Source organism: Oryctolagus cuniculus, chromosome 13 (assembly GCF_964237555.1).
Source record: "Oryctolagus cuniculus chromosome 13, mOryCun1.1, whole genome shotgun sequence".
Lineage (NCBI taxonomy): Eukaryota > Metazoa > Chordata > Mammalia > Lagomorpha > Leporidae > Oryctolagus > Oryctolagus cuniculus.
In genome coordinates this window covers 20,751,060-20,888,874 of record NC_091444.1, presented here as the reverse complement: position 1 = coordinate 20,888,874, position 137,815 = coordinate 20,751,060, and the positions used below count along the sequence as shown (strand labels likewise).

Below are 137,815 nucleotides of genomic sequence, written 5' to 3'. Positions count from 1 at the left end.
GGGGGAGGAGGAGGAAGGTGGGGGATGCTGGTTCCTTCTGCTGCCCTGGGGGCACCTGCCTCTCAGGGCTTGGGCACTCGTGGGGCCCCAGGGCTCCAGGCGCCCAGTCTGGGTGCCATGTCCTTTCCTACTCTCTTTAGAAAGAAAGAGGGTGAGACGTGTGTGGGCGCCCAGGACCAGGACAGGGCTCCCCACTCTGGTGAGTGTGGCAAGATGGAGCCCGCAACCTGGGCGTGGCACTCAGCCTGGCCTGTGAAGTCTCCAGTACCTGTTGGTCGCTGTACCGACAGCGTATCTCCTGTAAGCTGGTGCCCGGGCACACTGGGGTGGGAGAGCAGCCGGGGCCCCCTTCCCTGCCCTCCCCTCTCTCAGGGAAGCAGCTCACAGCCAGCTCCACAGTGGGTGATGGAGGGGTCGTGTCCGGCAAAGGCCCCGGGAGGTGTGTGGGCAGCAGGGAGGGGAAACAGCCGTGGTCGGCAGGGTTGCCAAGCAGTCCTCCAACCCAGCCACCAGTCTCAGCCGCATCCTGTCCGAAACTGTGCTTGGCGCGACCTCTCACCCCTGGGGCCAGGGCAGATGCGCCCAGCTCAGAAGATGCTCTGCCGCCGGCTTTTCGCCCGTCCTGGGGAAGGGAGAGGCAGAAGTGGGGCTGAGGTGCTACCCTAGGAGGGTCGCTTGTCCCCAAGCACACTGATGAGCAAGGGTGTGCGCTCAGCAGCGGATCAGGCCTGGGTTCAAATCCCACCTCTGCTACTTTCACCAGCTGTGTGACACTGCCTGTGAAATGGGGAACACTGGCAGCACCAACTTCCTTTAAGGAGGAAACCAGGTAATGTATGGAAAGTGTTGGTCATGGCCAAGGCCATCAGCTTTCTAGCGACAGAGTCGCTGTCCAGGTGGAGACTGGTGAGAGGCGTTCGCACAGAGCACGCACCTATGCCAGGGTCATTGCCGAGTGCAGAGTCCTGGGGAGGGAATGGCCGAGGAAGCCCTCCCCGCCCCTGCTCCCTAGGGGCCCAGGGAAGGGAGGCTGGGGGGCCTGCTCTGGCCCCTGAGAGAGTGCCCACTGTGGGGGCGGCGCCTGCCCCGGGGCCCACCGAGGGGAAGCGGGCGAGGCCCCCTACCTGGTGGCTGGCTGGCCAGGCCGCGGTAGCCTGGGTCTTTCTGGAGCTGGACTTCCCTCAGTGAGAAGATGGAGGCGGCTGGGCGAGAGCACAGAGGGGCCAGGAGCGGGCTGGGGTTGGCCTCAGCGAGCGCTGGCCCCGCAGGACCCAACGGGACCCTCAGGCACGTCCCAGCCCCCAGCCCTGAGCACCAATCCAGGAGGGAACCCACGCTCCGCTCTGCTGGCCCCTCCTTGGGGCTCTCCCCACAATGCCTGCTGCCCCGGGTGGCTGAGGGGTGGCCACGCCCTCACTCACTGTCTTCCAGCTGGTGCACGCGCTCCCCCAGCGACCGGAAATAGGGGTGCCTCAGGGCGGCCTCTGCTGACAGGCGACTCTTGGATTCGTACTGAAAGGCAAGGGGAGTGGGCAGTGAGGCCCCAGCCAGGAGGCCGTGGGGACCCTTCGGGCAGGTGACTCCTGTGCTAAGTTAAATCCCCAACGTGAGAGGGGCCGAGTCCAACCAGAGAAGTCGCTGGGGTCAGCCAGCAGCCCCCACCTGACCCAAAGCCAGGCAGGCCTGGGGCTTGGGCCCCCCAGGCGTCTCCAGCACCAGAGACGCGGACATGAAACTCCAGGAGCTGCCCTGGCTCCTGTCACGATGCGGGATCTCAGTGTGCCCTCCCAAGCATCTTTCCCTTCACTCTGGGGTCACAGAAACACCTGAGCTCCTGTTTCTGACACCTGCCCGGGACAGTGAGCAGGTGTGGGATGGGGTCTGGGTCCGAGGCACACCCGAGGCTGCACATGCAATGCGGTACCCAGGCCCTGAGGAGGACACGACAGGGACATTCGGGGGACTTGGGAGCAGGCGACCGCAGGGGTGGGGCCCCGGGTCTCACCAGGAGGAGGCTGCTCAGGAAGCCGATGCCATCGGGATCCAACCTGCAAGAAGGCAGTGCTAACACAGGCCGGGTGGGGGCGCTGCGACCTGCGGGAGGGAGGGCCGGGCCCCAGGCAGGGGCTGTGGGGAGCAGGGCTACCTGGGAGCGTGGCTGAGCAGGGGCTGCGGGAGGTACCGAGGGAAGTTGTAGGCTCGGAACTCAGACAGGGCCATCACCCCGGGCCAGGTCTCTTCTGTCGGGGTCCCTGGGGAGATGAGAAGGGGCAGGGAGGGTATGCATGTGGCCAAGGCCAAGGAGGATTTGGAGCAGGGGGTGCAAAGAGTGACCCAAGCCACAGGGGTGCCCGCCCTGCTGATGAGCTAGCTGAGCCGCTCTTGCCAGGCTCTTGGGCACCCTAGTTGGACAGAGTTCTGGCGCCCCCTGGAGGCAGAAAGGAGGGAGAAGCCAGAGACTGACCGAGGAGTCGGAAGATGAGGTGCAGCTCCTCCTTGACCGTGGAGCCGGGGAAGAGGGGCCTCCCTGTGGCCATCTCGTAGTGGATGCAGCCCACGCCCCTGCAGGGAGGAAGGGGCATTGTCAGAGGGCGTGCCATCCTCTGCCACCCAGGATGGAGTGGTCCTGGGAACAGCCCCTCTCTGGGGACTCGCCCGGCCCTGGGAAGCTGCCAGCTTAGGGTCTACAGGATCCCCGTGGCCACTCCATGGACAGCGCCCAGAGAGAGAAGGATGCGAACGCCCGCCCTGGCCCAGGCACGGCCACTACCCACCTGACACCTGAGTACACCAGGTCATAGGCTTAACATGAAAATGACATGAAAATGACGCGCCTTCCAGAATTTTCACAGAACTGATGCCTGGGGAGGCCTCATTTCAGTACACACAGGTTCCCCCTCCCCATGCCCTCCGGGAAGCCCCACACACCCCAGGGCTGGGAAACCCCGGTCTATGTCAGACTCAGTTTGTGGACATGAGTTTAGCAGGTGGTTTGTAGGGGGAGTGGGGAGCTCCCGGCAGAGGGCCTGGGTGCGCGGGGTGAGGCTCACTCACCACATGTCGATGGGGGTGGAGTACTCGGTGGATCCCAGCAGCACATCTGGGGGCCGGTACCACAAGGTCACCACCTCGTTGGAATAGGTCTTGGTGGGCACTGACTTGGCCCGAGCCAGTCCTGGGGACAAATGCATCACTGAACCTCCGCCCACAGGCGGGGCAGCACCAGCTGCTGAGCGCCTGCTCCCCCGCTGTTCCCGCCACTCCCAAGGCCCCTGAGGCCGTGCGCACCGAAGTCTGCCAGCTTCAGCTCGCCTCTGTCGTTGATGAGCAGGTTCTGGGGTTTGAGGTCCCGGTGCAGGATCTTGCGGCGGTGGCAATAGGCCAGGCCGCGGAGCAGCTGGAACATGAAGATCTGGGGCGCGCGGGGGGGCGGGGGGCCGAGGTGAAGCAGAGGGGGGCGCATGCCCCATCTGGAAGACCCTGAGCTCCGCCCCAAGTCCAGGGAGCGGATGGGGCAAGGGAGTCCTGGGGAAGCTGGCTGGCTCTCGGGCCCCTGCAGCCCCCGCCTGGGTGCAGGCCCACCAGGACACCCCGCCCAGGGCTGCAGAGGAGACCATGTGTACGCAGGGGGCTGGGGCGTTCTCTGGGCAGGGGTCCAGAAGCTGGTCTGGCCTGGGCAGGGGGAGCACGCGCTGGACTCTTTTACAAACACTGGACAAGGTCATCTGTCCCCTGAGTCACCCCCGCCCCCGCCCCAGCCTCCTTTCATTCTGGAGGCAGCTCACGCCCCCATTTGACGCGCTGGAAACTGACGCTCAGTCAGAGAGAGGCTTTCTACCCACACCAGGTGGTGGCCCAGGGCGTCAGTGTCCCTGGGTGAGGGGTTCCTGACGCAGGGATCAGCAGGGTCCTCCCTCCCACTCTGAACTCTGGACAGCTACAGGCTGAGATGGGCGGGGCTCCCGGCCCCGGCGGCCCTCACCTTGACATTGTGCATGCTCATGAGGTTCCCACAGTGGTCCAGATACTGCTTCAGGTCACTGTCCTGGAACACAGCACCCGGCTCAGTCCCGCCCTGGCCAGGCACAGGGCCCTCTCCCTGAGCAGGGCGTGTCCGTGGCTCCTGGCTGCCCTGAGCCAAGTGCTGGGGCCACTCAGTGCACAGCAGCGTCTGAGAACCTGCTTCCAGAACAAACCTGCCCCCCCCCCCCAGCCCCAAGGCCAGCCTGGCGGCCCAGCCGCACTCACCAGGTACTCGAAGACCAGCGTGAGGGAGCGGTCGGTGTGGATGAGGTCGTGCAGGGTCACGATGTTGGCGTGTTTCAGGTCCTTCAGCAGTGACACTGCGGGAAGGGGAGGGGACAGGCCCGCCTGGGTCCCCGGGCTCAGCCCCAGGAGGCCCCACTCCGTACGGACCCCCAGTCCTCCCAGAGCCCAGTACCCTCTCGGATGGCAGTGCAGGGTGCCCCCTCCTCGTGCTCCAGCCGGATCTCCTTCAGGGCCACGAGGTTCTGGGTCAGTTTGCTGCGCCCTTTGAAGACGGTGGCGTAGGTGCCCTGGGGCAAAGAGGCCCCGCCCCGTCAGCGCGGCCAGGCCCTGGGCCAGCGCCTGCCCTTGTGCCTCTGTGTGGCTCCCACCCCTCCTCCCTCCACCGAGACTTCGCCCCCCACTTCCGGCCAGGGTCCCTCTGGGACAACAGCAGCTACCCGCAGGGCTCCTCCGGGGGCTCCCGAGGGAAAGGCCTGTGTGTTCCCCCTCTCTGTACATGGCCGCTCGCCCCAGGCCACCGACACAGCGACAACTGACCCAGCACAGTGGCCCAAGAGTCCTCACTGCCACCCCATGAGGTAGGACCATCGCCGGCTCCATTTCACAGAGGAAGCAACCGAGGCACCCAGAGAGGTCAGGGGACATGCCCAAGGTCACGGTGCTGGGGATCTGAACCCAGGCGAGAAAAACTCGCAGAGCAAAGACAAGAATGGCTTCTCCCCAGGGCCTGTGGGCTGCTCCATCCCCACCAGAGCACCTGCCCAAGGCGGGGCCAGGTTGCATGGCTGACACCTGCTGTTCTCCTGGGCGGGGGTCACACAGGGGCAGGCCAGGGAGGATCCTGGATCGCAACTACAGTGCCCCCAGTTTCTTACCTCCCCCAGCTTGTCCAGTTTCACGTAGGTTTCCAGTTTCCCAAAGCCGATGTCCGACTGAGAGGGAGAGAGCCAGGGTGCCGTGAGCCGTTAGAGCCCCACAGACGCCAAACCTCTCCACCCCCAGCCTCCCAGAGGGAAGGGAGTGATGGCCCCATTAACGGACACAGGGCAACTGAGGCTGGCAGGGTGAGGGCAGCCTCTAAACTTCTCCTTTCTCCTTTGTCCCTGCGATGGAGGAAGGAGCCCTGGGGAATGCCAGGGTGTGGAGCCCAGTGCTGCACGCCCCGGCCACCGTGGCTCAGACCGCCGGCTCTTCCAGGGCAGGTGCTGTCCCTCTGCCCATTGTGCCTTGAGTGTCCCTGTTCAGAAGCCACCTCCCCAGCAGCTCCCTTCTTCTAGCTCAGTGTACCCCACCTTTAAGGAGACAGATTCCAGGCCACCCTCCCCCAGAGGCTGACTCTGGGAGTCTGGTTTTGTAGGATGCCTCCAGGCAAATCTGATAGACAGCTAGGACTGGGGGCTCTGCCAGGTGGAGACCCCAGGGCCCAGAGGGGGCCAGGCGCTAAGCCAGAGCAAGGAGGGACCTACCCAGGGAATGGGTGTGGATCAGGGAAGGCTCTTTGGTTGAATCCACTATGGCCAGCAGGTGGCACCAGAGCCCAGGAATCTCCCTGTGACCCATTCCAGGCCTCCGCAAGGACAGGCAAGAACCCTGGGGCTGCTAAGTCTGACGCTGGGGAGAGGGTGTCCCACCCCGTGACCTCTGACCCTCTCCGGACTCACCAGGGAGGCGCGGCGAGACATGCGGCTGAGCGGCTTGGGCAGGTCTGGGTTCTCCAGCTGTAGCTTCTGCAGGAATTCCTGGGGCAGGCGGATATCCATGGGCAGGGAGAGCCTCTTGCTGATGTCCTGCAGTGACCCGGATGAGATGGGGACACCAGTGTTGGCCATAGGGTAGCGAGAGCTGTGGGGCCCTCAGCTCTCACTCTGGGCCCAGCTTTCCCTGCAGAGCAACACAAGCTGTGATCCAGGCTCACTCCCAGCTGTTTTGCCCGGGGCAGGGGGCGGTGTGACCACCCAGGGGCTGCTGTGTGACCGCAGGAGGCCGCAGGAGGCCGCAGGAGCCCGAACCCAAGTGTGGACGGTAAACCTCATGCTGCTTGGGCAGGTGCATACGGATCAGAGGAACCGTGGTCAGGGCGGAGCGGCCTGCTCCATCCCCGGTACAGCCGGGCACCTGTTAGACAGCCATTTCACACTCCCAAGGACGGCTTTCAAGGCAAAGAGGCTGAGGTGCCCGGAGCTTACAAAGTCACAGAGCTAAGAATGAATGGCAAAGCTGGGATTTGAACCCAAGGCAGGCAGCCCAGCTTCCCTCCTGTGAAGGGATTGGGGGCTAGGCAGGGCAGGGAGCCGCTCACCTCCATGGAGAAGCGGCGCTGGCTCTGCGGCCGGCGGTACTGCGTGCTGGGGGACGGGTGCCCCAGCTCCTCCCTGCTGTCTGCGGGCGACAAGGTGCTGGGCTCCGGCTGGGGGTCTCCACCGAGCTGCAGGTCTGAGACAGACAGGCATCAGCTGCCCCCCAGGGGGTGTTCAGCCCAGTCCCCACCCCTGACCTTCTCCCCAGGGCACGCTGGCCGGGCCCCTCACCCTCGTTCCGCTGGTTGTGGAGCTGGGTGAACTGCTCGGTGAATTCGGCCAGCGACTCCTCGATGGTCTCTGTGCGGGGCACGGACAGGGAGAAACGGCGCCTGAAGTTCTTCATCTTGCTCATGATCCTTGGGGCCGGCAGCAGGGCCCTGGGGCAGAGGGACGAGAACAGGGCAGGGCGTCCAGGTCTGCTCCAAGTGTGGATTCCGGTCTGGTTCCCCAGAGGTCTGCTGCCCTGCAGGCCGCCAGGAGCCAGAGCTGTGTCTCAGCCCAAGTTCAAGCTCCCTGGGGGTGGCCCTACCCTGACCCTCTGCCCCCAGAGTTCCCCGCTGCGGGAGCTGTCTCCAGTCCAGATCGAGGAGCCCGGGCGAGCACAGGTGGTGACCGTGGGTGCAGTGGGCAGAGCGCCTGAGGGCCCCCACCTCCATCCGCTGCCGCGAGTTCGGGGGGAAGGGCTGGGGTGACAGGGAGAGCAGCAGAACCAGGTGGCCCCTGGGGCCAGCAGCTCTTTACCACCTGTGTGTGACAGCTTGGAGCGTCCATAGCCGCCAAGCCCTCCTGAGGGAGACCCGTGCACTGAACACCAGCCAGGCTCACACCTCGGGACATGATCTGCTCCAAACCCCACTTGCCCCTGATTCTGACACCCGAAAGTGCCCCCTGGCTTGTCCTGGCTTCCCAGGAGCCAGGCAAAGTGGAGGAGGCTGAGAGAGGCTCGTGTGCACGGCTGCCGCCCCGGCCCCCTCCACTCCGGCTCAAACACGGGAGTTCAGAGGCGGCCAAAGTCTCAGGGGGAGACAGTCTGCAGGAAGCGGTCCCCAGGGAGAGGGGGCTGCAGCCCTGCCGGCTCCTCCCACGCCAGAGCTGGCAGCAGGCAGGGCGGCCTCTGCTGCAGCCATGGTGGGGGTCGCTCCACTCACCCCCAGGACCCCTTCCCCCTGCTCAGGTCCCCATGCCCTCCGAGTGACAGGACACCCTGCTGGCCACCCCCAGGGCCCCCCTGCAGCTGCTGTTTCCTGTAGACACCTCCTCCTCTCCTGCCCTGAAAACCCAGTGCATGGCTCCCCACTCCCTCCCCCTCCAGGGTTCCACGGGCTCGGGGTGCAGCGCCCCCATCCTGCTCTGCACACAGGGCTCTCAGCTGTGGAGTGGCTGGGACCATGAGGCCGGCACAAGTCCCCTCCCCACCACGCCTGCCTGCCGAGCAGACACCAGGGCCAGGGTGTGGCGTGGGGGCCGGCCCGCACCCCTCCCAGCAGTCACCCACACGCCAGGCATAGCCCACGCCTGGAAGAGGCTCCTAGCCGTGCCACCGGCCGGGATGTGGTTGCCAGGGCAACCAGGCCCCTCCTGAATCCTCCCGGTTTAAGAGATTACAGGTCAGTAACATGTTTGCTTTGCTTAATGATCACCTCCTCTCTGCACCCGTCAGGGAAAGGCCTTCTCCCTGGCACTGCCTCCTGCTGGCCGCCTCCAGACACAGCTCAGCTGTGGTCCCCAGCGCTCCCTGAGCCCAGAGGCTGGACCCGGCCAGGCCCTCCTTCCTCGGGCCAGTGGTTCACAGGTGTAGAGGCCACGGGTCTGAAGGCACTGGGTTCAGCTCAGCACACGCCGGGCGCTGAGCTTGCAAGGTGTGTTTAGTGAGGTCTCTACTGTCAGGGGCCCCCGGGGCTGGTGAAGGTGGCCGGGGGCTCGTGGCCAGCTTCCCTGGCAGAGCCCGCCAGGCCCCCTCACTCACCCCTGCCAGTGACCTGCAGCGATGTGGCTGTGTCCCATCTCAGGCTGCTGCCTGCAGGGATTTCTGACAGGAAGCTCCCAGGGGGCAGCCGCCCTCCTCCCACCCTTGGGTGCAGCACCCAGCCCAAGGGGATCCACAGAACAGTGTCACAGAGGCGACGGGACAGCGTGGGTTCCGGTGACAAGAGGGCCGGATGTACCCCACCTGGCGAGCCCATTTCACAGCCCGACAGGAGAGCGGGGCAGCCCCGTGATGCAGATGGGGGAGGGAGCGCGGGGGACCAGGCTCTGGATCACCAGGGAGGACCACGATCAGTGATTCTGTTTCCCTGTGGATTCTGAGGCTTGGAGGCGGCGTGTGGGGAAATGCAGTTTTCAAAGTCTCTCCAGTGATCCCAGCATGGGGGCCATGGCTGGGAGGCAGCCGGGATCCAGAGGAGGACAATTCCCTGCCCAGATGGTTCCAGACAGTTCTACCATGCTGGGGCAGGGAGTCTTCGGGGCTGGGGAGGGGGCTGCACAGAGGAGAGAGTGCAAGTGAGGCGGGGGACCCCTCCCAGGCCAGGAAAGGGCATCCCCTTGCTCTGCAGCCCTCACAGCTGGGTCACAGTTATCCTGCGGGGTGCGGGGGGAGGTGGGCACTTGGCTCCCTGGGGCCTGAGCTCTGCCAGGAAGGACCAGCCACGCCCCTTTCTAAAAACAGGGCTTCCCCCTTCAGGCCATCCCAGTCTGGGATTTATGGTGTGGCACAAAGAGTTTGCGGATCAGGAATCTCCAAGGAGCTGCCATAAATCTCTAGTGGGTCGAAGGGGGCGGAGAGGGCATTAAAAGGCTTCTAGGAGGGAGACCCCAATTTCTGCAGTCAAAGGAGAGCCAGCCCTGAAGGGCACCTGCTCTCCCCAGGGTTCAGTTAGGAGAAGGAGCTGCCAGCTTGTGTGTGGGTGGGATGGAGGGTGGGAGAGGCAGCCAGCTGGGGGCAGGCATGCGGGGCCACACGGCAGGGATGGGGACCAGCTGTTCGGCACCCGCCAGAGAAGATCCCCAGAGGAAGTGGCTGCAGCAGGAGGGATGGGCTTCCTGACGGTGACAGGGGAGCAGGCGGCGGGGGTGGTGACCACAGCAGAGCAGGCGCCTCTCTGCTGGGCACAATCGGGGCATTGAACCCGGAGGGGTCTTGGGTGTGACAGGGCAGACGGGCAAGTGAATGGGGTGTTGTTTCCGAGCGCTGGACACAAGATGTCTCTGTCACTTTCCCCTGGGAGAGTCAGCTCCGCGGACCGGGGGTCGAGGGGGAAGGGAGACAGGAAGAAAGCCTGTCACCTTGGTGCCGTCTGCCCCTCACCCCGACTGGGGACAGAAGGGCTCAGTGTGACCCAGCCCAGGGCCTGGCACAGTGTGGCCTTTGTCCCCGGGTCAGGGAGCCATCTGGGGCTGTCCTCGTACAACTGGTGCCAGGGGAAGAGCAATGGGCACCCAGGGGTGCAGGCCTGGCGAGGCAGAGGGGGAGGTCACAGGAGGAGGGACCCTAGGCGCTGCAGGCTTGGCAGGCAGACCCCTTCCCTCCTGCCTCCCTGCCCAGGTGAGGGGCTCATGCTCTCAGCCACCTCCTGGGCACACACTCTCTGGCCCAGAACTGCCTGCTGGCGTCTGAGCAGTGAGTGGCCCGGAAGGAGGCAGGAGCCAGGCCGGGGGCACAGTGGGCACCTGCCAGAGGCCGCTGTGTACCCAACAAGAAAGGGCGGACCGCAGGTTGTCATTTATGGACCCGCCACTCCCATGGCTCTCTGAGGATGCTCAGGCTCGGGGAGGGAGGGGGAGGGGAAGGGGGGGAGGGGAGGGAGTACGGCCAGACTTATCATATCCAGCTGCAACTTCCCAGTTGTCCGAGATGCGAACTGACTCCCTTCCTCCGTTCTCCTCCTAGTGGGGGTCCTCCCCAGCCCCGGCCCCTCCCCATGGCTGCCCGGGTTCTAGTGCTTTCTCCAAGCCTCCCCGACTCCCACCCTGAATTAAAAGCCAGACAAACCCAGCTTCAGATTCTGGTGCCACGACTAGCAGGCTGTGTGAGCGCGCTTCCATGCTCCAACCCCGCTCATTCACTCGGCAGCTGCTTACCAAGCTCCTGCTGTGCTGGGCACTGCTACAGGCCCTGACTCCACAGGTGGAGACAGTAATTCCCCATGGGGTGGGGAGACCCAGACAATAAACAAATAAACCATGCAGGATGGCAGAAGGTGACAAGTGCAATGAAAGGAAGTGGAGCAGGAAAAGGGAACTGGGTAATAGGGGTGCTGTCGGCTGAAACAGGGTGGTCAGGAAGGCGCCTGTGACAAGGTGACATCCCTGGAAACATTCAGAACAGGCACGGGCGAGGAGGCCTGTCCTACCAAACTGGGGAAGTGAGTCAGCTCGAGAATGGTGGTGCAAAGGCCCCGGGGCAGAACGGAGTCTGGTGTGTCCTCACACAGTGAGGCCGGAGAGCAGGCCAGGGCAGAACCGGCAGCAGCTGTGTGGGGCCTCACAGGGGAGGGGAGGTTTTGAGCAGATGAGTGGGACGCTCCCACCAAGATTTCAACAGGCCACCGTGTCGTGGGCAGACTGTGCGCAGGCGTGGGGAGCAGCATGGCAGAGCCGGCGTGGGCACAGTGGAGCTGGTGGCTGGGGCTGGCTTCGTCTCGCATGGGCTTCGTAGAAAGAGACACGTAGGTGAGAAGGGCCGAGCATGGCGGAGCGGTGCTCGGGGGTGGGGTGGGGGAGCCCAGCAGGCCACAGCAGTCATTGCTGAGGACGAGGGCTTCCAGGGTGGGAGGCGGCAACGGGGCTGGAGCAGTGCGAGGCTTTGCCGGGCGATGGCACCGAGAAGCGCGAGAGCCCACCCTCTGGGTGCGGCCCCAGCCCCGAAGATGCCAGAAACAGAAGCCGTATCAATGTCATCAGCCTCCCTCCGACTTCCGCCCCATGCTGCTTTGAGACCTGGGATGGAAGGGGCGGGGAGCAGGGGGCAGCGGCCTGAGCTCCAGGACTGAGAGGGGAGGGCCAGGGAGGCAGTGTCCCCCTAAATGACTGCTCTGCAGGCCTCCGGGGACAGGTCTCTCCCAGCCTCAGAGCGGGCCTGGCCAGAGGGTGTGGGCGCACCTGGGTCCACCTCTGTGCTGGCTAAAGTGAGCTGCAGGCTGGCAGAGCACCCAGGACCCTGGGAAGTAGTGCCGGCTGCAGACGGCTGCGGGGCCAGGAGGCTCGGCCGCTGCTCGGCCTCCAGGGCCAGCATTAGAGCCTCCATTTAGCAAACCCCTCGGAATGCCCTTTGGTCCCGCCCCGGAACTGAGCCCTGGCTCCCAGCCTGCACCCAAAGTCCTTCCAACCAGATCCCTTCCTCTCCCCTTTGCTCTGCTGCAGTTACCCCACCCCACCCTGCACCGTGCTCTCAGGTCTCGGGGGTCTTCAGCCGAGCCCCCAGGACCACCAGGTGCCTCTGATTTCCCTCCCCAGGGGCGCAGTGGTCCCTGTGCCTGGTGCAAGTGGCACACAGCAGACACGTGTCTGCTTCCCAGGGACACGCGGAGCACCCACTGCGTCCCAGGTACATGTCAGATCCTTCCCCAAGTCTCGCTTTTGCTTTTCTTCTTTGTGCTTTGATCTCGGTCTCTGTGGGCCCAGGGGCACAGGATGAAAGAGGAGACTCGTGACTGCCCACTTGCTGAACCCCAGAGGGTCTGTGCTGTGTTCCCCAAGGCTGACGGCCAGCCAGGATCCTCAGACACCCTCTGCCTCCTGCTCCCTGCCCGCACCGCGTCCCTCAGCCAGTCTGGGCCTTGGGCGAGCTTCAAAGAACGAGAGGCCATGGCTGACCAAGGCTGCAGATGTCACGAGCAGGGACAGAGCCACTCCCTCCTCCCAGAGAGAGCTGCCGGCAGCAAGCTACAGATAGCATCTCTTCCTCCAACCTCCAGCTGAGCCTGCTCCCTGCGGCTGGAGGCTTTCGCTTGCAGGGCCTGGGACAAGGCTCAGGGAAGCTGCCCACCCCCTGGCCGCGGCAGGGCTGGCAGCAGTAGCAGCAGAAGCCCTGGAGCCCCCTCACTGACCTTGGCCGTGGGCCTTTGGGCTGGCCAGGCCTGCAGAAGACGTTCTGCACGCTGGCGCGGCTCGGAGAAGAGCCCCACACCAGTCTGGAATGTAGGAAGCAGGCAGGGGAGGGCCCCCAGAAGCAACCTGGAGGGGAGGCGAAGTGTCTGGGGTTCAAGGTCATCCCTACTCCGAGCCTGCACCCCAGCCCCTACAGAGTCTCCCTCAGACCAGAACATGACGCTGTCCGGCCCTGCTCTCCAAAATCCTCTGTAGCCCGATATCCCAGAAGAAACTCCTAACAGCACTGTGGCCCAGGAAGACACCGATACCTCAGTTTCTTTGCCTGCTAAATGGGGATGATACCTCACCCCCCACTCCAACTGCTCAACTTAACTTTCTCAGCTGTGTCCTGGTGATGTCACTGCCCTATTTAAAATCCTTCAAAGGAGTGGGCCTTTGGCCCAGCAACTAGGATACTGCTTGAGATGCCTACAGCCCATAATAAAGTACCTGGGTCTCAGTCCTGATCCAGCTTCTTGCCCATGTGCACCCTGGGGAGGCAGCAGGAAATGGCTCAAGTAGTTGGGTAACTGCCATCCACACAGGAGATCTGGATCGAGTTACAATCTCCTGGTTTCAGCCTGGCCCACCCTTGGCTGTTGTGGGCATCTGGGGAGCGAACCAATCAATGGATGACTACTCTCTTTTTCTCTGTGTCTTACTCTTCCTCTGCCTTCCAAATAAATAAGTAAAAAAAAAGGGGGGGGGGGCTGGCGTGGTGGCATAGTCGGCAAAGCCGCCACCTGCAGCACAGGCATCCCATATGGGCAGTGGTTCGAGTCCCAGCTGCTCCACCTCCAATCCAGCTCCCTGCTAAGGTGCCTGGGAAAGCAGTGGAAGATGATCCAAGTGCTTGGGCCCCTGTACCCATGCAGGTGACCCAGGAGAAGCTTCTGGCCCCTGGCTTTGGCCTAGCACAGAGCCAGCCCCAGCCAATGTTCACCCAGCTGGGGAGTGAATCAGTGGACGGAACAGCTCTGTCTGTCTCTTTCTCTGTAACTCTTTCAATTAAAATAAATTTTAAAAAAATTATTAACATTTAAAGCCTTCAGAGTTAACCTTGTGCTCAGGAAACAGTCTGAACTTTGTCTTGGGATCCCCGAATCCTTTGTGTGTCCCAGCAGCCACGCTTCCCCAGGGTCCGGTTTTATGGACCGCACCGGGCACACCCAGAGCAAACCACACTCACGCCCCATGGCTCTGCACTTGTTGTGCCTGTGGCCTGGGCTGTCCTTCCTCAATTTTTCCCTGGGTAACACCCTCCTGGTAACACCCCTCCCCAACTCAACCGTACGTCAGTCACTTCCCTTGGGAAGCCAGGTGCGGCCACACCTGCTCCGCCGAGGTGAAACGAGCTTCCACGGTGGCCATGCACACAGGTCACCAGGCTGTGATGTGCTTCCGGGTCACTGGCGTCTCTGTCTCACAAGTGCCTCGTGTAGCATACGGGGCCTGTGGGCAGCTCAGCCAGCTTGTAGAATGAACAAAGATGAGGCCAGACGAGCCCACGGCGCTGCCCTCTCCTCCCTACAGACACACGCACCCTGGACCCCTCGGGTCAGAGGCCGCACCTCCATCACCTGGAGCTCCGACACACTGCCCTGTGCCAGGAATGCCAGCATCCTTCCTTCCACGCCAGGCGGGCGGGAGCCTCTTGTGAGGTTCTTGTCCTCATTAGGCCAACTCCAGGCTTAGCAGTGAGGACGTGTGCACAGCTGGGGAGGCCTATCCCGACCCCCTCCCCGCCCTGTCCCCCAGCCCCGGCCTCCAGGGACGTCCTTCCTCCCCTCGAGTCTCAGAGGGAATGGGAGGCACAGGAATTGGTGCCCACACGAGCGGGACTAGGGGGCAGCTACCAAAGTGGCTCAAGTCAGGGGTGATGTCTCCCAGACGCCCTCCACCAAGCCCTGCAAGTGTCCCCTGGCCTGACACTGCCGTCCCCAGCCACGGGAAGGTCCCTCGCCCACACTCCCACCACATTCCAACACTCTGGGCGAAGCCCCCCAGTCCCTGGGCCCTAACCGCTCCCTGTCTCTGCCCCTAAGGCAGGCTGCTCTGACTCATCGCACCCCCCACCCCCAGAGCCTCACTCAAGGTTTCAGCTGGAACCAGGCCCCCTCCAGGGCCAGCTTGTGGCCCCAGGCTGGGGCAGGGGACAAGGTCCTGCCCAGCAGCAAGCCCTCAAGGGAAGTCTGTGATGACAGGTTCCGCTGACAGCAGGGCCTCCGGGCTTGTGGGGAAGGGGTGGTGGGTGGTGGGTAGGTTCTGGGCCACTTCCTGGGCTCCCATCACTGGGGCAGATTCTCAGCCCCTCACAGCACTCCCCCCGCCCCCGCTAGCTCCCTGCTGACCCCTGGCCATCTCCATTCTGGCCCCGCTGTGCGGGCTGCGCATCCGTGCGCTGGTGCCCCGGGGCTGCTCTCGGAGGCACACTCGTATCTTCTCCTGTTCCCCTTCTGACCTCTTGTGGGGCCCAGCTAAGGCTGCTCTGGACATCCCGGTGCTGAAAGGGGACAAGGGGCCTTTCCGTTAGCTCTGGTCCCGGAGCACCCCAGACCACGGGCGGGGAGAGGGGGCCGGGAAGGCACAGCCACCGGCTCCCCCAGCCTTGCGCTTCCAGACAAGGCCCGCCCGCCTCTCCCATGGGAAGTCTCCCAGCTCCCTTCTGTGGTCAATGTCTCTAACCCACAGCAACATTTAAAAACGATTTAGACATTCATTTGAGATTTAGAGAGAGAGATAGGAAGCTCCACTGATTCACTCCCCTCCAATGCCTGCAACAGCCAGGACTGTGCCAGGCTGGAGCCAGGAGCTAGGAGCCAGGTGCTCCGGCTGAGTCTCCCACACCGGAGGCAGGGGCCCAACTACTTGAGCCATCACCACTGCCTCCCAGGGTGTGCATTCGCAGGGAGTGGAGGCAAACACGGAACACAGGCGTGGGGATATGGGACACAAGCCCCTTACCTGCGCCGGCTCTCTACTCCTTATGCTGCCTTCTCTGACGACCCTCAGGGACCCTGCACCCACCGCATCTAGTGTTGGTCTACGGCAAGCAGCACTCCCGTGCGCTCTGCACATCAGCGGACATGGGTGCCCACGTATGCAAGAAGCCAGGGCATCTGGCTGCGTGCCAGGGGAAGCAGCCTGTTACGGGCTAGGACTCCTGCCTCTGGTGTGCTCTCCATGCCCAAGTTTAGCAACACAACCTCGAGGGCCTTGGAGCCCTGGTGCCCCTGGGGAGCTCCGTCTCCCGCGCTGGGGTGAGGGAGGACTTCCCGGCATCTCCATACCACATTCCTATTTATAAATCCCACCCCCCGCCCCGCCCAGCCACAGCCTGGCCCCAGACCCACATCCGGACAGGCACCCCGGCCAGTCTTCAACGTTCCCTGTCCCAGTCCAAGTGACCAGTTTAAAACAGCAGCTTCATGTTACCCCGAACAACCCCACGGGGCGCCTCTGCCCAGCCCCTGGCCTCTGGGCCTGCGATTACAGCCTCCCCCCAACCAGGCAGGGCCCAGGTGGCCACCTTGGCCTGGACAGCCTCCCTGCCCCTCCTGGGTCTCCATGGTTTCCTCCTACCCTGTGCCTTTGCACACCCCCCAGTTGTTCAGCTGTTCCCTAATTGGCCCTTGTCAGTGTCACTCACCCATCAGAGCTCAGGCTTTGTGTGGGCGTGGGAGCGGGTGTGTAGCTCCTTCTGGTCACCCATTTCACAAGTACCTGCTCTGCACCAGGCCCTGCCCTGGGCTCGGTACCCCGTCCTGCACTCTCTCCACCTCCATGACAGCGCAGCCTCACTTCCCCCACCTGCCCCTCAACTGCCGGCACTCCCAGAGCACTCCGTGTGCCTGCCCGTTCTTCTCCTCCAGGCACCCTCCCTGGGTGACCTCATCCTGTCCCGTGGTGGAAACCACCACCCACACGCCGATGACTCCCAGATCTGCAGCTCTGGCCCCACCAAGCCCCCAAGCCTCTGTCTGGATATTCTCCGAGAGTCCCCTTGGAGACATGTTTTTAAGAGAAGACAGGAGGTACGTACAACTTCTAAAGGTTATATGTATGCAAGAGAGGCACACACGTGGATGCACACACTCAGAGACACACAGATCACACATATGCACATAAAAACACAAACCCACGCCAGGTAATCGTCCAGCAGAAGCTAAGTCACAATGCCCCCAGTAATCTCTGGGGGGTAGAATCATGGGTGACTATTATCTTTTTTTTTTTTTTTTTTTTTTTTTGCCTATCTGCATCTTCTACCATTCCCACAGTGAACATTCACTGCTCTTGTAATAAGAAAATAGCAACACTTCATTTTAAGTGAAAAAAAAAAAAGTATTTTTAGACTACGATTCCAGACCAGTTTTGTGTAAGGCCTAGGGAGCACAAGGCAAAGCCTGGCAGGTCAGGCAGCCGACAGCAGAAGAGCAGGGCCCACGCCGAGCGGCTCTGCCCTCACAGCAGGAAAGCACTACAGACACAACGCACGAGAACGCATGCGGCGCATTCGGTACTTACAGACTCCAACGTCTGAATTTCAGAGGACGACTTAAGTCTCACAAGATATTACTTTCCTCTTTTGATTTTTTTCCCCAAAACGTCTAAAAAGCATAGAAAACCATTCTTAGCTCACAGGCCATTCAAAACCAGGTGGAATCTGGCCAAGAGCAGAGGTTGGCCAAGCCCTGCCCTGGAGCAACCAGCGGCCAAGTGGCGTTTGCATCCAGCACCCCATGCACAACGAGGTACTTGTTCTCTTCCGATTTGCCAGGGGGTCCCCCGATTTGGCAGGGATGGGGTACCTGGGCCTCAGGTCGGGGGAGCCCTGGGGTTCCAAAGTCAGGAGGAACGGAAGGCTGAACCCCTCCTGGGGCCCCAGAGCACAGCTCACCACGCTGATGGGACTGGCAATGAGGCCGCCACAAGCCAGGAGCCCTGGATGAGGTCTTAGATCCCTGGTCTGCGCTTCAGTTTTTCGGTAAAGGCAAGACCAAGAAGAGGGAGTGGCCTGCCAGGGCCACTCAGGGTGACGAGCAGAGCTGAGAACCAGCACTCTGGCCGTGTGAGCTGGTGTCCCATACCCTCTTTGTTCCCCAAGGTGACAGGACCTGCAAGGGCCTGCCCAAAGCTGGCGCCCCGTCCCCAGGGCACCAGGGCTGAGGAAGCCAGCAGCCCACGTCAGTGAGGAAGGAGCCGTGTCAGGCCTGGCATCAGCACAGTACGTGGTACCCAGCCAGACACGGCAGAGCCGGCTGCCAGCTGGGCTCCAGGCCAGCACCAGGGATGGACTCCATGACCCCTGTCCCGGCCTCTCCTCCTCTGGAAACCCAGCGCTGCTTCGGTCATGAAAGACGTCCTCCCCAGCGGCACCTGCCTCTTGCCTGCTTCCAGGCCGCAGATCCTGCCGGGACCCTGGAAGGCCAGCCATGACTGCCCCCGGGCCTGGCTACTCTGTAACAGTCTCCTTTGCTGGGTGTCGGGGCCAGAGGAGAGAAGAAGGCTTGGCTCCTGAGGGTCTCCCCAGCAGAAAAAGGTGGGCTCCGCTAGGGATCCAAGGTGAGAGGGGAGGAACTATCCTGGAGCTTTCCCAGAATTCCCCACAGGAATGGAAAATGGTGGTCAGAGTGATGACAGAAACACTTTGAGAGCAATATTCCTGGGGCAGGCACTGGCACAGAGGTTACGGCGCCTGCTGAGATACCAACACCCTGTGGCAGACATCTGAGTTGGAGCCCCCACTTGGCTTCTGACTCAGCCTCCTGCAAATGTACCTGAGGCAGCAGGTGATGGCCCAAGTACTTGGGTTTCTGCCACCCACACCGGAGACCCGGATGGACCTGCAGCTGCTGGCTTGGACCTGGCCCGCCCAGCCCTGGCTGGTGTGAGTGAACCAGCAGTGGAAGATCCCTCTCTCTTCTCTCTCTCTGCCTGGCTCCTGTGTCCGGTGGCTATAGGAATGCTAACTTCATTTTTATATTTATTTACGTATTTTTATCTACTGGAAAGGAAGAGCATGAGAGAAATCAATTTTGCATCTGCTGGTTCATTCCCACAAATGCCAACACTGGAGGTTGGGCCAGGCTGAAGCCAGGAGCCTCAAACTTCATCTTGGTTTCCCAGGTGGGTGGCAGGGGCCCAAGCATTTGGGCCATCACTGGGCCTCCCAGGATACATCAACAGGAAGCTGGATCAGAAGCAAAGTACTCAGGTCTTGGACTGGCACTGATATGGCATGTGGGCACCCCAAGTGGCAGCTTAACCCACTGCATCATAACACCTACCCAGGATCCTAACTGCAGGAAGAATATCAAGTAGAGGCCAAAGGCACTGAGAACCGCCCAGTGTGGCCCAATGACCCTGCAGACCACAGCCCTCGGTGAGGTCCACAGGGAGGGCAAAAAGCGGGCTGTGTCGTGGACATGATCTCATCAGGATCCTCACAACCACACGACGTAATACCATCGTCTGCCCCATTACAGATAAAGGAAACGGACACTCGGGTGAGCACATCACTTTACCAGTCATCGAGTGGCACAGACAGGATTAGAACTAACTAACCGCAAAGTCTACAGAGGGCCTCCGCCCATGGGCGAGAAATGCACACCCAACAGGTAACGGGTGAACCCATCAATCAGCCATCACGGGTCATCTGGTCTACCCTCAGGCCTCCATTTCAGGGAAGGAGGGGTGGGGACACAGGGTGAGACTGTTTTAAAGAGTTTTAGGGAGGAGGATCTCCACAATGTCCCCTCCAAAGTCTGGCCAGCACCTCCCCGAGTAGGATGTCCTGGCTCGCCGGGGTCACATGGGCTGCCAAGGGTGGTCTGGGGCTTTGAGAGCTTTTCAGGTCAAAGCCAGAGCCGACTGATGCCTTTCCAGTGTGCCTGCAGGCGGGGGGCCCCGGGGACTCAGGAGCAGATGGGCTCTCGTCAGACAGCTCTGGCCGAGATGCGCCCACACCTTTCTCTCTTCCCAATCTGCTGCCGTGCCACTGGCTGGCTCAGGCCAGGCCCGGCTGACAGATCTGTAAGCAACGCTGGGCCCCAGACCCCAAGCCGCTGCGAGCCTGTGTCGTGCTGTGTGTCTGTGGGGGCCAACGACAGGGCTGACTTTGGTCTGCTCCCACCCCCTGGAGACGGCAAAGCTGGGGCTCAGCAGTGCATCCCTGCAGGGTGAAGGTGAAGAAGAAGGGTGGGGCAGGGGAGAATAGGGCTCAGGGCGGGGCCCAGGGCTGGGGATGAAAACTCGGCCGCAAGGGGGTAAAGCTAATCAGGTGGATCTGGACCCGGGCCAGCCATGCCCCCATGGACAACAGAGCAGAGCAGAGGTGGCAGACCCTGAGGTTCCAGGGGGAACGTCCTCTCGCCCCAGGGGAGGAGGCCACGGCCACGGCATCTCGGGCAGGAGGCTGCCGGTTCTCCAGCTCCCCCTGCCCACCGCCCTCATGCTCTGCAAACTAGGGTGGAGGCTCCCTGAAGCACAGGGTCCATCCAGGCTGTCTCTGACCACCACCACTGCTTATTCTCCTACACAGGGCCTTCCTGCCCCACCTGAACAGGAAAGGTTCTGGTGAGGGGCTTGGTCTGATGGGGTAGAAAAGCCTGCTCCCTACCCCAGAGCCAGCCACCGTGCAACCACCAGGAAGTTCCCCTTCCTAACAACCACTGTTGCAACAGCTGCCAGTTATTTGGTCTCCGTGATGTGCTGGGGCCCATGCATTATTTCACTGAATTCACATGATAACCCTCGCCATGATGGTACCCATTTCACAGATGAGCAAACTGAGGCTGGAGGAAGTTCAAGAGTTGGCTGGGGAGAGGAGGGTATGCACAGCTCATAGGAGCTGCAGCTGTAGCTGGAGGTGGATTTCAACAAGGCCCTGGATTCACACCCCCTTTTAGCTCCCAAGCTTGGTTACAGAAGGAAAGACCTGTGGAGGGGTCCACGGAGAGGCCAGACAAGTCCAAAACAGGGGCCCAGGAGGGAGAGGCCTGGCTGGCATAGGAAGGGCACTGTGGTGCCCGTCTCGGCGGCTGCACAAGTCTCAAGGAGGCAGAGCACTGCCCGGGCCTGCGGAGGAAACAGCCGCAGCTCCAACCCCTCTGTGCCTGAGGTGAGGGTGCCTGGGCAGGTGCGCTGATCCCTCCAGATCTCGGACCAGGAGCCTGCTCGCTCCCAGATCCAGTGCCCTATCTCCTGCGACCCACTGGAAGCCTGGTTCTGCCTCTCTCCAAGCAACCCCACCGCCACCACACACACCCCTCCTTCTCCTGAGGACGGATGCAGAACCAGACACCTCCACAGAGGGCGCTGGGACCGGCCGGCGATGGGCAGGGGCTTGGGGGCAGATGATGAATCCTACCTCCATGCCACCTTGGAAAATTGGCATCTCAGTTTGCTCAGCTATAAAATGGGGATATTATGCCTGGTTTGTAAAGCTGTATTGCTTTGTAAAGCTATAGTGCTTGGCACAAGGCAGATATTCAACAAACGGTAGCCAGCAAGGCATTTGGGTGTCAGCCATGGGGTGGACGGTCGGCCTCGTGGTTAAGAGGAGCTTGCGATGCCTGCATGGCATATCAGGTGCCTGGGTTCAAGTCCCGGTTCCATCCGCAGTTCCTGGTTCCTGCTGCTGTGCACTGCGGTGATGGCTCACGCACTGGGATCTGCCGCCCAGTGTGGGAGACCCGGTGCAGTTCCCAACTTCAACCTGGCCAGCCCCGCTGTTGCAGTCATTTGGGGAGCAAACCAGCAGAGAGCAGATTTCTCTTTCTCTTTCCGTCTCTCTGCCTTCCCAATAAATAACAAGAAAATAAAATTAAAAGAAATCAGATGTAACTTATTGCACTCCACTCTGGCTCTGGAAACCCCAAGTTTGAGAAGAACTTCTCCCAGCAGGGCGTGGGCACCCGTGGGGGCAGCCCCAGGAACCCAACGGCCAGGGACACCTCCCAGGTCAGTCCTGGGACGGGAGCGCAGCTGTGCCAAGGTGACCCTCTCTCTAGAACCCTGCAGACACAAACACAAACCGACGCCAGCGCTGCCTTGCATCCCGTGCCCGCCCCACCCAGGGTAAAGGCAGGGGCTGTCTGAGGACCTCGGGCAGCCTCTCTAGCCATCTGGGAGGCTTCTGCCCCAGCAGCTCAGTGTCCAGGAATGCGGCTGCAGTGGGGGCGGGGACACACAGGAGCATGAGGAATCTCACGGGGCTGGCCCAGGGGGGCTGGCCACCGGTGACTGCGTCTGGGCACACAGATCACAAGGCTTCCAGGCGGCAGCACCCAGAGCCCCAGCTCCCCATTTCGGATTTCCTTCCCACCCCACCCCACCCTCGCAGCGGATGCCCTGGGCCACAAATCCGTAGCCCCTCAGGGCCCTCCATCCGCTCCCAGGCCGTAGAAACCCTGTGTCCACTGCCCCTCTGGCCTCCCTGATGGGCAGACAGAGCAGGCAGCTTCCCGCTGCTGGGACCTGCTGATCTGGAAAGTTCACCGGAGCCCGGAAAGCCCTGCCCGGCGGCGACCTGGCCCCACACGCCCGGGTCCTCGCGTGGCAGGCGAGTCCTGGCCCTTGTGCCCCCCAGAAGGAAGGGCGCTTGGAAGGCGCCCGGCTCCCGCCTGGGTGGACACTCAGCTTTGGGGGGTTCAGCCAGGAGCCCAGGCCACACAGCCTCCCAGGGGGAGACTGCGCGCGGGGGTCCGGGGTGGCACTCTGCCCCCCTCCCGGGATACCTGGCACTGGGGAGCGGCTTTCCAAGGCGTCCCCCACCCCACCCCAGACACCTACTCGCACGCCTCGTGACCTGCGATCTCCCCACGTCGCTTGTCTTTCCCTCCAACCTCTTGCCCCGGGGCAAAAGCAGACCTGCGCCTTTAAGAGCCGCCCGCTTACCTTTGCTCCGCTGGCCCGGCGCCGCGGTGCCCCCTCCTGCGACCTCCCCGGCCCTGGCGCGCCGCCCGCGGGACTCTCCGCGAGCGTCCTGGGGCCGCCGGGGGCCCGCGGGGCTGGGGTCCCTAGCCGGCGCGCAGCCGCTTCCCTGGCTCGGGATAGGTGAGCCGCTGTCCCAGAAGCTGCAACCTGAGCCGGAGGAGGAGGAGGAGGAGGGGAGGGGAAGGGAGGGTGGAGGAAGGTGGGGAAGAGGAGGGAGGAGGAGAAGGAGGAAGAAGAGGAGGAGGAGGAAGAGGAGGAAGGGAAACCCCGCCCCCGCCGCAGTTTTTCACGTGCACAGCTGACTCCTCCCCCGGCCCTCCCGCCCTGCCCACGGCCGCTGCCAATCCCCGGGGCTCCCTCTGCCCGGTGCCCACCCCTTTCTCCCACTCTGGAACCAGGGTCCAAGTGCGTCTTCCTGTTTCGCTCCTGGGCCTGGCTTTCCCCAGCCCTGAGAGCGTTGACTGGGGCGTGAGGGCCTCTGGCCAGGGTCAGCCAGGACGGAGAGCCTGAGTGTCCTCTTCCAGCACCCAGCGCCCTGGGAGCTGACGCACATGGACGGGTTCTGCCGGTCATTTTCTTGACAGCAGGAGCCCTGCGGCTCTCCCTGTGCTCTCTGCAGCCACACTTGTCACTTCTGTTTCTGGACAAAGTTCCCGCCTCAGGGCAACCCGTCCAGGACTGTCCTTGCCACTTCCCACCCGGAAGGGTCCTTGGATTTGTCCTTTGGAATGAATCCTGCAGGCCAGGGGAGAATCACCCCAGGAGGAGCCCTACAGAATCTCTGGGCTGCCAGTGCTCCTTTTACGGGGAGGGAAACTGAGGCCCAGCAGTTACTGGCAAGTCGTGATTAGAAACCAGGTCAGTGGCATCTGACCTCAGGGGTCCCAAAGCCGGACACTGGCCCCTCACAGCCCTGCTTCCTCCTGCCTCCCCGGGGGCGTGGCCTCTGCAGTCTGGGGACCCCCAGGCAGGGAAGCTCTCTGGAGGGTGGGAGGGCCCACGGGGTGGAGGTGCTTCTGCTTAACCCCTTTCCCTGGGGGCAGAATGAGGGGTTGGGTTAGAATCATTCCCTTCTGTGGAACAGTGGCCTGAGATGGAGAAGGAGGGAGTCTCTGGCCCCGAGCCTGAGTGACCTACGGCTAAGTCCTCTGGGACGTCCCGGGAGGGGCCTCCCAGCTCCCTGCTCCCTGTGCCTCCTGCCAGGGCAGGCAGGTGTCCTGGGAAAGCCCTTGAGAAAAAGGCTGAAGCATTGCAAAGCACGGCTGGACCCAGAGCCTGCAGGATTGGCGGGGGAAGCAGCCTGCTGTCTGTTGCCCTGTGTGTGTGTCGGATAGCGGGGAGCAGGGAGCGGGCAGCAGAGTGGCCGTGCAGGGACGGGGGCAGGGCTGTGGTGGAGAAACCGTGTCTACCAGAGGTTACAAAACGGGCCTGAAGGGTTGAGTTTTCAACCTTTGTTGAAAGCCCAAACGCTTAACAAGGCCTTACCCGCAAGGGGCGGGGAAGTGAACAGCATGCTGGGGCCCCGCTGTCAGTGCTCTGCTGAGCTGAGGGTTGCGGGAGGAGAGGACCAGGGAGGGGAGAGAGGGCGTCTCCGTTTTCCCAGGAGAGCGGACACCATAGGCAGGGGCCGGAGAACATGGCTGCAGTCCTAGAGGCCAGAGCTTAGCGCCTGGGGCGGGGCTGGAGGGGACAGGGCGGAGGGAGGCAGATGCCGGAGGGCCTGAGGACCCCTCCACAGCTCAAACCCGAGCGGCAGCAGCAAGGTTGGAGACACAGCAGCCACAGGCAGCAGGGGGCCTTGGAGCTCCTTCTGCTGTTGCTGTGTGAGCTGGGGCAGGTGGCTTAACCTTTCTGAGTGTAGTTTTGTGATCTGTAGAACAAAGATGCTGAGCTGGATCTGGTGTGGTTATTGTGCGTATTAGAATATCTGCCATGCATAGGGCCTGGCTCCTAACAGGGACCCAACAGGTACAAGGTATAATTACCCTCGTTTGTGTACTCAACAAACATTTGTGGAGCACCTGCTTTGTGCCCAGGCTAGGCTGGGTCCTTGGGCTATCAGGATGATTTTAAACCTCAATCCCTGTTCTCATGCAGAGAGATGTGCAGAGGAACAGGCCCCTATGGCTGGGGCAAAGGAGCTAACCCTAAACGGTGTGGGGCCAGCTACCAGCTCAGACACTGGGCGGTCCCCCCACCCCCAACATGGGGCTACATTTCCGAATCTCTGAAGTTGTCAGTTTTGAAGGCATTCTCTTGTTTCGTGGTGTCAGATGAGTGTCCGTAGGGAGCCTTGGCAGTTCCACGCGAGGACTTGTGGGGATGGGCAGGTGAGAGGGGAGCCAGGTGGAGTAGCTGTCTGTGTGTGGGCGGGGCTCATGGGCCGGGGAGTGCACAGCAGTGACCTGAGTGGTTGTGGTGTTTGGGCTGCCTTAATGTTTCTGCTCCCTGTCTGTGCCCATCCAACAGTTCCCTCCAAGCCTTTTGGGGGTTCCCCACCCCCACCCCTCCCCCAGTTTTCTTTCCAAGCATCTCAACAAGTCCAGCTCAGTAGAAGCAGCACCACCTGGGTCCTCTCGCCACGGAGGGGCCACGCTGGACCCCGCCGCCCCACCAGGCAAGCCCTACGGACCGCGTGACCCTGGGCACATCTCTGCCTCCACGTTGTGTGTGTCACGTGCAGATGGCATTGGCCGCTCTCTCGGGGATGGTGTGAGGTTTCAGTGAGTGCCAATCCCCTTTGCAGCCCCGTAACTCCGTCCAGGCAGAGGGCAGGGGGGAGACCCTCAGCTGCGTGTTGTCCCTGGCACCCTGGCTCCTGGGGCCTGCACCCTGCGGGCCTGCAGCCCCCTTCCCCTCTGCCTGCCTCAAGCACCTGTGGCGTCCCTGGGAGGCCGGCGCGGCCCCGGCAGCTGCGCTGTGACGATGGCCGATGGCCGATAGCCGGCTCAGCAGCAGTGGCCGTTGCACTCCTCTGCTCCGATCCGCCCCTCCTCCTGCCCGCCCATCCCGTGCCACTGCTCTGCAGGGAAGACAGCTCCAGGCGCCTGGGGCTGAGCGGCTCTCCCGCACAGACGGTGTGGGCAGCCTTCGAATAGCTTCTAAAACCCAAAGTTCCGGTCCGCCTCGCTTCCCCCCAGGAGGCTCGGCATCCAGACGGGAGAAGCCGAGCCAACACAGAGGGAAGAGGCCTCCCTTGCAGCGCAGGGCTGCAGGCTCCCCTCTGCTCCCGCCTCTACCCACCAGCAGCCAGGCACAGTCTCCTACGGCACTAAAGGGGCACCTGGGAGGCCAGAGAGCCTCTGCCCCTCGGGTGCAGGGGTCCTTTCGTTTATCCAGGCCTCAGTCTTCCCGTTCAGCAGAATGGGAGTGGTGTGCTTGGCTGCCTTCTCGGGATGTGCAAATTAAAAGCTGTGAATGTGCTTTGTAAACTGTGAAACCATCTGCATGTGCATGAGATCATTAGTGTCTGGCAAGCAGGCCCTTCTCTGGGTGCTGGGAGTCCCGAGAGGCCCTGGGAACCGAGAAGCTGAGAACAGGGACCCTCGCGCACGAGGATGTGTGTCCTGGGCAGGCAGCAGCAGCAGCCCCAAGACGGGCTGACCCACGTGGCTCGGCTGCTTCGGGGTACGGGGGGTGGTGGGGCGGCAGGGCCTGACTGGGCGCAGCCCCTTCTCTCTCCTCCTCTGGCTGAGCCCCGGCCGTCATTTTCTAGTGATTTATGGGGAGTGGGGATGAGTCCGAGAAAAACGTCACTTACCTGCTTCCAGCAGGACTCTGTGCATTATCACTGCATCAGGAGCTACAGCCTCTCCTCACTGTTCCCGCTTAGTGTACACGCATGTGTACCACACACACACACACACACACACTGTGCACCACCATTCCAGGCTTCAGTGGGCAACAGCTGCATCCCCAGAGGGTTCTAGGACAGACATAAACAGAGTCAGCCAATCACAGACCTGTTGACCCTAGCAACCATCAAACCAATTAGATGCCCATCCCTGCATCCAGCAGGGCCTCCCAAACTCTCTCTCTCTCTCTCTCTCTCTCTCTCTCTCTCTCTGACACACACACACACACACACTCTTTAGGTTGATGCATTGTCATGGCAACAGAACCACCATGCAAAGCCGGAGCCAATGGGAAAGTGACCCCTTAGCAACAAGACTGGGACACTGGGTGAGGATGCAGGCAACCCTGACCGAGGCAGGTCTCTGAGAGGCTCCCTTGCAGGAGAGTGGAGGAAACAGAGCCCTGGGCCTCAGTGGGCTCATCTGCTGAATGGGCCAAGGACTCCTCGTGTTACAGTCTGTGCTCAGAACATGCAACTGCTTTTCAACTGATAAATGAGGATAAGAAATACAGATCTTGGGGCCGGCGCTGTGGCATAGTGGGCTAAGCCTGTACCTGCAGCGCTGGCATCCAATATGGGTGCCGGTTCGTGTCCTGGCTGCTCCACTTCTGATCCAGCTCTCTGCTTTTGTGGGAAAGCAGTGGAAGATGGCCCAAGTGCTTGGGCCCCTGCACACATGTGGGAGACCTGGTAGAAGCTCCTGGATCCTGGCTACAAATCAGCTCAGCTCCGACCATTGTGGCCATTTGGGGAGTGAACCAAAGATAGAAGACGTTTTTCTGTTTCTCCCTCTCTCTGTAACTCTGCCTCTCAAATAAATTAAAAAAGAAGAAAAAAATGAAATATAGATCTTAAGAATTTTTGAGAATCAGAGGTAGAAGAGTTGATTGATCCCCAGAGATACCTAAAACCCAGTTCCTGAGTTCACTGGGCCTCGATGCAATCTGTGTGCGTGTGCCTGGCACAGCTGCTGTCCTCTGTCAGCAGGCAGACTCAGAGGGGCCTGGCGGGGGCTTGAGGAGACTTTGGGAAATGTTCAGGAGGCCTGAGGGACGGGCCTGGGGACAGGTGCTTATGAGGGTACGGCGTGCCTAGGAGGGACCCTGCTCAGTGCCAGTGAGAAGGCTGGGACGGTTCAGGCTGGCACCGAGGGGCCGGGCAGAAGGTACCAGCTATCCCGGGCAGCCAGGGGCTTTCCAAGTTCTAGCTGTGAAAGTCCCAGGCAGACCAAAGTGGTTGCTCACCCCAGGGTAGTCACCTCCATGAGCTCAGTTCTGGAGTGGGGGGCAGGGGTCAGAAGCCTGTGGTGGCTGAGGGGAGATGGAAAGTGGGGAAGGGAGACTGGGAGCATGGGTGACAGCTGGGTGCTGTGGAGAAGGAGCCCGGCCCATCTCTCCTGCCCCACCCTCGATTCTCTCCACCCAGGGTTTTGGCTCCACCAAAGCCGGGAGCTGGGTCTCCCGCATGTGGTCAGGAGCACGGTTATTGGTACCATCACCTGCAGCCTGCTAGGGTGCACACCAGCAGGAAGCTGGACGTGGAAGTGGAGCCAGGACTCTCACCCAGCATTCTGAGCTGTTTACTCAGTGGTGGGCAAGCCGGCCACAGTCCGCCCCAGCACAGTGGAGCTCCAGGCCTCCTGCACCCCTGAGCAGTAGCAGAGTGTCCAGGCAGGGCTTCAGTTAATCTGGAAACCTGTGGGCAAATTATTCAGCCGTCTGTACCTTGCTTTCCTAAGCAGGAGAATGGGGATGACAAAGCATCCTTCCCCTCGGTCAAGGTGAGAGTTAGAAGGGTTATGCACAGGGGCCGGCGCTGTGATGTAACCAGCAAAGCAGTCGCCTGCAACACCAGCATCCCACATGGACGCCGGTTCTAGTCCCAGCTGTTCCACTTCCAATCCAGCCCCCTGCTATGGCCTGGGAGAGCAGTAGAAGATGCCCCAAGTCCTTGGCCCCTTGAACCCATGTGGGAGACTTGGAAGAAGCTCCTGGCTTTGGCCTGGCCCAGATTGGGCTGTTGCAGTCATCTGGGGTGTGAACCAGTGGATGGAAAATCTCTTTCTGCCTCTCTGTCTTCCTGTAACCCCGCCTTTCAAATAAATAAGTAAATCTTTAAAAGATAAAGGAGGAGGAGGAGACGGCTTATGCATGAAAATAACCTGGTGTGTTTTCAGGGCAGAAGAAGAAGATGACCGGTATTAGCTGTTGTTCCTTCTGAGAGGGGGAGGGGAGCACGCGGGAGTTCCCAGAGGCTCTCCGAGTCTCTGCCTAGTGGAGGAGCCCACCTGTGTGGCACGTGCCAGGTCACTGTGGCAGGTGCACCTGGGGCTCTGCATGTCCCCTGCACCAAGGGGCTCAGGACCCTGCCCTAAGCAGCCACTCAGGACCAGACAGTCTGGCTGGACCACACAGCACCGCGGGGCAAACGTGTCCAGGTTCACGAGAGATCAGAACTCCCTCCGGTTCCCCCAAGTGGTTAGGTCAGAAAAGCAGCCGCAGTGAGACCCTTGATCGAATTCGAAGCTATAAGCCTGCACGGCAATTAGGCCCTTGAAAATTACAGAGCCCGCCTCTCTCAGCACTGGCACTGTCTCATTAGCCAGACTGCCCAGAGACAGGGCTCACCCTGCTGGGAGCCGCCTCAATGCCAAGTTCCTGCTCCATAATTAAACACCAAGGGGGGTGGTAACCGAGGGGAGGGACAGAGCAAAGGTGAGGCCTTGCCCTAGCCCTGCTCAGGTATGAGTTGTGAGCGACTGTCTCAGGGCCTCCCGTGACTCGGGGAGATTTGGGAAGTCTCTGGGTGGGGGGAGGAAGTGAAAGGGCCCCACATGAGAAGAGGGAGCCCCCTCTCCCTCCCTGGACGCCCAGGACTAGAGTGAGTGAATGGGCCAAGTGCGCTTCTGTGGCACAGCCTGAGGCTGCCCTTGGGAATAAGGTCCTAGAAAAACGGGGATCATGAGACCCTCGTTCCGGGTTTCTCTGAGAACAGCTGAGCACCCCCACTCACATGCTCTCCTCCCCCCATTCCATAGCCAACCAAAGGCTGATGGGGTAGATGCCTGTGGCAGACAAAACACCTCCAGACACCTAAGCAGCTTGGGCCTGGACGATTCTGACTCCACGCTCCGGCTGCAGCAGCTGGAGCTGGACAGGGAAGCACAGAGCCACGGAGAAAATCACACAGCCCAGGCGTGCAGGCCTGAGGGACACACAGGGGCCACCCGGAGCCTCGCAGCTAGGCCACGGCTGAAGATGTCGGTGATGCTTGGCGTATGCCCGCATGGCACTGTATGCGAACAGGGAGCTGCTGGCTTGGTGGCCAGCGTCCCAGCCAGAACCCAGGGAATGGATCCACAGACAGGGTCAGAGAAGTCCACAGAAATCCCGGCAGCCTTTGCCCTCTCCGCTTGTGGCTATTCCTGGCTTGGCTGGGTCCCAGCTGACCCTGGGGGTCTCTGGCCCCAGCTCTCACCTCACCAGGGAGATGCAGGGCCTGCTGTGCTCCTGCCTCCCCTCCTGCAAAAATTCTCAGCTCCTGGGCAGCTCTTGGCCAGGCAGGTGCCCCCAGCCCCGCCCCTGGCCTGCAGGAACAAAGTCCCCAGGCCCAGCCTGCAGCCTGTGTGCCCAGCAGGGAGTCCTTTGCCACCACATCACATGACCCCAGCCCTGGGGACTCTGGAGTCCCAGCCAATTTCCTCCCAGGCCAGCTTCCCCTTTTCCTGCAGCCTGGGAGAGGCCAGCTGTCGGGAGCAGCCAGGTGTGGCCACAGGGGTGAGAGTGGGGCCAGGCAGAACAAGGGTGGGTGGGGAACTCGGAACAGCCTCGACAGGGGCAGGTGGGGACACAGGTGGAGGAGGGAGGGAGAGATAGGGGCCCATTCCCAACCCCTTCTCCTCTGGGTGAGCCCTACGACCTGAATGGTGCAGGTTACCAGGGCCCACACCTGGCTGAGCGACGCAGCAGATACCAGGTGGCTCACTCGGGGCACACCTGAGTGATCAGCTATGTCCAATCAAAATAACCGCTCAGTGTCAGCTTCTGCCAGGTGAAAGTGCACCTGAGCAGCCAGGCAGTGGTGCTGGTGAGTGTCCTCGGTGAACAGGTGCACCAGGTACAATTCCTGAATATACCGAGCTGTCCCAGGTCAGACCAGCGTGCCCAATGGCCTGGCATGAAAAGCCCATTCCAGGGGCCGGCGCTGTGGTGCAGAGGGTTAAAGCCCTGGCCTGCAGCACCAGCATCCCATATAGGCGCTGGTTCACTTGAACCATTATCTGCTGCCTCCCAGGGTGCACATTTGCAGGAAGCAGGACTCAAGCAAGGCAGGACTCAAACCCGGGCACTCGGGTATGAGGGGCAGGTGTCCCAGGCTGCGTCTTTGCTGCCACGCCCAACACCCGCCCCTCAGCCTTTTCTCCCCAGATCCCAGCCAGTCCGGAGCTGCCTTCCCTCTTAGTTAACAGCTGGTGCTGAACCCCATCCAATATTTACTCCTGGAGAGGGTCAAAAGGCAGGTGTCAGCCCGGGGAGCCAGGAGCTGCAGCTGGCTGGGCTCTGGGGGAGGGCAGGAGAATTTGCTGGCTTTTCTTGGGTGCCAGAGCAGTTCTCAGACCTGAAACACCCCCTTACCCAGCCATCTGCCTCCTCCTGGCGTGGGCTGGGGAGGGAGTGGAAGGGAGGGACGGGGACACTGTTCCAGGTCCTGAGAGACTGAAAGCCAAGTAGAGGGGGACCTAAGCCAGGAGGTGTCAGAACCCCAAGCCACCCTCTTTTTTTTTTTAAGGATTTATTTTATTTATTTGAAAGACAGAGTTACAGTGAGAGGGAGAGACAGAGAGAGAGGTCTTCCATCCTCTGGCTCACTCCCCAGATGGCCGCAACAGCCAGAGATGCACTGATCCCAAGCCAGGAGCCAGGAGCTTCTGCCAGGTCTCCCATGCGGCTGCAGGGGCCCAAGCACTTGGGCCATCTTCTACTGCTTTCCCAGGCCATAGCAGAGAGCTGGATCAGAAGAGGAGCAGCCGGGACTAGAACCGGTGCCGATATGGGATGCCAATGCTTCAGGCCAGGGCTTTAACCAGCTGCGCCACAGCGCCAGCCCCCAAGCCACCCTCTTGAGACAGGAAGGTGCCCGGTGCTGCCCAGGTGCCCAGTGCCAGACCTCCAGGGGAAGGAGGGCTCCCTGTAGGAAGAGGTCGGCCTGCCTCTCCCTGAGGAGGGGCCAGGTGGCTCGCTGGGGGACGCGGGTGATCCAAGAAGAGCACCAGGCTAGCAGCTGCCCCCAGGAAAGCAGTCAGACCACGCGGCTCAGCGAGAATCTCAAAACCTGAAGGTGTCCTCACATTTGGATTTTAAAGAAATGCCATGGAGGGGCGGGCGCTGCAGCACAGTGAGTTAAAGCCCTGGCCTGCAGCGCCGGGATCCCATATGGGCACCAGTTTGAGTCCCGGCTGCTCCACTTATGATCCCAGTTCCCTGCTAATGTACCTGGAAAAGCAGCGGATGATGCCCCAAGTCCTTGGACCCCTGCACCCACATGGGAGACCCAGAAGCTGCTGGCTCCTTGTTTCGGATCGGCCCAGCTCCAGCTGTTGCGACCATTTGGGGCATGAACCAGTGGATGAAAGAACTCTGTCTCTGTTTCTACCTCTCTCTGTAACTCTTTCAAATAGAGAGAATAAATCCTGAGAAAGAGAGAGAGAGAGACGCCACAGGTTCACTGCCCAAATGCTGGCAATGGCTGTGGCTGAGCGGGACCAAAGCAGGAGCCGGAAGTTGATTCAGGTCACCCCCTATGGCAGGGACCCAAGTCCTTAAGCCCTCACCTGCTGCCTCCCAACAGGAAGCTGCAGTCAGGAACCAGAGCCAGACGTGGAACCCAGGAAATGAGAGGTGGGCGCCTTAACCACTTGGCCAAACACCCGCCCCCACACTGGCATTTGAACTTAATTCTCCCTGGCATGACAAGCAAGGGCCCAGTAGCCCTTCCAGGCTGGTTAAGAGAGAGGCAGCTGGGATCTCCCTCCCTGGAGACACAAGAGAGCAGGTGGTGAGTGGGAGTCGCGGAGAGGGAGATGGTGCCAGTGGAGAGGGGACAGCCAAGTGCTCCCCTGAGAAGTGACCCCACCCGGCTCCTACCATGCATCCAGCACCTCATCTACTGGATCGCAGCTAACCTTCCTGGCAACATCACACAGATTGCTGTCCCATTTTACAGATGAGGAAGCTGAGGCTCACCGGGCTACATGACTTTTCCTAGCCCCTTAGTGTGGACAGAGCAGAATGCAAATCTAGGTCTGAGTCCAGAGCATGTGTGCTGTTGATGACGCCGTCACGGTGACACTAGACTCCAGGAGCCTTGCGGACGGGGCCAATGACGCTCAGGCGGGGGGGGCTCCGGCTCACCCCCAGGTGCCCACGTTCAGGTGCTGCACTTCCTGCGGGGCCCTGCGACTTCACGGATCGGAGGCAGCACCTCTCCGGAGAGGAGCCCAGGCCCTGGCCTCGGAAGAAGCTGGATTCAGATGCTTCTCGGCCACATAGGCGATCCGGGGCCCGGGCCACTTTCTCCACTATGGGGGACCCGCCCGCCGAATCATGCCCACGCCAGTGGGTTGTCAGGGAGGCAAATGCCAGAGGGCGCCCAGGGCAGAGCGGCCGGCAGGGCTGGCTTCCCGGGCGCATCCTCGGGCGGTCCACGGCGCCCTGTGCTCCGAGGGTTCCATTTGGAGCAATGCCGCCTTGGGATCCTAGAGTTTCTGAACAAGGGCCCCTGCACGTTCACGTTGTACGGCATCCGGATCGCTGCTTTGGGTTCGGCTCTGAGAGTCCAGTGTCACTGTGCACCGCACCCCGAGACAAGCCCCCATGTCCCCGTGTCACCTTGTCACCATCCCTTGAGTCCCCCAGCAGGGGCGGGCAGGGGCCCCGTTCCCGGCAGTGGAGGGTGGGCTCCTGGACGCCTCACCAGGGAGAGCGCCCTCCGGGGACCCAGCAATGTCCTGTGGCCCCCTCCCCACCCACTGGGGCAAGGGCTGCAGGCCACAGACCGAGCTCTGAGCGGCAAGATCAGGAGATTAGCTGGGCAATGACCTGGGAGCCAGTGCTGGCCCGGCCCCTCCCTCAGTTCCCAGTGTGGGGCTCCAGACAGTTGCTAAATTGGCAGGCTGGGCTGCCCACCGAGCCCAGGGAAGGAGCTCTGGGGGGGAAGCTGGGGACTGCCTCCGCCCCCTCACTCCTCCCTCTGATCTGGGAGCCAGAGACCAGGGCGCAGGAGGAGGTGGGGGTGTGAGGGAGAAGGCAGCGGAAGAGGAGGGTGGGCGGAGTTTGGGGAGAAGAGTCACAAACCGACTCAGAGGTCGAGAACTAGCAGAGCCAGGTTAAAGAGGGAAAGCGAGACGCGGAGAGTCACAGAGCCAGGACTGGCCAGGCACACGCAGGCACCCACACCCCTGTGCACACACTGGATCTGGAACAGCCCTCACTGGGCCCTGGGGCAGCTAACAAGGATGTGCCGGTCACTCTCTGTACCGGTCCCATGGGCACGGCCTCTGGCCCCAGGGGCTCTCGGGGCGGCCGTGCCAGTGCCTTTCTCCCAGCGGCTGCAGCTTTCTGAGCTCCACGTCTTACGGTCTCTTGGTAGGAGGGAGGGAGCTGGAGTGTTTCCCACTCAGGGATGGGCTAACATCTGTAAGCAGCCTCTGTGTGTGGAACACTCACACCTCCCTATGGAGGTGCTCCATTGTCTCTGCTTTACAGCTGAAGAAATGAGACAGAGAGGTTAAGTGACTTGCCCAAGGCCACACAGCTTGAAAACAGTGGACCTGGGATTTGGCCCTAGGCAGCCTGGGTGGAAACAGTTGGCTTACACGCTCCACCTCTGCTTAGATGAATGTGGCTGTTTGGCTCCTAATTCAGTGCTACCCCGATGTAACGCCCACTTGGGCTTCATCCAAAAAGAGGGTTTTTTTTTTTTAAGGTTTATTTTATTTATTTGAAGGCAGAGTTACAGAGAGGTAGGGGCAGAGAGAGAGAGAGAGAGAGAGAGAGGTCTTCCATCTGCTGGTTCACTCCTCAGATGCCCACAAAGGCCGGAGCTGTGCCGATCCAAAGCCAGGAGCCAGGAGCTTCTTCCAGGTCTCCCACACAGGTGCAGGGGCCCAAGCACTTGGGCCATCTTTCACTGCTTTCCCAGGCCATAGCAGAGAGCTGGATCGGAATTGGAGCAGCTGGGACTTGAACCGGCGCCCATATGGGATGCCGGCACTGTGGAGGCAGCCTTACTCGCTAAGCCACACGCCGGCCCTCCAAGGAGAATTTTTAAAAATTAATTTGTTTGTGAGGCAGAGAGAGACGGAGGGCTCCCATCCTCTAGTTCACTCCAAATGCCCGCCATGGTTGGGACTAGGCCAAGCCAAAGCCAAGAGCTGAGAACTCAATCCAGCTCTCCCAGGGGAGTGGCAGGAATTCAACGCTTGAGCCATTGCCACTGCTTCCCAGGGTGTGCATCGGCAGGAAGCTGGGGCTGGGAGCTGGAGCTGGGGACGGAACCGAGGCACCACGTGAGACAGGTACAGGGGCTACGAGGCCAAATGTCTGCCCCATGCACTGAGTTTTCCATTGGAAAAAGCTGCTTTTGCTACTTCCCTACTGCTCGGCTTCCGGCCTCCCACACCTGGGTGTGGGGCATGGCACCATGGCCCAGTCAGGAGATGAACCTTGAGTTTGGGAGATGGGCGTCCTCAAACATCCCCTAGCGGCCTGTGCTGCCACCTCCTGGCCGCAGTGGGTTAGGACAGTGTCTGCGGCTGTTTCTTCCCTCGCTCGACTTTTCCTTTCTGGGGGAGAGGTGGAGGCCACGGGACCACCTCTCTTCTGTGACTCCCGCAGCCCTAGGTCTTCTGAGAGGGACGTCTGTGGCGCCAGACGCAGACCGCCTCGATCCTCGCCACCCCAGCCTCCGTCAAGTCGCGCGGCAGCAGCCCCGGGTCTCCTGGCGGCTCCCCAGGTTCTCACACCCCAGCACCACGCTGTCTGTGCAAGGTGGTAGCATACACCACGGGCCCTGTGGGTGCCCAGAGGAGGGAAAGAGCCACCACGTGCTGGCTGGGGGGTGGAGTCTGGATTCAGCCCCAATCAGCCTGGCAGAAAATGGGGTGAGGGTCCCTCCTGGGGGTGTGGAGCCTCCCGGGGGAGCAGGCTAGCTGTTGGGCTGGTGACTGGGGAATGGCAGAGAGAGGGCAGAGCTGGGATCTCCGCCCACCCCCAGGGAACCTGTTAATGAGCCCCACAGGAGAGACCTTAGGTCCTGCCGTCCCTCGGAGGGGTGGGGTGGGTGAAGAACTGGATCGAGGGCAAGGGGGACAAAGAGGGGGCAGTCAGGTGGGAGAAGCTGAAACAGAAAGACTGAGACCCTGCCCTACAGAGCGGGAGTCGGGAGGGGGGCCTGCCACCACCTGCAATGCTGCCCACCTCCTGTTTCAGTGCCACCCGCCAGGTAAGAATGGTTTTTCATTTGTAAGTCACTGGAAATAACCAACAGCAAAATAAAATGATTTGAGGGCTGGCGCTGTGGCATAGCGGGTAAGGCCACTGCCTGCTGTGCTGGCATTCCATATGGATGCTGGTTCTAGTCCTGGCTGCTCCACTTCTGATCCAGCTCTCTGCTGTGGCCTGGGAAAGCAGTAGAAGATGGCCCAAGTCCTTGGGCCCCTGAACCCACGTGGGAGACCTGAAGGAAGTCCTGCTCCTGGCTTCGGATTGGCGCAGCTCTGGCTGTTGCAGCCAACTGGGGAGTGAACCAGCAGATGGAAGATTCTCTCTCTGTCTCTGTCTCTCTCTGCCTCTGCCTTTCAAATAAACAAATAAATCTTTTAAAAAATTTAAAAATAAATAAAAATAAAATGATTTGTCATGGCACATGAAATTCTATGAAAGTCAGACTTCCATGTTTGTCAATAAAGCTTTATTGAAACGCAACCTCTCCTCTCATGTGGGTGTGGCCTAGGACGGCTTCCTGCTGCCACAGCAGGGGTCAGCAGTTACAACCAAGACCAAAGTGCCCACGACACCGAACATGTTGACCATTCAGTCCATACTGAACCCTGCCTCAGAGGGAAGGGGCCCCAGGTGGGAAGGGGAGCCACGTGGGGGAGGTACAAGCCGCAGAGGGGTGGGGGGACGGGTGGGCTCTCTGATGAGTTTGCAGAGCCCGCAGCCCTGACTTTCCCATGAGAAAAGGAGCAGGCTTTTGGCACAGAGATTAAGAAGTACTTGGGATCCCACATCCCATATCAGAGTGCCTGGTTGGGGTCTGGCTGCTTTCAATTCTGCTTCCTGCTAATGCACAGATTGGGAGAAAAACAGGTGATGGCCCAGGTGCTTGGATCCCTGCCACCCACATGGGAGACCTGGATGGAGCTCCTGGCTCCTGGGTTTGGCCAGCCCGGCCCTGGCTGTCGGAGGCATTTGGAGGAATGAGCTAGCAGATGTAAGCTCTGTGTGTGTGTGTCTCTTTCAAATAAAATGAAAAACAGTAACAACGCAACAACACCCTCTCCCTATATCGCCCCAGTTCTGGCTCCACAGAGCCTGCCAAACCCCCCAGGGATGGATCCTACAGGGACCGAGCCCTCCGTGAACCCCCTGGCCTGGAGAATCCCAGCTCTGCCATCAGGAAGCGCGTGGCCTTGGAGGCGCCATGCCTGCTAGGCCTTCGGCTCTCCACATGTCAGAGGGACTAACAAGGCAGACCCTGGAGAACTCCCAGGATGCCAAGGTCACGCCATGGGTGTTGATGCATTTTGCCATCCCCAGGCCTGGCAGCTGCCGGGAGCAGCTCAGCCCCAGATGTCGGTGCACCTGCAAACTGTGTCCACTAGAGGGCAGGAAGGCCCTGCTGACTGCCTGGAGAGTCGGAGGGAGCCGGCGGGCATGGTCCCCGCACCTGGGGAGAACACGCTGCCCTTTGGTTGATCAGTTCTTGTTCTACACATGGCCTGCTGAGGGGCAGACACGCAGAGCTTCCCGCTGGGGTGGGCTAGGCCTCTTTCTTGCCCTTTCTCCATCTTCCAGGGGTGGGGCAGACGCGGGCCAGAGCTAGGTGGACACTTGCTGGCCTGTGTGCTTGCACAGTTTGCCTAGTCCTTTCTCGCACACCTGGGGTGCAGACAGAGCAGGTGGTACAATACGCCCTCATCCAAGTGAGGGGATCACAGTGACGTAGTGGCCTGGGTTGGAGCTAGCGTCTTCCGAAGCCAGCCTGTGGCTTGCTCCTGTCCATCAGGCTGCCTCTGGTGCCCACACTCCTCCTGAGGATGCTCCACCTCCCACTGCCTCTCAGCCCTGCCCTGGAAGCACCCGGGCAGGCACAGGCAGGGCCCTGGGTCCCAGGGCCAATGAGAGGGATGTGGAGGGACCCCCACAGCCAGGAAGGCTGCCAGGGCATGGTGAGGCGAGCACAAGGCAGTGCCTTCCTTCAGGGCCTGAGCAAAGAGGCAGGGACCACAGGGGAGCCAGTGGGTGCGGGGGGGGGGGGGGAGCTGGGAACAGGCTTGGCCCTTAGTGACGTCATCTCTGGACAAGTGTCCTTTGTTAAATCCACTCACCTAGCTTCCACCCCGGTTGAGACCACGCCTTACTCACCAACCCAGCACTGGGGCGGGTCTTCCAGCAGCATGTAGTCCACAGGCCCCTCCCACTGACAGGCTGTAATGGTGGTGGGGGGTCTGCTAGGTGGACTGAAGGTGACACTGGATGAGGGGAGAGGAGGAGGCAGCCAGCAGGAGAGGCTGCAGAGGTGGGTGGGCGCCCTGCCCCCCAGAGCCCCCAGGCTGCCAAAGGGGCTGGACTCTTCCTGCGCGGACCAGGGTTGTGGTCTAAGTGACTGGAGGTGCCCAGAATGCTGTTGCAGCAAGAAGCTTCCAGGAATGTACATGCCAGCCCCGGCAGGCCCAGGCACGCGGACAGCAAAGGGTGCTGAGCCCCCTCCCGCATCCTGCCGCTGGGAGAGGCTGCCTTCTCCCAGGGGGAGGAAGGATGGGAGGTCAGGAGCCCAAGGACCCAGCTGCAAGGCTGTGTCGGTGAGGCCCATGCAGGCCCTGCCCAAGGTCCCAGGCAGGGCCAGGATTAGCAGGTGGCTCCTCTGACCTCCAGGGAGGGACCTCTCCCTTGCACCTTGGGCCTCACCCCGTGCCAAGCAGGGCCTGCCACCTGACCCCCTGCCCTCCCTCCTCCCCCACCACGGGAGTGCTGGCTGTCCTGCAGGAACCCCAATGGGGAGGGGTCAACTTGCAGCCCCTCCCCGGCTGCATGCAGTTGACTTGGGCCGCCATCAGTTTAGTGCTGGTCCGCCCCATCGCCCTTAGGGGGAGCCCCTTGCATGCAGCAGTCCCTGCTTCGGGGGTGGGGCCTCTGCAACCACGTGGGTTGGAGGGCGGGGCCTCCTGGGGCCCAGTCGGGTGAAGGGGCTGGGCACCGCGGGTTTCCGGATTAAGAGTGAGCTTGGGAACTTTACCAGGATTGTGGCTTAGGGTGGAACCAGGAGAGGACTAGGGACGTAGCTGAGGGTGAGGCTCCCACAGGGCCGTGGAGCTGGTGCCCGGGGCCTCGTAGGCCCCTCTGAGGCAGCACAGCCCCGCCTTGCCCCTGGGGCCTGCGCCGGTGGCTGCCGGCACACCCTCCCCCAGGCACCCAGCAGAAACCCAGGAGCAGCCTTTGCGCCTCCCTCTTCCCTACTCTTCCTGGCAGCCCCCATGTCCTGCTGGGTTCACCAGTTCGTCCCTGGCCGCCCCCTCGACGGTGGCTGCGGCAGTGACCATGCCGTGGTTAGCAGCACAGAAGCGGCAGCCACATTTCCTGGGTGCAAACCCGCCTGCGTCTCTGGCTGTGTGACTGAGGGCAAGTCACTGAACCTCATGTGCTATCGCTTCCTCGTCTCTGCAACCCGAATGGTACTCGCCTCCTATACCTGTTGCGGGGGTTCAGCGGGCTTTTTCTGGTGGGAGGCGGTGAGAGCTGGGATGGTTGATGCCTCTGGCTCCAAGTCCCTCCCCTGGCCCTCCAGGATCCTGGGTGGGGGGCTTCCCTTCCATAGCAGCCCCCCTTCTCACTATGGCTGCCTCGTTCACTCACTGTCCCGTCCCCCAGCCCGCTGGCCTGGGAGGTCCTGGAGGGCAGGCCTGGGTCCCTGGTGCCTGGGACTCCGCCAGGTGTGCGGTAGCAGAAATGCAGGAACTCTCATTCCCTGAGAGCCCTGGCTGGGGGCGGGGCGGGCGGGGAGGCTCCAGGAGGATTTGCAGGTGTTGTCTCTAGCATGCGCTTCCTCCACTGGGCCCCACGCCCGCTCCACCAACAGGAACACTGCGATGCCAGGCCAGGAAAGGAGTAGGAGCTCCTGGTCCACATGTGGCCTCCGCCTCCAGGAAGGGGCTGCAGGGACCAGCAGGCGGAGAAGGCAGAGTGCTAGGAGCTTGGACCTGGCATGGCGAGGGGTCTGCCCCCAGCTTCCCTCGGGCTGTCAGCGGTCCCCATGGCCTTGGGGACCTGCCGGCAGTGTGACCCGGCAGTGTGACCCAGCAGTGTTCCCTGGGCTGCAGTGAGAGGCAGGAGCCGGCGGCCGGACCTCACCTCCCTTGTCAGAGTGAGTGCCTGTGGTTGAGTTGGGCTCCTCTCTGGAACTGTGTACCTGCCTCTTCCCAGCAGCCTGTGGGGCACACACTCACCGCTCACCCATTCTTCATCCATCCATCCTTCACTCACTTTACTGAGTTTTTATCTTCCTGGTGCTTGTTGCAGGAGACATGACCTTGGCTGAGACACGCGCAGCCCCTCGCTCACCTGGAACCTGGAGAGTTATGAGACAGACTGACAGTGAAACGCTGAAGCTGAGGCATGGTGAGCTATGATCAAGAAAGCATAAAGGCTGGGGCTGGCACTGTGGCGCAGCGGGTTAGCGCCCTGGCCTGAAGCACCAGCATCCTATATGGGTGCCAGTTTGAGACTCGGCTGCTCCACTTCTGATCCAGCTCTCTGCTGTGGCCTGGGATAGCAGTAGAAGATGGCCCAAGTCCTTGGGCCCCTACACCCACGTGGGAGACCTGGAGGAAGCTCCTGGCTCCTGGCTTCAGATCGGTGCAGCTCTGGCCATTGTGGCCAACTGGGGAGTGAACCAGCAGATGGAAGACCTCTCTCTCTTTCTACCTCTCCTCTCTCTGTGTAACTCTGACTTTCAAATAAATAAATAGGTCTTTTTTAAAAAAAGAAAAAGAAAGCATAAAGGATTTTGGGAATGAAATAAACAGGAGACAGCTCCTCGGGACCCCAGGAGTGCCAGAGCTTTGCTCATCTGGCGATGCCTGTGCCTGTCACTCACCCGAGTGACTGTCAGGTTCCCCGCCCCACCCAGAGCTCTGCTGAGCCTCCAGGGCCAAGGTCAAGGCCCGCACTGTGTTCCACAAGGCTGTATGAGGGGTAGTAAGCACAGTGGGGGCTGGAGGGTGACCTGTGGTCGCACATTCCTGGCTCCGTGACCCCACTGCCTCCCTGCCCTCCCCTCAGGAGGCCCACATAGCTGCCTGCAGCAGCTGGAAGGGCTTAGAACTGTTAAGAACCTGATACTGTGAGGTTCCAAGATGCTTCCAGCCACGGTTAAGATTAAGTCGATCGGAGGCGTGCGTGCAGCTGTCTGGCAGGTGAGATGCCCTGCTCCTGAGCTTCTCCCCTCCCGCATCCCTGGGCAAGGGAACTAAGCATTGTGGAACAGCTTGACTGAGCTGAGCTGGCTGGCCTGGGTTTGAATCATGCCTCCGCCCTCTACTAGCTGGGTGGCCTCGGACAAACTGCCCAACTTCTTCGAGCCTCCAGCAACTAATAATGCTGTCTTCCCTGTGGCTTATCTTCCTCCCCCAAGAGCCTCCCACTTCCTTACTCATCTTGCTGTCCCCACGGCCTGGCACAGAGCCTGGCTCAGAGCAGGCAGGCTAGAAATATTTGTTGAGTGACACCAGACTAAATGGTCAGTGCGACCACTGGACTGGGCTGGGCCAAGAGCCAAGGCTGCCCACAGGTGGCAGGGGGTTCTTTCGGCTTGTGGGGGGTCCCCAGGAAGATGCCAGGAGGCTGAGTCGGGGGATATCTGCTCCCAACGCCATGCCTCTCTTTTCCTGGTTGCAGATCCCAAGGGGGCAGTGGCCATCTGCCGCGGCGGGGAGGCAGCACGTGCTCCGAGGCAGGTGCCCGGGGAAGTAGGGTCTGCAGCCAGCCTGGAGGATTTTCTCTTCCGCTACTGAGCTCCTGGACCCGAGACAGCTCCCTCAAGGGAGAGTCCACATGGCCCCACAGAGTGGGTGGGGCAGCTGGCCAGGCTGGGGGAGGGGCAGAGAGCAGCCCGGAACCCCAAAGTTAGGGAAGGATGGGGTGGTCCTGGTGGATACCGGGATGAAGAGAGGAGGCTGTGCCCTGGCAGGCCACAGAGTGCCAGCAGACACCTGGCTCCATGCCCCTGCCACACTGGGGAGAAACTGAGGCCCGCTGGGGATGGCACCTGCTCCGTGCCCCTGGGGGCATCCCTGCAGGCCCAGGGCTCACCCTCCAGGCACCACTGTGCTTTCAGCCTTGTGGAACACAGTGTGGGCCTTGACCTTGGCCCTGGAGGCTCAGCAGAGCTCTGGGTGGGGCGGGGAACCTGACAGTCACTCGGATGAGTGCGCTAGGAAGCGCCTGCTCATGGTGGTCAAGGGCCAAGTCCAAGTCCATGAAGGGCTGGTGTGCTGGGCTAGGTCAGGCGTACTGACCTACAGGGGGCTGCCTGCTCTGCACCTCTCCCCGTTGAGCCCCTTTTTTTCCTCTTGGCCATGTCACCCCCACACACATAATGCGCATAACATACACACACCACACACACATGTACCATACATACAAATAACACACATACCACACACATATGTACCACACACACAAACACCACACATAGCACACACCAGACACATAAACACACATTTATGCACACCATACATGTCACACACATACACAGCCACATACATATACACATACTACAAACATGTCTCGTGTGTGTGTCATAACACATGTATACTCACATCACACATACATTGCACCTGCACACACCATACACTCACACCATACACACACACACACACACACCCCACACATATAGCCACACACAGCCCTTTGCCCCTCACACACTCACATACACACACTGCTTTAGACCCTTTATAAGTCAGGAGCATTCCAAACACGTGTGCCTGTCCAGTGTCGTGCTCTGTCCCCAGTGGGCAGGGAGCCCAGGGCTGAGGACCGGCTTGTGGGAGTGGAGGCTGCAGCTCTGTTCGGAGCTGTTTGTGTCACTGTCACTAAGCCTGTGTCTGTGTCTGCAGTCCCCAGTCACTTAGTCGTTCCACTGCATCTCCATATTCACCCACCACCTGCCATGTACTAAGCACGATTCCAGGTTCCGGGGTCTTAGTTTGGGTTTCCTAAGAGATGGACCTTGAGTCGGGTGTTTTAACAACTTAAGAAGCTGGGGTGGGTGTTGTGGCACAGTGGGTTAAGCTGCTTGGGATGTCCACATCTCATATGGGAGTGCCTGAGTTCAAGCCCGGGCTGCTCTGCTTCCAATCCAGCTTCCTGCTAACGTGCTTGGGGAGCCAATGGGTGGTGGCCCAAGTACTTAGACCCCTGCCACCCATGTGAGAGACCTGGGTAAAGAGCCTGGCTCCTGGCTTTGGGCTGGCCTAGCCCTGGCTATTTGGAGACTGTACCAGCTGGTGCAATCTCTGTGTGTGTGTGTGTGTGTGTGTGTATTCCTCTCTCTGACACACTGCTTTTCAAATAAAAATAAATCTTACAAATAACTTAGAATTGTTATTAAGATGTCATTCTCATGCTGTTGACCCCTTTAAAGTATATCTTGGGGACAGGCACTCGGTGCAGCTGTTAGGACACTGCTTGGGACACTCACACACTGTATAGGAGTCCCTGGCTTTAGCTCCCGGCTCTGCATCTGATTCCAGCTTCCCGGTGAGGCACAGCCTGGGAGGCAGGAGGTGCTGCCCCCACTGACTGAGTCCCTGCCACTCATTTGGGAGACCCAGATTAAATCCCTGCCTCCTGTCTTTGGCCTTGCTTAGCCCTGGCTGGTGTAGGCATTTAGGAAATGCATCAGTCGATGGAAGACATTTCTCTCTCCCTTTTCACTCTCTCTAATAAATAAAAATAAAGAGTATAATCGGATGGTTTGAAGCATAGCCACAGAGTTGTGCAACCATGGCCACAACCTTAGACCGTTTCATCCCCAATGAAGAGAGCCACAGCCACCTGCAGCCGTTCCCAATCTCTCTTTCCCATGCTGTGGGGTCATCTCTTCCAGATTTGCCCATTCTGAACTTCCCAGACTGTCTTCCAGGTTCCTCCATGGTATGGCTCATCAGTATTTCAGGCTTTTGTACGACCACACGCTATTCCACGCTATGCACAGGGCACATGGTGTGGCTCTCCCCAGGGTGACGGACGTCGGCCCGTTTCCGCTGTCATCAGCTCCTACGGATGGCGCTGCTGGGAACGTCTGTGAGCAGGGTTCTGTGTGAGCATCTGTTTTCCATTGTGTTGGCGCATCCCAGGAGGAAAGCTCTGGGTGCCCCGTCAACGTGGTGTTTAACACTTTGAGAAACCACCAGACTCGTTCTCGAAGCACCTGTTTTGCTTTCTCCGACCTGCCAGGTTCTAGCTGTAGGGTTTGACTCAGAAAGTCATCCCAGGACACACGAGCAGAGGAGCAAGGAAGGGCACACAGCTAGGAAGGATCACTCGTGGGCAAACTTCCACGGAGAGTGGTGGGAGAGCCAGGCTGCTGAGTAACTGTAGCAGCCAGCATCGAACTTGCCCTTGAGCGCAACCCCACCTGAGGAGCAAGCAGGTGGACGGGTATGTACACTGCAACTCCTGACGGCCACTGGTTGAGAGCTGCCGGTGTAGAGGGGTGTGTGTGTGTGTGTGTGTGTGTGTGTGTGAACTCCCTGTTACTTTCATTTTGCTGCCTGCAAAGACAAGCAGGCAGGCCCAGCAGGAGAAAGCACCTGGCCAGGACGTGCAGCTGCAGGCTGGTGGAGTTAAGCCCGTCGTGCTTCACGGTTAGGGCAGAGGTGAGCAGACGGAAGGTCCTGCCCTCAGGGACTTGCACTCCTCTGAGAGGTCACTGAAGGAGCACAGGCACTACACAGTCAGGGAGCCCCCGCCCAGGGGGCAGAGAGGATGCTGCGTCAGCTCAGGGGGTCAGGGTGGGCATCTCCAGGGAGTTGAGACTTCAGCTGGCACTGCAATGAAATAAGGGACAGGTTTGTCTGACCACGGGCCCCCATCAGAATCTGGGCAGCGGGAACAGCAAGTGCTAAGGCACCCAGCAGAGAGGAACCTTGTGCACTGGGGCCACTCAGTGGGTCCGGAGTGGCTTCTGTGGGGCCCATGAGGATTTGTATCAGGGGCCTCGTCACTGTGGGAGATGGTTTGATCTTGTTCTCAAGGCAGCAGGAGCCCCTGGGTGCAAGAGACCCCGGGATTTCCCGTCTGGTTTACGTTGCTTGTTCCTGAAGCCACTGCAATTCTGTCCTCCAGCATCAGGAAGGCTGTCACACTCCCAACCCCCGCCATCACTCATTCCCCTGCGTGCCAGGCTCCGGGTGGGCTGCAGTGAGCGCAGCACCTGACCCAGGTGAGCAGGCAGCATGGACGCTGGCGAGCGCAGTGGCTGTGCATTGGTGGGACCCACGGGAAGAGCCTTTGCGGGCTTTGCAAGTCCAGACAGGACTGCCCCTGCCTGCCCCCAGGGAACCTATCCACTTCCTCCTCATCAGGGACCCTGCAGGCCGGGAGGGAGGACACAGCCGGATCCTCTGAGGAGGGAGAGGAGAGCGGGGACCCCCAAGCAGAGCCCCCCCTCCACCGCAAGCATCCTCATCTGCGTGTCCGGGCACAGAGCCTGGGAGGAGGAGGGGCACAGGTGGGGGCAGGGGAGAGCAAGGGCTGGGGCTGCCTAGCCACGGGGGAATATTGATGAGTTTTCTGGCAAGAAGTGACGGAGCTGGTGGGGATGTTGTAATGAAGACAGATGATCCTGGGCCGCTCTGCTCATCTCAATGCTGCCAGGGTGGGGGCGAGGGGGAGGGGAGAGTCGCAGCTGGAGCCGGGTGGGGTGGGCAGGGCTGGCCAAGGGCCGGGTGGGCCAAGCCTGGGGCATCCTTGTGCTCCATGCTCTGCCACCCAGCCGCCTCCTCCCCTCTGTGTCCTCTCTGTCTGGGGATAGGACCCTTACCCGTCTCCGCTTTTCCCTCTTCTTCCATCTCTCTGCAGCTCTGGGTTCTCTGCTCCCTGCCACCCTGGCCTCCTGGCTGGGACCTCCTGAGCATGCCTTGCCTTGGGGCAATTCCCTGCTCAGCAGCCTCCCCACCCCTCACCCCCAACCCCAGCAACAATTGATCCCATGCCTGCTGCCCGCTAGGCACCCACCGGGCCAATACATGGGCTACGACTGCAGCAGTGCCCAGGAGGCACGCGCAAGGCCTTCTCTCTTTTCCCTAATTTTTTCTTCCTTCCTTTTTTCTCCCTCCTCCTCCTCCCTCCTTTCCCCTCCCTCTTTCTTTCGATGGTGGTAAGATATGCAGAAGGTAAATTTACCATTGGTGACATTTAGTGCATGCACAGAGCCGTGCGCCCACCGTTACCACTGTCTAGTTCCAGAACATTTCCTCCCTCCTGAAGGAAATCCCACCCCCTCAACACTCACTCCCCACTCCCCCTGCCCTGAGCCCCTGGCAACCACCAATCTCCTTCTGTGTCTCTGAACTCGCCCATTAGGGAGAGCCCGTGTGAATGGAGCCATGATGCCCTGTTCTTTCGCTGGCACAGTGCTGCCAGGCTTCATCCGCCCTGCTCCGTTCCTTTCTCCGCCAGTCAGTGCTCCACTGTCAGGTTAGACCAGCCGTCCACCACCCACCCAGCAGTCCACCAGCTGGCGAGCATTCGGCTTGTTTAGGGCACTGAACTTGGAAACAGGAGCCTTCCTGTGAATACTGCCCCACCCCACCTCCACAGCCGTGCATGGCCTTGAGCCTTGACATTCTCACCTGCAGAATGGAACTACAGATCTTGAAACTCTTCTGTCCTCTCTTGGAGCATAAGAAAAATGATCGGTAGTCATCCCAGTTGGAGAACTGGAAGCCCCCTCTCATCCTTCTCTCTGCATCCCCCTCCCATGTGCTGTCGACTTAGGAATTGATGTCCGATAATAAGATTCCTATGCCAGTCAAGTGGCCCAGCATCCCCTGCTGTGTGCTCTGTCTTTCAGACCATTTTTATCAATTTCAGCTTGCATTATTTTCCAAACTTTAATATCTGAAATTGGGATGCAGCTTGCAACTGATGGTTGGACAGTAACAGGCGATGCCCTGTGTTTTCATCACGGAAGATGACTGAGCTTGTCACAATCAGAGGCCCGAGACTGGTGTCACATGCCAGGCACCGGCAGTGACTGTCGCCAGGAACAATAAGAGGAATCAAAACTGACTTTGGAATGAAGCCTCTCTGATGGCGGGATCGTGAACGTGGCCGTGGATGGGTGTCTGCAGACGCCTCGCCGGGAGCGACGGGTGTGATGTGAATGCTGATCTACAAAGCCAGCGCCGTTCTAAATGCCACGTGGGCACACCTTGCAGGCATACACGGTTCTGAAACACCCAGCTGCCCTGACAGGACCCTGGATCCACAGAGAAATTAGCGTGAAGGGGCGGGGTGAGGGGAGAGACTGGACGGAGGGGTGAGACCGAGTTATTGCTCTCCTCTCCCAAAGCACCACCTCCTGCCCTGCCCCCTCCAGCCCTCTCTTCCAAGGGAGAAACCACATACAAACGTGGAATATTTTTGCCTTCATTAAAACAGGCCAGATATTGTAATTGCGTCCCAGGGAGCAGAGGCTCCATCTGGGAGGGGCGGGGAGGTGGATGAAAGTCAGTTGGACATGCAGAATTCATGAGCTGGACTAATTGAGCACCTCCACTCGGAAGCAGATCTCAGCTGCGGGCGGGCAAAGCTGTCCCGGTGCTCCTAGCCCTGCTCAGGCCACAGCTCCTTCCGAGCCTCGCCTGGGGCTGCCTGTCTCCAAACCTTCACAGCAAGCCCTGGGGAGAGTGCTCCCTGGAGAGGTTGCTCGCCGCAGTTGGACTGTGGGCTACTTGAGGACAGAGGCTTAGCACGTCTGCCTGGGTATAAAGCAGGCACGCAGTGGGCAGGCGTCACAGCAGCGTCCAGCCAGACCCCCGCGTGGGCTGTCACCTGCCGGAGCAGGTTGCGGAAGAGAGTCCTAGGTACCCCTGGAAGATTGTGGGTCAGTAGGGAGGGGCCAGGAATCTGCCTTTTAATTTTTTTTTTTATTTTTGACAGGCAGAGTGGACAGTGAGAGAGAGAGAGACAGAGAGAAAGGTCTTCCTTTGCCGTTGGTTCACCCTCCAATGGCCACTGCGGCCGGCGCGCTGCGGCCGGCGCACCGCGCTGATCCGATGGCAGGAGCCAGGAGCCAGGTGCTTTTCCTGGTCTCCCATGGGGTGCAGGGCCCAAGCACCTGGGCCATCCTCCACTGCACTCCCTGGCCACAGCAGAGAGCTGGCCTGGAAGAGGGGCAACCGGGACAGAACCGGCGCCCCGACCGGGACTAGAACCCGGTGTGCTGGCGCCGCTAGGCGGAGGATTAGCCTAGTGAGCCGCGGCACCGGCCGGAATCTGCCTTTTAACCAACTCCACAGCACTCCAACGCTTAGTAACGCAAGGAAACCACTGAGCCTGGAGAACGAACGAGGTGAGGCGCACGGTCCCCATCTCAGCGCTGCGAGATGCATCCCGGGCTTCTAGGCATTCAATCGCCATCTTCCTTCTGGCTGCAGGTGCAGGAAAGGGATGCTCAACCTGGGGCTCAGGGAAGGAGACAAAGAGAACAGGAGTATCATTGTCCCCCACTTCCGCCTCTGGCAGGAAAACAGGGAGGGGGCAGGTGCTGGGGCGTGGCTTCAAGCCACCCCTTGTGATGCAGCACCTCATGTCCGGGCATTGATGTGCAACCTGGCTGCTCCGCTTCTGATCCAGCTCCCTGCTATGCACCTGGGAGACAGCAGATGATGGCTCGGTACCTGAATACCTGCCACCCCTGTGAGAGACCCAGATGCAGCTCCTGGATGCAGCCTGGCCTTTCGGGGTTGTGAACCAGAAATGGAAGGAAATCTCTCTCTTCTTCTCTCTGTCACAAGAAAGCGGGGCGGGGTGGGGAGCCAGACAGGGCAGTGGGCTGGGAGGGGGGGCGAGGGGGCAGGAAGGGGTTGAATGGGCAAGCAGGAGATGCACTTGGGTCTGGTGGCCACTGGGGGCCCTGCTGGTCCTCCTACTGCCCACTGGCCAGCGTGCTGGGGGAGGAAGAGACAGGGCCAGCTACACAGCCGTCTGTCCCGCGCACACAAGAGCTCCAGCGGCCAGCAGCAAGAGTGGGCTGCTGGGGTTTAACAGGACCGCTTCTGGGGGCTTTGGAAGCCTCACCTCCCCACAGAGCTGGCCCAGGACGGACGCCATGGAGTCCTCTCTCCCGGAACTTCCAGATGTCTCCAGTGTCTCCTCTTGTTTGAGGTGAGCATGCTCAGAGCTTAGGAAGAGCTGCTGCAGCTGCTATGGACTGTGCCGTGCCCCGAGCCAAGCACTTGAGTGTTTTACCTTGTTTACCTCTCTGCCACCCCTACGATTGAACCCCTTTCACAGCTGGGAGAACCGAGGCATAACCTATTGCTGAACTGCACAAGTTCACTTGGTTCTTCAGAGTGGAGAAACGGGGGTTGTACACATGCTCCTTCCAGGGGTGTCCTGCTCACCTCCCAGCCTCACGGCCAGGAAGGAGTGCGGGCTGTGGGCGACTGTCAGCACCGGAACCCCGGGCTGAGCATTTAGCTCTGTGACCTGGGGAGTCACCGCAGCCTCTGAGCCTCAGCATTCTTCTCCCTACAGTGGGGATGCCTATGCTCGCCTTGCTTGTTATTTGGAGGATTCACTGTGCTGGTAATTGGCAGGTAAGTGGCCCCTCCCCCTCCCCCTCCTCGCCTCTCCTGGAGTCCCTGGCCCCAGTCCTGCGGACACCTTCCCACGTCTGCTGGATCACAGGACCGTGTTGCAGAGGGGAGCTCCCACGTCTGCGATGAAAGGGCTTCTGCGGGTCTGATCCGCGCCTTTGTTGTGCGGATGAGAAAGCCGCGTGCCTCCTGCCTTCCCTCTGCTGCTGCCTTCCTTCCAAGTCCTGTGCTCCCAGCACTCCGTGGCCGCCTTTTCTCTCCCCAGGGCACACTGCAGTCGGAGGGGGCTGCTTTGCCCGGAGCCCCTAGGGGAGCTCCTGCCTGCAGCCTGCAGGCTCCCTGGGGGTTGCGAGGCTCAGGAGTTCCGGGCCAGCCGAGGCAAGAGCTTGGCCCAACTTGTCCGTCACCTCCTGGGGCTGGTTGTACTGGGGGGGGGGGCAAATAAAATACCAAGGCCAATATGCTGACCACATTTTTATGCTCTCCATTCAATTCCCAAGCCTCTCCCGTGGGGCCTGCTGGGAGCTAATCCGAAGAGAAAGGCAGAGACATTGTCCAGCCAGAGGGGAAAGGAGGAAGCTGGGAGGCTGCACCTGTGGGCAGTGGCCCCCCTCTCACAAAGGCAGTACCGGAAGGGGGCTGGGGGGCGGGGTCCTCTGATTTCTCTGAATTCCCCAGTAATTCCTCCAAGCCGAGGCTCACATTATGCAGCCAGAGAATTCCCTAGACTCCAACCAGACTGCCCCCTTTCGCCCCTGGTGCTGGGGCCAGGCCTATGCCCCCCACCAAAAACATTTGGAGTAGTGGGCATGCATGTTACGGAGCTCAATTTCTTTCCTGGGAGAGAGAGAGGGGCACAGCGGGTTAGGCAGCCACATGGGACGTCCACGTGGAAGCTCCGGGGGTCCAGTCCCATCCCTGCTTCCGATGAAGCTTCCTGCTAACGCGCACCCTGGGAGGCAGCAGGCGGTGACTCAGTACTTAGGTCTCTGTCACCCTTGTGGGAGACCTGGGGGGAGTTCCTGGCTCCTGGATTCCATGGGCACTTGGAGAGGTGAACCAACAGATGGTTCATTGTGCCTTCCAAATAAATACAAATAAGAAAATACATTTTTTAAAAAGGAAACTAGGAAACCACACTCGATGAACATTAGTTAGAAAGAGAGAAAAAACAAAATGTCAGAGCAAAGGGTGAGCCTTTACATTGAATTAATATGGACTTTATTAAAATGTCACTAGATTGTCCTTCTACTTGCTGCTTGCCAGGAGTCTGGGAGCCAGGACCCATCCCGGGGCTGCCGCTCCGCAGGGCCTGACTCTGGGGGCGTGAACCAGCAGACTTGAACGTCAGTAGATGGGTTTGCAGCATTGCCATCTGTCAAGCAGGAACGGCTATATGGGGGCCATCAAAGTCGTTTATGGAAAATGCATATTAGGAAAGAACCGCCTGGACTTCAAACTTTTTGGCAACAGAATTAATTTTTTCCATGGACTTTTTAAAGTGCCCTCCTACATATCTCATAGGAGTTGGGGGAAGGGCGAGGAGGGGCAGGAAAAGGAGTGAAATTGTGGCTGGGCAGCCGTGAAGACAGGCGTGCTGACACGGGTGTCTTGTTTCACTCTCAGGACAATCTTCTCAAGTCTGTGTTACCGCAACCATTTTACAGACTAGGAGACTGAGGCTCGGAGGGGGAGGAATTTGTCCAAGGTCCTCGCAGACCCAGAGTTGGCACCCACATCTGCCTAAATGCTGAGCCACACTCCTTCTAGAAGGAGGGAGGTAGAAAGGAGGAAAAGGAAGGAAAGGGACTGGGGGCAAGACTTCCCCATCCGGGGCCCAGTTTTCTCCGTGAAGCAGAAAGCAAGACCCTCTACTGAGCAGGGAGGGCCAGGGAGTGGCAGGAGTGGTGTAGGCTCAGAGAGACTTCTGCGGCTCCGGGACAGGGAGACAGCATCCCTCCCTGGAGACCAAGCGGGGAAGGGCTGGGGGAGCTGGGGGAGTGTCCCTCCTCCGGGGTTGGGGCCAGAGTTGAGGCTCAGTGGATTAAGCCACTGCTCGTAACTCCAGCATCCCAAGTTGAAGCACCAGTCCTGGCTGCTCCACTTCCGATCCAGCGCCCTGCTAATGCACCTGGGAAAGCAGGAGGATGGTCCGAGTGCTTGGGCCCCTGCACCCACGTGGGGACCCAGTAGAGTACCATGCTCTGGCTTCTGCCTGCCTAGCCCAGACCTGGCTATTGCTGCCATTTGGGAAGCAAACAGGTGAAGGGAAGATCTCTCTCTCTATATATAGCTCTGGCTTTCAAGTAAAATAAATAAAAATCTTTAAGAGAGAGAGAGAGAGAGAGGGCCCTCTCAGGAACAGCGAGGCTGAGATGCTCAGTACCTGGTTTTCTGTGACATGCTCCTAGAGGAAAGGGAAGGGCTACCAGTTTTGTTCATGGAAAAGAAACAGATTTTTTTTAAATTATTTATTTGAAAGGCAGAGTGACAGAGAGAGAGAGAGAGAGTCTTCCATCCACTGACACACTCCCCAAATGGCCACAATGGTCAGGGCCGGGCAGGCCAGGCTGAAGCCAGGAGCCTGACACTCCCGGGCCATCCTCTGCTGCTTTCCCAGGCACATGAGCAGGGAGCTGGATGGGAAGTGGAGCAGCACAGACTTGAACTGGTGCTCGTCTGGGATGCTGGCATTGCAGGTGGTGGCTTAAACCACTGTGCCTCGTGCTGGGCCCAAGAAGCGGATTTTTTCCTACTCCTTGCTAAAACTCTAGGCGTTAGTACCGGGCTTGGCACATAGCAGCACATGTATTTCCTTTGTGACTATTTGTGACACAGGCAGTTGAGTCTTGCTGGGGAGGGGGGGAGTCACATGGCAAACAGAAGCCACTTGGGGTCGCAGCACAGCGGTGAGGGAGGTGAAATAAAGCAGTGGGGTAGGGAGTGCCCACCGCAGTGGGCTCTGCCCGGGAGGCAGCCCTGGAGAAGTTACTGGGATGATGAGGAAGCTGTTCAGGCCCGTGTGGGGAAGCCACAGCAAGTGTGAAGCCCCATGGCAGCTGGAAGGAGGGCCTGTGCGACTGAAGAGGATGGGGGCGGGGGGTGCAGGAAATGGGAAAAGAGGGGTCAGACCATGCAGAACCTCATAAGCCAAGCTAAGAAGCTTGGATTTTATTCTAATTCTGGTAAGACGTCTTTGGGCGGTATTAAGCAGTGGGAGGGATGTGATCTGATTTATGCTTTCAAATACTCACTCTGGCTTTTAGAGATTGTGGTGGGAAGGGTGAGTGGAGGCAGGAGACCAGTGGGGAGGCTGCTGCGTTCGTCCAGCAGAGGCGAGATGGCTCGGCTCCAGGTGAAGCAAGGGAGACAGGGAGAAGGGCTGGATCTGAGCAACAGCTCTTGCTGATTAGCAGTAAGAGGTGAGGATAAGAGAATCAAGAATGTTCGCCAGGTGTTTGGACAGACCTGACAGCGCTATTAAAAGGGATAGGAAATGGATTGAGCAGGATTTGGTCCCTGAAACCTTACAGCCTTAGGGATTTATTATTATTATTATTTGAAAGGCAGAGTTACAGAGAGAGAGAGAGACAGAGACAGAGAGATAGAGACAGAGAGACAGAGAGAGAGAGCTTACATCTGCTGGTTCACTCCCCAGATGGTTGCAACAGCCAAGGCTGGACTGATCTGAAGTCAGGAGCCAGGAGCTTCTTTCAGGTCTCCCAGGAGGGTGCAGGGGCCCAAGCACTTGGATCATCCTCTGCTGCTTTCCCAGATGCATTAGCAGGGAACTGGATGGGAAGTGGAACAGCTGGGACTCAAATCAGCACCCATTCGGGATGCCGGTGGCAGCATAACCCACTACACCACAGTGCTAGCCCCACAGCCTTAGGTTAGCAGTCGATTAATGCTGATGGTCAATGGACTAGGGTGGAGAACTGATCTAATTGTGGTGGCCAGGAGGTGGGCCCAGCAGCAGGTGCTTAGGTGGGGGTGTGGGCACCCTGGGAAGGCAGTGCTCAGGGGCAGGGTTGATTCTTTCAGCTGAGTCGGGTTCAGCTTATCTCTGTTTCCTGGATCACTGGGTGACCCCACCTGCACACCCCGTCTGTCCCTGCTGGCCTCCACCTGACCTTGAGCTATGAACCTCCAAACTGTGAGATCCACCTCCTCCTGCCCCAGCTGCTGCTCTTGGGGACATTAGTTAAAGTAATGAGAATCTGACAAATACACCAGAGAGGAACATGTTGCAAGAGGTAAAGAAACCGAGAATTCCGTCATGGTCATGTTAAGTCTGAAATATGAAGCAGGCAACCAAGGGATGCGGGCTGGCAGGGTAAGCCACCTCCTGCGACACCAGCATTCCCATGTGAACACCAGTTTGAGTCCCGGCCGCTCCACTTCCAATTCAGTGCCCTGATGATTCAGTGCCAGAAAAAACAGCGGAAGATGGCCCAAGTACATGAACCCCTGCCACTCATGTGGGGAACTTGGATGGAGTTCCTTTGTGGCCATCTGGGGAGTGAACCAGCAGATAGAAGATCTCTTTCTTTGTCCCTCCCTCTCGCTGTGTAACTTTGCTTTTCAAATAAATAAATAAATCTTTTATTTAAAAGCAAACGAAAAAAAATGTTGAGTCCTACTCCCCAATCTGGAAATAGAATGTCTGCAGAAGTAATCAAGTGGCCCTGACCTAGTGTGACTCATGTACTTATAAGGAGAGGACAATCTGGACACAGATGTCAAGAAGCGGACAACGTGTGAGGACACAGAGGCAAGACAGCTACGTGGAGGGGAGGTGGCGGAGACTGGGTGGGTTGCTATGAGCCAAGGAATTCCTGGGGCCACCAGGAGATGGAAGAGGCAAGGAAGGCTCCTCCCCTGGGCTCAGCGAGAGCGTGGCCCTGCCAACACCTGGATTTTGGACTTCTGGCCTCCAGAATTCTCAGAAAATGCATCTTTGTTGCTCTGTGCAATCCAGTTTGTGGAAGCTAATACATCAGCCAAGCGCAGAGGTCAAGTGGGCATTCGGATCCGCCACAGAGGTCAGGGCAGAGGAGGTTGTGCAGACTGTGAGTTGGAGAGAACTGTGCGTAGGAGAGAGCCGAGAGACAGAGACAGGGGGCGGCCAGCCAGGCAGGGGTGTCCCAAGGGAAAAGAGAGTTGGACGGAAAGTAGTGGATTGTGTCACACACTGACGATGATGGGTTCAGTCAGGCTGGCTTCAGCCTTTGGATTCAGCAAGATGGGGACTGTCTGTGACCCCGAGAGAGCGAGGTGTCAGCAGACTCGGAGACAGAAGTCCAACTGGAGTGAGCTCAGGCGAGGTGTGGAGCAATGACCGGAACCGCGGGGTTCTGCTGTGAGGCCACAAAGAAAGGCAGCCAGCCGCGGAAAAGATGTGGGAAGCCCTGCATGCTTTTGTTAAGGTGAGAAACCTTCAGGCATCTGTTTATGTAGCGGATACAATGTAGCAGTAAAAAGAGACCAGCCATGCAAGGAGCAGCCACAGGAGTGGATCTGACCCAGTGCACAAACGGGGGACCTGGGCCTCCAGGAGAACAAACACTCCTCACTGGCTGCGACCACAAAGGAATCAGAGAGTACGAGCGAGGGAGCTGGTGGCTTTGTGGCAGGAAGGTGGAGGCATTTGTATTTGTTTGCATTTATCTGTGTGTATTTTCTCGGTGAAATCCAGGCAGAGTCAGATGGAGGCACGGTGTAGGGGTTCAGAGAGAGGAGGCGGAGAGAGCACAGAAGGAGAGAAATACACCAGGAGAGTGTAGCAGGCTTGCTGGGTGGAGCGGAGTGCGCGGCTGAGATTGAAGGGTTTGCGGTTCAGGGAGCCCAGTCAATCAGACGGCCCGATCTCCACTGATGTACGGCTACTTGGGGATAGGTGAAAGGCAGTGACTGCTGATTGGAGTTTGCCAAATGTGTTAGTCTGTTTTCTGTTGCTATAACAAAATACCTGAATCTGGGAAATGTATGAAGAAAATACGTATTTTTAAATAAATTTATTTATTTATTTGAAAGGCAGCCAAGGCTGGACCAGGGCTAAGCCAGGAAACTGGAACTCCATTTGGGTCTCCCACATGGGTTCAGAGGTCCAAGTACTTGGACCCTCTTCTGCTGCCTTCCTGGGTGCATTAGCAGGGAGCTGGATCGAAAGCAGAACAGCTAAGACTTGAACCAGGGCTCATACGCAATGCTGGGGTGGCTGGTGGCAGCTTAATCCGCTGGGCCACAACACTGGCCTCAAGAAAAGAGGTTTATTTTGCAAAGTTTTGGTAGTTCAAGAATATGGCACTGATATCTGTGTGGCTTTGAGGAGGGACTCCTGGGCTGTACCACGTGGCACAGGGCATCACGGTGGGAGCAGGAGTGGGAGAGGGCACGGGGAGAGCCAGGAGAGTGGGGAGGGCGAGGACCACTGTGCTGTAACAAGCCATCCTGACAGGCACGAACCAAGTCAGACCCTTCAGAAGGCAGTGGCCCACTTCTTAAAGGCCCCCACCTTCCAACAGCAGCACACCGAGGACCAAGCTGCTAACACACGGACCCTTGGGAGAGTCACTCAAACCATAGCCAAACCACAGCCCCGGGTCAGGCCATGGAGGAAGAGTGAGGCGAGGAAGCTGAAGGAGTTTGTCAGGGAGATGTCGCAAGAACCACGGAAACTAGCTTGGCGAGGGCAGAGGGGTGGTCCCAGGAGGGCATGACAGACAACAAACCTGCCTCCGTGAATCAGTCCCTATGAGATCAAAGCACGCGTGGAGTGAGGGTGACACAGAAAGTTAATCAGGAGGCCCAGAGACATCCACAGCGGAGATGCCTGCAAGTGAGATTGTTGGAGGTAGGGACACTGGTGAGGACCACATTTAGGGGCTGGGGTAGGCGTCTGTTGCAGCGACTCAGACGCTGCTGTGGACACCCACATCCCACATCAGGGTGCCTGGGTTGGAGTCCTGGCTGTTTCCTGCTAACGTGCACCCTGGGAGGCTGCAGGTGATGGCTCAAGTGCTTGAGCCAAACTGAGTTCTGGGCTCTTGGTTGCCTTGCGGGCATTTAGGGAGTGAACCAGCGGATGGAAGATCTGTCCATCTTTGTCCCTCTGCCTTTCAAATAAATTTTAAAATGACCAACAAATAAAACTGGGGACCTGGTGGTGTGAGTAGAGAAGCTAGACCCTGAAGGGAGCAGGAGGTGGGGCCTAACCACACCCATCTCCGAGGGGACAGGGTCTCTGGAGGAGGGTGGCAGGATGCACCTGTCCAAGTGATGCGCTGCATGGTTGTGGGAGAAGAAATGCAGTCTTCAATGTCTCCTTCATGTTTCATCCTTGTCTGGAGGCAGGGCTGCTAGGAAGGCGATATCTTCAGGGCCCAGCCAAGTACCTGCAGAGCCAATGAAGGGAGTGCCCAGGGAAGGGTTTAAGGACAGAAGGATGCTGGCCAGTACAGACTGGATTCCAGAGGACACAGTGGAAAGGGTTGGGGGAACGCAGGGAGAAGCAGGAGATGAGATTCATTTGGGAGCTGTATGGAGTGGTTTGGGGATCGCAGTTTGTGCCAACGCATGACGTGGGAGGCCAGCACTTGTGATGGGCATGGACTCTGTCATTGAGGAGGTGGCTGGCTGGAAAAGCTACGCAGTCCATGGCATTCAGCTGACAATTACGAGAAAAGGATAAATGAAAGAAATCCTCGTGAGGCCGGTGCTGTGCTGTTCCCCATTTGCATCGCCAGTATCCCAAATCAATGGCTTGAGTCCTGGCTGCTCTACTTCCAATCCAGCTCCCTGCTAATGCACTTGGGAAAACAGCTGAGGATGGTCCAAGTATCTGGGCCCCTGCCACCCATGTGGGAGACCCACATGGAGTTCCTGACTCCTGGCTCCGGCCTGGCCCAGCCCTGGCTGTTGTAGGCATGGGGAGTAAACCCACAAATGAAAGATAATCTCTGTCTCTTTCTTTGTGTGTCTCTCTACCTTTCAAGCAAATTAAAAAACCCGTGGCTCTGTATCTGTCCCATTTTTGATGCTCTGGAGACTGGAAGAGGAGCAGGCCCTAACCCAGGGCACTGCACGGGATAGATACTTGGCATCCTGCACGGGATGGAGCTTGATGTCCCTCTGACTGCTCAGTATGGAAACATCTGTGATCTGTCCTCCTGAGGGAAGTCCTTCCTGTCTTCAAGACTGACCAGGGACAGAACTGCAGTTGGTTTTGCCTTAATTAGGAAGAGGTGGACAGGGGGCAGAGGTGAGGGTCAGGAGGGTGACTTGTCCGTGGCTGAACTGTAAGACACACCTGCACCCTAGCCCCAGCCCCAGCCCGGCCCCAGGCTGAGACCCTGCACTGTCAGCCCACGCCCGTCTCAGAGGAGCAGCCTCGTCCTTTCCTTAGATGGGGAAGCGGCTGCTCCAGCCATAGCCTTTTCATCCTCGGCTGCTGCTTCTCCCGAATCAATTAGTCTATTTCTTTTAACTCCTACTTGTCTGGTCTTTCTGATCTCTTCTGCTCCACCCCCAGCCCGTGTCACTGAGGCTGGGGCCCCCCATCTCTGTCTTCCCTCCCCACGATCTCCCACAAAACGTTTCTTTCCCGCCCTCACCCCTCCCCCAGCAGCAGGGGAGCTGAGCCTCCAAAGCTAAGCCCCTTCCGAGGCCTCTTTGAGTTCCCACGGATGTTGTGCCCCAGTGTCTGGGGTGACCTGGCCTGGTCTCCGTGTGACTGAGAGAGTGTCTCTTTGTGCTGGCTGATGAATGGATGCCCTGTCCTGTCCTGGGCCCTCAATACCTGCAGGGTAACAGGAGAAAGCACCCTACCCCGCAAGGCTCTGCACCTGCTGCTCTCGGCTTTCCCTGGGGGCATAGGGAGCCTGGGCAGGTGGCTAGCTCACTATGCCTTATGAGAAGTCCTAGCTTCGTAGACCAGGGGCCCCTCCCTGCCCTATCCTCTCTGGACACAATGGGGCCTGCAGTGGGGCTACCCAGACCCCACAGCCTTTCCTCCCCTTTACCCCCCAGCTCTGTCCCTGCTCATCTATGACCTGCAGGGACTCGGATCTTGTAACAGAAAGCAAGCCTGCTGGGGTTCTGTTTCCCTCTGTAGACCGACGGTTTGAACTGTAGATTTTCTGGGCTGGAAAAGATTCTTTCCTGGTTCGCCATCTTCACCTTGGTCTGGAAAAAGAGACGTGATTCTTCTCAGTAACGCATTTTGTAACAAAACTCCATTCAGTTCAACAAAAATATACAGGGGCCGTCGCTGTGGCATAGGTTAAGCCTCCGCCTACAGTGCCAGCATCCCATATGGGCTTTGGTTCGAGTCCTAGATGCTCCACTTCCCATCCAAGTTCCTGCTAATGCACCTAGGAAAGTAGCGGAAGATGGCTTGAGTGCTTGGACCACCCACGTGGGAGCTCCTGGGTCCTGGCTTGGGCTTGGCTCAACCCCAGCTGTTGCAGCTATTTGGGGAGTGAACCAGCGGATGGAAGATTCTCTCTCTCTCTTCTCTGTATTTAAAAAAGAAAAAAGTTTTTAAAAAGTGTATAGAGTGCCGGGGCTGGCACTGTGGCGCAGTGGGTTAAAGCCGCAGCCTATGGTGCCGGCATCCCATGTGGGTGCTGGTTTGAGTCCCGGCTGCTCCACTTCCAATCCAGCTCTCTGCTATGGCCTGGGAAAGTAGTGGAAGATGGTCCAAGTCCTTGGGCCCCTGAACCTGCGTGGGATACCCAGAAGAAACTCCTGGCTCCTGGCTTCACATCAGCTCAGCCCTGGCCGTTGCGGTTATTTGAGGAGTGAACCTGTGGATGGAAGACCTCTCTCTCTCTCTCTCTCTCTCTCTCGCTCTACATCACTCTGTAACGCTGTCTTTCAAATAAATAAAATAAATATTTTTTTAAAAAGTGTATAGAGTGCCTATTTTAGTGTTGTTATGTTGCTTTATTATCTCATTAAAATGTTTCATTATTCATTTTGGACAGCTAATACATGCACATGGCCCAGTAGCACAACTTCAAGAGGGCAAGCTATGAAAAGCAGGTGCCCCAGCCAGCCTCCTTTCCCAGAAGCAACTACAGTTCCTGATGTCTTGCGTATTTTCCCACACATATATAATTTCACTCAATCGCCATGACTTACCTTCTTCTCAGATAGACGCCATGAATCCCATCTGACAGATGAGGACCTGAGAAAGGTTAAGCGAAGTGCATAGGACTGTTTTAATAACAATGGCAGGTGGGCTGGCGCTGTGGCATGGGAGACCAGGGGAAGCACCCGGCTCCTGGCTTCAGATCAGCGTGGTGCGCAGGCCGCAGCACGCAAGCCACAGTGGCCACTGGGGGGTGAACCAATGGAAAAGGAAGACCTTTCTCTCTGTCTCTCTCCAATAATAATAATAATAATAACAATGGCAGGTGTTGCAGAGCTGTGTCTAATTCCAAAGTTATAATATGTTCCACCAGTCAGTGGGCAGGGGTGGCTTCCAGCAGGGGTGCGCAGGGCCCTGTCCTAGGTGCTGAAGGCTCTCATGGAAGCGGGGGATTATTCTTCCCACCCCTCTCCTCCCTAGGCTCACGGAGGGGCTGGAGAGGCTGGTGACTACTCTGCAGTTTAACAGAGAAAAGGCAGAGGCCACAAACTGCCTGGCCACTGAGTTTGTCCGTGGCACCAGGCATTTTCTCTCTCTGGCTCAGTTTCTCTATCTGTCCGGTGGAGACAGATTTAACTCACAGGACTGTTGTAGAATCTAGGGATAATAAACGCAGACGGGCTGGGAACACATCCAATGCCAGCACCCGGATATGCAGTGGGGTCTGGACCAGTGCTCCACAGCTTGCCCCACACAAGGCCTTGGGTCACTGAATGACGAGGTCAACAGGGGCTGGGAACCCTGGGAATCGAGACATGGAGGCTGGGATAGCGCCATACTGGCTATTTCAGGGTTATCTTCAGCAGGGGCAGGGACAGCTCCCAGGGGGAGGGCGCAGGGTTAATCTGCGAGGTTGCAACACACAAGGGAGCCTCTTCCAAAACACTGGGCTGGAGATCCTGGGTTACACCTGCAGATTCTGCTCTGGCCAGCCCTCCCAGTCGCCCCAGGTCCCTCCCTCAGTGCTCCCCCCAGCCTGCAAGCTGGACATTAAGCTGCCTTCTGATGAGCCAGTGGCGGCCGATGAAGGGCTTTCCCGTTTTTTGGTCCCTGTTTTGCCTGGGGCCTTCTTCCCCTTTCATTCTGTTCCTCGGGGAAGCCTTGTGGATCAGCCCCGTGTAGATCAGGAGCCGCGGTTACCACCCCCACCCGTGTCTCCTGATTAGCTCATATCACACCTGTCACTGACCAGCTTGTCCACCAGACTGCGCTCCAGGGGAGTGGGCACCACGCCTACCAGCTCACCTGTGCATCCCCACACCCCGTGGGGCTGGCACGTGGCAGGGCGCACTCAATCATTTGTTCAATGAATTCCTGAAGTTGGTCGCTTCTGCCTCTGGGTTCACAGCTTGTCTGTGCCTTTCGCACAGCTGTTTTGGGGCTTGCTTTCCCCTTTGTGTCCCTGGTGCATAGCCCAGGTCACCACATAGGGGTGGGCCTGCACAGGGCTTCTTGCTGGGAGAATGAATGGATGGGCTCTTGGCTGAGAGCCGGTTTGAACCGGAAGACATTTCTCTGGCTGGCAGTTAATGAGTTCTTCCCAGGTGGGCCAAAGGCAGGCTCAGGAAATGGGGAACAAGATTGGGTGGGGCGAAGCCGGCCACCAAACGTCCTTGGTGCCTTTTCCTCTTTGTTATTGTCCTGGTGTGCAGGGCAGAACGCGGCCCCGAGGGGCGGGCCTTGTCACCGAAGGGTCCCCCCGCCGGAGATGGGCTTGGCCCTGGTGACCGGCCCCAGCTGCACCCCAATTCCTCCTCCTTGGGGAGGGGTTGTGGCGGGGGAGGGAGAAGGACACAGCTCTCTCTTCTCCGGGCCGCGGGATCCCGGGACACCAGCCGGGGTCCGGAGGGCCGGGATGCGACCGAGCCGGGCGGCGGGGGAGGGGCGGCGCGGCGCGGCCGGCGTCCTCCAGCGTCTGGAGCCGGGCCCCGGGCTCTCGGCCCCCGCGAAGCGAGGCGAGCCGGAGCTGTGCGGTGAATGCAAAGAGCCGGGCGAGCTCTCAGCCCGGCGCCGCCGACGGCGTCCTCAGCCACAGCCCAATGAGAAGAGAGCAGATAATTTATTCCCTAATCCCGGTTCGGGTGCCGGGCGCTGGCGCGCGGCGGGGCTGGGGGCGGGGTGGTCTCTGCGCTCGCGCTCCCGCCGGCCGCCCCGCCCCGCCCCCGCGGGCTCCGGGCCGCGCACACACACACGTTGCCCGACAATTAGCGAGCACACCTTGGCCGCGCGGCCTCCGGCGGCGCCGCTGCTTTTGTCTCCCGCCTGGCGGGCTGCGCTGCGCGGGCGCCCGGGCGCGAAGTTGCCGCTCCGACGCGCTGCTCCGGAATGCTGGCCGCCCGCTGCCGTCGGGGGGCGCGCAGGGCGGGGTGGGCCGGGCGCGCCGGCCCGGGGCTGGGGGGCTGCAGAGAGAGAAGAGAAAGAAAAGTAAGGCAGCGCTGGCCCCTCTTCCTTTGTTAGACCTTGAGTGTGTTGCGGATGTGTGCGCGCGCGCGGGTGTGCACATGCGTGTGTGCAAGTGCGTGCATGTGTGCGCGGGTCGGGGCCGGCCGGGGGAGGCGGGACCCGAAGGCGCGAGGCGGCTTTGGCCGAATGGGAGTTGAATCGTCGCGTCGCGGTCTTTCACGCTCTGCCCAGAACTCGGGCGTGCGGGCAGGTAGCCGTCCCGCCCTCGCCAGTTCCTCAAAGGACAGAGCTCGCAGTTCGTTCCCAGCCCCAGGCCATGCCCAGGGCGTTGCGGCTCGCGTCGGGACTGCTGGGGTGGTGAGGATCCGGCGCTCGCTGAGGGTCTGCCCTGACTGCAGGGGGCGCACGAGAGGGTCTCCCCGCACCAGCGCTGGAGCCAGCGCCGCCACGGGGGGCACCCCTTGGAACCCGAGTGGGAGCTCGTGATGCCCACGGGGAGCTCTCGAGCGCGGGGAAGGCGCGAGGTGGTGCAGGTGGCCGGCGGTGGGGCCGTGGAGGGAGCGAGGGGGCAGCGAGACCAAGTCTATCTAAACGCCAATTCCCTCAAGTTCAGAGCGTCAGTTGTCATTTCATACCTTAATGCATATTTATGCCGCGCCGAAATAGGCTTCATAATTAACTCCCGGAGTCATCCGCAGAGGTTAAAGGGACCCCGAAGATTTGTGCATTGATTGGGTACGCGGCGGTGTGTGTGTGCGCGCTCCTGTGTGTGCGTGCGCCCCGTGCGAACCCATTGAGAAGAATAATTATTTTTCTCCACTGGAAGCTACAGCAGAGAATCAGACAAGGAGGGAAGACTGAGAGAGAGAGAGAGGTTGGAGAGGGAGAGAGAGACAAAGGAAGTGAGAGCGAGAGGGGAGCCGGCTTAGCCTCCGAACTGTGAGTACCGAGCGAAAACAAACAGGCAGAAAGTGCGGCGAGGGCGACCCTCGGCCGGGCCGGGGGGCGGGAGCGACCCGGGAGGACTCGCCCCTCCGCTTCGGGTGTGCCTGGGCCACCAAGGGGCCCCGAGGCACGGGCGGACTCCCTGACGCGGGTCGGGCACTCACCTGAAAGCCAGCGTTGGCTCCCGTGGGCTGCGTCAACCCCCGCCCTGGCCAGCCGGAGGAAGCCCCCTCCCCGCCCCCATCGTCTTTGTTCGTTTGAAAGGGTTTTGCAGCTGCTGGGGTTCTGAGGGGGAGAGTGAGAGGAGGTGGCCCGGTCTCCCCCTCCCCGCTCCGAGGGCCTCCCCCTCTCCTGCACCCCAGGGGTTGTGGAGGGTTGAGGAGGGGGCTGGAAAGGGGGTGGGGATCGGGACTCCGTGACACCTGTGCGTCTGTTTGGCCCTGGGAAGGGAAACTCAGGGGTGTGTTGGACCCCTGGAGCAGAGGTCCTAGGAGGGAGACCCAGCCTGGGAGGCTGGGGAGAAGCCATTTCTGTGGGCAAAGCCACCAACTCCAGCGTCTTCAGTGGCAAACCGGGTCCCCAGGCTTAGGAGGACACCAGCTGCGCCCCATGCACACGCCAGAGTCATTGTGGCTGTGGGCTCCAGGTCTGGCGTGATCTCTTGGCCCTGAGCCCCCTGCCCCCTCTTCATACCCAAGGGCTTGGAGCTGGGACCCCCCAGGAGGAGGAGCCCTGGCGGGGCAGATGGGCCCAGGGAGGGGGCTGTGGAGAGAGTCGCCGCTGTCCTTCCTGGAGGAGGGCCCGTGACAGGGTGCCCCTAGGGAACCAGAGCTGGCTGGCCCCTGCCTCTACGGAGCTGGTCGGGAGAGGGCGCCTGGGGCCCAAGCCGTCCCTTGCAAACCCACATTCCACAGCCTGGTCTGGAGCACCGGTGCCCCGCCCCCCTCCCCTGGACCCTCATTAGCGCATTCTTCCTGTGCTCTGATTCCATCTTTCCTGGTGATTTTTCAACGCACCGTTGTCTGCCAGTGAATAACTCTGCTAAACTTCCGCCTAAAGGAAGGGCTCACTTTGCAGGGGAAATGCAGCTCTTGGGAGGCTGGGATGGGAGCTTCAGGGTTTAGCGAGCTCTGAATTAAGGGGAAAGGAACTGTCCTCCAGGAAGTCCCCCTGGTCGGGCTTACACCCTCCTGCAGGGCGGAGCTGAGGCCTGGGATCTGGGCACAGCTTCTGTCTCAAGTCATTCAATTCCTTGGGGCTGTCACAGGGGCAGGAGAAAGGGATGGGTACCTCTTACACGCACACACACACACACCTTCAGGTGGTGTTGGGCATCCCTTGAGATTCAGGACCCCCCACACACCTATTCTCTTGCCCCAAGCCACACAAAGAGGGTTCAAGAGCTGGGGCCACTCTCCTAAAAGCATTGAAGGAGGAGAGGCCCCTTCCAGTAGGCAGGACCAAGTTCTGAGAGCTCTGAGGACGCTGGGTGGTGGGGGAGGCTGTTGTGAATTGTGATCATAGACTGGGGGTGGGCTGTCTCGCCTGCTGCCCTCCTGCCTGCTTGGTGTCTGTGCCGGGCTAGTGCAGCCCCTGCCCTGTGGTGTGCTTGTTGCTACATGAGTGGCTGTTGCTACAGACCTCCGCACCCTTCACCCCCATCTCTGAGAGCACTTGCTTTCGGCTGGGCCTAAAGACCTATGTGGGTTGGGGGGAACATGGGAACAAAAAGGTGGGGGTAGGACTGGGGCCTGGGCAGGCTTCGGAGCATTTTGATATTTGTGGCCGGCTCGGGTTGAAATGCATGTGACTTTGCCAATGACCCGTCATGAGCAGCTTGACTGCTGAGAGGCTAAACTGTGGCCTGGGTCCTGGTGCCTGGGGAGGCTGAACTTTGGTGCCAAGCCCCTCCCCGTGTCCTTCTCCCCACAGCTTGGCCTCAGAGCTTAGGAGAGACCAGATGCGGGGGCCAGCCGTGTCAAGGCTGAGGAGGCACCCAAGCCTCTCCACCCCCAGCTCTGCCTTGGTTTTCTCTCCTCTCTACCTTGATTGCCTGAGCCCATCACCAGGTCGCCCATCTCTCCCTTTCCCTAGGAGCCCGGGACCTGTGCCGGGCTGGAGCTTCTTCTTGTCTGACCTCCCTGGGCTTTCCCTCCTGAGCTGTTCAGGCTTCGCAGTGGAGATGGGGAGGGGTGTAGCTTAGTGGCCTTGTCCTCCTTAGCACGCACACTGTTGGTCTGGGTCAGGTCTGCAGGGCAGTGTGGGTAGGAGCCTATGAGGTCCCCCTGGAGCCAGTCTTCTCCGGGTTCAGTTCCAGGCCAGGGACTGCACCCCTGGGCCCAACCCAACCCAACTCCAAACCTGGAAGCCTCTTTGGGGCAGAGGCAGCAGAATCAAGTCCCCTGAGGCTCAGTGCCCTTCAACCCCAAGGGGAGTAGGATTGGATCGCCAGGCTGTGCTCTGCACCTGAACCCCACAACCCGTCCCAGCTCAGGGACTCTCCTCCCTGAGAGTGTGGGCATGAGGGAACCCCAAACCCACACCAGACCTGAACTATGGGAGAACCTAGGTCTGCTGCCTTTGTTTGCAGGCTCCATCATTCATTTCTTTAGCAAATGTGTACCTAGATCGTGCAGCCAACATCTTTAGAATGATGTGCTGTGCTTGCATTTTAGTGGAGAGAGTAGGGTGGTGAGAGCAGGGGCCACCTGTTCAGCATCTCCCTAATGTCCCCTTTCCTTGCCACCATTGGCAAAACATGTCCATCGGGCTCCCAGTCCATCGGGTCCCCAGAAGGGACCTGAGTTTATAAAAATCCCTCAGAAGTCAGCCCCGGTGAGGACTTGGGTCGTTTTGAAGTTGGTGGGACCTGGGTTTTTGTTTTTTAAGATTTATTGATTTATTTGGAAGGCGGAGTTACAGAGAGAGACAGAGAGGTCTTCCATCCACTGGTACACTCCCCAGATGGCTGCAGCTGCTGGAGTTGGGCCAATCCAAAGCCAGGAGCCAGGAGTTTGGAGCTTCTTTCGGGTCTTCCCACATGGTGCAGGGGCCCAAGCACTTGGGCCACATCCTCCACACCTTTCCCAGGCCATCAGCAGGGAGCAGGATGAGAAGTGAAGCAGCTGGGATCAAACAGGCCACCTGTACAGGATGCCGGCACTGCAGGCAGGTGGTGGCTTTACCTGCTACGCCACAGCACCTGCCCCAGGACCCTAGATTTAATCTAACATAACTTCCTGCCAGGTGCAAATCTCCCTTCTAAACTAGCACCCCATTTGCTGACCACCTGCTGCGTGCCTGGTGTGAGTCTGAGGAGTGTACCCTGTGTTTGTTTGTTTTTTTTTTTTTTTTTTTTTTTTTTACAGGCAGAGTGGATAGTAAGAGAGAGAGAGACAGGGAGAAAGGTCTTCTTTTGCCGTTGGTTCACCCTCCAATGGCCGCCGCGGCCAGCGTGCTGCAGCTGGCGCACCGCGCTGATCTGATGGCAGGAGCCAGGTACTTATCCTGGTCTCCCATGGGGTGTAGGGCCCAAGTACTTGGGCCATCCTCCACGGCACTCCCTGGCCACAGCAGAGAGCTGGCCTGGAAGAGGGGCAACCGGGACAGAATCCGGCGCCCCGACTGGGACTAGAACCCGGTATGCCGGCGCCGCAAGGCAGAGGATTAGCCTAGTGAGCCGCGGCGCCAGCCTGTACCCTGTGTTTGATTACCTTTGGGGGCAGTGAGCCCCCAAGCCCTTGTCTTTGTGGCCTTCTCTCTCCGCGATCCCCGTACAAGGCTAATGGCTCGTTAGCCCATCCCCATTCTCCTTTCCAGGGAGAGCTCTCCTGGCTGCTGCCCGGCTGGAACCACCCCCAGGTGTAGGCTGAGGTTCAGGGTGATGGTGTGCTCTTGACCCAGCTGGGGGCTCCCTATAGGAAGTCAGTGCAGTTGGCTGTGCTATCTCCCACAGCACAGGCTTCAGTTTCCAGACCGGACTGGGGCTTTCCAGCCTGGCACTAGGGAACGTGTCACAAGAGAAGGGAGGCACCTGCTTGCCCTCAGAGGGTCTGCCCTCCAGCCTGACAGCCAGCCCCTGAGGGGCATGGCCACGTCTGGGAGGCCTCAGCCCTGCTCTCTCCCTCTTCCCTCACCTCCCCCCGCCCCCTCGCTCCTTCCTCCTGTTCTGCTGAGCCCCTGAGCCCTCCCTCCACTTTCTCCTGCTCATTTCTTCTCTCTCAGGTCCCACTGCCTTCTCCAAGAGCAAGAATGCCCACCCAGGTGTGTCAGAGCCTCTGTAAGCCTCAGTTGTCCCCATCTAGCAAATGGGAATAATAATAGTGTTTGTGATTATAACGAACAGGCCTAGTGCATGCATGAAACAGTTTTCACGCAAAAGAATGCCAGCTCTCCTCTCCTGTAGAATTTCCCTTACTTTTCCACGCGCCGCCACGGACTGCCTTTCTCTTCTTTTTCACTATCGCGCTCAGCATCCCCCCTGCTCCTGCAGGGACCCACCTCCTCTCCCTGCCTCTGGTAGCTCAGGGCCCGGGTCGAGTTAGCGCCCCCAGAATGTGGGGAGTCGTGATGACAGTGAGAGCCACCGCGGGAGAAGAATGGGCCCTCTGTCCTGCAGAAGTTTCTCTGCACTCAGCTCTATGAGAGCGCCTGAGGGCCAGGGCGGGGTGGGGAGGCAGCCCAGGTGGTAGGCAGGAGGCAGGGCCCTCTGCTGGTCAGCCACGGGGGAGGGGGCGTGGGGGTGTCATCTTTCGCATCTCTTGACATTTGGGGCAGAACTCAGGCCTCCCCTCCTGGGCCGTGGGAGGTGGTCCTCAGACCAGCTACCTCTCTGCTGTCTGAGCAGCCAGCAGCTGCAGGTGGGCCACAGGGCCTACTGGAGTGGTGGGGATGGCACCATCCCGGTGCGGAGTCTCAGGGCTGCCCCTCCTCCACACCCCCAAGAGCTGGCTGCAGGGCCTAACCTGAAACCCTACAGACAGCTTCGGGGCCCCACTTGGCGGAGGACTGGGGGCTGGGGGCAGGCGGGCCAAGGACACCAAGCCAGGAGTGCCCGCTATGGCCAGGAAACCCAGGGGAAGGCAAGGCGCAGGTGGGGGGAGGGGCCTTAGGAAGGAACTAGAAGTCCAGAGCCGGGCTGACCTTGTTCTGGGGCGGGGGTGGGAAGAGGACCCAGGCCTGTGGCCTGAGACGGTGAGGGGGCAGAGGGCGCCCGCAGGGAGTCGCCTCAGGTCTCCTGCCAGAAATTCAACCGTAAAAAAGCTGGCGGGGAGGGCAGGGGAGGAAGGCGAGAAAGGAGACGGGGCGGGCGGCGCAGCCTCTCCACGCCAGTCGCCCGGCGGGGGCCGTGAGTAATCTATGGCTGCTTCAGAGGGAGTGAGATCAAAAGCGAGCAGATACAAGAGGTTTGTGCTTCGCCGACCAGACAGCCAGAGGCTCAATGAGACCTTTGTTCCCCCGGCCCAAGTCAGGGTTGAAGGAATACCTGCCGGCCGCCCCCTCGCCGCCCAGCGCGGGGCTGGGGGAGGGGCGGGTCACCGGGGAGTCAAGTTGAGTTGGGCACCGCGCGGCCGGGCCGCGGTGGGCGGAGGAGGCAGGAGGCCTGCCCTCCGGGGCGGGGCGCCTCGGGGTGAGCGCTGGGCCGAGTGGCTGCCTGGAAGGCAGGAAGTGGCCCTGCGGGACGGTGAGGGAGACCGCGAGGGACAGGGGGCCCGCCGGGCCGCCAGGTGAGCAGCCCCTGGACACCCGGTGCCTCCCGCCTGGTGCCCCTTGGGAGGCGGGTTTGGGTGGGCGGGATCCAGGGCACTCTGCTTTGTGCAGGGCCTGGGTCTGATTCTGGGGTCCCGTGGGAGAGGAGGAAAGAACTTGGGGCCAGGGGGCTGGTGACCCAGGCTTCAAGTGAGAAGCTGTGTTCGCTTTGGCCCTTATGGTGGGCCACACTGGGGGGCGGGGGTGTTGGGAAGTGCAGGGGTCCAGTTAAAGGGGGGTTGCTCCTGCCAGGGTCCTTCTAGGGCCAGGGAGTCTGCCCCGAGGCTCTCTCCAGGCCAGACTGCTCCCTGGCAGAGACAGCCTCTGCTCTGGGGCCCCCTGAGAGAGGTCAAGGTTGTGCCCAGCAGTCTGAGTCCCCTGGGGCTTTCCTGGAGAGCAGGCGCCCTTGGGGGCGCATTCCTCCAAGGCTGATGCCCAGGACTGACTTGTGTCCTGGGACAGGCGACAGGGAACGGCCATGGTATTCAGGATACAGCTTTCCTAGGCCCCTGAGACCACCCTTACCCCAGTCCTGGAGATCCCCGTGCCCCCCACCCCCAGCCCTACTCCTCCAGTTAGGGTGGCAAAGAACCGAGCTGCCTCCTACTTCGCAGCGTTGCCCAGGGATGGTTCAAGGCTGGCTGCTGTCAGCAGGTGAGGAGACCACGCAAGAGTGGGTGCAGGTGGTAACCAGCCTGGCCGACGTGGGCCAGTCCCCCAAAGGCAGGCCTGTGGCCCGACCGCCTCCACGCAGACCCACCATGGCCCCTCTGCTGCTCCGGAAAGGGTTAAGCTTTGTAAGGAGGGAGGCCAACGTGCTGCCTGGCTTAGGCTGTGGCAGCAGCAACCTTGAAAAGATCCGGCCTCATTCACGAGGGGAGAGAGCAGTTAAGTAAGGACCCCTGGGCTGGGAACTGGAAGCTAATTAAGGGAATTGGAGGAGGTCCTTTATGGCCAGGAAGCCACCCCTCCTCATACCCCAGTGAGGACCATTGTGTGGGGGCCTTCGTGGGGCCAGAACTGGAGACTCATTATGGGGATGGCTTTAGTGTCCCCGGGGGCCAGGGCAGGTGCTGGGGGAGGTTGAACAACGTAACTTGGGGGGCCTAAGACTTTGAGGGATGCAGTGTGGGTGGCTCGGGGTGGGGGATGGTGGGAAGGGTGGGGAGGGCTCCCCAGGTGCCCCCAACTCCCTGCTTCCTTTTGAGGTCCTGCCGCTGGACCCCTCAGCTCTGCTGTGGCCTATGGCTTTTCATTCCTATGTGATTGCTCCTCCAAACTCATGTAGGGCTAAAAGCCATGGGCTACAGTGAGGGGCGCACTCCTGCTGCAGCCACAGAGGGGGCACCGGGGGATGGTTCACTCTGGGGCGGGGACTGGAGGGGATCTAGGAACCCAGGGGCCAGGGTGGGCTGTGTGATCTTGGCCAAGTCACTTCCCCTCTCTGAACCTGGCTCCTCACCCTGGGATGAAGAGGCTGGTCCGATGCTTCCAAAGGGCGAGTCCCCCCAGGAAGGAAGGAGACACTCAGGGTGTGTGCTGAAGTCTCTGGCCAACCCTGAGGCCCCGGCTGCGGCTCAGAGATTTGGGAGCTGGAGTCACAGGCACTGGGTCACAAAGACGGGCCTCTCCTCGATGCGCCTTCTTCCAGCGCAGCCTCTGCTTCTTGGCCTCGCTCCCTTCGCCTCTGAGTTCAGCCCGGAACCCTCGGCCTTCTCTGCAGGGAGGCCTGGAGTGCCTCGGTGGCTGCCCTGGGCACATTCAGTCCCGCCAGGAGGGGCAGGAGGTTCCACAGAGTGGAAGCAGGCTGACAGCTGCTCCCCACAGCAGCAGGTGTAAGCTCCGGGTCTCTAGCTCTTGGGCTGCCACCCTCCAGGTGTGTGAACGGTACCTGCCCCCCCCCCCACCCCAGCTGCCTGTCACTCAGCTCGTCTGGCTGCCCCCGATGCCTGTTGCCGCACACATGCACACGCACACACACGCACACACGCAGTCCCACCCTGGTTGAATCTGCCTTGACTCTGTGCCACCATCCTGGGAGACTCCAACAGATGGAAATAAGGCAAGCAGTCTGGCTGGAGTGGCAGAGGACTCACCCCCACCCCATTCTCCCTCGTCCTGGGCCAGCCCGTGGCAGCCTCTGCGGGGTACTGGGTAGGGAATGAGAGGACAAGTTACTGAGAATGCCTTGCCCCCCCCCCCCCCCACCCGGCAGCCTTCACCTACTCTGCAGCAGGCGTGATTCTGAGCATTTCACCTGTCCTACCGCATTTAATCCTCGAGACAACCATATCTACTATTAGCCCATTTTACTTAGGGGAAGTGCGAGGCACAGAGGAGCTAAGAAGCTGCGCTAAGTTCCCATGGCTGATAAAGGGCAGAGCTGGGTGTAGAACCCATGCTTGCCCCGTCGGGGTATGTTGGGAGGGCCAGCACCAGTGGGCGGGAAGGTGGGCTGTGCCGTGCTCGCGCGAGGGGGCTCTTCTCACATGGCCTCCACTGGGTGCGTGCCCACACGTGGGCCCAACTCCAGTCACCCTTTGTCCATCCCGGGTTTTCTTTTCCAGCACGAGGTGGGAGGAAGGAGAAGTAAAGAGAAGCCCACGCCAACTGGGCTCTTGCTGGCCTGATCCAGGTCTCTTCCCCTCCTGCCCCAGCTTAGATGGTGGAAGGGCTGGGGAAGAGGAGTGCCAGGGCTTCTTGCTTGCCCTCTGCGTTCTCTGGCTCAGAGAGCAGAGATGGCTGGCACCTGCTCCCCCTCCCTCAGCGCCCCAGGCTCACCGTGAGCCCGTTCTGTTCCCTCTTCTATCCCGAGAACCTCTAGGCACTTGATCTGCTTCCCTTAGCTTCCCACCTCCGAACTGGAAAATCAGGTTGCAGCGAGGGGCCCCCGGAAAGTGGATCCCTCCCAGGAACCCTGTGCAGTTTGCCCACGATGGCCTCAGCCCTGGGCTGGGCCTGGCAGGACAGGGACAGCGGAACCATTCCCTAACCCTCCAGGCAAGCAAGGCAGTGAGTGGGGACTGCTGAGCAAATGTTTGTGGAGTGAACGGCGTTGGGCTAACAGGTAAGTCACAAGCAGGGACATGAGCAAGCCCTGGGCTCAGCACCTCAGCCCACAGTCCCACCTTTGCCGGGGGTGGTGGGTGTTGGGCATGGGCCGTGTCTGGGGTTACAAAGTTGGAGTGCTTTTCCACTGTGTCTCTTGGCCACTGCCAGTGGGGGCAGGCCTGGAGAAGATACACAATTCTATATTGCACACTAATTGTTGAACTGCATTGCACTGGCAAGCTGGCCCCATGCGCTCCTGGAACTCCCTGAGGATTCACAGATCACAGGGCTATGTCTCTGCCATCCCCTGCCTGCAGCCGGCTGAAACCTGAAATGCTCTAGCAATGGGAGTCCTTTGTGGTCTTCACATAGGCGCAGCCTGAGGCCTCCCCTGGGAGTGCAGCTGGGATTTGAGTGAATCTCATTGGGTTTGCCCACTTTGAGAGGAAATGCAATTTGATGGCTAAGCTTACAAGGAAAAACCTCTCTGTCCCTGTCTTCAGGGAGGGATGGCCCCAAGCTTTGACAGCTGGGGTCCCTTCTGGCATTGATGGCCTCGGCCGCCAGGGGCCTGGCTGCTGCTGCTGCCCTTATCACACTCGCCATGACCCTGAGGGTGGGCATAAGCCCCTTTGGAGACTACTGACACTTTGACCCTCTAGCTGCACGGTCCCCCGAGCATCCCAGAACCACTGGTAATGGCGGGGCTGCCCTTGGAGACTTCAAGGCTACGGGGAGCTTTGTCTTTCCCCATAGGCAGGCCAGCAAGGAGCTAGGCGGTGGGTGGCCTTGGTGAGCCAGGGTCTGGGTGGCCTCTGACCACCACAGAGGGCTCAGATCCCAGGATCTCAGCAAGCCCGAGGCAGGTCCAGGAAGGAGTTAACCTCCGAGGAGAACGCGGGCTTGTCCCCAGCCTGAGGCCGGTGCCCAGCTTAGCTGCTGCCAACTCGGGGGAGAAGCCCTGGGATCTGTAGTCTGTGCCACCACCCAGCCCTGGCCGGCCTGTTTATCAGCACCGGCTGGTAGACTACAGTTCCCAGCAAGCTACAGAGGCTCCTCTTTGGGGGAAGGGGTGGGTGTGAGGCTCGGTGGCGGCGGGAGAGCGGGAGCGGGAGGAGGTGGGGAGAGCAGCCCAATTCACCCCCTTCCTTTTTAATTCTTTCTCCTGGTGTGTCTGCTCCACCGCCCGAGCTAATCCCCCAAATCCGGTCTCCTAAGCCGCAGCTGCTTCCCCGCGCCGTGATGAATGGCTCGGGGAGGGAAGGTGAATTCATATTTTAATTACTGAGGCGCGGTGCGAAGGGCCTGGGGGCGGGGGCGGAGGGCTCAGCATTGTCCCCTAGGCTCAGAGGGCGCCCCTCCTCCCTGGGTCACTTCCCCCTTGCCCTCTACCTGCGGTGGGGGTGGTGGGAGTGTCTGTGTGTGTATGGTGGGGGGAATCCTTGCTGGGAGCGCCTCTGCTTCTGCCTGGGGAGGTGTGTGATGGGGGGGTGCATCTCCCTTTCTTGTTTGTTCGAGGTGTCCTGGCTTGCCCTGCTGCCCACCACGATGGAGGACACGGCCCAGACCCCTGTCTCCAAGGAGGCACCACGGTCTGTGAGCCCGGAGCCCCGCTTCCTCCCCTCCTCCCTATCACAGAAGTCCCTGTGCCATCTCTGACCCACTGCCCCATTTTTGCCCCAGGCATTAGGGTGGGAGGACCCCTGGAGAGAGTGCCACGGAGAGAAGTGGGGTGAGGGCCCAGGGAAAGGGGGAGCTGGGGAGCACCGGGCAGTCCAGGAGGGCCAGTGCTCTGGCTTGATCTCAGCTCCCACCTCGCTGGCCTGGCAGAGGAGCCCTGCAGTCCCCAGACCCCAGACCATCTTGCACCTAGCTGGGGCCCAGCCAGAGGGGAGGATGGGGAGGCAGCCAGGGCCAACAGCTTGCGGCGGATGCGGCCAACTGTGGGACTGCGGGAGGTTTGTCCAGCGTCCACCCCCTCGCCTTCTATTCTGGGTTCCTGGGGGCAGCTTTGCCATTGCTTAGCCCCTGCAGGACTGTGGGCCTGAAATGGGAGGTGGGAGGGTGGGGGAGTGGGAGGGGAGTTCCCATCTGGAGCGCAGAGAAGTGGGGGTGTCCCCAGGCTCTAGTCCAGACCCTCCCACACAGATAGACACAGCAGGGGAGGGTCATTGGGGCCTGGCTTCTCCGGGGAGCCTCCAGCTGGTGCTGGACTGAGCTGCCAAGTGTGTGGGGTACAGGCTGGGGAGGCAGTGGTGAGAACTGGCAGAGACCACAGCCCAAGGTACCTGCTGGGGGGGTTGGGGGAGGCAAGGCACTGTAAGCAGGACTGGGGTCTCTCCACTGCAGGGGCCGGCCCAGCCTCCTGTGAGCCCCTCACAGAGCTCAGGCTGGCTGTGCTCTGCACAGGGGTGACCCTCTCAGGTCCTGCCTTGGGAACCCCACTGAGGTTGTCCCCGCCCCCAGGACTCACCTGGGAGAGAGGTTGCAGCGCCTAGCCCGGCTCCTGCAGGTCCTGGTTCCCCTTATCCATACCCCTGCCCCTGCCTTCCTTACAGAAGTGGGCCGATCAGAAAAGTCTGATTTTCCCCACCTCTCTCAAAGCACCCCAGGGAAGAGGCTTAGAGAAGAGGACCCACGTGCCCTGGGCTCTGGGGCCCTTAGCTACGCCCAGGCCTGGGTGGTCAGGGCCCCTTGCCCGGCTTGTATTCCTTGCGATCCCCTCTCCTAGGCCAGCCTTGTTGTACCTGTGGATTTCTCCCCTTGGATTTTTTTTTATTTAAATACACTTATTTATTAGAAAGGCAGAGTTACAGAGGCAGGGGGTGGGGATCTTCCATCCGCTGGTTCACTCCCCAGATGGCCACAACAGCCAGAGCTGAGCTGTTCAGGAGCTTCTTTTAGGTCTCCCACGTGGGTGCAGGGTCCCAAGCACTTGGGCCATCTTCTACTGCTTTCCCAGGCCACAGCAGAGAGCTGGATTGGAAGTGCAGTAGCTGGGACTCCAACCAATGACCAAATGGGATACTGGCACTGCAGGTGGTGGCTTTACCCACTACACCACAGTGCCAGCCGCCCGTGGATTTTTCATAGTGGTGCGAACGCTCTGTTGACAGTGCCCCTGACATGCAGTCCAGCAAGGGACGTGTGTAGTACAGTCACCGATTATTGCAGAACCCCCGCCGCCACACCCCTACCTTCTACCTGGGCAGGCAGGAGTCCCAGTGCCTTTCCTGCCTCTTAGCTTTGGGGCTCTGCATGTTAAACCTTGGCTAACCTCCCAGCACACTGAGATGAGGAAGGCCCAGAGAGATGGAGCCACTCACCCAGGGTGACACAGCACGCCAGCATCCCAGCCAGGTATAGAGCCCAGGCCCCCTGAGCCCCTGTGTAGAGCCCTGTTTCTCTCTAGGCTTGTCATGGGAGGGCCCCCGAGGTAGCTGTGATAGGTAGATCTAGAAATACAGTAGTAGTAGTCCCGGTGCCATCTATATATATCCCGCGAGCGCTCCCGGTTCACTGTGTACACTCCAGCAGAGTGAGCGAGGAGGTGGCGCGGAGAGGGGATTATTAAGTAACAGCCTACCTACTGCTGACTCAAGCTGGGCCGCCTGCCCACCCAGCCAGCCATTGGAGGTGCCTGGCACCTATTAATTACAGCGATTAGATGTATTACCCGGACGCCGAGGGGCCGAGGGAGGGAAGATCGCTCCCGGAACCAGGCTCCGCAGCGCTTGCTGAGTTCTCTGTTTGGCCTGGAGGAACACGAAGCAAGGTTGGCCAGCCTCCTCCACCCTGCAGGTGTGCCCTGTGTGGGGGACCTAGGGTTTTGAGGGGGGGTGCCCCATGCTTCCTTGTTCCAAACCCCTCCAGGCTGGCCCTGTGCCTCCCTCCTTGCCCTCAGCGTTCAGACTTTGCTTTCCTGCTTCCTCGAGAGAGCTGTGACTCGGCTCAGACCCGACCTCCACGCTCCTCGAGAGAGCTGTGACTCGGCTCAGACCCGACCTCCACGCCAGGTGCTTCCCTCCCCCAGGGCCAGCTGCTCTGCTCCTTCGGACCTGTGCTCCGTGCACAGCAGGCTCAGCAGGAGGAAGGGGGCGAAGTGGAGCAACTGCAGGTGCATGCGGATAGGGAACCCTGACACCCCCTCAACGTCTGCAGAGTGGATGCTCCTGCAGACAGAGCTGTCCTGAAGCCCCACCCACCCCTGAGAGTGAGTGCTCCCTGGGTGGAGGCAGGGCCAGGCCAGCCTGGGCAGGTCCAGCCTCAGCCACTCCCCACTCCCCCAGGCTTACTTTGGTGACAGGAAAGAAACTTCACCATCTTGTACCCACCTCCCAGCCCCTGTGCCCTGCCCAGGTGCTAAATAAAACAGCCTGTTGGCTCAAGAACTCTGCTGTCTGTTCTCTGCCTGGCGAGCAGGGGGTTCTGTGTTGCTCTGGGCGCTCAGAGCGCATTCTGCTAAACCCTCGCTGCTAAGGGAGAGAGGAAGCCCTGACTCGGTTCCAGGTGGCAAAGGAGAGGCCGCGCTGGAGGAGTGTTTCTTAGGCATCAGAGGCCTGCATCCGGGTCCTTGCAGGTGTGGCCCCCACGCACCTCCACCTGCCCATGGTGGCACAAGCTTGTTTTCTGCCAGGTGTTTCCAGCCACAGATGCATGGTGCTGAGTGAGGCCGAGGGGGCGGCCGCCTGGAGGAATGACGTCAGCTCAGATCAGGAAGCGCTGTAGTCCGGTGGCCGGTGTGAGAGGCGGCAGGGCCCCCGCAGCCTCTGGGGGGCGCGTTAACCCCAGCGTGCTTCTCTCTCCCTGCCTTCTCCCACATCCTTTCCCTGCAGATCTCCGCTGAGCGTCCCCGGCCTGGCCTAGGGCATGCCCCAGTTCACCTTCGCCTGCTTCTGTGGCCTCCACGGCTTCTGCAAGATGAAGAGGAAGAAGGAGGACGTTCACAGAGAGCGGGAAACAGCGGTGTGAGCAAGACCAGGGTCCCCCGGCTGCCCCAGCAAGGCCCAGGCCTGAGGCTGCCCAGTGCTGGCCAGTGCTCTTGCGGGACGGGAAGCCTCATGGGCATCTTGGAGCTCCACTGAGCCCTGCTCTTCTCAGTGCAGCCTGGCTCCACCCCGAGGGCCCCGGACTCCTGGGTGCCGCCAAGGCCTCCTTGTGCCCGCATACATGGGCGTGTAGTCCTGAGAGCTGCCTGCGAGAGGCCCCGGCGCACAGGGGAACTCCAGGACCTGCCAATCACCTTCCAGAGATGCCCCGGGGAGGCCCAAGAGTGGAACTTCCTTCCTGCCCTTCCAGGGAGAGATGCATCCCATTGGGCCAAGACAGCAGTTGCTAACTAAGGAACTGGCTGCCCTAGCAGAGTGCTGGGAGCAGTCCTCATGATGGGGCGAGACCTCCACCTCCAAGGCCAGGACGGGGTCTCTCCTGGGACTCCAGGATACAGAGCAGGAGCATCGCATGCCACAGCAGTGTCCCCCGAGTGCTCCCTCCCCCCTTCCCCCCCGCCCAGCATCCCAGGTGCAGCCATGCCTGAGGTGGCCGGCCTGGGTGCAAAAGGGCGGTAGGATGGGGACACTGTGGCAGAGCAGCGAGTGGATGTGGCCTTGTCTCTTGCCAGCCCTGCTGCCCCACACACCAAAGCAGTCTTTCCTCCAGCCCTGGCCCTGACCCGCTGGCCCCATGCTATATGTGTGTGCCACCTCAGCAGGAGCCTCCCTGGTCCTCTGTCCTTGGGGACACTGGAGGCCTTGGGTGAGCCCAAGAGAAGGGCAGGAAAGCGTGCAGGGGCTCCCCTGAGACAGAGGGTCCTGCGCCCTCCTCTGGGACCCGTGTGTCCCCAGTCATGGCCCGAGAGGCTGCAGTGCTAGGACTGTCTCTTCAATAGCGGGGGATGAAACTGTATCTGAGACACTGGGGTGTTGGGTGCCAGTCCCAGGGGCTTCCCAGGCGGGAAGGTCAGGAGCAGGGACAACATGGGCCCTGCTGGCACCTCAGACCGACCCTGGCAGGATTGCAGCAGCAGGGCTTGGCCTGGAGCCCTGCAGGGTTTCTTCCCCCAGGAGAAATCTCCAGGCTCCAGAGGGATACCTGATAGCCGGAGTCCCTGCTGTGGGAACCTGGGTGGCGGCCCAAGGTCAAGGCCCAGCTGGGCCGTGCAGAGCTGTCCTTGGCCTCCCAGCTGGCGGCCCTTCTTTATCCAGGGCTAAAGTTGGGTCCAAGATTGCAGCTGCTATGGCCAGATACCCACCCCCCCCACACACACACGTTATGGCTCCCTCAGTTTCCTTCTCAGGGAGATGGGGACTGGCGTCCTCTTCCTATCCCTACAGCCTTAAGGGACCCCGGGGAGACAGGTGGGGTCCAGGAAGGCAGCCACACCGCCGCCCACATGCCGAGGAGTCTCACTCCTTCCCAGAGCTCCAGGGGAGAACTCTGCCCCCTTTGTTCCCAGTTCCCGGCCCTCCCTGCCTGCTTCTGGGAGACCCCAGGCTGAGCTGGGGGGCTCACGCCTCTCGTGCTGTGGAAAGTTGGGGCTCCAGTTTCCCCATCTCCAACTGGACTGTCTACTCCTGCTTTTCCCTCTTGGGCTGCAGGCTGTGGGAGGAAGAGGAAGACTTGAGTGGTGTCTGGGCCCTTGGCCCTCTGGACCCCAGAGGCTTCTGGTCCCAGGTCAAAGCCTCTGTATTAGAATGCCCTGTCCTGCTCCACTCCCAGGGGGCAGATTTTGAATGTCGCAGTGGCTCCATGGAAACACTGGGGCCATTGTCATTTGATGGGGGGGGGGGCAGTAATTCCACATGGCGTGGTCCAGTGGGATGCCACGAGCTCTGGGCTGGGGACCTGCTCTCCGGGGTTCCAGCTTGAGGACCTGGTGACTCACAATCCTGCGCTGGTCACATTTTACTTTCCTCAGCTGTGAGGAGGGGGTGGTGCTAACTTCTGCCCTGCACCCCTGGGAGTCCAGGGCTCTGTGGGTGTGGGTAGGAGCCTCTGTGGGGCTCAGGGCAGTGGAAATGGAGGAGCTGCAGGGACCCTGGGCCCCAGCGCATGCCCTGGGCACGCGGCAACCGTGAGGAGGTGGGGGAATCAGCAAACCGAGTTAGCTGAGCTGTTGCTAGAACTCTCCCCTGCAGGGCCCCAGGGGGGTGAGTGAGGTGGCCTGGACTCTGGCTGCAGGCCCTGTCCAGGTCATCACAGGTGCCACCCCGCATATACTCTCTCTGTCTCTCCCTCCACCACCACCTGCTCTAGAGATTCTAGGAGGAATCTCAAGGAGCAGCACTGGTCCGCAGCTGTGTGACCCAGGCAGCCCCTGCACAGCTGCCAGTGTGCCTACCGCCCTGCGCTCAGTTCTTGCTGTCTGCAAGGGGAAGTGCCCCCGGCTGGAGTTTGCCCGGTGGCTTGGGAAGTGCTGGCGGTTAGAGGGGCCAACGGCTGGCTGGCTTTGGATGGAGAGCCGCAGCCCCCAGCTCCCCACTGACTCCTGACCTCTGCGAATCACTTCCTCCTCTCTGTCAGAGGTGACAAGGACTCCCATGGCTCCCGCGGGCAGGCACACAGTCGGAGGGCGCGTGGCGTCAGATGTGCCTTGAACTTTTGGAGACGTGAAGGTGGTGGCCTTACGGCAGGGAAGGAACCGCCTGGGTGGCCGTGTGCATTTGGCTCCTGGCAGGCTGGCCCTGCAGGTCTCGTGCTGATCCTGCGCAGAGCCGGTGAGAGTACCGAGCACCCCAAGAGCCAAGATCTGGAATCTGTTCCTTCAACACGAAAGCAAGATCAAGACATGGCTTCCCAGTTCCATGTTGCTGAACAGTCCCGCACCAGGGCGTCTGGCTATGTCAGAATCCTCCAGACCCCCCAGGCCATCCTGGAGTGGTCTTTGTCCACTGTGTGGGGTGTGTGGCCGTCCCACCTGGGTGCCCATGGGATCAGGGGCACAGAAACTTGGCTCTGTAGGGGAGCCCAGGATGTCAGACCACCCACCAGGAGGGTACGCTGAGGAATAAATTCCAAAAGCCAGAAACCCCCAGGTTCTGGAGTTCAAGGCTTTTCCCGCTGGGCGGCTGGTCGCCTCCCTTCCCCTCTGGGGCAGCCCTCCCTCCTCGCTCAGCTCATTGCTACGTTCCATCCGTTCCGTTCCATCCGAGGGGCGGGAGGCGGCGAGGCAGGAGGGGGAGATGGCAGGACCCAGACAGATCCTCCGGACTCTCCCAGCCTCCGTTGCCATGGCAACGCTGCTATTTTTATCCCCTTGTTCATGATGCTCAGAGCTCTGACTTTCTCCGTTCCAGAGAGGCCAGGCTGGCTTCTGCCCTCATCCCACAGCACAGCGCCTTCTCCCAGCAGCCCGAGGAGGGACAAGACTGATGCAAGGAAGGAGGACCCCCGGGGAACCCCCTCAGAGGTCTGTCTCTTCACTTTTCTTCCTGGCTTAGTCCGCCAGGTGCTTGTTTTCAAGATCAAAACTCCCCCTGGTCTCCCTGGGAGGCTGCCCTGAGAGGATGAAGGAAGCTGGGTGTCTCAGGATGGACTTTTGCCCCACAGTGGTGACACCAAGTGGTTCCCCTTCTCGGGAAAGCCGGACTTGGCTCTGCAGACTGTCCTGTTGGTGCAAGGGGACAGAGAACCAGGTTTGGTTCATCAGCGATCAGATACACAAGGGCGGGGAATCAAAACCAAGGCTTTCCTTTCTGGTCTGTCCCTCTACCAAAGAACTAGGACAAATGGCCTCATGTCTTTGTCCCAGAGCAAAACAGCAGATCCTCTGCAGGCCGGGAAGCAGGCAGCCCTGTTTCCCTCCAGAGACTTGAGGTCTTGACTCGGTATTACCGAAAGCGATGCTCTCAAAGGCGCAGTTTAATGAAAGTTCTCAGAGCTGCCCTTGCTCTGTCTCTCCTCCCAAGTTCCCACCTCCGCCCAGGGGCAGGGGAGCCCTGAGTGAATGGTGCTAACATCCGCATACTCTCCTCTGCGGGTCAGTGACCTCCGAGCCCAGCACCTGGGGTAGCTGAGTCTCATATCCTAAAACTGTGACCTTGAAGATGACCCAGATCTTAGCCCAGTCAAGTAGCAGTCCCTACCCTCTAACTCCTGCACTGAGGTCCTGCCTCAGCTGAGCTGGCTCCTGGATGGCTCATTTTCCTGGGGTGGCTGGAACCCACTTCCTAAGCCTCGTGTTGGTTTCGTTTTGGCTCAAGCTGCACGGTTTCCCGAATCTATGCACCTGGAGTAAGCACTTTTCTGGTTGCCACTGAAAAGCATGCCGGCGAACGCTGCTCTGTTAATTGCTGTAATAAACAGAGTTTATTACATCCTTTGCAGTAAATGAATTATGTTGTCAGCATAGATGGGGCATCGGCGTTTGTTTCACACAGTCATACTCTGCAGCAGCAGGAGCTGAGCAGCTCTGCTGAGAGGAGGGCCTGCAGGCTGGGAGGGAGAGTCGGGAGGTGATGGGGCTCAGGAGGGGGCTCCGGCTGTGCCCTGGGCCCCTGGGACCCTGGCAGCCTCGGCTGTGCTCTCCATAAATCCAAGGAAGCCAAGTCGCTGCTTCCTGGTGTCTCCGAGAAATAGATCGGGGAGGTGGGTTAAGAGAATGGTAAGACTACCGTTTTGTTTTTTTAAGATTTATTTTATTTGAAAGGCATAGTTACAGAGAGAGAGAGAGAGAGAGAATCTTCCATGCACTGGTTCACTCAAATGGTTGCAATGACTGGGGGTTGGCCAGGCCAAAGCTTCTTCCAGGAGCTTCTTCCAGGTGTTTGGACCATCTTCCTCTGCTTTCCCAGGTGCATTAGCAGGGAGCGGGATCGGAAGTGGAGCAGCTGGGACTCGAACTGGCGCCCCTGTGGGATGCCAGTGCTGCAGGCTGTGACTTTACCCATTACACCACAGCCTTCAACCACATAATTTTAAAGGTGCTTTTGAGAAAGAATAAAAACCTTCCATTGGGCTCCTCAGAACTGCTGCAGAACACGTGGGAATTTTCAGGAGAGAGAGATGCACAGCACTCAGAACAGGAACGGCCATGCGGCCTGTGAATCGTGTATCGATCAACTGCTTGAGAAAGAACTCCCGTGGGCAGTGAAGACACCGCCAAGGATGCCCCTGACCCACACGCGAGCAGGATTCCTGGCTCTGGCTCCTGGCTCCAGCTTCCTGCTCATGCGCAGGCGCCCTGGGAGGCAGACGTGACTGCTCAAGTAGTCGGGTCTCTGCCACTTGCTGGCTTCAGTTCCCAGCTCCTGGCTTTGGCCCTGACTGTCGCAGGCATCTGGGGAGGGAACCAGCAGACAGGAGCTCTGGTTGTCAGGGAAATGAGTATTTTATGGGAATTATTACATCATGGTTCCACTTGAACTGGGAAGACAGGGAGTTGAGTGATCTCTGAAGCAGGGGGCCCTGAGAGGGAGCAGAGAGCTCAAGCCAGAAGCTGTAATCCCAGACCCTCGGGCTTGGGGCAGGCCACACAGGCAGGTGGGGGACAGGGCAGTGGACCCACAGCTCCCGAGGGAGTGGCCGCCTTGCCCCCGTCTCCAGGAGGGAGCTGGGAAGCCTGCCTTCACCCCTCTGCTGTCTGCATCCCAGGCCTTACCCACAGGTAGGAAACGTGGGCTGCACACCGCGGTCGACCGGATCCATCGAAGCGACGGGGAGCCCTGACGCCGTGTTCTGCAGGGGGAGCTGCAGGGGGGGCGCAGGGCAGGCAGGCGCCATTCCAGCCCTTGAGGAACTCGCAGCTTCGTAAAAAGCACCACTGCAAGCGCCACGGCGTGCACGATGCGAGCAGAAGCCAAGTGCTTCGAGCTGGGGGCTGTGTGTGGGGAAGGTCGGGGAAGGCTTCTCGGAGGAGGTGGAATCAGAGCCGAGCCTGGAAGGATGGAGAAGACGCAGTGTTCTGGACACAGATCCTGAGGACCCTTCTGTCCTCTCTGCCAACATCTTGGGACTTCTGCCACTTCTGTGTACACAGAGCCGGGCGACCCTGCCAGCAGGTGCCATAGGAGACGTCACTGTCACCATGGAATGTGAGCCCCCTTGCTCCCAGAGTCCTCTCCTCTCCAACAGTCTGAAACCTGCAGGCTCCTTCCTGCCTCCTCTCTTTTTGAGGACCCCTGGGGTTGGAACAGGAGGGAGGGAGCACCAGGCAGTTAGTTATCGGGTATTTGTCCCAGGGCATAGCTGCCTGCATCGGGTGGCTGGGCTCAAACGCGGACTTAGCTCCACACGTGGCACAGGGCAGGTGCTCCGGATGAGTCTGGCAAAGGTGCGTTTTGCATATCTCACATATTCCACTGCCTGGAGCACTGGGAATGGGCATGGAGTAGAAATTCAGAAAATACAGGTCAAATTTGAACTGAAGATGGGTATGGCGAAGGCAGGAATTATTAAGTTAGCTCAATGGTGCCCCAGACTAGCTTCTGGTTTCTGGAGTCAGAGACAAGAAATGGTATATAAAAACGTCTGCCCCGAAGGGCAGTGTGAGGAGGCCAGAGGGAGCGGGCGCCCCCCAGCGGCCGAGCGCTCAGCACGTGTCACCTCCCACGGCTGCATTTCGGGGAGCATCCTGCAGGCGGCGCTCTCCCGTCATCTCAGCCGCAGCCGATCTGGGCTGGGGTAAGGAGCGCGGGGTGAGGGGAGGTGTGAAGGCAAAACAGCCCCACGCGTCACTCACATATTTACATCGGAACTGTCAAAACAGTTATTTTTAAGCCGAGTTCCGTCTGCTGCCGGTTTCAAATCGAGCGGCGCGGGGGCGGGGGCGCCCAGCGGCCCAGCGCGCATGCGCGGGGCACCCCGCGGTCCCTGGGGCTCCCGGCCCAGTGGGGCGGCCTTGGGCCGTGCGGGCGCTGGAGGCTGTGTGGCAGGTGGCTCTAACGTTGGCTACTTTGTCCCCGCCTTCGGGAGCCACGTCTGCCTCGTCCGCCTCTCCTGGACCACGAGACAATGGGGAGGCTCCCCCGTCCCAGGGGACCCCGCAGGCCATCAGGGACCACTGCCCTGGCCTCACCTCCTATGGCGGCCGGCTTTGGCGGCCCACCTGCGCCTGTCCCGCCTGCAAGCTGTTGGCCACCGCTTGTCTCCAGCATCCAGACTCGGTGGGCATCACCCCCAGCCCCACCCAGTCATTCCCTGGGAGCGGGGTCCCTCAGGAGCTGGGATGGGCAAAGGACCCTCGGCCTGCAGGCCGCAGAGTCTGCAGCGTGACCCTCCATGTCGGGGTAGCAAGAATTCATTTTTCTCCGCAGTGAGCGGCTGCGGGTTTGACACCAGAGACGCCTCCCTCTCGCTTCTCCTGCCTCAGGGGCTGTGGGACTTGAGACAGACGCTGGCTGGCCCCGCTGCCATCAATATGTGCCCCGGCCCCGTCCGGTGTCTGCTCGGTAATGAGGTGCTTTGGAATGTCACCTTACCTGGTAATGAGAGCGGCACCTGTGCACAGCCGGAACCGCCTCTCTGTCTTCATTAGGCCTGGCTGCCGGCCGCCCTCGCTGGGTGACAGATGACGGGATGAGGAGCGAGAGCCGCAGCCTCCTGCTGTCCAGGATTCGTTCCCAGACAATGACCCTGAATGCCTGTCCCTGCCCGCACCCCGTCCCCGGCCCCCACCGAAACAGACAGCCGAGAGAAAAATGCCCTTCCAGGGTAGGGTGCAGCAAGGGCAGAGAAGGCTGAGAAGCGGGCTGTGGGCGTGGAGTCCTCTCCGGGAGCAGGCAGCTGCCCGAGCCGCTGTGAGGTTCCGTTCAGATGGCCCGTTGGGGTCTCTTCCTCCCCCGCCCCCGCTGGTTCTGCAGGTCACCTTTCAGAAGTGCAGAAGTCCCAGGGTGAGGGACGTTCTCATCCCAGACCTGCCTCCCAGCAACCTCCTCATCCCTTTAAATTCAGCCCTCAGAGGTGCCCACACAGGGGGGCGTGGAGATGAGCCAAGCCCCACACGGCCAGGGACGGGGACACAGCCAGGGACGGTGACGAGGCTGCAGGCACCACATCCACCCGAGATCAGACTGTGCGGTGGGTACCGCATTCCTCTGGTTGTGTCTGCTCCGTCTCTCCCACTGCCCAGACCCGTGAGGCTGGGCCAGGAGTGTCCTCCCCACCCTAGGTGCCCAGCGGTGGAGGCGTGCTGGTGGCAGGGCGGTGGTGGTGACGGCCATCACCTGGCATCACCCAGGGCGACTGTCTGATCCAGAAGGCGCAGGGATGGCGGTGGAAGCGGTGTCCTTGCTTCGGGAGACGAGGAGGGAGCCACGTGGGGGTCTGGGCTTTTCCTGTGACCCCTCTTCCCCCTCTCACTGAAGAGCACCCCTGTCCCTAGAGACATTCAAGCTAGAAATCTGAGCACCCTCTACCGTCTGTCCACCTTGAACCCATCACCAGATCCCGTTGCTTTTCCGTCCTGAATCCCTCAAGCCCACTTGTCTCGGTCCCCTCTGCTGCCGCCGTAGCGCAAGCCTTCATCTCCTCTCAGCCACACCTCCCGCCAGGCTCCCCCTCATGCTGCTCCTGACCCCCGCTTCCTGCTGGCCCAACGAGCCAGGCATGCCCCCTGCCCACTCCCCAGCCGATCTAGAGCACACCCTCTCTCCTGGGCGCCCCCGACTCTTCCTGTTCTTCCCCTTTGCTGGTCTGCTTCGCCCTCCGAGAACGGGAGCTGGAGGAGAGCAGGCATCCGCCATGTTTACCCTTCAATCCACAGCACCAAGGACAGGGCCAGGCACGCGCAGAACTCGACTCGGGGAAGGTTGGATGGATGGATGGATTGCTGCAACCTAGCCTTGACCATTCCCAGTCCCGCTGCTTCCCCGCAGTCCTTCCCACCCAGAAATGCCATCCTGTCGGCCCCCACACAAAGCTCTTTGGGGACAAGATTGGCAGTGTTGACAACTGCAGAAGCAAGGTGAGGGCTACACATGTGGGTTTCACTGTGCTCTCTTTACTTGCTTTGAGTTTACTTCTGTTTGAAACATGGTCAAGTGTTTGTTTTTTTAAAGATGTATTTATTTATTTGAAAGAGTTACACAGAGGGAGAGAGAGGAGAGTTACACAGAGAGAGACGAGAGACACAGAGAGATCTTCCATCTGCTGGTTCAGTCCCCATATGGCTGCAACAGCTGGGACTGGCCTAAGCCAGGAGCCAGGAGCCAGGAGCTTCATCCGGGTCTCCTATGAGGGTGCAGGGGTCCAAGCACTGGGCCATCTTCCACTGCTTTCCCAGGTGCATTAGCAGGGAGCTGCGTTGCAAGCAGAGCAGCCGGGGCTCAAACTGGTGCCCATACAGGATGCCGGCACTTCAGATGGTGGCTTAACCCGCTGTGCCACAGCACCAGCCCAGAAGGTTAAGTTTTAAAATTAAAAAAACCAAAACCCCACCATGACACCCCCAGTGGCTCCCGCTGTACTAGGAGGGCACCCAAGAGCCCAGAGTCCTGCTTCCAAGGCCTCCGCCCGTCTTCCATCCTGGCCTCCTCGCTGTCACCGGATTGCTCCCCACCCTCGGAGTAGCCTCGGGAGAGGTCGGCACAGCCAGGACTCCCTGCAGCGGTTGTTCTCACTGTGTGCGGGTGCCGACCGGCGTTGTCCGCGGGGCAGCAGGCAGCTGGGTCAAGGCGCAGGCCCTCCTGCAGCCACAGTTGAGGTGGAGGCTGTGGGCTCCCGTCTGTCTCAGCCTCCCTCTGTTTCCTTCTGCTTCCGTTGTAGCTCTCTCTGTAGCTGTCTTCACAGGGTCTCCTCTAAGGCGTGGGGATTCTGCTCTGCGGGGTGCGGCTTGGAGCCCCTTGCTCTGTGATGCTGTGTGCCGCTCCCTCCCACCATTCCCTGCCGCAGGGGTGGGGAAACTTCTTCCTGCCCAGGGTATTTATAACATCATTCCTGGGCCATCCAAAACGATCGACTTAAAAAACGAGCCTGCTGTAGATGGGCTGAATTTTGAGTTCTGCCCGTATGAATGCCAGCATCGCAGGCGGAAGCTTTACCTGCTGTGCCACAGCACCGGCCCCATGACCACATCTTGCCTCGCATTAGAAGGCTGTACTAGAATCGTGGAAAGAAGGAATCATGGGCACTCATTTTATTAAGAGCATATTTCGCATTGTGTTTATAAAATGCCTGTTTCACGGACGTTTGTCGGTTCTCCCTGCCCGCCGACCGACCGTGTTCTTGGCTTATTGTGTTGGAGAAGATGGAATGCCAGAAACGTCACCGCAGCAGGGGTGGGGGACTCCAGCCCCGCAAAATCACTGGGTCTGGCCCGCCAGGACAGCCACGGGCGAGCCTTGAAATTCAATGAATCTGTAGCAGGCTAATTTTTTTTAAAAGATTTTATTTATTTATTTGAGAGGTAGAGTTACAGTCAAAGGGAGAGACAGAGAGAAAGGTCTTCCTTCCGTTGGTTCACTCCCCAAATGGCTGCAATGGCTGGAGCTGCGCCGATCCGAAACCAGGAGCCAGGAGCTGCTTCCTGGTCTCCCATGCGGGTGCAGGAGCCCAAGCACTTGGGCCATCCTCCACTGCTTTCTCAGGCCACAGCAGAGAGCTGGATTGGAAGAGGAGCAGCCGGGACTAGGACCGGCGCTCATATGGAATCTGGCACCGCAGGCAGAGGATTAACCTCCTGCACCACTGCGCCGGCCCCAGCAGGCTAATTTTTAAGTCGCTCATTTTGTACGGCCTTTGCCAGAAAAAAGGGTCCCCATCATTTCCTGTCCACCCCCTCCCCTTGGACTGACAGCTCCTTGAGAGCAGAGATTCTGTTTCATTCCACTTCTCATCTGCTGTCACAGCAGGGCTCTGGAACTGCGCTCCCGGGGGCTTTGTGTCTCTAATCACGCGCTGTCCTGTCCCTCTGAGAGCTGGACCCAGCTCCTGGCCTCGTGGGCGAGCCCTGCAGTGGATCCACAGACATTTAACTGCAGCCTTGGTGCAACGTCCCTGCCCGGCCCCACTTCTCCTTCCCCTGCCCAGCTGGCACGGGCTCAGAGAATATTAGTTAATTTTAATATTAGCCTAAGAAAGATTAATTAGGAAGGCATATTTGCTCTAAAAGGTATAATTCATTCCGGAGCCAACCAGGAGCGGGTTATGGATTATCTGTGGGAGTGCAGCCTTCAAGTGATGTGTGTGGTCCAGGCCTGGCCAGACAGCGCAGTAGCAGCTTTAGTGTGTCGGTGCTGGGTGGACCAAGCTCCATAGCATTCCTTCTGTAAGACAGTGTGTGGCCGAGCCCAGAGACTGGGCCAAGGTGGCGACTCTGCAAGAGGAGTGAACAGCAATCGGGAATCTCACCCTAGCTGCTCTGTTTCCTGAATCATTCATGAATCCTGTGTCTTCCTCTCTAGTCCTCCACCAAGCTGAATCATCCCATTTCTAGACGGTGGTCAAACCCCCAAGTAGTGCTGGAGCCCCCAGACTCTGCCCTACTAACCTGTCCTCCACTCAGTATTTCAGTATTTTTTTAAAGGATGTGTTTTTGGGGGCCCGGCACTGTGGCATAGCAGGTAAAGCTGCTGCCTCCGGTATAGGCATCCCATATGGGCACTGGTTCGAGTCCTGGCTGCTCCACTTCTGACCCAGCTCTCTGCTATGGCCTGGGAAAGCAGTGGAAGGTGGCCCAAGTCCTTGGGCCCCTGCACCCACCTGGGAGACCTGGAAGAAGCTCCTGGGCAGGGCCCATGAACTCCTTCACCAGCTGGCTGCAGCCCGAGCAAGCAGACTCATGCCCCTTTGTCCATCACCTCACTCCTAGAATGTTCTTCCCCCGCCCCTAGCAATAGCGCAAACTCTCGCTCAGCCTGGAAGCTCCGGGCTGAGATGAGGCTTTGGCCCTGTGGGGCTCTGCACTCTGCGCTCCTGCGGCAACTCTGCTGACACCTCCTTGCCTTTCCTTGCTTTTCTCTTGAAAGACGGACTGTAGCTTTCGCATCCTTGTGTCCGCTGCCTCCCCCTGATTTAGGTCAAGCGGAAATCCTGTCCCGTGGGAGAGCTCCTGAGTACCTGCTGAAAGACGTGGGTCAGCTAATGATCACCTGCCCTCAACAATCAGGGCGATTGGCGGAGCTCCAGGAAACCCAGCCCCCACCCCACCTCCATCAGCTGTAAGATCTGGGGCAATGCCTCAGTGGCTCATTCGTCGGCCTCTCCCTTTGAACGGTCCAGCTGCGACTTGGCGTCAGGTGGCTCTGGGAGAGGCAGGTTACCTGGAGTGGGGAGAGACGCAGGCTTCAGACTGACAGCTGCTGATCTTCGCTTGAGTAGATTTCCCCCTTGCAAACGCTTACTGGCAATTGAAACTGCAAATCTGCGCTGTGCTCGCCTATGTGAATTGCATTTACATTTAAATTGTGCCTTCTTCTGAAGGCTGGGGCTGGTAACTAGCAAGACTGAACTTGAGAGGAAATTGTGCCCACAGCCAACCTGAGACTGAAGTGACATCTGGCTTTTACTATTTCCGTTATTTCGGTTTAATAACAGCGGGTGGCATTAAGGGAAGAGAAATTGGATCCACGTTTTAATGAGAGGAGGAAGCTCTCGAGGTTGAGACTAAGAGGCGCAACACATTGAATACCTGGGTGATTGGCAACGAAAACTCGCCCCCTTCAAGAGATGGAATAAAATGGGGGGAATAAGCAAACAAAACCAAGCTAAGGCCCAGGACTGCGCAGACAGAACACAGGGGGAGACTGCAAACACTGGGACCTGTATTTCAGGATGCTGCGAGTACGGGAGTTCTGAGGAGTGACGCGGCCGCAGCCTCACGACGACCCTGTGGCCCTAGAGAATCGCTCCACACGGAGGAGGGGCTCAGCCGCCATGGTGGTTGAACACCGGCTGTCATCCTTTCTGAATCTGGCTTGACTTAAACCCCAGAGATCTGTCCGAGCAGGTATTCTAGAAATGCCGGTTTCTTCCTCGTAGCCTGACTGTTGAAATGGAAGTGGTTCCACCTGCTGGCTGCTGTTCTGTCGAAAGCAATTCTGGGAAATGTAAACAAAATGCTTCTGCATCCTAATAACCCAAGCCTATCATTTATTTTCTTTGATGGAGACAAATGTGTCAATTTTCCAAGTCTTTGTTTGGAGAATCCAAAGTCTGGGTGTTGGTAAACGTTTGGGTTGCGTGTTTGGAAACTGGTGCTCTGTTCAGAGCGGGAGCCACAGCCTGGGAGCCCTTGGAGTCTTCCCAACCGTGCAGGATCTCCAAAGGGCGAATGTAAAAGGGGTGGGGCCTCCTCAGCAACAGACATTCTGAGGGTAGGGCCCAGGAAGAGTTGGAATAATGGAAAATATTTACATAGTGCTGCCGAGGTGGCTTAGCGGGTTAAAGCCCCAGCCTTCAGTGCCGGCATTCCCTATGGACGATCCAGCTCTCTGCTGTGGCCTGGGAAAGCAGTAGAAGATGGCCCCAGTCCTTGGGCCCCTGCACCCACATGGGAAACCTAGAAGAAGCTCCTGGCTCCTGGCTTCAGATTGGCCCAGCTCTGGCCGTTGCAGCCATTTGGGGGTGTGAACCAGTGGATGGAAGATCTGTGTGTGTGTGTGTGTGTGTGTGTGTGTCTTCCTCTCTCTGTAACTGCAAATAAATTTATAAATCTTAATATATAAATAAATAAAAATTTAAAAATAACCTATTGGCTTGTTGGGAGTGCCCTATAGGGAAGGTACCAGCGATTTCCATTGCTGAAGAGGAGGACCCAGTGGGGTTCGTCACTTACCTTATCCTTCCCCACCCAGCTGGGAAGCGGGCAGGCCGGCTCTACTGCTGCCCCCTTAAGCCGTTTCAGACAGTTCCCTCTGTCCCCGCATTTAATCAAGCCATTGCATTTTCTCCGGTTACATTTTGTCTTGCCTGTTTTTAAATCCCAGCAGTCTTTCTTGAGAGGCACGAGTTAGGAGTCTGACGGATCTTGCCTTATGCAAAATAAAAGCAGCAACAACGGCCTTGTGCAGAGTGGGTGACAGGGGTGCCCAGGTGTGCGAGGAAGGCCCAGACCACTGTGCTTCTGCAGCATGCTATTTATCTCACCCTGTCCTGGTTCTTTTTCTTTTCCTTTCTTTAGATTTATTTATTCATTTGAAAGAGAGAGAGGGAGAGATCAACCTCCCACCCATTGGTTCACTCCTCAAATGGATGCAACAGCCAGGGCTGGGCCAGGCTGAAGCCAGGAGCCCAGAACTCTGTCTGGTTCTCCCACATGGGTGCAGGGGCCCAAGCACTTGGGCCTTCTTCTGTTACTTTCCCAGGCACATTAGCAGGGACCTGGACTGGAAGTGGAGCAGCCAGGACTCTAGCGCTCACATGGGATGCTGGCGTTGCAGGCTGCAGCTTAACCCACTGTGCCACAATGCCAGCATCTCTCTCTCTCTCGCTCGCTGGCTCTCTTTCTCTTTCTCCTTACATGAGAATCCTTAGTGAATTCATATCAGTTTCTTCCACTTCCCTGGTCTCCCTAGAGCACACGGCCAAACTGCCCATCATCCCCTGTGGGTGTTTCCCCGGGCGCCCTGGACTCTTGAGTTTGAGTTCTTTTTCTCCCCAGCCTCTGGGCAGCCCTTGGGCTGGTAACTCCACCTCTCTTGACTTCATTACGGCAGTCCACCGATGAGGCCCACCGGCGCCTCCTTGTGTTTGTGCTGAAGTTAAATTAGGTTGGCACGGATCTGTTGCTAAGGGCCTTGCTGATGTCACACTGTCAGGATTATGACTGCCATAATATCTGACAAGCAGAGGGGGACTGGTTGCTAGTGGAAACCCTAGGGTGACACTCACCCCAGTTTAGTGACTAACCCAGCTGCGTAGACTTTAGACAGCCATGTGAAGGGGTAAGTGGATTAATCACCCAGTTGGATTCCATTTGAATATTGTCTTCCATATGTGGGTTCCCTCTGGGCCATTGTCTAGTGTCACTTGAAATTGATGAGGGCTCTTTTGGAGGTTATTTTTGGGAAGCTGGCGAAACAACAGACAGCTGTTCTGAGAACAAATGTCACAGGATCTGCCTGAGCCGGCTTCCAGTTAAAAAAAAAACCTGAGGTGCTGAAGGGCTTTGTCCTTTTCTCCCCAGAATTAGGTTTTCCTAGTGACCTAAAGGTGCTAATGCAGCTCCCAGACACAGAAAAGGAGAAGCCAACGTTCGCTGAGTGCCGAGAGTGTGCGAGAATGCGACTCCTCGCCCACCGCTCTGGAGTGGAGAGCGCACTGGGCGTGGGCAGACCACCCTGTGTGTCACGCACGCCGCGCAGGACATTCTCCCTAATCGGAAGCTGACCGATCACCAATGAAAGCAAAGTCATTACTTAAAATTGGTCCGGACTCTCCCATACTGGGTACTTACCTCGCAGTCATTTTCTTAAAAAACCTTGAAGCACGATCGAACCGAGGGATAATAAATAAACTCCGACATTAAAATCCTTTACGAGGTTTGACAAATGACCGTGTGTTGGGCTTTTAAGGAAGTGCACGGGTCCGTTTTGGAAACGCAAGGGTCAATGGTGACTCAATCTGAATTGGAGGCAGCGCCAGTTCGGAGAGCCCCTTCAAGACTTGCACAAATCTCTATAAATCAATTTGTGTGCCAGAGAATGAGTCGCTGATTTTTTTTTTTTTTCCAAATGCCAATTCAGCAATTACAAAGTCTGCTGGTGGCTAATTAAAAAGTACCATCTCGTTATGCTCAGAGTGAAATTGCAAGTGTGAAAACTACTAGTGTTCGCAATAACCAACAGCTCAGGACTCTCTGTACTATCATCAAAAGGAGGGCAGGGATAAATAACGTTCATTTAACTCGCGAGAAAAATCTCTCAGCTCCTTCATATTTAATTAACTTCTCGTTGTCTCAGAGCTCAAATCTTACTCAGAGTTCCTGAGCGGCAATGGAAATATTTGCTCATCTGTCTGCAAGATTTTTCTCTCATTAGCTGAGCAGAGAAGCCTGAACCCCAAGGACACTGGGGAAAGTGACAGCCGTCCAAAGGTGTGCACGCAGCCAATGAACCCGAGCCAGGCTTTACTGCAGAAAAAAAAAAAAAAAAAGCAGGAAGTGGAGATTTGTGCTTTATTGCTTGTGAACGGGGAAGATGGGTCGTAAACACTTTTCTGGGCTAGTAGTTTCACTTCTTATTTGTCAGGCTGTCTGCATGAATTTAATGTTTTCCTATTTCAAGGATTCCGCTGTCGGACAAGAGGCCCGACTTCTGTCACCATGGTGGACGTGAGGTGTCTGAGCGACTGTGAATTGCAGAACCGACTGGAGGAGCTTGGATTTTCACCCGGCCCCATCCTACGTACGTGTCCGGCACACGACACCAGCGGCTGGCTGTTCAGTGCTCACGCGCCACCGCCAAAGGCACTGTATCAGGAACGCAGCGATAACAGAACACGTGCAGTAACAACTGGTACTGTAGGTGTGGGCGGGGGCAGGGGGGAGCGAGCAGAGAACCCGGAGGGGGAGAAGCCGTAAGTATTCCCGGAGCCCGCTTAACAGATGAGTGAGCGTGGGACTGGCCCTTTCAACCGCAGAAACCCGGTTGCTCTCTCGGTTATCCTGGCCTGGTTTTTTGTTTTGTTTCTAGCATGTACTGTTTGGGTATCTCTTGTCTGTGTTCCCAGGAGGTAGAACACAATCTTGCTCGTCTGGCCTCCAAGGCCTGTCTCTGCAGCTAAGCCACAGTGGAGGGGAAGGAGTGGCCCCGGTCACTGTGGGGTCCACCTCATTCCAAAAGCCATGATTAACCCCTGATGGAAGGGATGAGAATGAAGGGAGACCTTGAACCCACCAGGGCCACATTCAAAAGCGATTTCGTTTGTTCCCCGTGTGCCTCCTCAGCTTCCACCAGAAAAGTGTACGAAAAAAAGGTACTGCAATTGTTGGCCTCCGCTCCCTGTGCCTCACCTGTCCCGAACAGACCCGTGAAGCTCGAGGAGTCCCCGGACAGTGACGATAGCGAAGGTACGCTCACCAGCGGCACCGTCAAACGGCCGCTCCCCACCCGCTGAGACCTTGTCCTCCGTGGTGGGTGCAGCTTCCGGGCTGCTCAGGCCGACCTGGGAAGTGGCCGTGTGGCCTGCTTGTTCACAGAGCCTGCGAAGCAGGTCCCTGGGCAGCACGAGGAATCTGTAACCCCACGTCTGTGTTCACCCCAGGGACACGGCCCGGTGGGAAGTGGTGGGGAGCACGGGTCCACGTGCACGTCCTGCTACTCACTAGAAGCAAACACGCTGGCTCCTTAAACCAAAAGTTCCTGTGGACAGACTCGGGGTCGCCTCTGAGGTCTTGACCCCTGGCTTGTCCCTGTCAACAACTTTGGCCATCATTTCCTTCAGTCTGAATGATGCCATGCCTATTAAGAAAGACTCTCAGCTCCTGGACCCCTTCTCCGTCAGCTGCCCTCCTGACATACATGGGGCCTGGCAGTGCTGCGGCCTTCGGGGCAGGCGCCCAGCAGGAATCCAGTGACGCCCGCTGCATCAAAGCCGCAGAACTGAGGGCTGAGCCAGGACTGCCTCAAGTTTGCTCTCTGCACTTCCCTCCTCATTTTTCTTATGGGAATGCACGCCTTATGTTGTGGAGCACTTATGATTTACAACAGCGAACAACTTCATGAAGCTGGAATCATGCAAGTGCCTGCGACCCTCTGAAAATTCCCCTGCACTGTATTGGAGAAAGCGTGGGTGCTGGGTGCACTCCCCAGGGGTCGGGCACACTGGCCTCATCTGAAGAAGGCAGCACGGTTAGGGGATGGGCCCCCCTGGCCCCCGGGCAGGACGGTGAGCCTGGGGGTCCTCGGGCTGGATGGCGGTCCTCAGTGTAGCATGTGTTCAGAGCCCTGTGCTAGCCCCGGGCCTCTCTCTGTCTCTTGCCTTGGAAAGGAGCTCAAGAAATTAGATGGGCCCTTGAGGGGAAATTTAGTGCTGGATTCCAAAACTGCTCAGCACTGCAGGCCAAGGCTGCAAGACCAAGCTGTTGTGGTTCCTGCACACGGCCTCCACGCAGGTGCATCTGCGTCAGGGCTAGGGGACAATCGGTCCTTCAGGTTGTAAGCTTGGCTGCTCCTGACTGAGTGCCCCTGGGGCCAGCTGGCTACAGGCCACCAGGTGAGACAGGGAGCTCTGATTCAGTCCTGCCCAGTGACACTCATTTGTGTTGTAACCGGCCAATGAGAGCAAGCCGAAAACCCAGCCAGGTCTCCAGGCTGGGTCAGAACCAGACTTGTGAATTTGTTCATTGGAAGAATCCCACGGCCTCTGGAGTCGTTAGAAGGGTTTGAAATGGAACTAATTGTATGTGTGTGTGTGTGTGTCCTGTGGAGATTCAGCCTTGGCCGTTTCACAGAAACACCTGGGGTGAGGTTGTGGGGGTGGGGGCAGTGGGACAGGGAGTTCTAGACCTGTGGGCTGAGTATTATGTGGGTGAGAGCTCTCTTTTTAAAAAATTATTTATTTATTTGAAAGGCAGGCAGACAGAAAGGTCTTTACTATTCACTCCCCAGACGCCTGCACCAGCTGCGGCTGGGCCAGGAGCTGAGTCCAGGTCTCCCATGTGGGTGGCAGGGAGCCGAGTAGCTCCCAGGGTGCACAGCAGCCCAAGCTGGATCAGAAGTGGAGCAGGGACTCACAGCAGGCACTTGGATGTGGGACGCTGGTGTCTTGAGCCGTGTCTTAACCGCTATGTGGAACACCTGCTCAGTGGCGTGGCGGGGTGGGGTGGGGGTGGGGTGGGGCGGGGCTTCTCTCTCATCCTTGTCTTGGCACGGGGTGAACACAGATTGACTTAACTTTATTTCAGGACTCCCACGTATGTTTAACTTGGTAAGCTTATTCAAACCCCTCCACTAAAAGCTGTGCTCAGCCTGCCCCAGCCCCGGGCTCCCGCTCAGTGGTCTAAGGACTCCGTCCTCTGCTCATGGCCGGCACTGTGCCGCCCTGGCCGTTCCCTGGGTGTTCAAGTCTTTCAGTGGAAGCCTGTCCTTCCCTCTGCGGGGTGCTCCCTTAGATACAGCTGGGAAAAAAATCCCCAAATCCCCCTGCCCTAGGTGGACAGGCGGGGACACATAGGGCCTCCAGCTGGCTCCAGGGGACAATGACTGGACTGGACAGAGCTGTCCAGAGGAGCAGCCAGCACTGGTATTCCTCTCGGAGACCGTGCAACACTGGGGCACTTCAAAAAGCTTGTGGGAAAATGGAATTCAAAGATGAGTTGATTCTGGTGCCCGCGAAGTGTGAGATCCACGCGGAGGCTTTTCATGTTTTCTGTGAATTTTTTGAAGGCCCCAGTATTGCCGCTTCCCTGTTTTGGGAAAAGCATCACAAAGCCTCCTGCCATTCTGGACAAAGGCTTGCTCTACTCCGAGGGCGCTGGGACCGTTCCTCCTCCCACCAAAGCCCCCTGGGGTTGACCGGCGAGCGCGTGCGCGTTCTCATGGCCTGTTCTTTGTTTCCCACCATCCAGAGCTTAGTATCGTTTTGAAAGGAAATATCAGACTCTCTGCAGAAAAAAGCAAGGAACTCAAAAAAGTATGTACAATCCTAATGCATGAATGCTTTCACATCTTAAAAGTAGGAAGTAGCACTTTTGCTGTGGGTTGAGAAACCGCAAGCTGCTGTATACTGTCAGACCGGCAGGATCCTAGGCTCGCGGGGATCGTCCTTAAAGTCTGCATTTATTTTATCTGCTTGCAAGACAGGTTTACTCCCCAAATACCTGCTACCGTCAGGGCGGGGCCAGGCGGAAGCCAGGAGCTCAGTCTGGGTCTCGCACTTGGTTGGCAGAGACTCAACTACCTGCGCCATCACCGCTGCTTCCCAGGGTGCAGGCCAGCAGGGAGCTGCGGTTGGGAGAGGGGCCAAGACCCAAACCCAGGCTCTCTGGAGTGGGTACAGGAGTCCCAAGGGGCATCTTAACTGCTGTGCCCAACTCACACCCGAACGAGATCATTTCCTTCTTCTTTTGTTTATTTTTTATGTATTTGAAAGGCAGAGTTGGCCGGCTCCGTGGCTCACTAGGCTAATCCTCCACCTTGCGGCGCCGGCACACCGGGTTCTAGTCCCGGTCAGGGCGCCGGTTCTGTCCTGGTTGCCCCTCTTCCAGGCCAGCTCTCTGCTGTGGCCAGGGAGTGCAGTGGAGGATGGCCCAAGTGCTTGGGCCCTGCACCCCATGGGAGACCAGGAGAAGCACCTGGCTCCTGCCTTTGGATCAGTGCGGTGTGCTGGCCGCAGCACGCCGGCCACGGTGGCCATTGGAGGGTGAACCAACGGTAAAGGAAGACCTTTTTCTCTCTCACTGTCCACTCTGCCTGTCAAAAAAAAAAAAAAAAAAAAAGGCAGAGTTATAGAGAGAGGAGGAAACCCCCAACCCCCCCCCCCCCCCCCCCCGCCAACACACACAGATGTTTCATCCGCTAGTTCATTCCCCAAATGGCTGCAACAGCTGGGGTAGGGCCATGCTGAAGCCACCAGGTCACCCATGTGGGTGAGGGGACCAAGCACTTGGGCCATCCTCTGCTGCTTTCCCAGGCACATTAGCAGGGAGCTGGATCAGAAGTGGAACAGCCGAGACTAGAACCAGTGCCCACATGGAATGCCAGTGCTTGGGCGGCAGCTTTACCCACTATGCCACAATGCCAGCTCCTCAGGGAAATAATTTCAAAGATTTTTTTAAAATTTATTTGAAAGAGTTACACAGAGAGAGAAGGAGAGGCATGGGGGGGGGGTCTTCCACCTGCTGGTTCACTCCCCAATTGGCCACAATGGCTGGAGCTGTGCCGATCCTAAGCCAGGAGCCAGGAGCTTCTTCTAGGTCTCCCACGTGGGTGCAGGGGCCCTGGGACTTGGGCCATCTTCCGTTGCTTTCCCAGGCGCATTAGCAGGGAGCTGGATCAGAAGTGGAGCAGCCGGGACTAGAACCAGTGTCCATATGGGATGCAGGCACTCGGGCGGCAGCTTTACCGGCTACACCACAGTGCTGGCCCCAGGGAGATCATTTCAGTGCAGGGTCTGTTTGGGGAAGTGATCTCCGTGTTCTCCCAGAGCACCTGGGGTAACAGGTCCCTCCCCGAGAGCTGCCCCCCGCTCCCCGCAGTATCACGCCCTCCACCCCATCCTGTTCTGTCCAGCACTGGTAATCCACACCGGCGCTTCAGTTTGTAGAAAATGAAATTAAAAGATATGCTGCTTGTTTCAGTGTAAAAAAATAGAAATCCATGCCTATGAGGGCTTGTGAGAAATGCATGTGTTGCAAAGACCACGCATGGGGTTCAAAAACCTTTTGCACGTTTACGCGCTTCTCTTGAATCCCATTTCCCCAGTGCTGCCTGAGGTGCCCTGGTACACTCGCGCAGGCCCGGGCTGGTTCTGCCGAGGTCCACAGGAAGCGTGGAATATACACAGCCAGTTCCCTCCCTCCCCTTCTCCCACGCTAGGCCTGGCTTCCACGGGGCCGCCCTAGTGGATCACAAGGGTCACGGGTTTGAGGCTGAGGCCTGGGAGGGGGACAGCCCCTGCCCCCCAGGCTCCTCGTGTGCCTCAGGGGCTCTCCGTAGCAGATGTAAACCCACACAGATTAAGGTGAAGCCGGGTGTGGAGTGACGGGAGTGGGTCACTCCCGAGTGGGTGCTCGGTCCCAAACTCCGGCGCCAGCTCTGGCGACTCTGCCTCAGCCTCTGACCTCCGCCCTGCCTTGTTCAGAGACACCCGCCTCCTTAGATTCCAGCAGCTCTGTGCTCCCTGGGTTCTTTTTTATTATTATTATTTTTTTATTTTTGACAGGCAGAGTGGACAGTGAGAGAGAGAGACAGAGAGAAAGGTCTTCCTTTGCCGTTGGTTCACCCTCCATTGGCCGCCGCGGCCGGCGCACCGCGCTGATCCGATGGCAGGAGCCAGGTACTTATCCTGGTCTCCCATGGGGTGCAGGGCCCAAGCACCTGGGCCATCCTCCACTGCACCCCCTGGCCACAGCAGAGAGCTGGCCTGGAAGAGGGGCAACCGGGACAGAACCGGCACCCCGACCGGGACTAGAACCTGGTGTGCCGGCGCCGCAAGGCGGAGGATTAGCCTAGTGAGCCGTTGCGCCGGCCTCCCTGGGTTCTTGGTTCTGCGCTGCTGACGGGTTCTTTCCCGGCTCACTGTCTTTGTCTTGGCCCTTAAGTGGCCCTGGGCCCGAGATCTCTCCCTCAGCCCCCTCTCTCACCTGCCAAATCTACAGGACAGTTCTAGGGATGATGGGCCAACTTGCTCCTACAAGGGGCCTGAAAAACTATGCAAAATGAAATGAAAGGATAAGGTTTTTTTTAATGCAAAAGCTTTCAGAATCTGCGTGTGGTTTTTATGAGGTTTTTGGGGGCCCTCCGTGCGGCTTCATAAACAACCTGCAGCGTTTAAACACATACAGCCCCCAATGAGCACCGCGCGATGTGGTTTTGTTAGGGTCGACTGCCCGAAAAACGTCACCAAGAGACATCTCTTATGCAAACAGCAAGGGGAAGCTTTATTGATTATCCAGCATGCTGGGGCTGTCTGATCATACATGAACAGAGCAGCCCCGAATAACCAAAGGTTAGGGTTTATAAAGGCAAAAACCACAAAACCGGGAAGGGGGGAATACACGGTTGCTATGCACGGTTGCTATACACAGTTGCTAAAATCAAAAGAGAGTACATAAAATCAAAAGAGTATATGGTTACTGGGGTCAACATAACCTAAAACCTAATTGAAATTAATATTTATCATAATCTTGACAATACCAGTTACAATATTACAATTAGCAATTAGGACTTGACATTAATGTAAGACACAGACAAATCACATCTTTATTATTAGCCCAGGTAACCCAGGTGCAACCTTTCTACTTTTAAGCTTGAGCAGTCATGCTAGGGGGTTTTTGTGCATTGCCAAGGGTGATGTAGTGCACTGCTATTGTCCGACTATTTGAGATCATAGTTTCAGACCAGAGTCTCACAGTGGGGGGTGCTTTCCCAGAATGCAGTCTCAAGTGCTCCAAAATGGAGTCCCTACTGCCAAGGTGCTACTCTGTCTTATTTTTTTACAGCTGTACCAGCAAGGTTTAAACCTGTAAGCTTAAGCTTAACTTTTTACACCTGCACATATACAATTTTAACTCTTCATTCCCCACTCCTTGTTGTGAGGATCTCTAATCTTAGAGATTTGTTTTTGTATCTTTTAATGTGACATATTGTTGTCTTATGACCATGTGTTTAACATTTTTAACTTGTTTCCGCACGAAGGTGATGAGTCTATTTAACACACAAGGTCCTATGGTTACAATTAGGAATAGAACAATTAAGGGTCCTGTTAGGGCTGACAGTAGAGTAGTAAGCCACGGGGACCGGCAGAACCATGACTCAAACCATCCCTGTTGAGTTTTCCTTTCCCGTTGCCATTTTTCCAGTCGTTTTTTTGAGTTTGGCCATGGAGTTTCTAACCACCCCGGTTCAGTCAGCATAAAAACAACATTTTTTCTTTAGGGCCACGCATAACCCACCCCCATGAAAATGAGATTTAACCCCCGCCTGTTCTGTAATACTGAAATGCAGATACTGGGCTGCATCTGGGAGATTGTGGAAGATTTGTCAGGCAGAAGGGGCGGGCATCTCCACCTGGCAGGTTATCAGGTAGAAGGGGGCAGGGCAGGATGCAAAGGCCAGGCTGCCCGTGAAACATTGTTAGGATGACTGAGATGTAGATGCATATGCTGGACACATTAGGCCTTTATGTCACACACACATAAGCTCATAACTGACTTTCTGCCTAATATTTTCCCCTCAAGAGGTAATACCCAAAATTCTTCTTTGGGATTATGGATGGAGTTCTGTTTTCTGTAACTTCTTCGAAGCTGGCATGTGGGCGTCGAGGGGGATTTGGGTATTTCCTCTTGCTACCTGTCTTATGGTGTGCAACAGTGGCCTTGGAAAGACTGTACTGCTCGGTCCAGAGGGCTGCTCAGGTAGTCCAGTGGAATGGGCTGGAAGTCTTGCCTGATGACCATTTGGAGTTAGCAGCTTTTAGTCTGTTAGAGACAAAACAAATAAGGGCATTAAAAACACACGGTGTAAAGAGAAGCATCTATAGTCTCAGTACAGGAGTGGAGGGGACCACTTTCCCCTGGAACTGGCAGGGAGGGCTTTTTAAGTTTAATACTATTGGATAGACTTTTAAGGCCTGGCAGGGTGTGTGAGGCCCAGACCTATCCATGGGGTGCTGTTAAGAAAATTGTTAAGAGATGCAAATCTCCTTTAAGGGAGGCACCCTGTTGACTCGCATTACATGGCTGGACTAGGAGAGTTAAATAGGAGGCTGATAGAAATAGGCAACTTACATTTTACTGACCCTAAGCCATCCCCAGTAGCAGTGGCTGGAGCTGGAAGCTGGGCAGAGGCTGGGCAGAGCCAAAGGCTTTTTGGCTCAGGGCCACAGGGTCTGCGGTTCTGAACCAGGAGTCCTTCGACACCCAGGGCAGTTCCGTGTCCAGTGGCTGTGCTCTTGGCAGGGCCGACAGAAGGCATTTGCTGTTATGACAGCTGCTTGCCCAACGCCCTGGCTCCTTATATCAGCAACAGGTGCACAGGTTTGGGGTGCACTGGCCTTGCTGGGTCTCCTTGACGGCAGATCACGGTGTAAAGCAGCCATTGATTGGCCTGTTGCCCATCCATACATTGCTCCTGCTGCTAGCTTGCTCCTCATTCCACTGGTCTCTAATAAAGTGGACCATGGAGGCAGCCTCTATGATGCCAGTCAAGGGGGGTGCCCAACCCAACCCTGATTTTTGGAGATTTTTTAATATTAGGGTGAGCTAGAAAAATTATGGTCATGGGCAAATTCTGACACTTAGTATTTTCCTGCCCATGAGGAGAACTATGACCCTTTAGGTAAGATCAACTGTGGTGACCTGCTTGCATACTTTGAGGTCCTCAGTTTAACTTTTTATCTATTTTTTTTAGTTTGGTTTAAAAGGGGAGTTCTGCCCATTTAACGCGTACACTGAAAAATTGATCTAGTAGTTTAACCCCCCCCCCTTTTTTTTTTATGTTGTTTGGGGCCCTATACTATGGCCAGGCATTATTACAGAAAAGGTCAGTCATCCCTTAAATAAGGTCTGGGGATCAAACCGTACGTCACAGTGGAGAGTCCTGCAGAACAGTAGTAACTTCCCTTCTGGAAGAGAAAAGAGGAGAAGTGAGGCAGCAAGTTGGGTCTCTAGCCTGACTTTCTGGGCTTTTAGATTTAACTGGCAGTTTAACCAGTGTATACTGTGTAGCCTGACTTAGAGGAGAAATTGTGGCAGAGGTCTCTGCCATCCTTTGGCTTCCGGGTATTTACCGTGTAGCCTGTAGACACGAGAGCTTTCTTGGGTTTCTGGAACCCAGTTTTCTAGCATCTGCCACATAACCATAACTTAACAGAGACAGTAGAGTACACAATGGATTAACATGAATTTTATGTCTCTTGTTGTCGAATAAACCAGAAATAATAAAAAAAACCTGTATATAAGAGTTTACATAATTTAGGATTATTTAACAGAGTCAAAAAAAAAAGAGCTTACAGGACCTAACTCTAGAAATGGCAGAGTAACCGAATAAGCAGACACTGTTAAAACAGACGTTACAGTTTTTGCAGAAACAGATTTTAAGATTTATGATTTAGACCATTTTTAGATATTTACTAACATTAGTACACTTTTTTTTTTTTTTTTTAAACCCCATTGTTATAACAGAAGATTAGACTTTAACTTTAGGTCAGTGTAATTTTGGCATTAGCACTTAACTCTGTAAACAATATTTTAAAATTGTAAACATTTTAAAACTTTTTATGACTTGTTTACACCTTTTGAAACTTTATACCCGTAGTTTCTTTTACATAGCCTTGAATTGTCATGTATGGACAACCTATGAGAATACATGTTAACAAACTCAAACAGTTTTTTTTTTTTTTATCAAATTTGAGATGTTAAAAGTATATATATTTTCCCAAGTTTTACTTAGCACTGATGCCTAGATGTCTTAAGACACTGAGTTATTAATGAATACCACACCATTATCTGAAATAGAAGTTAAAATTACATTTTTATGTTTTTAAGTAATATGAGGATAACACCTCCTGGACAGCAAACACTAGTGTATGTTTACAACTTTGAAAAGATCTTCCTCATTAAGAGAAACAAGTTTAAAGCATATCAAAGACATGTAAAACTGAGCAAGCAAGCCACTGAGCAAACCGAAGGGTGTTTGCATTACCTCAATTTTCTGAACCAATCTGCATTGGCTTACTTTAGTTAACAACATAAAGGCTTGTATACACAGAATTTACTCTTATTTTTATAAGACCACTTTAGCTGGAAAGCAAAAACATAAATACAGTATAGGTCTGACACCATTTATAACATTTTAATATATTTTATATAATTTGAATTGACCCAAGCAGCTGTTACTTTAACAAATTTAGAGTCTCATTCTTTGAGAGTTCCAGGGATCCGACTGGAAGCCCAAAGTTGGAAGACTCGGTTTAGAATTTAAGCTGTCAGAGAGTCAAACCATTTAGCCAAAATTAGTACATTTCTGATCAGTTGGGTAATTACTTAGACATTAAAAACAGATAAACAATGTAAACAAACTTTGCGCTGTAGTTTTTCCAATCAAGACTCATAATGGCAATAGAAAAACGCGAAACCTTCAAGACAGGTGAACGCTCTCAGATGAGTCAGGGACAGCAGCACAGAAAAGAGCTGATTATCAGCATATGAACCCATTGTTTAGGTTTTTATTAGCTGCAAAGAGAATAACCCATCAGCTTGGAAAGGGTTAATGGCTTAAGGTTCTGGCTCCCTTAGGTAAGGTCAGCAGTGGTATTGAATTGGAAATTCCTCCAGGAGAGGAAAAAGAAGCAGCCCTGGGGTGGGGGCTCTGCCTAGAGATATTTGGAGTGCAGAGAAAGGCTGTGGTCCCCCATTTACAGGGAAGACTGCACACACCGGGGCCTGGCAGGACTAGCCGTGGGGTGTTGGGAACCTTCTATAATTTAACCAAAGCCAGATTAATTAGGACTACTGCAGACACTCAATTACAACAGATAGTTAACTTTAGCTCTTTTCCAGATTTAGTCCTCAGGCAATCAAAGCTTAGCAACAGTAATAGTTTACAAAAAACTTTTAAGACGCACCAGAGCTACCATAAGCTGCAAAGACGGAAAACTTTTTACCCGGTTGGAAAGGGTTAACAGGTAACAGGTAACAGCTTTTCCCCAGGTGGAGAGAATTTCCCTCTCCCTTTCTCCTCGCCAGTGGTATAGGAATGGAGATGAGGAGAGCAAAAGAGTGGGGGAGGGAGCCCCCCCCCCCCCCCCCCCCGGGAGGAGGAGGAAGGCAGAAAGCAATGAAGCTCCTCATGTCTGGGGGCTGAGTGGGGTTTGAAATCTCCTATCACTCAAGGTTACCCACTACCTAGTTGTCTGAGTTTACCTGGAGGGCCAATATTAGCCTCGACCGAAGCTAAGCCCTGCTCGCGTAGCAGTAGGCAGCGTGACCAGGCGTCCCTCCGAGAGAGAGACCTGGTCCTCGGGTCGCAGTCCGGCCGCCGGGAAGCCAAAGCGAGCTCAGGGGGTCTCCAGGCTCTCAGCCAACTGCCCTTCCTAATTTCCCTCCCGTTCCTTACAATCCCTCTGGAGTTTCGGCCGTAGCTAAGCCGTGGCCGGGGGGACTCCGCGTTCTCGGAGAGCTGTGGGGTGCCGGGCACTCAACGGTCACTTCCACAGATCCGGTCCCGCTTGAGGGAAGGAATACTGACCTCCGATGTCTTCTCAAAATCCCGGTCTGAGTGCCCTTGACGGCCAGGCAAGAGAACGGCCTCTTTCACTTGGCGAATGAGTGGTAAATGGAGAGCCCTCCGGGGGGCCAATCCACTCCGAGAGCTGGCCATTCAGAGGCACAGAAAGACTGTCACTTTACCTTCTTGACTGACAAAGAGAGGTTATGTGCCCGGTCGCTTACCTACTACCAATGATTCAAAGTTAGAGACAAAGGTGTAGACACAGTCTGGCCCATGTTAGCAGACAACACAATGTACACGAACAGACAAACAGTGTAGAGAATCAGCACACAACAACCACACAAAGTGTCCGTAGAGGAACTGAGATAAACTACTGGTCACGACGATGCTGGCAATACAAACACAGACTCTGGAACCGCCTCAGAGCCCTGTGCCCATGCCGGTAATACAAATGCAAGCTCCGGAACCACTTCAGAACCTACAAATGCAGACTCCAGAACCACTTCAGAGTCACGCGACCATGCTGGCAATACAAATGCAGATTCCAAATCTACCAAACGGGAGCCATCACAGCACCCCATACAATGCTAAATGACAAGAGAATACAATCAACAAACAACAAGACAACCAACAAAGCACCTTACAACTACAAAAGACTAATAATAAGAAGGCCTTACCGGCCACCCCGTCTGTGCTGGGAATGCAGACTCCACGCCTGCCCCGTCGGAAGTATCTGGGCGTCCCCAGCCTTCCTTTGTCCTCCTGAGGCGTCCCTCAGGGCCGTAGCCTGTGGCCCCCGGGCACGTCTGCCGGCCACAGCCAGGAAGGGCTCACGCCCTGTCCCAGCAGCTACTACACCAGCACAGTTCCCAAAACCCTAGAGCGCTCACAAACTACCAAAATCCAGAATGAAGAGACACAAACCACAAATAAGCCGGCCGACAACACAAATAGGCGCCTGCACTTACCCCGAGAGATATCTGTTGGAGACGTCCGCAGGCAGCAGTCAGATCTCGCTGGGGCCTCCAAATGTTAGGGTCGACTGCCCGAAAAACGTCACCAAGAGACATCTCTTATGCAAACAGCAAGGGGAAGCTTTATTGATTATCCAGCATGCTGGGGCTGTCTGATCATACATGAACAGAGCAGCCCCGAATAACCAAAGGTTAGGGTTTATAAAGGCAAAAACCACAAAACCGGGAAGGGGGGAATACACGGTTGCTATGCACGGTTGCTATACACAGTTGCTAAAATCAAAAGAGAGTACATAAAATCAAAAGAGTATATGGTTACTGGGGTCAACATAACCTAAAACCTAATTGAAATTAATATTTATCATAATCTTGACAATACCAGTTACAATATTACAATTAGCAATTAGGACTTGACATTAATGTAAGACACAGACAAATCACATCTTTATTATTAGCCCAGGTAACCCAGGTGCAACCTTTCTACTTTTAAGCTTGAGCAGTCATGCTAGGGGGTTTTTGTGCATTGCCAAGGGTGATGTAGTGCACTGCTATTGTCCGACTATTTGAGATCATAGTTTCAGACCAGAGTCTCACAGTGGGGGGTGCTTTCCCAGAATGCAGTCTCAAGTGCTCCAAAATGGAGTCCCTACTGCCAAGGTGCTACTCTGTCTTATTTTTTTACAGCTGTACCAGCAAGGTTTAAACCTGTAAGCTTAAGCTTAACTTTTTACACCTGCACATATACAATTTTAACTCTTCAGTTTCACTTCCCATGAACATAATTCAAGTCTGATGAAGCAATTCAGATAGCATGTCACACTCTGCAAAAAGATTTTACAAGTTCTTCCCAATGGCTCATTAAAGGAATCCTGCCCATTCAGGAAGCCCTTTTGTGTGGTCCCTGCAAAGAGTTCGCGGAGAAAAAGGCAACCTGAGCACGCTTAAAACGCTTCAGGTGGGGCCAGAACCCTTCAGCCACGGCTTCCGTCAACCTGAAAGAAAACCGCATCAATATTTTGAATTGGCGCTGGCGTTAAGCGGGAAGTTTGTGATGGCGTAAACTCTTTGGAACTGAAGGGTTTATTTAGGCCATTTTGATTCTCAGAAGGGCCTTGAGACATCTGCTCAACTTTAAATCCAGAAGTAAATATAAACAGGCATTTCCATTTCCATGTGAAAGTGTGTTTATTGAGACACTTGTCTAACACCATAGACTTTAATTACTTAAGCGCAGTGGTCTGTACCCGTCCTGTCAGCGCCTGGAAAGGAAGGAGTTGCCTGCCTTTGTGTTCTCTTCTCATCTGAGCAGGAAGACACGCAGAACGGAGGCTGCTTTGAGCACTGGACTGTGTCCTCCGGAGCGCTGCCTGTGCGTCCTCACTGGGTCACGAAGGCCGCTCAGAAGCCAGGGGAATTTTTTTGTTTTAAGATTTGTTTATTTGAAAGGCAGAGTTACAGAGAGAGAGAGAGAGAGAGAGAGAGAGAGAGAGAGAGAGGCAGAGAGCGATCAGTCGTCCATCTTCCATCTGCTGGTTAAAGCCAGGAGCCTGCAACTCCATTTGGGCCCCTCACGTGGATGGCCGGGACCCAAGCGCTTGGGCCGTCTTCCACTGCTTTCCCAGGTGCGTTAGCAGGAGGCTGCATCGGAAGTGGACTTGGACCGCCACCCACATAGCATGCCAGAGTCTCCAGAGGCGCTTCACCCGCTGGGCCGATCTGAAGCTAGGAGCCTAGAACTTCCTCCAGGTCTCCCACGTGGGTGCAGGGGCCCAAGGACCCGGGCCATCCTCCGCTGCTTTCCCAGGCCATAGCAGAGAGCTGGTCTGGAAGTGGAACACCTGGGATTTGAAACGGTGCTCATATGGATGCAGGCACTGCAGGTGGCAGCTTTACCCTCTATGCCACAGTGCCGGCCCTTAATTAAAAATCTTGGGAGAGAGAGAGAAAGAGAGGGAGGGAGAGAAGGAGGGAGGGAGGGAGGGAGGGAGGGAGAGAGGAGACAATAGGATTTGTGGCTGGCAGCAGGCAGAGTAATTCACAATAACAGGTTGCACCAAGTGGGCTTTGGGAGGGGGCAGCCATGTAATTGCCATCCCAGCCAGGATACCTGTGAGAATGAAAGGGGGCACTAGGCAGAAGGGGTGCTGGGACAGTGGCAGGAAACTGGCACTGTCCTGGGTAAGTGGGGGCACTGGCGTCCCAGGGTAGGGAGCAGTGCCAAGAGCTGCATGTTTGTATGAGCGCACCTTGTCTTCGGGGGGCCCTGGCCCTTGCGGGTGTGGGGGAGTGCTTCCAAGCCCCCTGCCCCACCTGGGGGTTACCGCACTCCCTGCAGGCACCACATGCCCATTCCTGCCCAGGATCGCAGCCCTTCTGCTCTGCCAGCCTGGACGCTCCCTGTACACTGGGCTGGGATTTCTCCGAATGCCTGCAGTTAGTCTGGGTTAGGCATCTGCCTTTGTAGCCACCTCCACCGCATCCTGCCGAGGAGCTTTTACTCTGGGTTGTAAGATGTCGGTGGTGAAGACCCGTGGCTTCGACTGCTCTGTGTTTAACTCAGTGCCCGGCATCTGGGGAGGAGGCAGCTCCTCAGCTCCCCGCAGCCACACCGAGGAGCCTTCTCCTCCACTGAGGTTGATGGTCTCTGTCCCTGCACCATGCCCTGTGTCTCTTAGACACGCCTTGACAGACAGCGCTTAGGTCATCGTGAACTGACGCCCATCGAGAGAAGGGCTGTGACACAAGCGTCCACCCCAGGAGTCAACAACTTTTTATTAAATGTAGGATGTAGGAAGATAATCAGTGCAGAAGGAGGCATCACTTCCATCTGGAAGCAAGGAGTACAGGTACCAAACACGGGCCCCAGAGCCTGCCCACCTGGGCTGCAGTCTTAGCTCTGCTAACACAGACCCCACCTCCCTCTGTCTTCGTCCACCCATCCCTAACCGAGGGTGACAATGGCCACACCTCACAGGACGATGCAAAGATCGAGTTCAACCACACAATGCAGAATAGCAATGGGGATGGCACATTGGTGCTGTTTGTGCACAGTTAAGAACTGTTACTATCATTAACACACTTTCTATATAAAAAGCGTGACACTTGGGCCTGCGTTGTGGCATAGCAGGTTAAGTCACCGCCTGCAATGCCGGAATCCCATATGGGAGCTGGCTCCAGTCCCGGCTGCTCCATTTCTAGTCCAGCTCCCTGCTAATGCCCCTGGGATGGCACCTGGGCCCCTGCACCCACAGGGGAGACCTGGAAGAAGCTCCCGGCTCTTAGCTTTGGCCTGGCCCAGCCCTGGCCATTGCAGCCATTTGGGGAGTGAACCAGCAGATGGAAGATATTTCTCTCTCTCTCTGTAACTATGCCTTTCAAATAAATAAATATTTTTTTAAAAAGTGTGATGTTTAATCATCCGTAATACAAAGCAACATGAAAAATAACACGGGAGTGGAATCCTTGCGACTGAATGCCTTAGTGCTGTAGCATGGGACGCGTCAGACTCCTGCAGACATATTTATACAAGCCAGTATGTGGATATTCCCCGTCCTCCTCGCCCTTGACAGTTAGCGAGTGCAGGCTGATTATGATCTGTCTCTGCCCACAGGCTGTTCCTCACATTAACCAAGGCTTCAACTCCGCAGACACCAGCTGTGTGTCCAGCAGCTCCCTCCTGGGCCGCCGCTGTCGGCCCGAGTTAGCGTCAGGTGCCGCGGGTTGAGAGGCTCAGTCCCACAAGACTGCCTCCCGCCATCGAAGAGGCTCACGTTCGGGGTCTCCCATGCTTCTGTTCGAACAGCTATAAATCAGGGTTCCCACGACCCCCTCTCTGGGTCTGAGAATTTACCAGAACAGCTCCCACTTCAGGAGGTATCGAGAAGCCAGCATCCAGGCCCTCAGCGAACGCATTCCTGTTGGCGTCAGTACGTCCAGGCCTTGCTGTGGACAGGGCTGGATGTCTCTGCGTCCTGGTGCGCACTGCATTTGTGTAGATTAGGGAGTCGTGCACCGCGTAGTGCTTTTGACCGTGGATGGCATAGGTGCTGGCGGCCCCACAAGATAGCATCGCCAGGCGATGTCTCAGTTTGTGTAGGTGCACTCTGTGACGTCTACACAACAAAATCACCCAACGGCGCATTTCTTACAATATACACACGGCTGCCTAGGTAATGAGAACTCATGAGTTCACACCGCTCTAAATTAGAATCCAATACTCCCCTCATGAATCGGTTCTCGGACAGTGAGTCCTTTGTCCTCGATGTATTTACTTTGTGCTTCATTGGCGAGTTTTCTCGTGTAGCCAGTGTCGTGGTCACAGTAGCCACCTCCTTCTTTGCATAGCCACTGTCACTGCTTCCTTGACCACGGACCGACTGCCAGGACTCCCTGTGGCCCCCCCCCTCCTGTCCTCTTCCTTGGCCACAGGGCACATGACAGCCGCATGCTGCTCCCACGCTGACCGCTCCAGGCCTTCAGCCACCAGGCACCTGCTAGTTTCACAGCCTTCCACCTTGCAGGACTCCAGCTCCGTGTGTGGTAGGCCCTGCCCTGCACACGAAGGCCTTAGCAGAGCTGATACGAACAGCTCTGCAACAGTTTCTTCTCGTGGAAAACACCCTTCTTCCCTGTAGGAGTTGAACCTCTGGTTGGGGCAAAGTGAAGAGCAAATTGCATACTCAGTAACTGCTTAATAAGCCCTTTATTCTTACCTTTGACACACGCTAATGGGAGCTAAATGCCATCTTTACAAGGAATGTCATTCCACAGGCTTCCTGTGAAAACACTGACCGCCCAGCAGACATGCTCTGGGGGTGCTTAATGAGCAATGTGTCTCGTCTTGCTGATTACACGTTGATTTCTCTGTGCCATAGAACCCAGGTTTTGAAAGACCAGAGGAGCAAGAGGACAATTGTGATTGTAATAATTTCAAGGTGACAGTCAAGGTAAGCTTACTTATTTTCCTGTAACTGAATTATGAGCAGGGGTGGTCTCCTTTTGCAAGAAAAATATGAATTTGTTTAAAAAACGCTCAGTTTTCCTTTCTTTTTCATCGAAACTGTAGCCATCTGCCTTGAGCTAAGCTGTTTGCTTTATGGACAGAGATGTTTGTCTCCATTCCAGGGAGCAGGGCCCTGCTGCACCTCCCGCATGGGCACCGGTGAGCTTATTTCAATCCCTCTGTACTCATCAAGATTCCGTGGGCACCACGCAGTGTTCACACCCAGGCGTGGCTTACTGTGGGTAATTATTCTTCATGCACATTCCTGTCTGAAGGGCTTCTTGGAGAAGGTGCCATAGTTCACCTGACAGACCAGGAAACAGGCAGGACGGAGGACTGGCCTGGGACCACATAGAGTGTTAGAACAAAAGCTGGAAATAGAGTTTCAGGCCCTTAATTTCCACTTTGTTGCCCTTTCCCATACATCAAGTGACCAAGAGGGGGCCCGGAACGGGGCACCTAGGTGGTGAAATAGCACCCCCCAGTGTTCCTCCTTGGTATTGCAGAAAGAGCCAACAGAGCGATGGGAGGACTTTGTGATGATAGCTTTATGATGACTGTATGTAAGACTCACAAAAGCCACAATTCAGAAGTAAGCAGAGTTGGAAGGGGACTGATATATATGAAGCCGGGTAGCTGGAATTTGTCCAAGTGGAGAGAGAAACAAATTTGAATCTGATAACCTCTTCGCCAGTTTGTTATAACTCATGCATCTGAAAAGGGATAAAGAATTACAGAGAGTAGTTGGAGTCCCACCTGAGAGATTAAAAAGTGAATCATAAAAGAATCATTGCCAAATTGGTTGAAGACCCCAAAATATCCCTCTAGGATCATATGTCCCCTTCCTCTTTCTTTTCCCCAGGGTGACCACTCCCCTGAATTTTCTCTTTTCGCTGGTTCTCTTTTCTTTACGGTATCTGCAGATTCTAGACTTCATGATTGGATTTTGTTTAAATGGCATCGTAGTGTAAGCTTCCTTCTCAGCTTCCCTTTCTTGTTCAGCCCTATGTGGTGGGCGTCATCCAATACTGTGGCTCTGCGCCACTCCTCATCACTTGTATACAGAGTTAGTGCAGAAATGTGTTTCTTCATTATCTACTTCTTGAGCGTTTGCATGGTTTCCAAGTTTTCCTGGCATAAATCGTGCTGTTAGGAACTTTGTGGTGCTTGATCCAGAGTGTCCAGGAGCAACTGTTTTCCTCACTGTATGAATGTGCATGGAGGGCACTGAGGAATTGGAGGCTGCACACCCCTCACGCCCGCCACAAACCAGCTGCGCCATTTTCAATTCTATCGTGAATATATCTGGAGCTCCATTGTTCTAAGCCCTCTTCCCGATTTAGGATTGCCAGATGTATCTTTCTATCAACATGGCAGATATAAGATGGCATTTATGACCATAATTTCTATTTCTCTTATTATTAATAAGACTGAGCATCTCTTCTCAATTTATTGGCCTATTGTGTTTTTCCTCTGTGAAATGCCTGTTCGTGCCTTTTGCCCATTTTTATTAGATTACCTTCCTCTCATTAATGTATAGGCATTCTTTATATATTGTGTATACCAATCCTTTGTAGTATATGTCTTCTAGTAGTTTGGGCTTATCTTTTCACTCTCTTCTTGGGCCTCTTTTAAATGTGCTTATTTCCTGTAGTTTTTATTTTGAAATCATTTCAAACTTCCAGAAGCTTTCCAACAAATACGCTTTTATGCATGAACTTTAGATTCACTAGGTGTTGACATTTTCCCACATTTGTTTTATAATTTTATCTATCTCTTTTCCTGAACTATTTATTTATTTATTTATTTTTATTTTTTATTTTTTGACAGGCAGAGTGGACAGTGAGAGAGAGAGAGACAGAGAGAAAGGTCTTCCTTTGCCGTTGGTTCACCCTCCAATGGCCGCCGCGGCCAGCGTGATGCGGCCGGCGCACCGCGCTGATCCGATGGCAGGAGCCAGGAGCCAGGTGCTTTTCCTGGTCTCCCATGGGGTGCAGGGCCCAAGCACCTGGGCCATCCTCCACTGCACTCCCGGGCCACAGCAGAGGGCTGGCCTGGAAGAGGGGCAACCGGGACAGAATCCGGTGCCCCGACCAGGACTAGAACCCGGTGTGCCGGCGCCGCTAGGCGGAGGATTAGCCTAGTAAGCCACGGCGCCGGCCTTCCTGAACTATTTAAGATTAAATTTCAGACATCATGATCCTTTACCTTCTCTCAAAAATTTCAGTGTGTGTTTCCTTAGAATAAAGACATAAAGAAATTCACTTACCAGGCCCAGCACTGTAGGGTAGCAGGCCAAGCCATTGCCTGTGATGCTGGCATCCCATATGAGAATCAGTTCAAGTCCTGGCTACTTTACTCCCAGTCTGGCTCCCTGCTAATGCACCTGGGAAAGCAGTACAAGGTGGCCTGAATACTTGGGCCCCTGCACCCACGTGGGAGATATGGTGGAGTTCCAGGCTCCTGGTTTTGGCCTGGCCATTGCGGCCATTTGGAAAGTGAACCAATGGATGCTCGCTCTCTCTCTCTCTTTCTCTCCATCTCCATCCCCTTCCCTTTCTTTGTAACTTTGCCTTTCAAATAAATAAATAAACCTTTAAAAAAAATAAGCTCACTTACATAATCCCAATACAATAGTAAGAACCGGGAATATTAAAAACTGAATGAAATTCACATCATGTAAAAGGAACTTTTCAAAATGCTGTGATAAGACCATTTCTATCTTAGTTCCAAAACGTCCAATCACCTCACAATGAAACCCAGCACCCATGCCGAAGGTGTCTCCCTCGGACTCCCCTCCGCCCTGCCCCCACCACAACTGCCGATCTACCTCTTGATCCACTGGCTTCACCTTCTGGAAATTTCATATAAAAAGAATCATACAACAGGTAACATTTTTCATCTGGTTTCTTTTACTTTAGCACAAAGTGATTGAGGTCCCTCCACGCTGTCACATGTATTTGTGACAGTATTTCAGTATTTTGTTCCTTTTTATGGCCGAATGAGACCCCATTGTACATATAAACCACCATTTGTTTATTCATCCGTCCGCTGATGAACTCTAGGTTGCTTCCGCCTTTTGGCATGAGAGTAGTGTTACTATGAGCACTCGTATTCAGCTGTTGAGTCCCTGACCTCAAGTCTTCCGGACACACAGCTTCGAGAGGGATTGTTGGTCACACGGCAATTCTATGGTTCACTTCTTGAGGAGCCGCCAAATGGGTTTCCACAGCAGCTGCACCATTTAGCACTCCTGCTAGCAGGGCCTGAGGGTCCGCCTTCTCCACCTCCTTGCCCATAACCTTCAGGGCCAGGCCAGGAATTCAGTGTAAGCGTCCCACCTGGGTAGAAAGGACTAAGCCACCAGGACTCAAACCCAGGCACTCCAGATCCCCCACCGGCTCTTTTCCTAGTGGCCACCCCCTGGTGTGAAGCAGTGGCTCCCTGTGGCTTTGTACCTGTTTCCCCCGTGACTGACGATCCTGTGCACGGTCTCCTGGCTGTCTGTGCACCTGCACATTCTTTGCCCGTTTTGGGGCTGCATTGTTTGTCTTTTCTGCTGAGTTGTAGAGTGCTTCATTTGTTCTGGGTTACAGATCCTGGTATGATATGTGGTCTGCCAGCTTTCCCCCATTCTGCACACTGTCTTTTTACTTTCTTTTCCTTTTTTTTAAAGGTTTATTTTATTTATTTGAAAGAGAGTTACAGAGAGAGGTAGAGACAGAGAGAGAGAGAGAGAGAAAGAGAGAGAGAGAGAGAGAGAGAGAGAGAGAATCTTCCATCCGCTGGTTCACTCCCTAAGTGGCCGCAACAGCCAGAGCTGAGCCAATCCGAAGCCAAGAGCCAGGAGCCTCTTCCAGCCTCCCAAGCTGGTACAGGGGCCCAAGCACTTGGGCCACCCTCCGCTGCCTTCCCAGGCCACAGCAGAGAGCTGGATCTGAAGTGGAGCAGCCAGGACTCATTCTGGCACCCATATGGGATGCCGGCACTGCAGGTGGAGGCTTAGCCTTCCACAGCACAGCGCTGGCCCCTCAGATCCACTTTTCAGCCCCATCCCATTCTTCTCTACCTTGGACGCCAGGTCTTTCACTGCAGTCTCATGACTCCTGCGACTGCTCATTCCGTGTTGCTGTCTGTGTCCCGTCTGTGGTCAGCCCGGGTGACCGACGTCGCTGTATCTTCACATTCATGATTGCTTTCCTCTGTGTGCTCTGCCCTGCTCTGAGCCCTGCTGGAGAGCTTGTTTGCAAGCCCTTGGTTGTGGTTGTTTTGTGCTAACATTTATACAGGTTCAACTTTATAGCTTCTGCTTCTCTGCAGAGAGTTCCTATTTTCCATTTGTTTCAAACATGTCCATATTGCTCATCGAGGCATTTGATGATGAGTGCTTTAAACTCCTGTGAGATAATCCAACATTCGTGCCATGGTGTTGGTGTCTCTTATCCGTCTTTCCTCGCTCAAGTTATAAACCCTAAATGTTGTTTTTTAAAATGCATTTTTAAAGATTTATTTTATTTATACAAAATGCAGAGTTACAAAGAGATAGACCTTCCTTCCATCTGCTGGTTCATTCCCCAAGTGGCTGCAATGACCGGGGCTGGACCAGGCCAAAGCCAGAAGCCAGGAATTCCATTGGGGTCCCCCACGTAGGTGCAGGGGCCCAAGCACCTGGGCCATCTTCTGCGGCTTTCCCAAGTGCATTAGCAGGGAGCTGGACAGGAAGTGGAGCAGCCAGGAGTAGAACCCGTGTCCACATGGGATGCCGGCGTCCTCAGCGGCAACTTAACCCCTATGCCACAGCAGTGGCCCCTGAATGCTGGTAAACCCTCCATCTCAGCACCCCTGCTGCTATGCCTTGCTGGGAGACAGAGGTTGGGGGGAGCAGTGGCGCTTTGTAGTCAGCTGGGTAGAAGCCCAAGTTCCCCAGTGGGAACGCCAGGTGTATGTGTGAGCTGCTAGAAGGGGCTCCCCGGCGGCCTCCGGGGACAGGAGGGCCCCATACCTGGGAATGGGAGTGCAGGTTCCGGGCTGGCTGGGGGGGAGGTGAGCTGCTGGCTGGAGTAGAGCTGTTGGTGTCCAGAGACTTCCATCTTACTAGGCTGCCCCTCTCCTTGTCCCCTGTTTCCCAGGGTGGGCGTTAGGGGTTGCATCCGTTGGAGTTCCCAGGTTGTCAGCTCCTCCAGCACTAGGCTGGGATAAGTTAAGGAAAGAGGACATCCAGGAAGCTTCCCATCTTCTTGTGCCTCGGGTCCCGAGGTCCCCGGCCCCTCTTGCCCCTGTTCAGAGCCTTCTTATTGCTGTTGAGTGTATTACAACACCCAGAGGCAGGCATTCAGTCCACCAATTAGGACAACCACACACCATATTGGAGGACCTGGTTTCAAGTCCTGGCTGCTGCCCTTGACCCTGGCTTCCTGCTCCTGCTGAGCCTGGGAGGCAGCAGTGTGGGCTCCAGTGTTCCTGCCCCTTACCCTACCCACGGCACGACTCCCACCCCAGCAGCAGACGTCTGGGGAGAGAACCAGGGGAAGGGAGTATCCTCTCTCTCCCTGCCCCACACCCGCCTCTCAAATGGAAATACTTAAGTATGCTGTGTGGGGTTTGGGGTGCCGGGAGAAGTGCGTGTGCCCCGAGTAGTCCCAGCTCCGTTTGAGCAGTGACCCTGTCTCTTCCAATCTGGTTGTCGTATGTCAAGTCCCACATTTACCGTGCTTCAAGGAGTTCGCAGAAAGATGGAATTAAGCGGTTTATTTTAGCGCACAAATTTTTGAACTCTGTGCATCGTTTTCACATAATAGGCATTTTCCAGGCATTTTTGAGAACCCCGCACCCTTGGGCATATTTAAATGGGTATTTTAACTTCTTTAAGGTCGTGGAAGTTTTCCTTAGTGTCCTTTAATGAGGCTTATCATTTTCTCAATAAAGGCCATGCTTATCTTCTGTCAGCTTTATCACTGGGTAGGCTGTTAATTTCGGTTGCTAATGGAAGTAATGTCTTTTAAATTTATATTTTAAATGGGTTGTGCTGATTTATAAAAATGAGGTTGGCTTTTGTGTATTGATATGATAACAATGAACTCTTGGCAATTATAATAATTTTTCTCCAGATCCCTCTGTAGCCCGGTTTTTATGCCTTTTGTTGCTTTTTGTTTTGCTGTGCTGGCTAAGACCTCTTTACAGCCAGATTGGGCACAAGTGATAATTGTGGGTGTTTTTTCCGACATCCTGATTTTAAAGGGAGTATTTTAAGGTTTTACCTTTGAGTGGGACTTTTGGTGTGGGTTTTGAAAGCCGCCTTTTCTCAAGTGGAGGAGGTTCCTATCCTATTTTAATCTTCCTTTTATTAGTGTGATGAGGTTGTTCAATTAATTCCAAAGCATTACTTAGCTTAAGAAAACACAGTATTTAAGATGAAGCTTCATACCAACAGTGAAATAAGAGTCCAGTCTTATTGTAAGATCTTTCATGAATGTCCTTGTTTTCAGTCAAAAAGGGGATTTGGGGCTGACTCCATTTTAGTGAGCTCCAAGTAAAAAGTGCTTTTCCTGCCTATAGACAGCTCAGTGTGTTGTCTGCAAAGATCTCGGATTTTACAAGGTTTTCAAAAAACCTTGCGTTAATGAATTAGAGTGATTGGAAAATGTCTCAGGCCCTGGGGGGTCTCTGCCTTCCGACTCCCTGTGTGCAGTAACTGGAAGTCACGCAAGACTGAGAGGAGGTCGCGTGGGGGCTCCCTAGACCCCCACCCCCGTGGGAGTCACTCACAGAACGTCGGCCAGCTCCAAAAAACACCAGCATTCTTCCAAAAGTTCAGGAGAAGTGGACTGAAAACATAAGTTCATTTCGGTGCCAAACACGTGTGAAACCCGTGTGACGAGGCGGCTTCCAGAAGTTCACGGGAATGTGTGGAGTTCAAAGTTTTCTGCACCAAGATGAATTTATACATATATTTAAGTTTATTTCGTTATTTTTACTTCAAAGGCAGAGAGAGACAGAGAGGGAGAGAGAGATAGGATCTTTCATCCCTTGGTTCACTCCCCAAATGCCTGCCACAACCAGGGCTGGGCCAGGCCAAAGCCAGGAGCCCAGAAGTTCTTCTGGGTCTCCTACCCGGGTGGCAGGGACCTACGTCCGTGAGCCTACACTGCTGCCTTCCAGGGTGTGCATTAGCAAGAAGCTGGGTCGGAAGCGGAGTGGGGACTTGAACCCCAGACTCTGCTGTGGGACGCAGGCGGCATCCTAACTGCTGCCCCAGTGCCTGCCCCATTTTCCACGTACTTATTGAAGTATCTCCGTGTATTTCCTGAAGACACACAAACAAACTGCACTTCTCTAGGGACAGTTAGTAATGGCTTCAGACAAGGTAGATCATTTTTCAAAAACCAAGTGCAATTTTTGATGCGTAATGATTTAATGAGAATACAAAATGACGTTGGCTCCTTCTGGCTGTGGGTACTGGTCCAGTGTTCCATAGTTAACTATAAAATGGCACAGTGTGACATAATACCCCCACACGACCCACTGGCGGATTCAATATGGGAAACACAAATAGGCCAGAATTCGCCCAAAGTTGTCCACCATTGAAAGACCACCTCACCCGGAACGTTTAAGAATAGCACGAATGGATACCGAGGTTGCTTCCCCAGGAAAGCCGGGACTTGGCAATTTGTTGCGTGGAGGAAGCCGTTTTCAGAATATGCTGTGACACTTGCAGCCCAGAGCGCCGGGGCCTCGTCGGTGTGGCTGCGCTGTCCACTGTGCGGCCTGGGGCACACAGTCAGCCCCATGAGCTTTATTTCCTCATCCGCAAGCCGTGGCCCTGACAGTGGCCTCCTAGCATTGTCAGGGAGTCAGTGAGTGCGCAAGATACGAGGCTGGCGCAGGTGGTGCTCCCCCCAGTTTTTATGTATTTGATGGGCAGAGGGAGACAGAGAGGGAATTTCTGTTCATTTGTCAAATGTGTGCAATAGCTAGGAATGTCACTCTCTCACTCTGTCACACTGTCTCACTGTCACACTCGCTGTCACTGCCACTCTCACACTGTCACACTGTCCCCCTGTCCCACTGTCCAGGCCCCCAGTGCTGGCTGAGGTGCCGCCGCCTGGTTGCTGGCAGATCAGGGGTTCTGGGAGCAAAGTCCAGGGCATTTTCCTCGCCACCCTGCCCTCCCCGTCGGGCCCTTCAAGCCTCAGTTCCTCTCTGTAAAGCAGGCACACAAACAGCGCCTTCCTCATAGGGCAGCTTTGAGGATGCAAAGAGCTTCAAAGGGGAATGCCACGTAGGGGTCAGCTGGTGTTGTGGCGCTTACTGTATGGCATGACAGCCGAGGGCAGCCCCGGGCTGGTGGGATGCTCCGCCGAGGGTCGAAGTCTCGAGTCCCCTGGCTCCGGGCTCTGCAGCTTGGCCGAGGTAGTGGTCTCTGCAGCTCCTGGCTCTGGACGCGGGGACAGCCAAGCAAAGTCATTGCACCTCCCCTGGGGGCTGTGTACCCTCCCTGAGTCGCTGCTCTAATGAACACCGATATTTTTTCATTCCTTTGTCGGTGTTGTTTGCAGTGAGAATCATATTACTGCCGCATTAAAGGAAGGTTTTTAACGATGGGCTATAAATCAGCTACAAATGCACCACTTGATGCAAAAATCGGTTTCATTGTTGCTATTTCTCTCCAGTGTTTGTTTCTCCAGCGGAGCTTTAAGCCATCCATAGTTTTATAACCTGTGTCATCAACGGCCCCTTTCTCATCACATAGGCGTGTTTATGTTTTTTAAAGAGACAGAGAGAGCTTTTTTTTTTTAAAAAAAGATTTATTTTACTTATTTGAAAGGCAGAGTTATGGGGGAGCGGGGAGGAGGTCTTCCATCTGCTGGTTCACTCACCAAGTAGCCACAATGGCCAGGGCTGGGCTAAGCCAAAGCCAGGAATCCAGAGCTTCTTCTGGGTCTCCCACATCCATTTCTTTTCCCAAGTCATTAGCAGGGAGCTGGATCAGAAGTGAAGCAGCCAGGACTCCAACCAGCGCCCTTATGGGATTCTGGCTTCACAGGCAGTAGCTTTATCCAGTAGGCCACAGTGCCAGCTGAGAGAGAGAGCGACTTTCATGTCTGATTCATTTTGCAAATGCTCGAAACAGCCAGGGCTGGGCCAGGCTGAAGTCAGGGGCCAGGAGCTCCAGCTGGTCTCCCATGTGGGTGGCAGGAACTCAAGCACTTGAGCCATCATCTGCTGCTTTCCAGGCACATTAGCAAGGAGCTGCGTTGGAAGCAGAGGCAGAACTCGATCCCAAGCACTCCAACGTGGGACACTGGCATCACAAGTGGCAGCTGACCCCGCTGTGCCACAACGACATCCCCGTCACACAGTCCTGTCCCATGGAGGGATCACAATTGCTCCATTTATGGAAATCAAAATGTCTGCCGTTTCCATATTGTGGGAGAACTCTCTATATAAATGACTGCAAGGAAATGAAATTTAAAAAGAAAAGGAAATAAAAGACCCCAACTTCTGGTGGCAAGAGAGAAGGATCAGGAGGAAGCGGGAGTTGTCCAAGAGCCGTGAAATCGTTTATTCTGCAACAGACTTCTACCAAAGACAAAGTCACACAGAGAGGGAGAGAGGGAGAGAGGGAGAGAGGGAGAGAGGGAGAGAGAGAGAGAGAGAGAGAGAGAAGTCTTCCATCTGCTGGTTCACTCTCCTAATGGCCTCAATGGCCAGAGCTGAGCCGATCCGAAGCCAGGAGCTGGGAGTTTCTTCTGGGTCTCCCACGCAGGTGCAGAGGCCCAAGGACTTGGGCCATCTTCTACTGCTTTCCCAGGCCACAGCAGAGAGCCGGATCGGAAGTGGAACAGCCGGGACTCGAACTGGCACCCATATGGGATGCTGGCACCGCAGGCAGCAGCTTTACCCGCTACACCACAGTGCTGGTCCCTACCCCCACAGATTTTATTTTAATATAGCTATTTTTGAATTTTAGAGAATTAACTAAAGAGAAATTGCATGGCGTGGCTGTGTAGAGGCTCATTACACTATTGTCTACTCTTGCATATGTTTGAAGTTTCCCATAAGCTAAAAGGTTAAGATAAATAAGAATTTGTGTATACAATAGTTTCCCCACCCCCTTGGAAACAGCCTGAAATATCTCTGGGTGAGTAAGCCGCCCGCAGCCCACGCGGCACCTCTGTGGGAATGGTTTTGAGTGTCTCTCCCTCAACAGCCTTCAGTTCCATCTTCCAGGAAACTGTTGTCCTGGCATGTAAGTCTGTGCTGTCTCCCCCGCCGTGGTGCTGGGAGTCCCAGCCTCCCACCACAGGCAGAGGCCCTGCCTGGCGGGAAGGGGAGGAGCTACAGCTGTCCCATCACCTGTGCAGGGAAGGGAGTGACTGGGAGCTGGAGACGACCCTATACAGCAGGCCACGCCCTCCCCCTCCCACACGCCCCTCGGGCAGGGTCCCTGGGACCTGGCAACCGGCCCTGACCTAGTTACAGCCGCGGTTGCGGCCCTGCTGGGGTGTCCTGACGACGTCCTCGCTGAGACCAAGCTCCTGACTCCGGCCGGTGCCGCCTCCGCCTCCACACACCCAGTCCGGTCTCCACTGCAGCGGCGCTGTAGGAACGTCTGCTCTGGACTGTCCTGGTGGCTTTGTGTCCTGGTGCCGGTCAGTCCTTCCCTGTCTGAAGCGGCCCCAGGTGCTGCCTGCTGTGTCCTTAAGCCTCTGGCAGCACCGCAGGTGCAAAAGGCTCCTCCCATATCAGGGGTCCTGGGGTCCCTGGAGGGGGGCGGACACTGAAACAGTGGCCCCAAATGTGAGCTACTGGGACTTGATCTACGAGAAGTAGAAGACAGGGGCCAGTGCTGTGGCATAGCAGGTAAAGCTACCACCTGCAGTGCCAGCATCCCATATGGGCGCAGGTTCGAGTCCTGGCTGCTCCATTTCCAGTCCAGCTCCCTGCTAGCGGCACCTGGGAAAGCCGCAGAAGATGGTCCAGGTCCTGGGGCCCCTGCACCCGCATAGGAGACCCAGAGGAGGCTCCTGGCTCCTGGCTTCGGATCTTCCTAGCTCCAGCTATTGGGAATGAACCAGCAGATGGAAGACCTCTCTCTCTCTCTCTCTGCCTCTGCCTTCCAAACAAATGAATAAATCTTGAAAAAAAAAAAAAAAAGTAGAAGACAGCTCCTGAAACCCAGCAGGTGAGCAGGTGGCCTGATGAGGGGAGAAGGAAGCCAGTGCAAACACTTAGTAAATAACCGGGCTGCCGGCGAGCTGTTCGGGGAGGGAGGCTGTGGGGCCCCTTTGCAATCTGCACAGCTGCCTTGGGCCTGGCACTCAGCAGATGTTTGCTGAGTGAATGAATAAAACTTCACATTTACCAGGCACGGTACAAACGTGTACATTAGGGCTGAAGAGATATAGAGAAAGGAGAGATATATGTGGATGAGGGTAGCAAGGATTTCCCACAGAGGGCAGGTGTTTGGCTCTACATTTCAGACCCTGCTTGGGGGCCCGGTGCTGTGGTGTAGCGGGTAAAGCCTTTGCCTGTGATGCCGGCATCCCATATGGGCGCTGGTTCGAGTCCCGGCTGTTCCACTTCTGATCTAGCTCCCTGCTGTGGCCTGGGAAAGCAGTAGAAGATGGCCCAAGTGCTTGGGCCCCTTCACCCAAATGGGAGACCTGGAAGAGGCCCCTGGCTTTGGTTTGGCCCAGCTCCAGCCATTTTGGCCGTTTAAAGAGTGAACCAGCGGATAGAAGATTTCTCTCTCTCTCTCTCTCTCTCTCTCTCTGTAACTCTGCATTTCAAATAAATAAATGCATCTTAAAAAAAAAAAAAAAAAAAAAACAAAGACCCTGCTTGGATACCTGCATCCCACATCAGAGAGCCTGGGTTGGAGCTCCTGCTCCACTCCCAACTCCAGCTTCCTGCTGATGCACCCTGGGAGGCAGCAGGTGATGGCCCAAGCACCTGGGTCCCTGCCACCATGTGGGAGAGCTCTGGATGGAGTTCCTGGTTCCTGGCTTCTGCCTGGCCCACTCCCAACTCAGGCATTTGGGGAGTGAACCAGTGGATGGGAGATCTGTCTGTCTGTCTCTGCTTCTCTGCCTCTCTGCCTTTCAAATAAATAAATAATATGCTTAAGAAACAAGTATGTGCAGGAGGGAAATTAATTTTATTTATTATTATTTTTAAAAAGATTATTTATTTATTTTTATTTGACAGGTAGAGTTATAGACAGTGAGAGAGAGACAGAGAGAAAGGTCTTCCACTGGTTCACCCCCCAAATGGCTGCTACGGCTGGAACTGCGCTGATCTGAAGCCAGGAGCTAGAAGCCTCCTCCCGGTCTCCCATGGAGTGCAGCGCCTAAACACTTAGCCCATCCTCCACTGCCATCCTGGGCCACAGCAGAGAGCTGGAGTGGAAGAGGAGTAGTCGGGACTAGAACCCGGTGCCCATATGGAATGCTGGCGCCACAGGTGGACGATTAACCAAGTGAGCCACGGTGCCGGCCCTAAAGATTTATTTATTTTACTTGAAAGAGTTACAGAGAGGAAGAGGCAGAGAAAGAGAGAGAGTCTTCCATCCACTGGTTCACTCCCCAAATGGCTGCAATGTCTAGAACTGCACCAATCGAAGCTGGGAGCTTCCTCCTGGTCTCCCATGTGGGTTCAGGGGCCCAAGGACTTGAGCCATCTTCCACTACATCTCTAGGCCACAGCAGAGAGCTGGATTGGAAGTGGAGCATCCGGGTCTTGAACCAGTGCCCATATGGGACGCCATCACTGTAGATGGCGGCTTTACCTGCTACGCCACAGTGCTGGCCCCAGGAAATTAATTTTAGAAACTGAAGGGTAGAGAAGAGTTTCCTGTAGTGGTTTAAGAACATCACTCTCTATTGATGATACTGTGTGACCCCAGGCAAGTTACTCAACCTCTCTGTGCCTCAGACTCTTCAACGGCACAGCAATGGTGCCTCCCAGGTATTGTGGAGCAGCCCAGGAGTGAGTTAATACATGAGTAGTACCTGGCTCCAGGTAGCAGGTGCTTAGCAACATTGCCAAATACCCCATCCTCACGTTGCCTGGACATGGCAGGCTTTTGCAGATGGAAAGCCTGACTCTTAAATATGAACAACTAAGGAAGACCAGACACAGGAGGGGAACGCAGCATGAAGTTAATCGGGATTGTCAGTATCGCAGCCATTGTTGCTGATACCGGTCAGCTGGGGTGTGCAGCAGCAGTCTGATCACTTGCTGTGTAAGTCACTGCCTCTTCTACCTCACAGGGAGGAAACGAAGTGTTAGCCTTTCCACCTCGCTGGAAACATAATAACCTGAAAGACTTTTTTAAAAGATTTATTTTATTTACCTGAACGACAGAATTACAGAAAGAGAGAGGTAGAGGCATACAGAGAGAGTCTTCCATCTGCTGGTTCACTCCCCAAACGGCCACAATGACTGGGGCTGGACCGGGCTGAAGCCAGGAGCCAGAAGCTTCTTCCACGTCTCCCACGTGGGTGCAGGGGCCCAAGGACTTAGGCCATCTTCCACTGCTTTCTCAGGCCATCAGCCAGGAGCTGGATGGGAAATGGAGCAGGGGGGACTCGAACCAGCACCCATATGGGATGCTGGCACTGCTGGCTGGGATTTTAACTAACCTGCTGTGTCGCAGAGCTGTCCCCCAAAACTATTATTTGAAAAAAGAAAAAGAAAAACACTGTGGTCTCTATTCTTCTCACAGGGCAACATTTCATTTTCTTAAATTATTTACAAGTCCTTTTTGTAGCCGCCTTGTTGTTCTAAATGCCTTCATTCCTTGTCTAACAGTGATGCCTGCTCATAAAAAAGCTCCAAGCTATAAACAAGTGCAATAAACAGGGGGTTGCTATGGAAAAGCAGAATGCCGCTCTCAGCACCTGGCCCTGCTCTCCGGCACCTGTCGTTCTCGTGGGAGTCCCCGCAGTACAGAACTTACTGCTCTTTGGAACTTGGATGTTTTCTCATTATTGAATAGAGGCGAACTTGAACTTTTCTGTTTAAACTATTTGGCAGGGTTTTTAAAAAGTTACTTGTTTATTTGAAAGGCAGAGAGAGAGAGAAAGAGAGAGAGAGATCAGAGCCATCTTCCATCCACTGGCTCACTCCACACATGCCCATAGAGCCGGTTGCCTGGGGCTCCGTCTGGATCTCCCACGTGAATGGCAGGAACCCAGGTGCTTGGGCCATCATCTGCTGCATCCCAGATGCCTTAGCAGGAAGCTGGATGGGATGCAGGGGCAGGGCTCAGTCCCAGGCATTCTGATGTGTAAACCCAAACAGTGGCTTGAAACCCGAACGCTGTGCTATGAAGCACAATTCAGTCATTCAACCTGCTGTGCCCACACTTTTACCAATCCTCAGATTAAGTGATTTTTTGTGTGTGTGTCTGTGTGGAATAAAACCAAAGTCAGGGCAGGTGTAGCAAGTTAAGCCACCACTTTGGGGGTTCACCACAGCCCATGCCAAAGCGCCTGAGTGGGGGTCTCTGCCCCTCTGCTTCCTCCCAGTGCACCCTGCTTGAGCCCCTCCCACGCGTGTGGAAAACCCGAGCGGATTTCTGGGCTCTGTGCCTGGCCCAGCCCTGGTTGTTGTGGGTGTTAGGAGAGTGAACCAGCTCATGGAAGATCTGTCTCTTTCTCTGTCTCTGTCTGTCTCTGGATGAAAAATAAACATCAAACAGAAAAACAAAAAGCACTGCCACCAGGGTTCTTGGTAAGCCGCTGGGAACAAATTTCTCTGGACATTTTCTTTCTGTTTGCCAGAGACCTGAGCCTTCTGCAAGCAAAAGCAAATCTCGAGACGCCCGCTGCCTGGGTCGTAAGCTGGCCACAGGGACCAGGTAATGCTTTTCTTTAAGCACGTGAGGACATCGATATTGTTGTGCTCTGTCACTCCTAGATGTTCAATCATTCCATCTCTCTGATGGGTTTGAGCCCGAGAAGAATGTGTGGAAAAAGGAGAAAGACTCGCAATATATCACACGGTTTCTTTTTTTTTTTTAAGATTTTATTTACTTTACTTGAAAGTCAGAGTTACGCAGAAAGAGAAGGAGAGGCAGAGAGAGAGAGAGGTAGCTCTTCCATCCGCTGGTTCATCCCCCAGATGGCCGCTACAGCCGGAGCTGCACCGATCTGAAGCCAGGAGCCAGGGGCTTCTTCCGGGTCTCCCACGCAGGTGCAGGGGCCCAAGGACCTGGGCCATCCTCTACTGCTTTCCCTGGCCATAGCAGAGAGCTGGACTGGAAGTGGAGCAGCCAGGTCTTGAACCAAAGTCTGTATGGGATGCCAGGGCGTTAACCCACTGCGCCACTGCGCCGGCCCTCCTCCTCCTCCTCCTCCTTCTTCTTCTTCTTCTTTTTTTTTTTTTTAACATTTAGTTATTTATTTTGAAAGAGTTACAGACAGAGGGAGGGAGAGACAGAGAGAAAGGTCTTCCATCTGCTGATTGACTCCCCAAATGGCTGCAACGGCCAGAGCTGAGCTGATCCAAAGCCAGGAGCCAGGAGCTTCTTCTAGGTCTCCGACATGGGTGCAGGGGTCCAAGGACTTGGGCCATCTTTTACTGCTTTCCCAGGCCACAGCAGAGAGCTGGATCAGAAGGGGAGTAGCCAGGTCTCCAACCAGTGCCCATATGGGATGCCGGTACTGAAGGCGGCGGCTTTACGTGCTATGCCACAGCGCCAGCCCCAATATCACACAGTGTCAAAGCTGACTGGCCCTGTGAGGGCCCTGGCTGGTTGCTCATGTTTGGAGATAAAGAAACAGTGTGGGAGGTCGAGGCAGGTGCTACCAGTCCCGTGAACTGAGAGCCGAGCCCAGCTTCCCTGAGGTCTGGCCGTTTGGAAATGTTTGGTCCTACTTTGGTCTTAGAAGAAGAGCAAGAGTTTTTGAAATTTAAGAATTATTTCTTTACTTGAAAGGAAGCATATTGGGGGTGGGAGTGGGGAGAGATGAAAAAGAGAGGTCTTCCATCTACTGGTTCACTCCTTAAATGGCCACAACAGCTGGAGCTAGCCAGGCCAAAGCCAGGAACCAGGAGCTCCGTCTGTGTCTCACAGATGGGTGCAGGGGCCCAAGCCCTCGGGCCATCCTCCGCCGCTTTCCCAGGCCCTTAGCAGGGAGCTGGATTATAAGTAGAACAGCCGGGACTTGAACAGCCACTCATACAGGATGCTGGCATTTCAGGCAATAGCTTAACCCCACTGTGCCACAATGCTGCTCCCTAGGAGTTTTTAATTTTTGTTTTTATTTCATGTTTTTTTAAAAAAGCAAACAGCAGGTGGTTGACATGTGAGCCCAAGCACCTCCCTCATCAGCAAGTGAAGTTCTGCCGCGCGTGGGGTGACCACACAGGGGCAGAAACAGGGCGGAGGACTACTCACAGGAGTAGAAAGTGGAACGGGGTCGCCAGAGGCTGGGCAAGAGGGTTAGGAAGAGCTTCTCAGGGTCTGGTGTTGGTAGCACAGCAGGGGCGCTGTCGTCAGCAGAGAAGGGTTGCTGAGGAAGGGCTGGGGTGCCGGCGACGCGGCTGCCCCGACCTCCTCCTCACACACCGTCTCCGTGCATTGCCACATCACACTGTAGCCCAGGATTCCGGACCATTTTTGTGTGCCAGTTTAAAAAAAAAAAATTATAGCCCCAAGAGGTAAAGCTTTCTGAGACACTCCCTAACTTCTGTGTAAACTCTGATGGGACTAGCCTAGTGGAAGGCAAGGCAAGAGCTCTTTGAACTGAAAAACCAATAGATTGTAGAAGGACCCTGGCTGTGCATTGCGGGAGGGGAGCCCCTGGGCACGGGTGCACCCAGCCACCCCCATGCTGTCTTTTTTTTTTTTTTTTTTTTTTTTAACAGGCAGAGTGGACAGTGAGAGAGACAGAGAGAAAGGTCTTCCTTTTGCCGTTGGTTCACCCTCCAGTGGCCGCCGCAGCCAGCGCACCGCGCTGATCCAAAGCCAGGAGCCAGGTGCCTCTCCTGGTCTCCCATGGGGTGCAGGGCCCAAGCACCTGGGCCATCCTCTACTGCACTCCCGGGCCACAGCAGAGAGCTGGCCTGGAAGAGGGGCAACCGGGACAGAATCCGGCGCCCTGACTGGGACTAGAACCGGGTGTGCCGGCGCCGCAAGGTGGAGGATTAGCCTAGTGAGCCACGGCGCCGGCCCCCCATGCTGTCTTGAGGTGTGGGGCCAGGGGATCCATGAGCTCCCTGAGCCTGGCTCTGCCAGCATAGCAGTAAATGGATGCTTCGGGGGCTGGAGAAGTCTCACCCCTGTTGGGATCGACATGGGTTTCACTTGGACCAACCGCGGTTGCTCCCGGAGGCCCCAAGGTGCAGACGCTTCCCGAGGGTGCTCGGGTGGTAGCTGTGGCGATCCTGAGCGCCACGGCTGTTTTCACAGGTGTGCTGCGAGACCCTGCAACTCCAGAGTGCTCAGACCCAAGGCCGGGGGTATCGCCAGAAAGCCCTGCGCCCCAGACCAGAGCGAGGGGATCGGGTTCCCCGCGGGCTTGAAGCTCGCGGTGCTCGGCATTTTCATCATCGTGGTGTTCGTCTACATCACCATGGAGAAGCGGCCGCTCTTCGGTTAAGAACTCTGGAAGCAGACGATGCACGCGGCTGACGCGTCACCCTGAGCGAGCCCTCCTGCCCCAGCAAAGACGACCCAGAGCTCGCTGAGGGCCTTTGCCTGGAGCCAGAGCCTTCGCCGGCCCCGCGCTGCAGCCGCAGATCTGCACCTGGGCTCCGCCAGGTGGACGAGCAGGGCACAGAAGCAGGCCCGAGTTAAGAGCACGCGGTTAGGAAACCCCCCACGTCACGTAGGCTGTCATTAAAAGCGTTTCCACCTTACAGCAGGAGTCTCCTAAAAGGAAACTCCACCCGGTATTTTTCTTTCTTTTCTCCCCCCACCTGCCCCAAACAACAGGTTTTTCATATTTATTAGTGAACCAGCCTACTAGTGTGGAGCATAGAACAGAGAGAGAACCGGTATTCCCAATAAATAAAACGCGCCCAACGGCATAGCGGTGACATTTCTGGCTTACTGTGGTGGGATGATCGTGGCTTCGGTGCGGTGAATGCCATCTCAGTGACGTCCCTGACACCCTCAGCCTGGTTCTTCTCCAGTGTCTCCCCCTGCAGCTGCGCCTGATTTTATTACCAGTTCTCATCCAAATTCAGTGGGGGCGTGGAGCGATTTTTATTTTTCCAGGAAGTTGCTGGATCCTGGAAGTCTCGTGAGAAGACAAGGAGAGGAGTAGTCAAGTGTACACACCACAGAGTCGGGGGAAAGGCGAGTGTGCGTGCGTGTACGTGTGTGCATGTGCGTGCGTGTGTTTTAAAGATTTATTTATTTATTTGAAAGGCAGAGTTAGAGAGAGAGAGAGAGAGACAGAGTTCTTCTGGGTCTCCCACATGGGTGCAGGGGACCAAGCCCTTGGGCTGTCTTCTGCTGCTTTCCCTGGCACATTAGCAGGGCGCTGGATTGGAAGTGGAGCAGCCAGGACTCGAACAAGTGCCATATGAGATGCCGGCACTGCAGGCAGTGGCTTTACCCGCTACGCGCCACAGTGTTGGCCCCATGTGTGTGTGTCGTGTGTGTGTGTGTTTTGAATCTTTTTTTTTTTTTTTTTGACAGGCAGAGTGGACAGTGAGAGAGAGAGATAGAGAGAAAGGTCTTCCTTTTGCCGTTGGTTCACCCCCCAATGGCTGCTGCAGCTGGTGCACTGCGCTGATCCGACGGCAGGAGCCAGGTGCTTCTCCTGGTCTCCCATGCGGGTGCAGGGCCCAAGGACTTGGGCCATCCTCCACTGCACTCCCGGGCCACAGCAGAGAGCTGGCCTGGAAGAGGGGCAACCGGGACAGAATCCGGCGCCCCAACCGGGACTAGAACCCGGGGTGCCGGCGCCGCAGGGAGGATTAGCCTTGTGAGCCGCGGCACCGGCCCACTGTTCAAATTGTAGAGCTAACTATTTGAAAGGCTGCAACAGCTAATTAACAAGAGGGGAATGTGTTTGGTTTTATAAACACAAGGATGCATCCAACGTCATGGACGTAGTTTAGAGTAAGAGAGCACTTTTGTCTTTGAAACACAGCAGGATTCATAAAAAGCAAGGCCTGGTGAGGGAGCGTGGTGGCCATGGGGGCTGAACGGGCTGGGCGGAGCCACGTGGGTGCCTGGCTCCTCTCTGTCCGCTCAGTGACCTTGGGTGACCTTGGGTGAATTCGTTGTCCTCTGAGTTTCGTTCTCAGCTTCTGAAGACAGGCATAGCATAGACCCCTAGGAGGAGGAATTCCCAGAAATGTTGGTGTGGTTTATATCTGACCTATTTCTGGGAAGAGCTAATTCTAAATTCAAGAACTCCTGAGCACCAAGAAATTCACTGTAGCAATTTTTATGGCACACAAAACATAGAACCTACTCAAACAGGCCACGATAGGGGAATTGTTTAATAAATGAAAGCATGGTCTCTTAATAGATGATAATGCAATGATTGACGTTGGACGTGGGGTTTAGCCTAGCAGCTGAGATGCCAGTGGGGATCCCTGCATCCCACACCAGGTGCCTAGATTTGAGTTGTGGCTCCGCTCCTGACTCAGCTTCTTCATAAAGTGCACCCTGGGGGTTGGCTCTCCAGGGGCTGGGTCCCTGGCACCCACAGAGGGTACCTGTGCCGAGTCCAGGCTTCCAGCCGGCCCAGCCCTGGTCATTCTGGGTATTCAGGGAGTGAACTAGCAAACAGGGGCTCACTCTCTCTTTCTCTCAAATGCAAATTTTAAAAACTATTTTAAAATGTTAACAGGATTTCAGTGGGCAGGACTCTTAATTGTCCCCCATATATTTTTTTACATATTTCTCGAAAGTATATAAGCAGTATATAGTACTTTGCCAATGAAAGAAAACAAATTTTAATTTTTAAAATCACATACTGAATTGCCATTTGATGGCAGGGAACATGAAACTGTAGTAAGACTGGCTTACACGAATAGGGATTTGTTTTTATCTCATGGAAGGCTTGCTGGGGCAGGCATTGTGGCACAGCAACTTAGGCCACCACTGGGGACGCCTGCACCCCATTTCAGAGCGCCTGCTTGAGTTCTAGCTATTGCGTTTCAGGGGTTTTTTCCTTTTTAAAAATTTTTTTTGACAGGCAGAGTGGAAGGTGAGAGAGAGACAGAGAGAAAGGTCTTCCTTTGCCCTTGGTTCACCCTCCAATGGCCGTCGCGGCCGGTGCGCTGCAGCGGGCGTACTACGCTGATCCGATGGCAGGAGCCAGGTGCTTCTCCTGGTCTCCCATGGGGTGCAGGGCCCAAGCACTTGGGCCATCCTCCACTGCACTCCCGGGCCACAGCAGAGAGCTGGCCTGGAAGAGGGGCAACCGGGACAGAATCCGGCGCCCCGACCGGGACTAGAACCCGGTGTGCCGGCACCGCAAGGCGGAGGATTAGCCTAGTGAGCCGCGGCGCCGGCCCCTTTTTTAAAATTTTAAATAATTATTTTTATTTATTTGAAAGGCAGAGTTACAGAGAGAAAGAGAGAGAGCGCGCTTTCCAAAGGGCTGCAACAGCTAAGGCTGTGCCAGGCTGATACTAGGAGCCAGGAGCTTCATCTGGGTCCCCCTCATGGATGCAGGGGCCCAAGCACCTGGGCCGTCCTCCACTGCTTTTCCCAGACCACTAGCAAGGAAGTGGATCAGAGCTGGAGCAGCTGGGACACGAACCCACACGGATGCCAATGTCACAGGCCGCAGCTTTATCCACTATGCCACAATGGCAGCCCGCCAATTAGTTCTTGTAGATCAGAATCCTGGAATCCATTTAAAGAGACTGCACAGGCCACCTGCTCTCCTGCCTTACTCTCGGGGTGTGGGTCCCCTGTCTGGTCCAGGCCCCGCTGCTGAGCCAGATCCATGTTGTAACGGGATCCCAGGAGGAGATCCTGTGATGCAAGAAGAGGCAGGTGCTTGATCGCCAGCCCTCGTTCCTGACACAGAGCTCCTGGAACCCTTGCGGTCACCAGAGCTCCTGGAACCCTTGCGGTCACCAGAGTGACGAGTGTGCTGACTGTGAAGGGGCTGGGGCTCTCCACAGCTTCCGCATGGAGGAGGGGCCGCTGTCACCAGTAGAGGGCTGGAATGTCTGGATGAGGGAGAGGGGTTAAGTTGACCACTCACGGTCAATGTCATCAATCCGCCTACATAGTGAGGCCTTCATAAAACCCAAAAGGGTGGGGCTCTGGGGGCTTCTGCATAGCTGAACAGGTGGGGGGTGCCTGAAGGAGGTGCACCCTAAGAGGTGTGGAGCCTCTTCCCACATAGCCCGTTGTGCCTCCTCCATCTGGCTTTATCAAGAAACTTGTAGGGGCCAGACTTGTGGCCTAGAGGGTTGAGTCACCACCTGCTGTGCCGGCATCCCATATGGGCACCAGTTTAAATCCTGGCTGCTCCACTTCCAATCCAGCTCATTGATAACGGCCTGGGAAAGCAGTGGAAGGAGGCCCAAGTGCTTGGGCCCCTGCACCCCCATGCAGAAGCTCCTGGCTTCTGGCTTCAATCTGGCCCAGCCCCAGCCTTTTTGGCCATTTGGGGAGTGAACCAGCAGGTGAAAGCCCTCTCTCCCTGTGTCTCTTCCTCTCTCTCTCTCTCTAATTCTGACTTTCAAATAAATAAAAACAAATCTTTTTGGAAAATAAAAAAAATATTTAAAAATGAGGAAACAAGGGAGAAAGGGAGGTAGAAGGAGGCTTTCCTTGAGAAAAAACAAATTCACTTGAGTAGGGGGTCACAGGAACCCTGGTTTATAGCCAGTCGGTAAGCACAGGTCACCTGCTTACGATTGGCACCTGCTAATTGTGACAGTCTGTGGAACTGCGCCCTCAAGCTGTGGGATATCAAACCATCTCTGGGTAGTATCAGCATCAAATTAAATTATAGGCCATCCTATAAAACCTGGCGTCAGAACCGCCGGTGTGTGTGGGAAAACCGGATACCTGGTGCCCGTGCACTGCATTTTCCTATCTAAACGATGCCCATCTAGAAGGCATCCCTGAGACTCGGGCCGGAGGACCAGCAGGGTGAGTGTCTCAGGAGTCTCTGTGCAACGAGGGCCAGTTCCCCCTTTGGGAAAAAATTGTCTGAAAGGAAGAGACTCAAGGCATACGTGTCTGGCCCTGGGCCTCGTGTCTCCATTTATTCAGCAATTGACTTGGCATCCCTCGTGCACTCACAATAAAATGACAAATAAAATCAACATGAGATACAGCCCCTGGTCTCAGGGACCACAGGCAGGGAGGGGGCTGGAGAAGTCAGCAGGGCTTCGGTGTTGGTGCCCCCCTTCGGATGGCAGCACAGGAGGGGGCAAACTTCTCGGGCGTTCGGAGTGGACATGGAAGCTTCCCGGAGGCAGAGGTACCGCAGCAGAAAGCAAAGGGTACATAGGACTTGCTCCGAAGAAGGGGAGAGAGGAGGCGGTGGGGCTAAAGGGAGAGTCTGCAGAGGGAAGGCGTCGACCAAGGGGGAGCCCAGCGCTGGGGGAGAGGGCAGCGTTCAGGTCAGGGAGGGACTTGGAGACCACGTGGAGGAGAACATGGCCCAGAGTAAGGAACAGCTGGGACTTCCATCGAGGCCAGCGTCTGCCAGCTCTAGTTTCTGCCTCGCTGTCTTCAAGTCCATTTCCACAGCCTGCGGCGTGAGAGCTGCAGGCGGCCGGCATCGCGGGAAGCAGCGCTCAGCGTGTGGGCCTCAGGCCAGGGCAGCTGAGACGCACTTGGGAGACGCGTGGGTGGCCGAGACTCCCGTGTTGGTGAGCGGATGGGCGCCGGCTCCGCGGGACGGCCGGGGCAGGGCAGGGAGAGTTGCTGTTAGCACCCTCTGCTTAGAGAACGCGGAGGCTGCTCCTGTCCTGTTTTGTGAGTCTTCGCGCATGCCCCGTCTCTCCTGCTCTCTCGGAGGCCCACCTGCCCCTGGTGATGGGGGGAAGGCGTGTGCCGGGAGTGGCTGCGACCGCTGTCCCCATCACTGTCCTCTTACGTGCAAACGAGCTGCCAGCAAGCTGGCCTCAGCAAGGGGGCTGGGGAGGGAAGGCCCCTTGAACAAGGATGCGGAACGAACCAACTCCCAGAATCCCAGGGTCGGGGCAACGCGGATCCCGCACTGGCACATCCGAGCCCTGCTGCGCCATGCCGAGCGTGGGCCTCCTCCCCCCAGGCTCCTGCTCACCCTTCAGAGTGGTTCTCCACCCAGGGCCAGGACCCCAGCACACCTCTCGCAAGGAGAGACTCCACAGTCCTGGCCCAGACACAGAAACAGCTCACTCGCCCCAGATCCTCCTCCTCCTCCTTTTTTTTTTTTTAATATTTATTTATTTATTTGAAAGGCAGAGTTACAGAGAGGGAGAGAGAGAGAGAGAGAGGTCTTCCATCTGCTGGCTCACTCCCTAGATGGCCACAGCTGCCCAGCTGCGCTGATCCGAAGCCAAGGAGCCAGGAGCTTCTTCCGGGTCTCCCATGCAGGTGCAGGGGCCCAAGGACCTGGGGCATCTTCTGTTGCTATCCCAGGCCATAGCAGAGAGCTGGATCGGAAGAGGAGCAGCCGGGACTAGAACCAGTGCCCATATGGGATGTCAGCACTTCAGACGGGGGCTTCAACCTGCCACGCCACAGCGCTGGCCCCTACCCCACAGATTTTATTTTAACATGACTGTTTTTGAGTTTAAGAGAATTAACTAATGAGACATTGCATGGTGTGGCTGTGTGGAGGTTCATTTTACTATATTGTCTGCTGCCGCATATGTTTAAAATTACCTATAAGCTGTACTGGGCCAAAGCCAGGAGCCAGGAGCTTCCTCGGGGTCTCCCACATGGGTGCAGGGGCCCAAGAGCTTGGGCCATCTGCCACTGCTTTCTCAGGCCATTAGCAAGGAGCTAGATGGGAAGTGTAGCAGCCAAGACTCTGTGGGCGGCGGCTTTACTTGCTGCGCCACAGCGCCGGCCCCTCGCCCTAAATCTTAATATCTCAGGTTTCTCCTGCTCCTGGCCTGGGTGCTGCATTTATCTGTTCCTATTTTATTATTTTTTAAGGATTTATTTATTTATTGAAAGGCAGAGTTATAGAGAAGGAGAGAGAAAGACCGGGGTTGGGGGGTGGTCTTCCATCTAACAGTTCACTCTGAAATGGCCACAAGAGCCGGGGCTGGCTTAGGCCGAAGCCAGGAAACTCCAACAGCGGCCCAAGTACTTTAGCCGGCTGTCCCACGACGCCAGACCCTGCCGCTTCTAGAGCCTGCCTGGGGACCTGGCACGGGAGCACCTGGCCTACTTCCGGGTCTTTCCCTCCTAAGCCCAGGCCACCTTCACCCATCCAAGCGCCAGAAGAACCTACAACACCCAGCTTCTCTGGGCTTTGGGTCAGATCCAGGCCCAGTGCAGGGCTGTCTCCCACGCCAGTGCCAGAGATGGGAAGACGATCAGCACAGAGATTCACTCTTCTTGGCAGGCGCCATCTCCCAGCCATGGAGGGGTTTGTCCCCCCCCACCCCACCCCCGGTGCCTGGAACATGCCTGCCGCTGCGGGAATCCGGGAGCTCCTGGGGTGGAGGACTGGCTCTCACTCGCCTCTGGGTCTCCTCTCCAGGTAGCGGCTCCTCCCTCCACAAAGAGCTCACCTCCTTTTCAGGCCGTCTGCAACCACAAAGCCGATACCCCAGAACTCGCCTTCCGTGTACCGTGCAGGGAGACGCTCTCAAAACCAGCAGCCGGCAGTGGAAAGGCGTCCCCAAACATGCACGTCATGTCGTGTTCCCCCTCCAGCAGGCTCTCGTTCCCAGGGTGGGGGTGGGGCTCGCTCGGGGTGCGCGCGCCCCGTGAGGGTGTTCTGAGTCTGCTCACCAGACAGTCAAGTAGGGATCTGGCTGGGGCAACGGAACCTGGCTAAGCGCGTGTCGCACAGGCGGCCAGGGTCTGCCGGCTTGCACGGTGCACATGGGACCATGGGGCCTATTCTGTTGCCTGCGTGCCATTGAAATCCCTGCCCAGCCAGCGCGCAGGCTGGCAGATGGAAGGCAGTCTGCAAGGTTCTATTTCTGTTTTTCGACATTCAAAGAAACACTGTGCTACCGGCTCTTAAAAATAATTGGTTAAGTACCAAGCTATTTTCATTGCCACAGTCATAAATACAGACATGCTAGACCACATTATTTATGTCCACAGTGGTTCATAATCATTCTTACGTGCAAGAGAAAGGGCTTGTGGAGCTCATTTTCTTTCTAATTTTCCCCCCTCCCTCCCCACGCCCCCACCTCCCAGCCAAGAAAAGTCTTGTGGATTAGAATAACACGAAGGAGCCGATCTTTGAAGTAAAATTAAACTTCAGTTTTTCCCGAAGCCAGAGCTTATCTCAAGACTAAAATAAGAGAGTGTCTAACCAACTTGGCATTTCAGCCCGAGGAAAATTCCCCACAGACGCTTGGATGGCAGACAACGGAAGGGAAGCCAATTAGCTGTGTGCGGCGACGGGAGCTCCTACAAGCTTGCCCAAGAAGAAATGAACCTGCTAAGGGGGTCAGCTAGGGCTTCCTGGCTGCCTCGGTGCACAGCCCAGCCGCTGCGCTGCCCGGGCAGAGCAGGTGAAGGGAGAGCCGGCCACTTGCCAGTCGGCACCGTGGGTCTCCGGCGGGACTCCCTCCGAGTGTTGCCGTGTGTGGGCGTCCCCGCCCCGCGAGCCTGCCTAATGAATCAATCTCTGGAGAGCCAGAGGGGCTATTCTGGGTACGCTGCAGCCGTGGAGGAGGACTCCTGGTTTCCTGGCAACCGGAGAAGCCTGTGACAGCTACAGTTCCTAGAGAGCCTGTTGTTGCAATCCCCTTTGGAGTTCAAGTTCAAGGATGAGTGGAAAAATATGTGGAGGGGATGGATTGGGTTTCTCTATCTTTTTTTTTTTTCAAAACAACTTTTCTTTAATATTTATATTTTTGAAAGGCAGAGTAGCAGAGAGACACAGAGAGAGAGAGAGAGAGAGATTGATCTTCCATCTGCTGGGTCACTCCTTAAATGTCTGCAACAGACAGGGCTGGGTCAGGCCCAAACCAGAAGCCAGGAACCCCACCCAAGACGCCCACGTTGGGCCATCATCCACTGCCTTTCCAGGTGCATTAGCAGGGAGCTGGATGAGATCTGTGCGGCCTGGACAGGAACTGGCACCCCAGTATGGGATGCTGGTGTTGCCAGTGGAGGCTTAACCGGCTGCACCACAATGTCGGCCCCTTCCTCACCTGCTAGCTATTTATTTGTTTATTTATTTATTTGACAGAGTTATAGACAGTGAGAGAGAGACAGAGAGAAACGTCTTCCTTTTGTTGGTTCACCCACCAAATGGCCGCTACAGCTGGCGCTGCGCCGATCTGAAGCCAGGAGCCAGGTGCTTTCTCCTGGTCTCCCATGCGGGTGCAGGGCCCAAGCACTTGGGCCATCCTCCACTGCCTTCCTGGGCCACCGCAGAGAGCTGGACTGGAAGAGGAGCAACCGGGACTAGAACCCGGCGCCCATATGGGATGCCAGCATTGCAGGTGGAGGATTAACCAAGTGAACCACAGTGCCAGCCCCCCTCATCTGCTATTTAGACTCTGGCCTCCCACCTGTGGACAGAGAGCCAGTGTGTCATGTGGTTCTCTTTCGTCCTTCCTGGCCAGTATCCCATCCCACTTCCCCCTTAACAACAGGCTGCTGGCTGAGACAAACTGGACCTGGATGAATCCCTGCATCTTCCCCATTGTGTGCCCCTGGGGACCCCACCAGAAGACGCCAGGGCAGGCAGAGCGGATCAGAGCGGATCCACCTGTACCCAGAAATCACGGTTGGTCCCACAGAGCCTTCGTTAGCCTCAAACCACCTCTCATTTCATCAATCCCACTCATTCTTTTTTCTTAAAGATTTATTTACTTATTTGAAAGTCATGGTTATGGGGGGGGAGGCCTTCCATCTGTTGATTCATTCCTCAGATGGCTACAACCACCAGGACTGAGCCAGACCAAAACCAGGAGCCAGAGTTTCATCCCAGTCTCCCACTTAATTGCAGGGGCCCACACACTTGGGCTATCTTTCACTGCTTTTCCCAGGCCATTAGCAGGAAGCTGGATAGGAAGTAGAACAGCCGGGATATGAACCTGTGCCCTTATGGGATGCTGGCATCGCAGGTG

At 56.9% G+C, this 137,815-nt stretch overlaps 2 protein-coding genes, 4 long non-coding RNA genes and 1 other non-coding gene across 27 annotated transcripts in view; 3 read left to right on the top strand and 4 right to left on the bottom strand.

Annotated features, from left to right (window-relative positions):
* CDK18 (cyclin dependent kinase 18) overlaps window positions 1-22,696 on the bottom strand; it is a 23,397-nt gene extending 701 nt beyond the window's left edge. The window contains exons 1-16 of the mRNA XM_051821234.2: window positions 22,557-22,696; window positions 6,798-6,946; window positions 6,569-6,702; window positions 5,931-6,056; window positions 5,145-5,201; window positions 4,442-4,556; window positions 4,249-4,343; window positions 3,983-4,045; window positions 3,289-3,412; window positions 3,055-3,175; window positions 2,465-2,562; window positions 2,147-2,252; window positions 2,006-2,048; window positions 1,422-1,512; window positions 1,125-1,202; window positions 1-622 (exon numbers count right to left, since the gene is read on the bottom strand). The exon at window positions 1-622 is cut by the window's left edge and continues 701 nt beyond it. Of these exons, the coding sequence (XP_051677194.1) occupies window positions 588-622; window positions 1,125-1,202; window positions 1,422-1,512; window positions 2,006-2,048; window positions 2,147-2,252; window positions 2,465-2,562; window positions 3,055-3,175; window positions 3,289-3,412; window positions 3,983-4,045; window positions 4,249-4,343; window positions 4,442-4,556; window positions 5,145-5,201; window positions 5,931-6,056; window positions 6,569-6,702; window positions 6,798-6,921 (1,410 nt within the window). The 5' untranslated portion in view covers window positions 6,922-6,946; window positions 22,557-22,696 and the 3' untranslated portion in view covers window positions 1-587. The remainder of the gene's footprint in view (window positions 623-1,124; window positions 1,203-1,421; window positions 1,513-2,005; window positions 2,049-2,146; window positions 2,253-2,464; window positions 2,563-3,054; window positions 3,176-3,288; window positions 3,413-3,982; window positions 4,046-4,248; window positions 4,344-4,441; window positions 4,557-5,144; window positions 5,202-5,930; window positions 6,057-6,568; window positions 6,703-6,797; window positions 6,947-22,556) is intronic.
* Window positions 22,697-62,258: 39,562 nt separating this feature from the next.
* On the top strand, window positions 62,259-78,506 carry BLACAT1 (BLACAT1 overlapping LEMD1 locus). 15 transcript variants are annotated; one of them, XR_011381380.1, is made up of 4 exons: window positions 70,048-73,128; window positions 73,383-73,456; window positions 75,525-75,639; window positions 75,769-76,255. It is a non-coding gene; the product is annotated as a BLACAT1 overlapping LEMD1 locus (long non-coding RNA). The 15 variants fall into 15 exon arrangements; XR_011381372.1 differs by adding an exon at window positions 68,382-68,791 and having other exon boundaries at window positions 71,814-73,128; window positions 73,383-76,255; XR_011381371.1 differs by lacking the exons at window positions 75,525-75,639; window positions 75,769-76,255 and adding an exon at window positions 76,700-78,506.
* MIR135B (microRNA mir-135b) lies at window positions 70,057-70,117 on the top strand. The gene has a single exon (NR_162528.1). It is a non-coding gene; the product is annotated as a microRNA mir-135b (primary transcript).
* Window positions 78,507-78,703: 197 nt separating the features above from the next.
* On the top strand, window positions 78,704-128,658 carry LEMD1 (LEM domain containing 1). Of its 6 annotated transcripts, none has more exons than XM_070055183.1 (7): window positions 78,704-80,271; window positions 93,023-93,142; window positions 93,685-93,807; window positions 96,307-96,371; window positions 110,478-110,549; window positions 125,395-125,471; window positions 128,028-128,658. In XM_070055183.1, exons 2-7 carry the CDS (start codon window positions 93,061-93,063, stop codon window positions 128,215-128,217), a joined length of 609 nt encoding a protein of 202 aa, XP_069911284.1. In that variant the 5' UTR covers window positions 78,704-80,271; window positions 93,023-93,060; the 3' UTR covers window positions 128,218-128,658. The 6 variants fall into 6 exon arrangements, with proteins under 6 accessions (XP_069911284.1, XP_051677191.2, XP_008266734.2 ...); XM_051821231.2 differs by lacking the exon at window positions 78,704-80,271 and adding an exon at window positions 82,267-82,467; XM_008268512.4 differs by lacking the exon at window positions 78,704-80,271 and adding an exon at window positions 91,569-91,681.
* Window positions 87,170-91,498, bottom strand: LOC138844930 (uncharacterized). 2 transcript variants are annotated; one of them, XR_011381383.1, is made up of 3 exons: window positions 90,574-91,498; window positions 88,947-89,059; window positions 87,170-88,856 (listed from the first exon to the last, which is right to left on the bottom strand). It is a non-coding gene; the product is annotated as an uncharacterized lncRNA (long non-coding RNA). The 2 variants fall into 2 exon arrangements; XR_011381382.1 differs by having other exon boundaries at window positions 87,170-89,059.
* On the bottom strand, window positions 99,316-106,498 carry LOC138844929 (uncharacterized). The gene is made up of 2 exons (XR_011381381.1): window positions 101,983-106,498; window positions 99,316-100,878 (listed from the first exon to the last, which is right to left on the bottom strand). It is a non-coding gene; the product is annotated as an uncharacterized lncRNA (long non-coding RNA).
* A 5,304-nt stretch (window positions 128,659-133,962) lies between the features above and the next one.
* LOC138844928 (uncharacterized) lies at window positions 133,963-135,663 on the bottom strand. Its single transcript, XR_011381370.1, has 2 exons — window positions 135,287-135,663; window positions 133,963-134,194 (listed from the first exon to the last, which is right to left on the bottom strand). It is a non-coding gene; the product is annotated as an uncharacterized lncRNA (long non-coding RNA).
* Window positions 135,664-137,815: the final 2,152 nt, after the last annotated feature.

Coding starts and splice junctions, on each gene's coding strand:
- LEMD1 (XM_070055183.1), top strand. CDS start 93,061: ATGGTGGACGTGAGGTGTCTGAGCGACTGTGAATTGCAGAACCGACTG. Junction 93,143..93,684: donor TTCACCCGGCCCCATCCTAC/GTACGTGTCCGG, acceptor GTGCCTCCTCAG/CTTCCACCAGAAAAGTGTAC. Junction 110,550..125,394: donor ATTTCAAGGTGACAGTCAAG/GTAAGCTTACTT, acceptor TCTGTTTGCCAG/AGACCTGAGCCTTCTGCAAG.